At 38.9% G+C, this 115,358-nt stretch overlaps 1 protein-coding gene across 1 annotated transcript; it reads right to left on the reverse strand.

Moving 5' to 3' along the window:
• Positions 1-14,181: 14,181 nt before the first annotated feature.
• Positions 14,182-97,679, reverse strand: st6galnac3 (ST6 (alpha-N-acetyl-neuraminyl-2,3-beta-galactosyl-1,3)-N-acetylgalactosaminide alpha-2,6-sialyltransferase 3). Its single transcript, XM_052612910.1, has 5 exons — positions 97,538-97,679; positions 76,020-76,214; positions 58,208-58,617; positions 19,579-19,686; positions 14,182-15,108 (listed from the first exon to the last, which is right to left on the reverse strand). The coding sequence occupies exons 2-5, from the start codon at positions 76,086-76,088 to the stop codon at positions 14,919-14,921; spliced, it is 777 nt and encodes a 258-aa protein (XP_052468870.1). The 5' UTR covers positions 76,089-76,214; positions 97,538-97,679; the 3' UTR covers positions 14,182-14,918.
• Between the last annotated feature and the right edge of the window lie 17,679 nt (positions 97,680-115,358).

The raw sequence follows: 115,358 nt of genomic DNA on the forward strand, positions 1-115,358 counted from the left end.
AAAGTTCTAATTTTAATGCCGTAATCAACACTTTTCATTTAATTTCCATTTTATATGTGACATCTGTCAAATCTGGGGCATTTTTGCCCCGAGGCCCCATTAATTTCTGACCTGTGACCAGGGGAAGGCTAATCCTTGCCCAGCCATACATACGATCCGCCAAAAAAAAAGCAGCATACATAGTTACAGATGTTAAAGACAAAGTGATAATATTAAACACAGAACCATCAGCTTCTACAACATAAAAATGTAAACTCCATAATAAAGGTGTCATTTTTCACCTCTGTGATGGGTAAGCAAAATAATATATAATTTTCAATTAATATAAATATTACCATAACAATATATGCTACTGAAAAGGGGAATTCAATGAATAGTTCTGTCAGGACGTGGTAGGACGTGCAGAGGAAGAAACAGGGTCTGGGTCCAAATGCAGGGAAGAAATTACTTTAATATAAATGAAACAAAAAAAAACAAACAAGACAAAAAACCAAGCCGAACAGATATCCAGGACAAGTAACAATAATACAGCCATCCAGAGTGGTGTGTGAGAAGAGAATATATAGTCCATGACAATGAGAAACAGCTGTGTGTGATTGAGAGACAGGTGTGCGGAGTGAAGGTAATGAGTCCGGGAGCAAGGGAGAAACACAGGTGGAGCAACTAAACATTAATGAGGTCACAAGGTGGGCGGGGTCAGAAAAGGACAGGAGAGAGCACATGGCACCAAACAAAAACAACACTCACAGAAGACAGTGACAGCAAGACAGAAGACTGTGACAAGTTCATCCCATAGTTCATAGCTGTCCAAAATGTAGATTTGAGGTTTGAGGATAGATGACTTGTATTTTACCCAGAAACAACAGTTTCAAGTTAAAAACATATTGATGCATTAATTACCAACACACAGATTTTTGCTTCAGAAGATGTTAATTGAGGGATTGGAGTTGTGTGGGTTACTTTTGGATTATTGTGATGTTTTTACCAGCTGTTTGGGCTCTCATAATGACGGCACCCATTCAGAGTTGCCATTGGTGAACGATTTATGCAAATTAATGTTGATATACATCTAGGGTGAGGGAGAGTAAATTATCTACAGATTTATATTTTTGGGTGAACCACTCATTTAAAACAAACCTAAGATGGTTTGCTTGTCTTAGCTGGTTTAAGTTGGTGTTCACATAGCCAGCTAGTTGGTCTCCCAGTCTGACCAGACCCCCCCCCCCCCATTAAAAATATAATTTTAAAGATATTCTATAAGTGTTTTCTCACATAGCTTCCTTACAGCCATTCAGCAGAACAGCAGTGAAATAGTGGTTGTTAGCTGTGAACGGAGACCTAGGTGGGAGCACAGTAAATATGGCAATGCCATCTGTTCAATGAAGGGCAACAGCTATTAGGAGAAATTACTTAGTAGGAAAATCCAGCATTTGATAAGTGAAGTTACAAGCTGTCTGAACTACTTCAACAAAGTTTGAGATGCACTACAGAATGTCAAATGAACATCATTGACATAGCACTGCCCACTGGCATTAGCCTTAGGGGTCTTACAGGACTTTCAGAATTACAGAAGATATAAGAAAATGTGAAAAGGCTGATGGGGCATTAAAGCTCATTTTCCCTCACTGTCCCATGGTTCATTTAGATTTTAATGAGGAGTGTAACCATTGTTTCATTTCCACTGCTCAAATGCAACCAAATCTGGAAACAACAGAGCTGTAAACCAACCAATATAACAAAGGCATGATTAATACATGCCACCAACTAATAATATATACTGTTATGTCATTTTCCAACCTGGACTGTCAGAATTCTTAGTTATTTAGAGAAAATAATACTTACAATTTGCTTTTCTATTGGTAAAAAGTTTGGAATAATTACACACACACACACACACACATATTATATATATATATATATATATATATATATATATATATATATATATATATATATATATATATATATATATATATATTGTATAATAATTCTTTTCTTCTTAAATGCTCACCAAAGCTGCATTTGTTTGATTACAAATGTGGTAAAAACAATAATATTGTGAACTATTATCACAATTTAAAATAAAAAAGTTTTAGCATCCATTACTCCAGACTTCAGTGTCACATGATCCTTCAGAATTCATTCTAATATGTTGATTGCCTTATGATATTTTTGTTACACTTCAACCTACCATACAGTACAATACCATACATATTTTTCCAAAGAAATTAATACTTTTAAGCAAAGACGCATTAAATTGTTGCCAAACGTCTATTTTTCCAAATAAATGCGTAATGTAATTATTGATTATTTACCATTATTGATAATTGGGCACCAATAACAGTTGACAATAATTGCGCACCATATCAGTGTATTAGAATGATTTCTGAAGGATCATGTGACACTGAAGACTGGAGTAATTTTCTTTGCCATCAGCAACAAATTCCATTTTAAAAATGCATATTAATATTTTAATAAATAAAATAAATAGAAAACTTATTTTAAATTGTAACAGAGTCAGAATCAGTACCTCTGAATCAATGTTATGAGGATATTCACACATTCTCTGACAGCATGAAGAGAAAGAATAGGAAATGACAAGACACAGTACTGTAAAATCCAGGTAAATATGTTTTATCAATAAATGAAAATTAATCAAAAAGTATGTGAGACAAACTAGCCGCTCCCTATTTGATTGTGCATAGCTGATAATTACACACTACAGTACAGTAGACTGACCTGCAAACAAACTAACCAAATATAATGTAATTATATTATATCAGTGTACTATGCCCAAACAGTTTGGATCCATCACTTTTGCAATAAGGAACAGACATCTTTTGTACACACCACAAAAGAATTAACATAACAAGACTCATTTTTACAAACCAACACTGTGAATCCTTCAATACTTCAAATTTCATAACACGATCAAGATCACAACACAGGATGATACAGCACTTTACAAAGGTATTCAGACCCTTAAATAGTACCCTCATTATTCTATAGGTATAAATCCAATTTTAAAGAAAATTTGTTTTACATTTTTAATAAAAATAAAAACGGCGTATTCAGTCTACACATTTGAGTGTATTATAAAGCTAACATTGAAGCACTGCCAGCTACAAACCTGGCTCTATAAATGTATTTTGTGGTATGTACCAGCTTTTCACAGCTGCATTAGGGTGTAATTGTGTCCCATTTTCCCCAGGCAGACTGATATTTCAGGTTAGTCAGTGACTCTTCCGCACCAATGATTGGCAAATTGCGCCAGAGACTCATAATTGGACTGAGATCATGATTTTGAGGGTGCTATTGTAGGAAATTCACCTTGTAGACCACTCCATTGTTAAACTGGTTTCATGCGTAGGATCATTTTCAAGCTAAAATATATTTTAGAATGATCCATTCTTCCTTCTTTTTTTTAACAAGATACCAAGTCCCTGCTTATGACAAACAGTCCCACAGCCACAGCAGGATGCCATCATGACTTTACTTCACTGTAAATGTGAGGGGTTTATATTACATATGGGTGTTAGATTTGGTTTCAAATTACCAAAAATATTTTCACATATTCCAGCTAGGTCATGGTTATGTTTTTTTTTTTTGCTTCCATGTATATTTTTATACCACTTTATCATAATATTATAACAAAATCTTTGTGTCCATCTGTTTAAATTGTCACTTCATTTTGTTATTTTTAATTTAACGTTGATTTAGTTGTGATTCTCATTAATTCAGATACAGATAATTCAGATAGCGTACTGCACTTTTCATTTCAGGTTGTGACTTTGGCACCACTTTGATTTTATTTAAAATTCAAGGCAATTGAACTTTAAAGTTAAAAAAAAAAACTATGGAATGTTGTGTGTGTGTGTAATTTATAAACCTAATTTATACTGAAAAAGCAAAATCTAGCGATCCGAATAACCTAACAATTGTTGGTGGGCTGTTGTGACCTAGGCCACTTGGCAACCAAATAGCAAAATGTTAAAAATCACTAGCTTAGAAAGACCTAGCATCATAGCAAGTTTTGCACCACTGTAAAAATCTAATGCTAAAGTAATAGCTTGTGCTACTGTGAACCTTCTCATCTATGCATTTCTTCTCACTTAATTGTAAAGCGAATTACTTTAATATATATATATATATATATATATATATATATATATATATATATATATATTGTCTATTGGAATAAGAGAATGATAATGGATCTGAATGATGATTCCTTTTTATTATATATATATATATATATATATATATATATATATATATATATATATATATATATATATATATATATATATATATATATATAAAATATATATATATATAAAATATTTTTTTTATGTGGAAGTCATTTCAACGAGTCACAGTTAGAGGGCAATTGTGTCCTTGTTAGTGGGATTGTTACCTTTGAAAAGTACTGTATATTTGATTCTTAGTAGATTGCACTAACAATGGAGGGAAACACTCAGCAAATCATCGCACATCTGATTGCAGTGAATGTCTAAAACCTTAATTGTGTGAGCATATAGAGAAAGAAAAAGACATGCAGCAAAAATACAATAACTAGAATGAAAGTTAAAAGCAACTAAAAAAAGACTCAAGCTTGCACCCTTTTAAAAGGCTCAAGAAATGCACTTACAGTACAACTTTTGGAATATAAACCACCTAACAGAACAAGGTCCATGCAAAAGCCAGTATAGTGTTTTTCAGAAAACAAAAAGAAAATTAATTGTGAAATTTTAGAAAATGTGACTTAGTCGGCCATCTGGGTGACGAGTCAACATTCACATGCTTGTGCTGAAGCACTAAAGCTGCTGTAGGTCAGTGGAAAGGCATCGACTGCATCAGACAGATCATGAGACTGAGATAACAGAACTTTCCTTTCGTAGCTCTGATATGCACAACATGGCCATAAGCATGTGGACACCCACTTTTAATTAACACATGTGGCTATTTTAGATACACCCATTATTGACAAGTGAATAAAATCAGGAATACAATCATGCCATCTCCTAAAATGAACATTTTTAAAAGAATGTGCCATTTTTCTGTTCCAGTCACTGTGAGCTAAGAAAGATTAATGGAAAAACTTGAGTGGCCTTCACAAAGCTTGCACAAATCCCACTGAACACCTCTGGAATTAATTTGGAAAGCTGAGTGAGCCAGACCTCATCACCCACCATCAGCACCCGACCTCACAGATGCTCCTGTGTCTGTATAGAAGCAAATCCCTGCATCTATATTCCAACATCTGGTGGAAAGCCTCCCTAGAGAGGAAGCTTTTAAAGCAGCAAAGGAAGAACCACTTCAATATTAATGCCAATGGCTTTAAAAGAAGCACATAAAGGTGCGATGTTCAAGTGTACCTCAAAATAATTTTCTAAATTAGTTTTTTTGTATTGTTTTCTATTAAAAATATCTGTAAATCCACGAGATACACTATAGTTCAAAAGTCTGGGGTCGGTAAGATAAAAAAAAAAAAATGTTTTCTATCTTCTATTATTACAATTTAAAAAATTGTGTTCTATTTTTAAATACTTTAAATTGCAATTTATTCCTGTCATGGAAAAGCTGAATTTTCAGTCTTCAGCATCACATGATAGGAGATCACATGATCATACACAAAACTAATAATAATAATAATAATAATAATAATATTTTATATTTTTATCATAAAGTAATTATATAATTAAGAAATAAGTAACTATTATTACTAACAACAACATCAACAGCAACACTAATAATAATGTTGTTGTTGTTGTTGTTGTAAGAAACAAAAATAACTTTCTTAAAACTACCATTATCTTGCTTCGAATATAAATACAGCCACATTTACTAATGGTTTATGCTGCTAATACACACACACACACACACACACAGAGAGAAGGGGGTAAAAAACATCATAATAATAAGCAAATTATGAAAATAATTATCTTACAATTCTCGAGTGAATGGATGTGTTCTGTTGTTTTAGACTATATTTTTACGGGAAAACAAGACAAAAATACAACTAAACAAAATGATTTTTTGCATTGTCCACATACTTTTAGTCATGAAGTGTATATCATGAGAACATCAGGTATAACTGAGGCATGAACAACAGAAGCTAAGGTCAACAATACATCGCAGAGTGAAGTGCCATTTCTTGACCAGCTCTGTTTTATGCCACATGGTGAATAAAATCAATACAGAGGCCAGGAAATGAGGATCCTCGGTCAGCACTCTGAGAAATTGAGCTGACATCAATTGTTTTAATGAACATGTTGGCCAGAGAGGAGTGAGCAGTATCTCATCAAAGTGCTCCAGCACTGGCGCCTGCTTCCCATTCTGTGTATCACTCTCATATTCTCATGCCGTATAATTCTCTCTTCACACTGCCAGTGCATCCAGTCCATCTTTTCTCCAGGGAAAAAACTGTGACGGTGCTCACACGATGTTGCAGTGCTGGTCAAACATGCACAGAGTAGTGCATTAAAGAGAAAGGCTGTCCAGGCTGAGCTTCCAGATGATGTCAGAATCACAAGCTGATACGAAAACTTGTTAAGCACAGTATCGACAATGATGTATGTTTTTGATATACATGCAAAAAGAGTGCATGCAGTGTTTGATGGGGAAAAATGACATCTCAAAGCAGGTGGGGAGCCATAAATGCACTGCATTGTCTGCTGGTTTATATGATGCTGCAATACTTAGCCACAGTAGATGATCAAATTAACCTCCTGATCTGACAACAGGGACAGTGTAGCTTCATCTCATGGGAATTCAGGATACTGACAGGTGGTGGACTGGAGCGTCATTTTAAAATAACCAAATAAGGCATAAACAATGAAGATACATTGCTTTGCACAGTAAACATATGCTACACTTCTTACAGGCACAGTCTTGACATCCGAATTCAGTCATTCTGAACTGTTCCTCATCTCTTTTGTCTACAGCAGACATAGATATCGTAAGCAATGCTGCTTTCTTGTCACGGCATGTAACAACAGAATATCACTTTGTATTCTACAGTCTCAGATCAACAAAACATGGATTCTACTCATGTATTCTTTTGTTCAGGGAATAAATAAAACATGGGGAATAATAAGTTGCTGAATGACCTATTAAGCAGTTCAAAGGAGACTCTGAATGTATCATGTTTTCAAAGTGATGTCAGCGGTATAGTGAAACAGCTGAGGATTTTGGGCTAATGATTTTTGTAGGTTTTGTACAAAAGTTAAACATTTAACAGTGACAGAAGTTTTCCTTAGATTGGTTTCAGTCCAAAGGTATGTCTATGAGAAATAACCATAACATAAGTTTATGTAAAAATAAAAATATTATGTTGCAAGCAACATAAAATAAGCAGCATTGTGAATCATCATAATTTAAAGCTTCGGTAGGGAACTTTTGAGGCTCTAGCAGTTAATAAACAGAACTGCTTGCGTCTTGCGGAAGAACATCGTATCCGGAACTACTTCTCTCTGTTTATGTCTATGAAGAATCACAAAGGTACTGGGTTACTCCGCCGCGGTACCCCCGAAGCAATCTAAAATAGTCTGAATATAAACACTTATTATAGATGTACCCTAATGATTCAGGACAAGCCAAAAACACGGTTTGGAAAATGGATTCATGGTGTACTCGCTTATTATATAAATTTTCCTACATTTTGAACACAAACAAAGTTACGGACCGCAGCTCTGATTGGTTGTTTCTTACCGGGAGCGATGGAGTTTATGCAAATGGCAATAGGACCACTGGGACAAGCCAGAGGAGCTTGATTTTTTTCACAGATTATCTGTCTCATATTCTACTGTCAGGACATAATGACAGGTTTAATAAATATGTAAAAAAATATTTTTTTTTTTACAAAAGTTCCCTACAGCACCTTTAATGTGATTTTAATTTGCCTATTGTTTCCTAAAGACTGTGTCAAACTTGAGAATGAGAGTGTTTAAAGAAACATTTGATCTGGTTTAGTGCCATTATTAAAGTCTAAACTTCATTATAGAAGGTAAGGGAACTATTTTTTGTCGGTTAATTGATTCAAAATTCTGATTCAGCTATTTGTTTGCACAGATTTCTCTATTGTAATTTAACAATGGCTGTTTGTAAAAATAAATAAATAATAAAATAAAATACTTTTTGTAAAAAATTATGGTTCGGATAAATTATTATAATGATTAAATATCATTCTTCCTTGGATTTATTCAGGGTAAAAAGATTCCTGTACTTTACTTCTTTGCATGAATCATTTTAAGTTGAAATTGTTGAAACTGAAAAAAAAAACTGAAAAAAAGTTTTTAGAGTTTAGAGTTTTTAAATAAAATTTTATCAAAAATATAATCAAAAAGCTGAAAAATATCAAGAGACAGATTCACTAAGTTGGATAAAGGATCAGCTCCCTCCTAAAAATGACACACAAAGACATTGTCATTTTGATTAGCTCCGCATGAAAAGAGCTTTCCTGCAGTATTTCAGTCCTTAGTAGTACAACTTAAGCAAACAATCAACTATGGGTGGCAAGGCACTGTCAGAAGATCTCCAGGATAAAGTTGTGGACAGGCACAAGTCAGGAGATGGATGCAAAATGTAAATAAATAAAGGAATAAAAAATATAAGACTTTATTAATGCCTAGAATCACAGTGAAGTCTATTAATAAGAAGTGGAAGGTATTTGGTACAACACAGACCCTCCCTGGATCACGTCACTCCAAACTGGATGAAAGAGCCAGGAGGAAACTGGTCAGAGAAGCAACCAAGATGCTGACAGCAACTCTGAAACAGCTGCAGGAGTTTAGACAAAAAGTATGGGAGGGTTGCAAGAAAAAAGCCACTCCTCAAGAAAGTCACGACTGAGCTTTGCCAAAACACACCTTCTGATTCTAAAGGCAGCATTAGAACAATAACAGCATTCCTACAGTAAGGCATGGAGGTGGTAATACCCTGTTATGGGAGTGTTTCTCTGCAGCAGGGACTGGAGCACTTGTCAAGATAGAGGGAAAATAGATGGGGCAAAATATAGTCATCAAATTATTGAGGAAAACCTGCTGCTCGAAAGTTGTCAGTGGGAAGAAGGTTTACCTTCCAACAATACTGTGAACCTGAGCACACAGTGGTTGAAGGAGAAAAAGGTGAATGTCCTTGCATGGCCTAGTCAGAATCCATTATTAAACCCCACTGAAAATATGTGGAATGACTTGAAGACTACAGTCAAAAACGGTCACCATCAAATCTAACTGAACTTAAACAGTTTTGCAAAGAAGAGTGGGCAAATATTGCAAAGTCTAGCAAAGTTTGTAGAGATATTTCCCAACAGACTAAAGGCTGTAATTAAAACAAAAGGTGGTTCAACAAAATACTGACACAATGGGGTGATCCTTTTTACAGCTTCAGTGATTCTGTTTTTATTTTATTTTATTTTTTCTGACATGTTGGTGTTGTCTTTCACTTGGATTATTTTCTGTACCTACTGTAAAAGTTTATGAATAATTAAATTGAGCCCATTTGAGGTGATGAAAGCTAAAGCAAGGATGTGGCGTTCTTTGTAGATTTTTTCTGAAATACGTGTGCTCTGAAAAAAACTTCACTACTTGATTGTAAATGAGTATAAAATGAGAACATGTAAAATACACTATTTGATCACATCAGGATCTACACAAGGTTCATTAGAATCCTCTCCTCATAGTCACGATGGGACTTACTTCACTCAGACAACTGCTATTAGAAACTGCAATTGGAATGATTTTGTAGTGAGTTCGTGTGGTCAAGGAAGAGGACAAGGGGTCGGCTGGACTGCTGACGTATCTTTATTTAATAACAAAACAACTCAAAAGTCTAGCACTAGACGGTGACTTTTATTCTGGCACGTTCACGCGCTATTTCCGTTTTCCTTTCCGGTTTCCGGTTTCGGTTCCCGTCAGCAGTCCGACTCTCTCTCACTTGCTTCCGTCTCTCCTGGCGTTTTATACCCTCTCCACGCCAATTACTAGAACAAGAAACAGGTGATAATAATTTCCGCCCAAACCACTCACTTACCGCTCGTCTCCCGATCCTCTCTCCCGCTGCAGACTTCGCTAAACCACGCCCCCCCTGCCACATACCCCCACCGCCCGACTCAGGCCGGGGAGCCGTCCGGCCTGCAGCCCCCCCCCCCATTCCTGGAGAGGAAGTCGGCCACGGCCATCTGAACACCCGGCCTGTGGACCACCTTGAATTTAAAAGGCTGAAGAGCTAGATACCAACGAGTGATCCGCGCGTTGGTATCCTTCATGCGGTGGAGCCACTGCAGCGGAGCGTGGTCCGAACAGAGGGTGAACTCCCGTCCCAGGAGATAGTAGCGGAGGGTGAGGACGGCCCACCTGATGGCCAGGCATTCTTTCTCAATGGTGCTGTACCTAGCCTCTCTCTTTGAGAGCTTGCGGCTAATGTACAGCACCGGCCGTTCCTCCCCCTCTATGTCCTGGGACAGGACCGCCCCCAGCCCCCTGTCCGACGCGTCTGTCTGCAACAGAAAAGGGAGAGAAAATCAGGAGAGTGTAATAACGGCCCGCCACATAGAGCAGCCTTGACCTGGGTAAAAGCCTGCTGACACGGCTCCGTCCACTGGACCGTATCTGGCACCTCCTTTTTAGTAAGGTCAGTCAAGGGGCTGGTGAGGTCCGAATAATTAGGAATAAAACGCCTATAATATCCCGCCAGCCCCAAGAACTGCCTCACCTCCTTTTTGGTCTTGGGACGTGGGCAGGTCGCAATAGCGGCTGTCTTATCAATTTGGGGACGCACCTGTCCATGCCCCAAGTGGAAGCCCAGATACCTTACCTCCACACGCCCAATCGCACACTTCTTTGGGTTGGCCGTGAGCCCCGCTCCCCTCAGCGACCTCAGAACAGCCCTCAGATGCTGCATATGCCGCTGCCAATCATTACTGAATATAATGATATCATCCAGGTAGGCAGCCGCATATGCAGCATGGGGCCGCAGAATTCTATCCATGAGGCGCTGAAAGGTCGCAGGTGCCCCGAACAAGCCAAACGGAAGGGTAACAAATTGGTGTAAACCAAACGGCGTTGTGAAAGCTGTTTTTTCTCGGGATAATGGAGACAAGGGGATCTGCCAATAACCCTTCGTTAAGTCCAATGTCGAATAAAAGCGAGCCGTGCCTAACCGATCAAGCAACTCGTCAACCCGCGGCATTGGATACGCGTCGAATTTCGACACAGCATTCACCTTACGATAATCCACACAGAACCGGACTGAGCCATCCGTTTTCGGAACTAAAACTATCGGGCTCGCCCAGTTACTGTTGGATTCTTCTATTACCCCCATGTCAAGCATAGCGCCTAATTCAGCCTGAACTACTTTTTTCTTGTGCTCAGGTAAGCGGTACGGCCGGCTGCGAACTACCACGCCCGGCTCAGTCTCGATATGGTGCTGAATTAGGTTAGTACGGCCCGGTAGGGGTGAAAAGACGTCGGCGAACTCTGCCTGTAACTTCGTTAAATCAGTGAGTTGGCACGGCGAGAGGTGATCTCCACCTGGAGCCAGGGCGAGGGATTGTGGTTTGACGTTCGCCTCTGGACCGAGATCATCCTCCCCCCCAATCACCGTTGCCAACATCACTGATTCCGCCTCATTCCATTTTTTGAGGAGATTGAGGTGGTAAACCTGACGAGCCCCGTTCCTATCGGACCGTATTACCTCATAATCGAGATCCCCGACTTGGCGTGCGACCTCAAACGGCCCCTGCCACTTAGCCAATAATTTTGAGCTCGACGTTGGGAGTAATACAAGTACTTTCTCTCCCGGTGCAAATTTGCGTAACCTAGTTCCCCTGTCATACAGCCGGCTCTGGCGGTCCTGGGCTTGTAACAAATTCTCCATTGATAGCCGCCCCAATGTGTGGAGTTTTGTTCTCAAGTCCAGTACGTATTGAATTTCGTTTTTGCCCTGAGATGGTCCCTCCTCCCAAGTTTCTCTCAGAATGTCAAGCACCCCCCGGGGCTGGCGTCCATAGAGAAGCTCGAAGGGGGAAAACCCTGTGGAGGCTTGTGGGACCTCTCGCACGGCGAATAACAAGGGCTCTAGCCACCTATCCCAATTTTTGGCGTCTTCCTGAACGAACTTCCGGATCATGGATTTAAGAGTGCGATTAAATCGTTCGACCAGGCCGTCAGTTTGTGGGTGATAGACGCTAGTTCGAATCGATTTAATGCCCAACAATCCGTATAGTTCGCGTAACGTACGTGACATAAACGCCGTGCCCTGATCAGTAAGGATTTCTTTCGGAACCCCCACCCGGGAGATAAGACGAAACAGGGCATCCGCAACACTTTTGGCGGAAATGTTGCGGAGGGCCACTGCTTCAGGATATCGTGTTGCATAATCAACTATGACTAGTGCAAAGCGATGTCCTCGTGCCGATCGCTCTAATGGCCCGATGAGGTCCATACCAATTCTTTCGAAGGGGGCCTGCATTAATGGGAGAGGGCGCAAAGGCGCTTTTGGGGCGGCCGGTGGGTTCACCAACTGACATTCCGGACAAGACGCGCACCACCTGCGCACGTTGTCATGAATGCCCGGCCAGAAGAATCGGGTCATGAGGCGATTTAGTGTCGCTGCCTGTCCCAAATGGCCCGCCATAGGATTAGAATGAGCCGCATGGAAAAGCATTTCCCTGCGGCTCTTTGGAATTAACAACTGGGTTGTATTTACTTTTGTCTGAGCGTCTTGGGTCACTCGATACAACCGGTCTTTTAAAATGGCAAAATATGGATAGGAGAGCGGGAGGGCAGGCTGGAGAGACTGGCCATCGATGGTGCGGACCTGTTGGAACGCATGTTTTAGCGTCTCATCCTGAGACTGCTCCAGAGGAAAGTCATCGTGCTCCGAGAGAATTAGTCTCCCGATTCCACTCGGTTCCCCTGAGGCAGACCTCAGCGGTCCTGGCTCAGTTTCCCCCACTTGAACCCGCGCGGTCTCCTTCCGTGCCTTATTTCCCCAAGAGGCATCCGCACATAACGACCCCAATAAACCCGTAAACGCGGGCCAATTCGTCCCCAAAATTATTGGATGCCGGAGGCGGGGACTAACCGCCACCTCCACACTATGCTTTTGTCCCCGAAATTGAATCAAAATTGGGACGACCGGATATTCCACCACATCCCCGTGTACGCACCGCACCTTAACCACGCGGCTTGTATCCAATGCCCCCGGTTGAACCAGGCTTTGATGGATTGAGGTCTGGTTGCATCCTGAATCCACCAAGGCCGGATATGTACCCCCCTTGATACTCACGGGAATTTGGTACTCGCCAGCCTGACCGGGGGTAGCCTGTGGGTCGTCCGGGACCCGGATCATCATCTCCACCTCCATCACTGGACACCTGTCCACAAAATGGTCCGGGTCCCCGCAACGCCAACAGGCCAGCCCAGACCTACCCGCCGCCCCAATGGCAGGGAGTGGAGAGGGGAATTGGCGTGGAGAGAGCGGAGAGACGGAAGCACTGTCCCCTCCGGCAGCCCCAAGCCCCGCCCCCCTGGGCGGGGCCCTTGAACTCGCGAAGCGGCCTTGGTCAGTCCCGCTCCGCCCCCGGGGCGGGACACGAGGAGGGCCAGGTGGACGGGTCCTAGGGAGAGGGACAGGGCGAGAGAGAGAAGGGGGAGAGAGAGAAGGGGAGAGAGAGTTAGTAGGCGGGGGTGTGCCGACCCCTGGGCACGCCACCATGTGGTCCTCCGCCAGGTGGATGGCCGAGTCCAGCGACGCGGGGCGGTGGCACTGGACCCACTCGGCCGTCTTCTTGGGGAGGCGAGTGATGAACTGCTCCAGCACCACCAGGTCGACGACATGCTCCACGTCGCTCCCCTCGGCCAGTAGCCACTTGCGGCAGGAGTCCCGGAGCTGTTGGGCCATCGCGAAGGGCCGGCCGGCCTCGCCCAAGTCCAGGGAGCGGAAGCGCTGGCGGTGTTGTTCTGGCGATCGGCCGACCCGCTGGATGATGGCCCTCTTCAGGTCGTTGAAGACCAGGAGATTCGCCACCGGAAGTTGTTGGGCGGCCACCTGGGCCTCGCCGGAGAGCAGTGGAATGAGGCGCACCGGCCACTGCTCGCGGGGCCACCCGCAGGCCTCAGCCGCCTTCTCGAAGAGCTCTAGGAAGGCCTCCGGATCATCCTGGGCCCCCATCTTGTGCAGTGGCAGGTGCACGGGGGCGGCGGGCGCCCCGGCGGCCTCGGCGCGAACCTCCCGATCAATCCAGCCCCGGAACCTCTCGCGGTCCTCCTGCTGGGCCTGGACGATGGCCTGGAACCGTCGCTCCTGATCGGTCCTCAGGTCCAGCAGCGCCTGGTGTTGCTCGCGGTGGAGGACCGCAAGGGAAGAAATGATGTCCGCAAGCGGCGTGGAGGACGGGCTTTGCATGGCGGCGGCGACGGTCCTTCTTCCTTCCCGGGTTTCGGCACCAGTGTAGTGAGTTCGTGTGGGCAAGGAAGAGGACAAGGGGTCGGCTGGACTGCTGACGTATCTTTATTTAATAACAAAACAACTCAAAAGTCTAGCACTAGACGGTGACTTTTATTCTGGCACGTTCACGCGCTATTTCCGTTTTCCTTTCCGGTTTCCGGTTTCGGTTCCCGTCAGCAGTCCGACTCTCTCTCACTTGCTTCCGTCTCTCCTGGCGTTTTATACCCTCTCCACGCCAATTACTAGAACAAGAAACAGGTGATAATAATTTCCGCCCAAACCACTCACTTACCGCTCGTCTCCCGATCCTCTCTCCCGCTGCAGACTTCGCTAAACCACGCCCCCCCTGCCACAGATTTGTTTAGCCATTGCGTGGCACATTTTGTGAGCATTACTTTACGATGCAGGAGGAACGAGCCAACAGAGCTGTAGTATCAGGGGATATTCTGAAAGAAAGGAAGTCTTGGTCATAACAGCTGCCACTCCGGACTGAAAAACTTGATGGGGTTTGTCTTAGCCCACTTTGCAAAAACAGCCTTCTCTGTGATGAACCGATGTCCACCATAAGGGGCGCTCTCGTGCAAGAGGTATTCGGCACATTCATCACGACTTCCTGCTTCATAGTAATGGTATGGTACCTTCCTGTAGCCTTCCGATCTAAAATTAGAAAATAAATAAATGTTACTTTAGTATTCCATCACAATAAAGCATACTATTAAGTGTAGTTCTCAGGATATTTAAATGCATTAACAATCTATTTTATTTCTGCATTACGTATTTCTGAGTGAAACCTAAAGAAAAGAAATAAAGAAAAAAAAAACATAGGAAAGTAAAAAAAAGCAAGGATGTTTTTCTCTGTAATGCACTGATGAAATGTGCACAATAAAGACCTGGAAGCATGTAGCAGTTTTGATGTAGTTGAAGCTTTTACCCATTGCTACTTTTTATTCAAAGACTGAGTGCTCTGAGCCTGTAAGGAGAATTTCTGTGGAGAAATGATAATTCAGGAGGCCTTCTCTCCTCCCTCACAAATAGATTCAATTTTTCAATCCCAGTAGCACCTGTTGAATTTTAATTACCAAAAATCCAGTTAGGTCAATTGCAAAACTTCCCAGAATAACTGCCTTTCATCAAAATGGCTATGTTCTAGCCACTGTTTTAGCATTTTTCAGTTTTTACCAGCTGCTGTGAAATGAAAATTGCTCATTGCTCAAGTGAAAGTGAAATGAATAAATGGCTGGCAAAACAGAATATAATAGCTGCTTTATTAACACGCTAATCACATCATTCCATGCTATGCTTATGTCTATCTGCAGCAGAGGGGAGATGAGGTAGTTATGGACACTATCATTAAAATGGAAATATAGTGTGAGATTCTGGGTAAAGGATTTTAAATGCTGCCAGTGAACAACAGAATCACAGTGACAGACTATTTTGGCAATTTAGAAACAATTTATTGCAGTAAGGATGATAGAGCCCCAAAAACTTTTTAACCTGTTAACTGTCACTCACGTTTTTGAAAATAGACATGAATGTGCATGATACAAACATAAATTTTTATAATTCATGACTGAAAACATTTTGTAACATGATTTTGATGTACCATTTACATGGTAATGCAATGTCTGATTTTAAAATGGGTTTTGAAGGATGAATTTTGAGATTTTATGTTTTCAAGTGATATATAACTTCTGATGATTTCTAAAATGTGATAGAGGAAAAGGCAACGAGGAAGTCTTTTTTTTTAAACAAAGGTCAAAACTCCTTTTGTAATGTAGATTTCCGAGGGTGCACTCTTGTCATAAATTCATCTATTAGTTTTCCTACATAATTTTTAACAAAAAATATTGGTAAAATATATATTTGGAAGTCTTAGACCTTTCCAACGATATATAGTTTGTCAAGATTAGATTAGATTTGATTGTAATATAGTATAGTCAACGTAGGTGAATTAATGAATTAACGGGGTGACAATTAACAGGTTAAGAAAATTATTTTTAAAGTAAAACAAGAAGTGACCTGCCTGGAACTACTTTACCCATACAAAAATAAATGCACACTATAGAATGTTCCTGTTTTCTTTATTCCTGCTTCTTATTTGTTGCCATGGACATTATGTTATTCACCTGTTTATAGGTTATTCTATTTATTATGAATATACTCTTGTTTTTTTGTTTTACTTCTTGTTATAATCTGTATCTCTCCATATCATATGCACAATTTAAAATCTGAATTCCAAAAAAGTTGGGACAATGTACAAATTGTGAGTAAAAAAGGAATGGGATAATTTACAAATCTCATAAACTTATATTTTATTCACAATACAACATAGATAACATATCAAATGTTTTAAGTGAGACATTTTGAAATGTCATGCCAAATATTATCTCATTTTGGATTTCATGAGAGCTACACACATCCCAAAAAAGTTGGGACAGGTAGCAATAAGAGGCAGGAAAAGTTAAATGTAAATATAAAGAACAGTTGAAGGACCAATTTGCAACTTATTAGGTCAATTTGAAACATGATTGGGTATAAAAAGAGCCTCTCATCAGAGTGGCAGTGTCTCTCAGAAGTCAAGATGGGCAGAGGATCAACAATTCCCTAATACTGTGGCGAAAAATAGTGGAGCAATATCAGAAAGGAGTTTCTCAGAGAAAAAATTGCAAAGGGTTTGAAGTTATCATCATCTACAGTGCATAATATCATCAAGTTTCAGAGAATCTGGAACAATCTCTGTGCATAAGGGTCAAGGACGAAAAAACCATACTGGATGCCTGTGATCTTCGGGCCCTTAGACGGCATTGCATCATAAACAGGAATGCTACTGTAATGGAAATCAAAATATGGGCTCAGGAATACTTCCAGAAAAAATTGTCGGTGAATACAATCCACCGTGCCATTCGCCGTTGCCAGTTAAAACTCTCTAAGTCAAAAAAGAAGCCATATCTAAACATGATCCAGAAGCGCAGGCTTTTTCTCTGGACCAAGGCTCAGTTTAAATGGACTGTAGCTAAATGGAAAACTGTTCTGTGGTCAGACGGATAAAAATTTGAAGTTCTTTTTGGAAAACTGGGATGCCATGTCATCTGGACTAAAGAGGACAAGGACAATCCAAGTTGTTATCAGCTCTCAGTTCAGAAGCCTGCATCTCTGATGATATGGGGTTGCATGTGTGCGTGTAGCACGGGCAGCTTACACATCTGGAAAGGCACCATTAATGCTGAAAGGTATTATCCAAGTTCTAGAACAACATATGCTCCCATCCAGATGCCGTCTCTTTCAGGGAAGACCTTGACAATACCAGACCACATACTGCATCAATTACAACATCATGTCTGCGTAGAAGAAGGATCCGGGTACTGAAATGGCCAGCCTGCAGTCCAGATCTTTTACCCATAGAAAACATTTGGCAAATCATAAAGAGGAAGATGCGACAACGAAGACCTAAGACAGTTGAGCAACTAGAAGCCTGTATTAGACAAGATTCCTATTCCTAAACTTGAGCTACTTATCTCCTTAGTCCCCAGACATTATAAAAACAAGAGGGGATGCCACACATTGGTAAACATGGCCTTGTCCCAAATTTTGAGATGTGTTGATGCCATGAAATTTAAAATCAACTTATTTTTCCCCATAAAATTATATTTAAAAAAAAATCAGTTTAAACATATGATATGTGATAAATGTTGTATATTGAATAAAATATTGAAAACTTCCACATCATTGCATTCTGTTTGTATTCACAATTTGTACAGTGTCCCAACTTGTTTGGAATCTGGTTTGTACTATATAGTATGTGATTTTGGATGCAGCCAAAACTACTTCTTGCGTCTCGTTTCATAGGCTGTGCCTTCCAAAGGTCACATTTGTTAGCTGCAAGATTCATCCAAGATGTCTCATTTCAGAAAACTAATCAATGCAAAGTGAACTGTTATTCCTTGTGAGTTATAAATTTTTGTAATTCCTTTCTTTCCTTGAAATGTACTAGTTTCTAAAATGAGGCAGCTACTGAGTATATCTTCAAATTAATGAACTGAATATGAAAGGATTGATAAATGGAACTGAATGTAGTGCCAGTGGTGTAGTCCAGACCAGTTCATTCGAGTCCGATTTAAGATTGAGTTCAGAGATGGTTGATTTCCGAGTCAAGACCGAGTTCAGAAAGGGTTAGGTCCGAGTCAAGACCGAGACCAGAGAGATTGGGTCTGAGACAAGACCTAAAGAAATCTTCAAGAGTATGTAAAATGTTTGGTGGAAACAATAAAATTGGCACTATACTCAAACAGTACATCAAATATAACATGGTATGTACACTGTATTTTATTTACTTGACATAGGTTTAAAAAATATTATCAGTAAAAGGGTAAAAGGGCCACATATCACAGAATGTTTCCTTTTTAGAATCTTACTGCATATGAACTCTTTGTGGCTCTTATATGAAAACTGAATAATAGATGATGTAACAGACGTTTTAAAAAGTTAATGTGTTAAGTTCATGAGACATCCTGACCCGAATCCTGCTGCCTCTACACTAACGTTACACTAACATCTCATGTCACAAGAAAATCACCAACCATTGAACTTGTCAATCATACATCAATTTAAAGAAATATTAACATGCAGTAATAATCATGAAATATTTTGACTGGGACTCGAGAATAAGTCTGATTCCTAATATGTTCCAGTCCGAGTCAATACTGAGTCAAAATGCACACAATTCAATGACAAGACCAAGACCATGAGAATAAGGTCTCGAGACTGAGTTCAAGAAGGAGTCCGAGTCTCCAGTACTCAACACTGTGTAGCGCTACACTTAGTAATCATGCAGCAAATCATACTGCAGTTGTGTTAATTTACATAGGTGCAAATATTTTCTGAGGGGTTCAAAGTATAATAAAACATATTGCAACATTGCATTATCTAAAATGGTAACTAGTGGAGAATTCTGAAGCACAGATATTTGTTTGCATGTCTGTATTATGGAAGGATGGACACTTCCCCCAATGTTTAAATGAAACCCAGAGCACTGCTCTTGTATCAGCTCTGATGTCCTATTTCACTTTTAAATCAGGTGAAGCTTCTTTAAAGCCCATTGTCAAGTGATAGATTGCATGTCAGTCTTACTTGCAGTATGTGTCATTGATCATGACGTAGACACGGATCTCCTTGCACATGTCCATGGCCAGAATGAGTGTGAACCAACCGGTGCTGAGATATGACCCAGACTGAATCCTGCCAACATAAAGTCATCACTTAATTTCAACATGCATTTGAGTGATCTATATTCAAATAATCTACAATATAGCTCCCAAAAATGCTGTGATAGCTCTTTCAAAACAAAAATGAAGCACCTGTGTGTAGAACATACACCGAGTGAACCTTATAGGTGAAAGAGTGACCAGGACCATCAACATAGAAGCTGCTGTATACAGAAGAGAAGCATCTCCCTTAACAGGTAAGAAAGAATTAGTTTGTTTGAGATTTAATCTGAAATATGTTAAAGTAAATAAAGTTCCATCACACTTTAAGTGCACATGTGCTCCCTTGACTTGTACAAAAGCATCTCCACAGACTCGATACCTCCATCACACAGTCCTGACACTTATATTCCCTGCAAGTTGAGCCCGTGAAACTTTCCCCACACAGGGCTCAGGAAAGTGGTCAGTCATCAAGACATATTAGAGCACATGGCCATTTAGAGAAGCTATTGGCACCTGTGGGAAGATCCATTTCCCAGGCACTTTGTAAAGAACACCGGTTTCATCAGAAAGAGCAGACCTGGTTTCAAAGTACAAGCATTAATTCCCAGCTATCAAACCTCCTCTGCTCTGTGAAGTTTTAAATTGCCATTTATACAGTTTCAGAGACATTGTTCAGCTGAAGACAACACCCCTTAATGACAGCTTCTGGTGAAAGGAAAACCTAAAGGGATAGTTGAGACAAAAATTTAAATTCAGGAATTACATGCTCCAAACCCATTTACTGTGTTTTTGTTCTGTGGAAAACAAATTTTAACATTTCAGAGAATGTTCATGCAGCTCTCAAAAACCTTCAGAAAAAGGAAACATCACAAAAATACCCCAACTTAAAGGAATACTTTATCCAAAAATGAAAATTCGCTGGTTATTAACTTACTCTTAGGCGATCCGTTTATATAGGCAACTTTCTTGGTTTCAGTAGAAAGTAAGAAGATTTTTTTAGCTGAAACCATGGTCCTCGAGGAAGCATAAAATGCCAGTCAGCGGCTACTGACATTTGAGAGTCAAAAAAGGATATACAGCAAGATATAATTAATACTCAAAGCTCTTAATATATTTTGAGGTCTCATTAAGCAATACGCAAGAATATGCAAGATATGCAAGAAATACCAGCATATATGATCCTATGATGCAGGTTTTTGCCAACTCATTCAGCGTTCCATTTCCTCCAACCATCACTTAACTGAGGAAACAGTTCTGACTCGGACTGAAGACTGATGAGCTGCAGATATGAGCATGCATGTACTGAGCACTTGAATGAAGGGTTACATGTAACATTTTCTCACACTAGGTACAGTTGCCTTGAACCAAGCCCGAGCGCGATTAAACCCCCTCCCCATTCTCCTGCTGGCCTGCACTCACACTTGCATTGAACTTTCCGGGCTGGAGCACGCTTACGTCATGTATGAGATAATGGAGGAAACCACTTTAGCTAATATTCTGCAGAATAATTAATACAAATTTATTTGTAATTTATGCCTCGCATTGATTTTTACTTTTATGTATCAGAAAATTATTAAGGAGACAGCTGAATTTGCAGCTTTACGAGAGCTTTTTTTTTTGCAAACTACATTTCCTGTCCATCAATAAGGTAAGTACCAGGGGTCTCATTTATAAACATTGCGTACACACAAAATAGGCATAGAAATCGTGTACACAATTTTGTACGCACATATCGGGATTGATAAAATATAAACTAGCCGTAAATATGTACGCACCTTACAGACATTATAGACCATGCATACACACTCTTTTTCCTGGCCTGAGAAAAGTAATGAAGGAAGTAATTTAAAATCTGTAATTTTAATGTAATACACATTTACATAAAATTTTCCACTCTCATTAATGGAGATAAGCACTTAAAAAAACAAAGTCATTACGCTAAAATTAAATAAAAATTATATGAATTTAGACATATTAAGTGGATGCGCTTGATCACTTTTCCTGTTGCATGCTGTTTTAATGACAGCAAGGAGTGCTATGCACAATAATTCATCTTTAAACTGAAATGCAGATCTCATGCTATGCAAAATATTTAAGTAAGAACAATGATCAATGATGTGCACTTAATTCTATATTATGGGGGACACTGCTGGATTCAGTGGTCGAATGGTCCATTGTCCGGTTTAAATAGGTCCAATGATAATAGCTTACTGTACAACCACAGCTGCACGGAGGTGAAGATGTCACGTGAAGTCATCTCTACAACATTATGCAAAATGCTACTGTATTTGAAGTATACAAATTGAAGAAAATGGTATTTACATGCTTTCTTTTTAAAATAGGCTACTTTGTCCGTGACATGCTGAGTCAGCCAATTCTATTTACACTGCAATAATAGGCTAAAAATGACTAAAAGATGTTCACCTTATCAGCAAAACTGCATAAATTAAATTTGATTTGAGTGGTTTAAAACAATTGAAATACTATTTGGCCAGTGGAAAGGAATGAGACCTACTATATTCTAAAATATTCTTATTTATATATATTTATGCTAAAACATAACAAGGATACTAGATAATTTTTAGCTAGTCTGCTGGTTTCACCGAAGTATTTTCAAAGCGAGTCAGCTTGTGTTGGTGTGATGGCGCGGTTCAGCAGTTCGTCAAAGAGCTTTTTCTAAAAGAGTATACAGGTTGAGTTTGTGTCTTTTTAAAGATGTCAATCCGCCCGTGTTTCTGGGTGCGGTCGATATATGGCTCAACGTGATGGCTACGATCACTGTGTCATGTGTCTGGGCTTTCAGCAAACTGAGACTGCTTTTGTGGATGACTCATGTTCTCATTGCGGGAACATGACCATCTCCTAATGTGGCCTCCTCGGTCCACACCTCCCTCACAAACACAGCAGCTGGTTGAGTTTCCAGATGAGTTTGCTGGACCCTCTCAGCAGGATCCTAGCATCTCATTCAGGGCTCAGGACGAGGACTGGATGTCAATTGTTGCATCACAAGGTGGGCTTGAGTCATTGAGTCACCTCCAGTGGAGCACTCTGTTGCGAAGCAATTGTGTCCTCAGAGCATCTCCGCCTGGCTTGGTGGTCCTAAGCTCCCATCCAAGGCCTGTAAGTTCTCATCCATGCTTGTGGCTAAGGCTTACAGAGCTGCGGGTCAGGCTGCTTCCGCTCTGCATGCCATGGCCACCCTTCAGGCCTATTAGGCCAAGGTGCTCAAGGAGCTGCACAACGGCAGTGCTGACTCAGAGGTCTTGCAGGAGGTGTGCACTGCTACCGACCTTGCCCTATGGGCGGTGAAGGTCACTGCATGCTCCCTGGGTCAGGTGATGTCCACTTTGGTGGTCCTGGAGCGCCACCTATGGCTGAACCTGGCAGACATGAGGGAGTCTGATCAGAATGAGCTCCTCATCTCCCCGGTATTCCAGGCTGGCCTCTTCAGCGACGCAGTGGATAGTTTTTCCCATCAATTCTCTGGCGCCCAGAAGCAATCTGAGGCTATTAAGCACATTCTGCTCCCATGGCTCATGAAAAATCTCAAAGTGCTACAGTAAGACATAATAAAACAAGGTAATTTAAACTAAACATTGATTTTAACAGGAAAAAGAAAAATACTTAAAGGTACTTTTTAAGAACATTAAAAATATCAGTCCTTTGTGGGGCCCTCAGATGTTCAGGGAGGACATTCAACAGGATGGGAGCGACGGCACAGAAAGCTCTGTCACCAATGGTGCGAGTCTTAGTCCTCGGGGGAAGGAGCCGATAAGTGTTTGTGGAGCGAAGGGAACGTGCTGGGATCTGTGGTGTAAGTAGTTCTTGAAGGTAACTGGGGGCATTTCCATGGATATCAAGGTCTGGAGTCTGAAGGAAGACTGGAAAGTCTCAGTTACTTCTTGAGTAAATATTTCTTCATCTAGATTTTAATCTATTTTAACCTGAAAATGAGTGATAGGCACTGTTACTCACTACTTGTTCCAAAAAGTAACTGAGTTAGTAACTGAATTAGTCTATAATAAAAGTAACTCGTTACCAGGGAAAGTAACTATTTGCGTTACTTTAAAAAAAAAAAAAAGAATGCTATACGTCAAATCATTTTTTTAATTTTTTTATTTTTTAGCAGTTTTCACAAGTCAGTTGAAATGAATAGAACAGACAGGTGTTCGTACATAACTTTCTGTCAAAAGACAGCAAGAGTTTTATCCTGCACTTCAAGTATTATCTTTGTAAGAAGTGTTTTGGGCCACTAGCTTTGTAGATGCGTGTGTCACACATTACATGTACACGTTACATGCACGTTCTTGCCTTTGACCACAATGAATTTGAAGTAGCGCTTATATCTCCACCTTGAAAATTTCAACTTTTCATCGGATTGCTCCTGACTCACCATTTCTGCTGCTGCTGCTGCGAATCTCTGTGTAGCTGTTGCGTGTGTGTGTGTGTGTGTGTGTGTGTGTGTGTTTGGGGCCGCTGGCGCGTGTGCCGGCATGTGTGTAAAAAAACTGGCTCTGATTGGCTACCATGAAACACATGACTCTGCCTTAGCCAATCATAATCGCTTATCTCGTTTTTAACCCACCTCCACACTCGCTGTGTGAGCCAGGGGTGCGTTCGGATTGCATAGGTTATTAAATCAATGCATAGTAACGCACCGCATTTAACTTTTAGTAATGGTAACGGCGGGAAAAGTAATTAGTTAGATTACCCTGTTACTGAAAAAATAACGTCGTTACCTAATGCCGTTCTTTTAAACGCCGTTATTCCAAACACTGGTGATAGTTCACCTAAAAATTTACATTTTGTCATCGTTTTCAACATTTTTACTTTCAAACAGGCGTGGCTCATCTATATGGGCAGGTGGGGTGGAGCCCCACCAAAATATTCATCCAAAACATTGACCTCTATACAGTGTTAATTTTGACACAAAATTTTAATTTAGTTTTAGTCTTAGTCTTTTGACTATAATTCTTTTTAGTTTTAGTCAAGTTTTAGTCACCTGATTTGTTTTAATTTTAGTCTTATTTTAGTCCACTAAAATTGCTTGGTATTTTAGTCGACTAAAATAAGACTAAAATCAATAACAGATTTACTAGACAATTTTTTACAGCTGGTATAGGAAACAAACTTAACCAAAATATATAAAACACAAATTCAACTTTATTTCAACACAACTGTGTCTTTATTTCGATTCAAAAGCTTTTATGCAGCAACAAACACTGTCATGATAATGTAAACAATAACTAGCTGCCAATTGACCATCAATAAAAGAAAAATAAAGTTAGGTCCAGGACCTTAAAGCTTACAGCTGAGCTGAACAAGGAGTGCATACATTTAAAGTAAATATTTAATAAGTTGGGTGGATAAAAAAAGTAACACGATTTTATAAGGTATTCATTTGTCTAGCAATATTGTATGTTTTAAATACTACAATATTGCTAGATTAGTATGTATAATGATAGGATGTGAACATTCACGTTTCACATGACTAATATAGAAATATTTGTGATATTGTCAACAAGTAGAACATTATAAAATATACTAAACATTAGTATTAATCAAATGTATGTATCATAATATTACGTATTAGTATTGTGCTCTCATCTAACTTGAAGAAGGGGCTATTTTACAGTACTTTTCAGTTCGTAATATTTAATGCTACAACATCTACGCACTGCAGTCTTCCAATTTTGCTTAGCTCAATAAACAAAAGAACATCGTGGCAGAACAGGTGGCTCGTCTGTAATTGTCTTTTCAAATTGGTTGTGTTCTTGCCACGAATGAGCGCTCCGCGTGCTTTACACTTTGTTTTGTTTTGTTCGTCGTCAAACGTGAAGTGAGCTGTGGACATTTTGTCGCTCTTTTAGACATCACCTCTTCGAATGCCGACTTCCCGGGAGCTCATTTAAAAACTGAAAACCTTCGCTTCACGTCTCAATAAGTCAGGCTCGGATTGGCTCTCTTCTCTCATGCAGTCTCGCCTGTTCAGTTTTGCCGGGTCTTTTGTTCATTCCTCGCATCTCTCCCGTCTGCTGATTTGATTTTCGTCACAGTCTATTTTCATCTCGTCCTTTATTCATTGACGATAATGTCAATCAATTTAGTCATAGTTTTAGTCTCCATCAGTGCCTTCTTTTTTAGTTTTAGTTTCGTTTTCATCCGCAAAAATATATTCGTGACGAAAATAATGACGAAAATATTTAGTCAACGAAATTAACACTGCCTCTATATAAACTGAATCAATAATAAACTGCAAATGTGTTCAGCACTCAGCAACAAATAGTTTTAATCAAAAAGTAAACAGTATATATTAAATGATGTTTTATTAACAAGATTCGGGAGGAGCATGTCAGATACTAAGCCTAATCAACACAGGTGGACCATAATCCTATAGAATAAATATAGCTGATTTACCTCTATCCATTGACGGTTTATCAGCATCCATCCTCCACCCCATCAGGTCAGGATACACTATTGCTTTCAAATTGTATTATTTTCTTTCTTCTGTTAAGCTAAGCTATTTTCAAGAATGTTTTCAACTATTTGTGTCCATACAATACAAATTCAATGAAATTCCATGAGAAACAACACTGGATCACACTTGTTTTTACTGTATGAATATTAGCACTATAGTATTTTTGAAAAATTTGAAAATGTATGCTTTTTTTTTTTTAAACTATCTTTTTTTTTTTTTAAAAGATGTATCCTTTTTTTTTTAAGAAATACATCCAAGAATCATGTTTATGTTAATGCACTTACAATGGAAGTTTATGGGACAAGAAACTGGAATAAACTTTTAAATAAACACTATTGGTAATATATAGCCACAAGACTTAGCCAACATTATACAATGCCACTAGATAGAACTGCTTACCAACAAGTACTGCTATTCTTTACCCAATTGATTTATCTAAACAGCTAATTTTTAATGGTGAAATTCAGCTGACTAATACAGCTGAACAGTGCTTCCTTGAGATGTTTTAAACTATTTATTCCCTTTGGAGTGAATTTTTAATTTAGCCAGAGGAGAAGAGTTAGAGTTGCCTAGCGCTCTTTGTCTGTGCCAATTTATCTTTGTGAGAGAACTAAGTACGGCTATTATTACCTGGCACATTAAAGAAGACAGACAGTTCCTCCAAGCTAAGGTTGTGTTTACTTTCATTTAAGCAAGATCTATTAATAACCCTGAGGCTGTCAATGGGTTGCTAGTAAATGATAGGCCTTTAGTAAGTGCACCAGCTCCTGGTCTTAAATGGTTTTACTTGGTCACCACAAGTTCAATTTATCCAGCAGAAGCTCATGCTGCCGTACCTTTTTTCAGTAGGGCTGTCAAGTGAATAAAATTTTTAAGGTAATTACTTGCATGATGTGCCGATTAATTATTGAAATGAATCGAAAATTAATCACATATTAATTTTGGCTTAGAAATTACCCCCCAAAAGATCATTTAAAGTCATTATTGTGGTAGATGAGAAAAGCATTGAATAGATAATACAAAAATAACTTTAGAAAGAAATATGTTGATTGCATAACTAATGATAATATATATATATATATATATATATATATATATATATATATATATATATATATATATATATATATATATAAAGATTGAAAAAGATTGAAATCACAGCTACATTTTGTACCAAGATGGGAACGTTTTGGAGGCTGCTTCTGCAACTTGTTATTGATACAAGAAAAATATATATACTTTTATGTTTGAAGATTTTTTGAGAAACAGACTGAAATTAAAGTTGCTGTTTACTGAAATCCTGTGCCAGAAGTTTCATGATCCTTCAATTTGAATATGCTAAACAAAGAATGAATATTTCTAGTTAATAATGACTGACATTTAATATTGTTCCTCACACAATTTTAGTGTTTGACTTTTAAAATCAATAAACCCCCAAATGCTGTGGTTTACAGTGAATTAAAAACAGCTAAGAGGCGTTGTTAGACGCAATGCAGAGATGTATGAACACGTCTTGTCTTTTATTGTCAAATTTTCCAATTAAAAAAAAAAAAAAAAAACAGGTATATCTTGAATTTAAGTATATTTTTTCTTTTTTTACCCACTTTTTTTTCTTGTTTATTCTGCCTGGCAAAATACACTGGCATTAAAAGATATTCAATAAAAACTAAAGCCTTAATTTTTAATGCTGTTTTGCTTCTTTTATGAAAGATTTTTTCCTTTTTTATCTATTATCTATCAACTTGAAAATGAGGGATAGTGCACCCCAAAATGTAACAGAAAATGTATTTTTGGAACACAAAAGAAACTATCTTCTTAAAAGGTTAAAATGTTTATGTCTGTACAATGAAAGTTGGTTGGATCGAGTGTTGTTTCTCACTCCGTTGCATTTTATTGTATGACACAAACACAGCATTCTTTAAAAAAAAAAAATGTTAATTTTCGGGAATAAATTTAAAATACTTTAGTTGAAACAACCTAACCTTGTGCCAATTCAAATAAAATGAAATAAATTATAATAATGAGAATAAATTGAGTTTTATTCAAGTCTTCGTTTTGCAAGACCTTTAATAATTTCTCAAAGGTGATCTTGTGGACCACTGGTTAACGTGGTTAAGGCTATCTTTAGCTTGTTTGCTTAGGTTAAATTACATGCTTAGATGCTTCCTGTAAGTTTTATTTGTTATCTTGAGGCGTTGATTTCATATTATTTTTTCCATTTCTCTGCTTAAACCTAAAAGTGCCATCTATTTATCTGACTTTTGTGCGAAATAGGCAGCCATTGATGCTACTACTACAATTTCTGTCTAGATCTATGGTAAAATAATATTGTTTACTGCTGTAAAACCTTTCTGAATAACACTATGTACGTAAAATGCACAATTATATCTGTACAGAAAATGAAGTGAATGAACGTGGATTTAAATTGAGTTCCTGTAAAATAAAATGCAAATAACTAAAATAACTAAAAGCTCTGAACCGCCTCCAAATCATCTGGACCGTCAGGGGATGGAGTCGCCATTCTCCCGGGAGCATTGCTCAAGACAGCTCGTCGGCTGTACGACTGAGCAGGCCTGGAATGTGAGCGGCACGAAGTGACCTCAGAACCTTCTGACTCCAAAGGAGGAGGTGGTGGGTGAGTTGCAAGATGCAACGAGAGCGCAGACCACCTTGGCGGTTGATGTACGCAACAGTCGCAGTGTTTTCCAATCGGACCAGGACAGGCTTGCCTCATAAGAGACCTTTGAGATGGTTCAAGGCAAGGTGCGTTACTAACAACTCTAGGCAATTGATGTAAACCACAGCATGCCTGGAGATCTGCTCTAGGGGCACCCCTGCCCACGGAGTGGGGGTTTGACGACAGGCCGGTCTAACTTGGACCCGGTGAGTGCCGCGCTTCCACGCCCACCTCGGGACTCGGCCATAAAGCCAGTGCTGGAGCGGTCTCATATGTAATAGGCCGGGCGGTGTAAGTGCCGCTGTGGCCACCATATGCCCCAGGAGCCTCTGAAAGAGTTTCAGTGGGACTGCTGTCCTGCTCTTGAACGTATTTAAGCAGGCTAGCACCAACAGCGCATGTTCCTCTGTGGTGTCTGTTCAACCGAATCCAACTCCATACCGAGAAAGGAGATCCTCTGCAATGGCGAGAGTTTGCTCTTTTCCCAGCTGACCTGAAGGCCCAACAGGCTCAGGTGCCGGAGCACCACATCCCTGTGCTCGCACAACTGATCTCAAGACTGTGCTAGTATCATCCAATCGTCTAAGTAGTTGAGAATGCGAACACTCTGCTCTCTGAGAGGAACGAGAGCTGCCTCCGTGACTTCCGTGAAGACACAGGGAGACTGGGACAGCCGGAAGGGCAGGACCTTGTACTAATATGCTAGTCCTTCGAACGCAAACCACAGAAAAGGTCTGTGGCGCGGAAGTATGGACACATGAAAGTACACGTCCTTCAGGTCGATCGTTGCAAACCAATCTTGGGGACGGACGCACCTGAAAATGCATTTCTGTGTCAACATTTTGAACTGTAGCGCTGGATCGTGACCACCCTCGTGCAGGTCTCTCAGTGCCTTACCCTGGTCCACCTAGCGCAGCCAAACCGTGATCCGACAGCTCTCCCTCCGATGCTGAGATTGACATCAGGTCGGGGGGAGTCCCACTGGATACCGCTGGTACGCTCCTTGAAGAGGGCCCAGCGCGTTCCGTGGGTTGCTCCACTGGATCCGAGGTGCTAGAGAAGTGGTGGTCCCCAGAGGGTTGGTTCCCTGCGGGGTTTGCCACCACTGTGACCCTCAAACCACCCGTGAAGCTCTTATAGAGAAATTTGCTCTTTAGGAAATGCTCTTTTAGTGCTGAGGCGCACAGGGGAATTGGCCGCTTGCAACACGACAGGGGTAGTGCAACCTGAAGTGTGCAATCCACTCGACACAGGAACGACCGTGGCTGAAGCGCCGTCTCGCCAACACACAAAGCTTTCGAGAGCGTGCAGAACTTGTAGTTCACAGTTGAGCAGAGCGATATTAACGCTCGGCTCCGAAGCGAAAAGCTGGTATGCATTGCACCTGCTGCCCTCTTATATACTCACGCAATGATCAGCGGCAGCTGGATGCAATAATTGCATGCCAATGTGCATTGGCTCGTTTACTTTACACTCGAAGTAGATTGGTCTATCGAAGCGATATCCCATATTCATCGGTCACCGACGTGGTGTCAAAAGTGACCGACTGAACTTGTGTTATATGTTCTCTTGCATTTAAGTTCTATTGCACACTTTCTTGAATGTAAATGTAGAATATAAATGAAAAACACTGACCTTTTTTTTCCAGACTTGAGATTAAGTGTGACAAACCAAAAGTTAATTTTAATATACTATATTACATCTGTTTGACCTAATCCACTTAATTTGACTTAATTTGAATAAAATCAATTAAACCATGTGGAAAAACTTTTTAAATTAAGTAAGAGTAATGAATTTATAAATCTAGTTTGGATACAGTAAAAAGAGGTATCAGGACAAGATAAAAGCAATAATCAAACATATTATCAAAACTATACAGCCATAGTTGGCATTTACAATCATGACAGGAGAGACTTTTTGCCATGGCCGACTGAATACATTGTCAAAGGAAGTATCTCCAGTTGCTTAGCAGGAGTTTCATTTTGTCAGTGTGTGTTTTAAAAGGTAATCTGGCAATGGAATTTGTAGAGTTTTATGATTTGCTGAGTGGTTGTTGCGGTTGTCATCCATGATAGAAAGTCGTACACAGCTCTCAGACACACTCTCCGCTTCTTTATCGCTTGTTTGTGTGCTTTAAAGTGAAATCAAGGAAACATGCTGTGATGCAGAGCTACAATTTTGACTGATCAATACTAAAACTTATATCAGGGCAACTAGTCGTGCTCTATAATTCATGCATCCATGTTCTCGCCTACAAAATAGATCAAATAATATGTCAAATAACTGTATTAAATAAATTAATACATGTGTATTTTAAAAGAGATAGTTGAAAATTCTGTAATTTGCTGTAATGTTTGAATTTCTTTCATCTGCTAAACACAAAAAAAGGTATTTTGAAGAACGTTGGTAACTAAAGAGTTACCAGTAGCCACTGACTTCTATTGTATTTTTTCCCCCATACTATGGAAGTCAACTGTTTAAATCTTGACAGATGTCTTGGCCTACTTTGCAGAAACAGCTAAGGTAGCCATAAGGGATGTTTCATGCAAGAGATACATTGATCAAAACCTAATGCTTCATGCAATGGCATGTTCCTAGATGTTTTGAACCCTCAAAAAATTCTCAAAGGAAATCTAGGCAGACATAAGTTTTGTTTGTGCATTCTGTAAACAGTGCTCCATAAAGTTTCAGTATCCAGAACCCTTTATGAGTCATGATGGCTCAGTCTCCCAAATGAGGTGACCTCAAATATTACTATATATTCACAGTCTTGACTGAGTTTCTGTACACGGAAAGAAGAATTCTAAAAAAATTTAATATGATGAGTCACTGCATGAAATTATTTATCACACTACTCACTTTTTACACATTGGACTGCTTACTGAAAGAAATATTCAATAATCTATGACATGCTAAAGCTCTATGCTCTGATCTCTATCATTTCAGAGAAACAGCATTGCATGGTTTTGCCATATTTTATGGTTATAAATAGAATTAATGTCTTTAATGTCAGTTTCAGCTCATCTAAGGATAGTTTGTGAATTTAAAGTAGGGAGAAATATTTCTGGATTAAGCTGATTAATTTCATTAATTTGCACTTATCTTAATTAGCAGTTTAATACGGTAGAATGATTAAAAAGTGATTAAAGATTGTTATTAGAAATTATATCTGTACATGATATCTGTTTAACTGTTTAATAACTTGTATATTTTAATTGGGTGTTTGACTTGTTTAAGGCAACTTCTGGCAAAATAAATACATATTTTAGGTTTTCTTTTGCTATTCCTGTTAATTTTGTTGAATAAACAACAACAAATACACTCAAGTTCATTGCTTTTCACTTGTGAGTTGCTGCTGCATAACAGTTCAAATTGAATGTGTTAAATTTGCTTACATCTTTATGAATGCATATTTCAGCTAATATAACAGGTCACCATTTCTTTTAAGTTTTCCAAAGTATATAAAAAAAGTAAAATGCTGTTTAAAACAGTTTTACATGGAATCTGTCACACTGCAGGCTTCTGTTCTGTATGCGTTCACCGTGAGCTAAATGTCTTCTTCCTATCATTTACACATCAAAACAAAAAAATACCTTTACCGAGACAGCCAGAATTGACAATTTTAGATCTAAAATCAATCTTCAAGGGCTAAATTGACTTTGTTGAACTACAAATCTAATCTGGGTGTAGCTGCAGTTGCTGCAGGACGGAATATGAGCGAGCAGAATAATGAACAATTTCGATATTTGAATTCTGCTCACATCCCATCTGGGTAATGGCTCTTTCAAAGGCTCGAGGATCTGTAATAATAGCATATGAATGATGAGGCCTTTTGCGTGCATTAGGACTTTTATTCCCTCACCCTATTCATACAGTTTTCTGGCAGCGCTTGAATTCATGGACTATAAAGCCATCCATCCCGACACGCAGTTGATTCAACAGAACTTTCCCAAGAATACACAAACGGCGGTGCCTCGGGAAGCACTCTTTGGATAATGGGAGGTCATTTCTTCTATTTTGCTGACATTCAGCCAAAATCTACAAAGAGCTGAAATCACAGGGACTGCTAAAAAGAGGAAATGGTTTTTCTAATATCATAAGCATGTATTAACACATCAGATACTAGGGAGTCAATACAGAATATATGTATTAAAATTATGCAGAGAGACTTTGGGAAGCTGAGCAAAATAACAAATAAATGAAAAAATAAGCACATTTCAGAAATCCTCCTCCAACACTCCAGAATGAAAATAGTATGCTGAAGAACTAATCAAAAGGATTACCTTTGTGCCTCCAGTATGAATGACATGATTAGGGTTAAAATATGTGTCAGTGCTGTATGTTGACATGGTAGGTTTCAGACTTTTGAAGGCATTTTTAAATGAAGGTGCAGGCCAATTCTCACAAAGCTTTCCTATGCATTTTTAACAAATAAATTAATTACAATAAATTACATCACACTTCAGATGAGTCAAGATGTGCCAGTTATTCTTAATTACTTTTTTTCTTAAAAACCTACCTTTTTTAACTTAAAAATACAATGCTCATGGGGGAAGATGCTAAAAATAAATAAATAAATAAATTTATTTAAATAAATTCATAAAATAATATTAATTAAACATAAATTTTGTATTTTAAGTTATACATAAAAAGTGAGTATATAATCAAGTCACATGGTTTTCTTTACACATGGTTTCAATCCAGCTGTAGAGAAAATCATGATGTAATTGTTCTAATAATAATAACTTCATATTACCTGCGTAGGACATTGGGTTGTTTTAACTCAAGTTTGGGTTGAAAATTGGTCTGGATTATAACCTAGCGGCGCTGGGTTTGGGAACGCATTGTGAAGGAAAGCACACACGTCACGTTAAGATCGTACGTCTCCAGTGCGAGCAGCCGCCATTTTCTCAGCATGAAATTAACGAGAAGGAGTGAAAGACATTATGGTAAGTAAAGATTCAAAATGTAAAGTTATCGTTTATTGTTTACCCCGTTTTATGAAAGGCGGAAACAAAAGAGCTTAACATTATATATAAAAATACGAGGACACGGCTTTCACCTCAGAAACGGAGGTCTTAATGGCCTCATTTAAAGGGGGGGTGAAATGCTCGTTTTCACTCAATATCCTGTTAATCTTGAGTACCTATAGAGTAGTACTGCATCCTTCATAACTCCAAAAAGTCTTTAGTTTTATTATATTCATAAGAGAAAGATAGTTTGTACCGATTTTTCCCGGAAAAACACGAGCCGCTGGAGGCGTGACGTGTGGGCGGAGCTAAAGAATCACGAGCGCCAGTAGGCTTTTGCGTTGAGAGCGTTTGGAAGCTGTGACATTACCGTGAGGAAAAAAACATCCAAAACAAACCATGGCTAACAGTCAGATTCAGCCTATATTTATGATCCAGAATCAGATACAGAGGCTGAAATTTAACAAGAGCAGCATCAGCAATGACATCTCTATGTGGTATGTACTGAAACTGTATATATTTGATTAGCGGTTTTGGAAAATGACTAAGTTCCACTTTATGTCGCCTTTTTTTCTTTTTTTTTTTTTCTTTTTCTTTCTTTTTTTTTTAAGCTGCAACGTTACATGTGGAAAGTGCAGTTTGATGCCAACATCGCATGTTGTTTACTTGATGTGCTTACGCGCCGATAGCTAAGTTAACAACAAAGAGATATTTTAAGCAGTTTTACTCACCGCCTGCGGTTCCAACACACGATCGTGACCCTTTTTTGTTGGGACTGCATTATCCTTAAGAAATAAACGATGTGCAAATCCGGCGTCAAACTGGGCCTTGTTTGTAAAACAAGCATCTTCGAAATGCAGGGAACAAACAAAAACACTTGCACAACTCCGTCGATGTTCTCGATCAGTGAATGTCTCTGCTCTGCTATACGGGAGCGCGCGCTCTTCCGGGAGAAGTGCCCTTAGGACCCATATAAGGAAATTCCGCTCCATTTAACGTCACACCCATACTCTAAAAAAAACTTTCAGAAACTTGTGACAAACCGGAAGGAGTATTTTTGGAACAAAAATACTTCTTCAAACGTACAACTTAATTTTTTGAAACTTTGTCCATGTTTAGCATGGGAATCCAACTCTTTAACAGTGTAAAAAACTCAGTATGCATGAAATAGCATTTCACCCCCCCTTTAACGTTACTGAACGGAAGAGGTACTTTTAATACAACGTCGGTGAGAGTCTTATGTCATATTTACAGAATATTTTACAATATCTGCACTTTTTGAGGTGTTAATATTTATGGTTACAGTTATGGATATGGTTGTAGGTTACATTCATGTTAATTTGTTATCTTATTTTTCGTGGTTAAACTAAATGTACGTTAGTTTCCTAAAGGAAACTGCGTTATGTAATAAAGACTAGCATGATTATTTTGAGGCTGTTGAAGTGGTAATTGTTAAAAGTATGTTTTACATTTAATATTTCAGACTTGTTGAGCTCGTGTCTTCATTGTGTTTGCACTGAGAGTCACAGACTGTCTGAGGAGGAGGTGTTCTCAGCTTTTTCTGAAGAGAGGGACAGACGGGTTTAAGGCGAGTAAACTTCAGAATTCCATCAAGTTATCTTTCTTTTTACTAAGACTAAAATAATGTTTGTTTTTGTAGATGTTGAAACCCAGAGACAAGATAACTTCATTCTTTTGAGACTGATGCGAGTTATTTTTTTTAGAAAATTAGTGTTTCTTTTGTGTCCTCCCTGTTTACTTCACATTTTGATGCAACAACAGTGTGATTACATGTTCATATTTTATTGAAACTATTGATGTCCCTTTTTTCTTTGCAGAACTTTAACTTTGGAATTAAGGACACAGAAGTCTGCTTGTGTGAGGAGGAGGTGATTTTTCTCTATTTCTATAGAAGAGAGGGAAAGATAGTTTAAGGCAAGTAAACTTCATAATTTCATGTTATTAGTTATCAGTTGTTGTTTTTTAGTAAGAGTAAAATAATGTTTGTTTTTTGTTTCTGTGGAAGTTGAAAGCCAGAGACATAGGAGAGCATCATTCTTTTGAGATTTATGTAAGTTATTTTTAGAAAATAAATGTTTATTTTGTCTCCTGCCTGTTTACTTCACATTTTGATGCAACAACAGTGTGATTACGTGCTAATTTCATTAAGAGCATTGATGTCTGTGTTTTTCATTGCAGAACTCAAATCAGCTTTGGAGTTGTCTGATTTGGAGAGTCATCATTCTTGGTCTTCCCTCATAAAGGAATAGTACACACACACACACACACACACACACAAAACATTTACTTGCCCTCATGTCATTCCAAACCTATAAGACTTATGTCTCTCTTTACAACACAAATAAATATATTTAAAATTTTCAATTTTTTTTGTTAATCCATTTATAGTCTAGATAATTAGTATTTTCAAACCTCATAAATACAGATTTATTGTAGAAGTAATCCATTCCAATATTTATATATGAATAAATCTTATATGATAGCAAACATGTATGTTCAAAATAAAATATTGGTCTCCCACACTTGCAATGGAGGACAAAAAATAAGAGAATATTAAATAGATTTATTTGTGTTCCAAAAATGAGCAGAGTTTGTATGGGTCTGGAACAACATGGGGAGAGTAAATTATGAAGGGTTGGTGAACTAACCCTTTGAAGAGCAGCCCTCCACGTACATGAACATTTGTGAGGTATGTGTATGTCGTGTCTCTTTTAATGTTTCAGTAAAGTAGCTTTCGGAAGCAATATTTATTCAAACAATATTATATGCCCTCACACTAGTGCTGCCATTATAGCACACTAGATCGCTGTGGTAGACAGAGACATTACACAACCACACAAAGTTTTGAAATTATAAAACAGATTGTTTACCTATTCTTACGGATGTGAATATTGTAAATGTATTATATAATAGTGTTTTCGTATATTTGTATACAATATATAAAATATATAGTCCAATTTGATCTTAAAAGTTATATTCAACAAATGTTCAGTGCTTTATTGATGAACTCTATAGCTGTTAATGCCATACTTTTCTGCATTTGTTCTTACATGTTACTTTTTGACTTTTCTCTTGTTTTTAATAAATATTTACCTTTTGATAGTTATTATTTGTGTGTAAAAGTGATATTTAAAATGAACACCATTTGTAGGTTTAATGCCTAGCTTAATTTGGGTTAATTTTAGCCTAGCAATAAAGTGTTTCCTACAGCCTTACACTCAATTCCTGACGGCAATCCGCAAATAAATTTTCTGCCAGCAAGACTCGCTTTAAGAACGGGAGAGGTAAAGGTTTCTCCAGTAATGGCTGCAAAGCAGCACTGAGCTCACAAACACTGCCTCATCAAGCATTACATGCCAAATGAAATCGAACATTTTCAAAATACAGTAGGTTTCCTTCTGAAATACAGTGATAAAAAAAAAAAACACCCGCTCTGGTTTTTGAAACCCTGCAATTTAGTAATTTTAAACCATAAAAAAGCAACCCAGCATGCTAAGTTAAACAATAACCCAAGTGGCTAAGGGTTCGTCCCTTTTTGACTCAGTGCTAGGTTGCCAAAATAACCCAAATATGGTTGTTTTCAACCCAGCAGTTTTTCAGAACTTTAGAAATCCTTCTAAAAACTTCTTTTTTTTAATCCGTCATTAAGAAATTGTGCTCATGCTATTGATTGCTCTCAATAAAAATGTTTCACGAGTTCACCCTTACATCTAATCTGAAGGCGAATAGTAGGCATATTTTGGCGTGCTGTCCTGGGGGAGGGGTCCGGGCCCAATTTGGCCAATTTGGGATAAATAGATTAGAAGTGAGGAGTTGGGGTGGAGGAGGGATGCCGAAAAAACTGTCGTGGGACAGGAGGTAGGAAGACTGGATATATATATATATATATATATATATATATATACACGCTTGTATGCTATTTAGGATGATTAGCTAAACGAGATGCACCTGTGCCAAATTGAATGATTATCTGATCGTGCTTCTCCCGAACTTTGTTAATAAAACCACATTTCGAGTGACATATGATATTATATATCATAGGAATTGTCATGATTAGAATGATGGTATTCTGCTTATTATCTCAGATGTATTGAACTATATACAAAGAATGAAGCCTGCAGCAGATTTATGAATGCTAACTTGATGGATTTTATTGCCACCCCCAATAAGGATTGAGGTTGTATTAGTTTTTTTTTTTTTTTTTTTAAATGCCTCCAAACTTTCAGTTCCAATTAAACTATTACAAAATCAACTTTGAGTCATTAGGAACTGAAACTGTTAGCTAATAAAAGTGCAGAATGGACCGTGACACCATGGTGTCCAGTGATTCAGATATGCTTTTGTTTTAAGAGCTGCATCTTGGCAACTTGATCATCAGGGTTACATTTAAAGTCCACTCAGTGTGTTTGAACACACTTTAGTCTGATTATTTCCAACCAAACAGTCAGCAGATCTAATTATCTCTAATGACATTATACTGTCACATTATATTGCATGATGTGCAGGTGCACTCATTAATATAGTGGGTGAAAGGGTCTGATTCAATTAGGCATTGAGAGGAAGCCGACCAATGCTTTCCCTAGGCAGAACAGTAACTACTTCACAATTGTTGATGAGAACCATAAGAGTCTGTGAGGGCAATTAAATGCTACATTTAAACCCACCTGTTAAATGATGGTATAAAATGGACAGTTCAAACTTTAACATTTTAAATGGGATGATCCAAACATGAAAGCTTATTTGACTGTAAATAAATTCTGTATTAATATGGCAAGTGTATAGTGGCAAATGCAATGTTAAGCTACTGTTTGGATACTCTTTATCACTGCTCCAAAACATTCAGAATTGCAATGTTACAACAAAAAAGGGATTTTTTCCCACCCCACCCAGCCTCCCACTGCCTGCAGCTCCTGCAAATGTAATATATATGTACATATATTACATTTTGATATATAAAATATATTATCAAATGAAGTAAAATATATATGAAACCTAGAAATTGGAACAGTTTCATATATTAGTCTTTATGCCTAGATCATATAAATATGTATGTGCATATAAATATGTATGGATGTTTATGCATGTGTAAAACTTTTGGATATACAGTATATGTCATGTACTGGTATGTCCATTCTAAAACCTGTCAATACATGTTATCATAATTAAATTATAAGTAATAATAATAATAATAATTATTATTATTATTATTATTATTATTTGCTTTTATTGCAAAAGGACAGTATAGAAAAGGGGAAGAGGAGGATGGGACCGGGAAGTTTCCTCTAATCAGGACTCAAACTCATGTCACCTTTTTGTTCATTCGCAATTTGTTCATTCAACTTAACATTTTAAGTTTTCACTGTCTCAGTTTGTTTGTATGTTGAATTCTGCTGAATTCAAGTATTTGCCCTCTCAACTTATAATGCATAAGTCGACGTACGTGTGAAATCAATTCAATAACAATATCCCGTTCTCAACAACATCATTAAAAACAGCAACACCAACACCAATAAAAAACATTATTAGTGAATTGTTTGCCTTTTACAAAGTATGTTAATTTACTGTACATGTACTCAATTATTTGGTAGGGACTCATTTTGCTTTAATTGCTGCCTCAATTCAGAGTGGCATGGACGTGATCAGTTTGTGGCACTGCTGGCGTGGTATGGAAGCAGGTTTCTTTGACAGTAGCCATCAGCTCATCTGTATTTTTTGGTCTCTTCTTTCTCATTTTCCTCTCAACAATACCCCATCTCTGGGGTTCAGGTCTGGTGAGTTTGCTGGCCAGTCAAGCACACCAACACCATGGTCATTTAACCAACTTTTTGTGCTTTTGGCATTGTGGACAGATGCCAAATCCTGCTGGAAAATGCTGGTCTGGAGAAGGAAGCATGAAGTGCTCCAAAAATTCTTGGTAAACGGGTGCAGCGACTTTGGTTTTCAAAAAACACAATGGATCAATAAGAGCAGATGACATTGCACCCCAAATCATCACAAACTGTGGAAACTTAACACTAGATTTCAAGCAACTTGGGCTATAAGCTTCTCTGCCCTTCCCCCATGCTCTAGGACCTTGGTTTCCAAATAAAATTCAAAACTTGCTCTCATCTGAAAAGAGGACTTTGGACCAATGGCAACAGTCCAGCTCTTCTTCTCCTTAGCCCAGGTAAGACGCATCTGATGTTGTCTGTGGTTTAGGAGTGGCTTAATAAGAGGAATATGACAACTGTAGCCAAATTCCTTGACACGTCTGTATGCCTTGACCCCAGCCTCAGTCCATTCCTTGTGAAGTTAGGGTGTCAATGATTGTCTTCCGGACAACTGCCAGATCAGCAGTTGTGAACCAAAGTGAACCAAACTGAGAGACCATTTTGAAGGCTCAGGAAACCTTTGCAGGTGTTTTGATTTGATTAGCTGTTTGTCATGTCACCATATTCTAATTTGTTGAGATAATGAATTGGTGGGTTTTTGTTAAATGTGAGCCAAATTCATCACAATTAAAAGAACCAAAGACTTTAACTACTTCAGTCTTTGTGCATTTAATTTATTTAATACACCAGTTTCACAATTTGAGTTGAATTACTGAAATAAATATTGTCTGTTATGGTGGACAGTAGAAGCTGACGGCTGTATCCAAGCAGAGGCTGGCCCACTGGATAGTGAATGCCATCACCTTGGCCTATGAAGCACAAAGTGTGCCCTGCCCGCTTAAGCTGCATGCTCACTCCACTAGGATAATACTTGATATTACCTAGAATATCAAAATCAATTGTGGGCGGCAGATCCTTTTTATACTTAATGTCTAAACTCTGGAATAACCTACCTAACATTGTTCGGGAGGCAGATACACTCTTGCAGTTCAAATCTAGATTAAATACCCATCTCTTTAACCTTGCTTACATATAACACACTACACTTCTAATATCCAAATCTGTTATTTTTAGAAAAATGGTATCTACGCTAATATTAGTCTGTTTCTCTCTTATTCCGAGGTCACCAAAGCCACCAGATTCAGTCTATATTCAGATCAGATGGTCAATGCAGTCACCCAGATCCAGTACGTATCCATCCCAGATGGTGGATCAGCACCTAGAAAGGGCCTCTACAGCCCTGAAAGACAGCAGAGACCAGGACAACTAGATGAGCCCCAGATACAGATCCCCTGTAAAGACCTTGTCTCAAACGACCACCGGGAGAAGACCACAGGAAACAGATGATTCTTCTGCACAATCTGACTTTGCTGCAGCCTGGAATTGAACTGCTGGTTTTGTCTGGTACTGGGAGAACTGGCCCGACTGAGCCTGGTTTCTTCCAAAGTTTTTTCTCCATTCAGTCATTGATGGGAGTTTTAGTTCCTCGCCACTGTTGCCTCTGGCTTGCTTAGTTGGAGACACTTAATTTACAGTGATATGATTGACTTGATTGCAAATGATTTCACTGAATTCAATGATAAACTGCCTTTAACTGTCATTTTACATTATTGACACACTGTTTTCCTAATTAATGTTGTTCAGTTGCTTTGACACAATCTGTTTTGTTTAAAGCACTATATAAATTAAGGTGGAGGGCGAGGAGCAGGTCTTGTTAGTGGCTACATATTGGCCCAACAGGACCTTGTTCCCATAACTCAAGCTCCTCACAACAACCCCTCCCTGGCTGATTCCTCTGAGAAAGAATCTTCTTTCTCAGAGATGGGGCACCCATTGGCATCCATGTCCAGACCATGTCCATGTGGAAACTCCATGTGTGATCCCTGGATGGGATACGGAGGTTCTACATTACCTACCCCAGGAGGTAGCTATGAATATCAAAATTTGTTCCTCCCACTAGGAGGACGCCTGGAGATCAGGGATGGAAATTAGCACCAGCCACCAGCCACCAGCCAAATGCAGGTGATTTTGTGTTGTGGTGGGTAAACTCGCTTCACCTATCGGCCACCGTGGCGGGTAAATAAAAATAGCATACTGTTTCACATGACAATAAAAGTTAATTTCCATCCCTGGAAATTTTCAGAAGTTAGCTCTGTGGCTAGTAAGTCAACCCTCTACATTGCGAGTAAATCACTCGCATATGCGACTAAATCTTCCTTCTGGCTACTAAATGATGTCTAATATTAGCCAATGGCTAAAAAATTTTCAGATTTTACTCGCTAATGTGTTAGTTGGAGGCTAAGTATAAGTTTAGTACAGATGTTTTCACTCACAAACACTCTCTGACTCTCTGTCAGACGATCTGTGCTTTTTTTCCCTCAATGGATCCGCGACACACCTGTATAATGTACAGTTTTAAAAAAAAGTGTTAAGGCGCACACATAACCGTTGCTTTCTCTCACACTCACACAGAGAAAGAGAAAGAGAGGGAGAGAGAGGGGATTGATGTGCTACATTTAAACAATATTATTTGTTGTATTTTCCTGTCAAAATAACGGAGTTCCTATGGAAGACTTCAGCTTTTAAGAACAGCTGGGTTTACCGGTAGTGGGTGGAGTTAATGCACGAATGGCAATCTCATTGGCTGGTGCTCACCTATTATCGTCCCTGTTTTGATTTCAGCAAATCAGTTCGACCGAACAAACGAAACCTGATTAATATTCATGAATACAGTAGCTCATTAATCCTTAGTGTTTTATAGTCTTTATTAGTAGGAATCGTATTATTTTTATCTTATCAGTATTTTTGTACGTTTGTTTTTTTTTTTTTTTTTTTACAGAAACACTGAATCACCAAAAAAGCACCACCACCAGTCCAGTTAAAATGTTCAGTTAAAATGACTAATAAGCATTCAAACATGGTTATCAAGTTTACTTCTAATTACTAAAGTTCTATTCTTAAATGATACTTGATTATTATAAAGCTTGACTGACTGGCGAGTAAACTAAAATAATTACTAGCAAATGGCGATTCAATTGCCAAGGTGTCCGTAGAGGGTTGTAAGTTGTTATGTAGAAACAACATTGTATCACTACACATGTTTGACAGCGCTGGCGTGACGAGACACGTAAAAACGATGTATTAAAAATGCTGAGCGTTCGTTTGTCGATGGTGTAAAAGTTTGTGAGCCAAGATTTCTTTCAGTAATACCGTGTTGAACAGAGGACTTTTCCCCACGTGTTCCCTCAACCACAAAAAAAAAAAAAAAAAAAAAAAAAAAAATACACTTACACACACAAATACTGGTTCATTCAATTCAATTCAAGTTTATTTGTATAGCGCTTTTTACAAAATAAATCGTTACAAAGCAACTTTACAGAAAATTATGTTTCTACAATATTTAGTAGTAGCTAGTAGTTTGTGCACATTTGACAGGATTTTAGAAAAAAAAATAATAATAATAATACAAGACGTAGTCAGCTAGACGATGAACTATCAATATTATTAATTAAGTTATTATATGATTCAGTCACAGATTTAGCAATAATTGTTAGTTCTGTTTGTTGATTCAAGGTAGCATCATCTGGGGTCCTCTGAGGGTCAGCATCATCTCTTCTCAGGTTTTCTGGATTCAGACTGGAGCTTGTTTAAATCCTAGTTACCCCGTGGCAAAACATAGAAACAAAATACAGACATCATTAGCATAGCTGCTGATCCAACAAAGTAAAATTAGTTTAACCCAAGCTAATGAATAAAAATGCAACTTTGAACAGATGCAACTACACTCACAATTAAAAAGATACATTATTTGAATGCTTGGCGAAAGAGATGTGTTTTTAATCTAGATTTAAACAGAGAGAGTGTGTCTGAACCCCGAACATTATCAGGAAGGCTATTCCAGAGTTTGGGAGCCAAATGTGAGAAAGCTCTACCTCCTTTAGTGGACTTTGCTATCCTAGGAACGACCAAAAGTCCAGCTTTTTGTGACCTTAGGGTGCGTGATGGGTTGTAACGTGGTAGAAGGCTAGTTAGGTACGCTGGAGCTAAACCATTTAGGGCCTTATAGGTAAGTAATGATAATTTGTAACTGATACGGAACTTAATAGGTAGCCAGTGCAGAGACTGTAAAATTGGGGTAATATGATCATATTTTCTTGACCTCATAAGGACTCTAGCTGCTGCATTTTGGACTACCTGTAGCTTGTTTATTGAAGAAGCAGGACAACCACCTAGAAGTGCGTTACAATAGTCCAGTCTAGAGGTCATGAATGCATGAACTAGCTTTTCTGCATCAGAAACAGATAACATGTTTCGTAGCTTGGCAATGTTTCTAAGATGGAAGAATGCAGTTTTTGTAACATTGGAAATATGATTTTCAAAAGACAAATTGTTGTCTAATATAACACCCAGCTTTCTGACTGTAGAGGAAGTAACAGTACATCCGTCTATTTGCAGATTGTAATCTACAAGATTCTGTGTAGTGTTTTTTGGTCCAATAATTAGTATCTCTGTCTTATCCGAATTTAATTGGAGAAAATTGTGTGTCATCCAATCTTTTACATTTTTAACACACTCTGTTAGCTTAGATAATTGGGAAGTTTCATCTGGTCTCGTTGAGATATATAGCTGAGTATCATCAGCATAACAGTGGAAGCTAATTCCGTATTTTCTAATAATATTACCAAGGGGCAACATATATATTGAAAATAGAAGGGGACCTAGGACGGATCCTTGTGGCACTCCATATTTTACTGATGATAAATGAGATGACTCCCCATTTAAGTAAACAAAATGGTAGCGATCGGACAGGTAGGATCTAAACCATCTTAGAGCCTGCCCTTGAATACCTGTATAGTTTTGTAATCGATCTATGAGTATGTCATGATCTATGGTGTCGAACGCAGCACTAAGATCAAGTAAGACTAGAAATGAGATGCAGCCTTGGTCTGACGCAAGGAGCAGGTCATTTGTAATTTTAACAAGTGCAGTTTCTGTGCTATGGTGGGGCCTAAAACCTGACTGAAATTCTTCATACATATCATTTTTATGCAGGAAGGTGCTCAATTGAGCAGACACAACTTTCTCTAAAATTTTAGACATAAATGGAAGATTTGAGATAGGCCTATAATTTGCCAGTACACTAGGATCTAGTTTTGGTTTCTTAATAAGAGGCTTGATAACCGCCAGCTTGAATGGTTTTGGGACGTGTCCTAAAGTTAACGACGAGTTTATGATATTGAGAAGCATTTCTTCTGCTACAGGTAACAGCTCTTTCAGTAATTTTGAGGGTACAGGATCTAATAAACATGTTGTTGGTTTAGATACAGTGATAAGTTTATTTAGCTCTTCCTGTCCTATGGTTGTAAAGCACTGCAGTTTATCTTTGGGTGCGATGGATGAAACTGAAGTGTTAGACGCTGTAGAATCTACATTCACTATTGTATTTCTAATGTTATCTATTTTATCAGTGAAGAAATTCATAAAGTCATTACTATTTAACGTTGGTGGAATATTTGAATCAGGTGGCATCTGGTAATTTGTTAACTTAGCCACTGTGCTAAATAAAAACCTAGGATTGTTTTGGTTATTTTCAATGAGTTTGTGTATATGCTCTGCCCTAGCAGTTTTTAGAGCCTGTCTATAGCTGGACATACTGTTTTTCCATGCAATTCTAAAAACTTCTAAGTTAGTTTTTCTCCATTTGCGTTCAAGACTACGAGTTAATTTCTTGAGAGAGTGAGTATTACTGTTATACCATGGTACAGTACGTTTTTCTCTAACTTTTTTCAATTTGATTGGGGCAACAGCTTCTAATGTATTAGAGAAAATAGTGCCCATGTTGTCAGTAATACAAATACTGGTGAATCCTTTCCTTTGGAATTAAATACAACATTATTAATGTGTACAAAAACTGTTTAGAAAGTCGTAAAAATGTTTCTGTGCATTAAAAAGGTTGAGTGCAGTGTATCATCTGGTTGGGCTATGGAGCTGGGAGAATGAGCTGCTTCAGCAAGAGTCAGCTTTTTCAAAACCTAGTAAGCTGCCTAAATAGGCAGCATTTTTGAGCATCACTGAAAGAGAAAATGTCAGTATTTCATTGAGACTTGAGATTAAATAAACTGCTTAAGTATTGTAGATCTTTTAGTATTAATTTTCACATGCAGTTACACATTGTCGGTTAAAAACAAGAAAGTGGCTGGTAAAACGTTGAGTGGCTGGTAGATTTTGAAATCCACCAGACACAGTGGCCGGTGGACAAAAAAAGTAAATTTCCATCCCTGCTGGAGATGTTCGATCAGAGACGTGCTTTCCTTCTTGAAGCAAGGGTTGGAATTTAGGATGTCCCCCTTCACCCTTAAAGTTTACATTGATGCTATTTCAACCCATCATGACTCCAGAGAGGGGAGGTCAGTGGGGAAGCATGATCTCGTTGTTAGGTTTCTTAGGGGGGGCAGGAGGTTAAATCCCTCTGGACCACCTTCTCTGCCCTCTTGGGATTTGGCATTGGTGCTAAGAGCCCTACAAGCTGCCCCCTTCGAACCTTTGCAGTCAGCCGAGTTGAAGTTTCTTTTTATGAAAATCCTGCTCCTGACTGCATTGGCCTCGATCAAGAGGGTGGGGGACCTGCAGGCATTTTTGGTTGACAAATCGTGCCTTGAGTTTGGACCAGCTGATTTCAGTGTAACAGTGTATCCATGCCACCAATGTGACGTTGAGAGTGACTGACTGAAAGGGAACTTCTTAGTTATTTATATAACCTTCCTGAAAGAGGGAACGGAGGCATCACATCACCATGGCTGCAGTACCACCACTGAGTGGCCAGGTGACTGGCTGGACTCCTCAGTGAAAACCTGGTATGCATTGCACCTGCTGCCTTTTTATAACAATTTGCATAGATTGGCACATAGTTTTCTTGTGATGGTGCCACTTGAGGGAGGCTCATATGTGGCGTAATTCATTATTTTCATCTATTTTTGATGGATGCCATGTCCAAGCCACATAGTAGATACAGAATGAAAGTAAAAAAAATTACTTGTCAACTTCAAAACAAACACCTTTCACAGACTCCCAATCATATTTAACATCACTATATGCTTGCCAGGAATCCAGAAATGGAATTTGGAATATAGATATAAGATAAATTAGGATTTATTTTAGACTACTATACACGGCTACAAAACTTTAATGCTAGTCGTTCAAAACTGGACTTTTAAATTGTACTCTACACCACTCATGTTCAGTGTAGACAAGGTGTTAGGCCCGCCCCAAATGCTCTCTTTGGTTGAGACGCATGATGAAGCCAATCCCAAACCAGTACTGGTCAACATCCCACCCCTCCTGTGACCCATGGTGTGTTTGTATGTGTATTCAAATCCAGTGAGCATCGGACTATCAAAATATCAATTATAATAATAAAAACTGTGTTAATGCATGATAAAATAATTGTTACTTAATGTGTTAAATCGATAATAACGCGTTAACTTGCGCAGCTGTAATATATATATATGTTGCCCAGCTGTAATATATATATATATATATATATATATATATATATATATATATATATATATATATATATATATATGTGTGTATGTATGTATGTATATATATATATATATATATATATATATATATTAGGGGTGTAACGGTTCACAAAATTCATGGTTCGGTTCGATACGATTCACTGGTGTCACGGTTCGGATCGGTACGGATCGGCACATTTTAGATACAGCAAAAAATAAATAAATTGGCAGATAAATTTCCTTGATTTTTAAAAAAATATTTTATTTATTAAAACTAACAAAGTACGTTTTTTTTTTTTACATTGAACAATGATGGAGCTATTCTTTACCCATTTTCTATGGTGTTTTCTTAGCAGCATACTGTATATAAAAAAAAAAAAAAAAAAAAAAATGAAAATGTTATATTGTTGTAGTAGTTATGAACAAATACAAAGATGTAACTTTTTATATGGAACTCTATAACTCTTTATATTGAGTGTGTTTTTACTCAATTGGCTTATGTTTTTTGGAACAAAGCAGGAATTACGGTCTGGCTGAAATGGGCGCGTGAAGGAATATTGTAACGGGGCTCAATTACACATGTTCTTAAAACCTGCGTTTTCACTACACTCTTTCACACAGGACGCGGTATGCGCGGCGCGGGACCCTGGGCTAAGCGTTGCCCTTCAGATACAACGTGATTTGCGCTGCACTATGCCAAGAGCAAAGTAGGTGGAGTTTTCAAAACTGCCCGTGCATACGTTCTATTTATAACAGTTCTTCTATCTAATAACGTGCAGGCCTGTTAATCGTATCGTACTGCTCAGGAAATTCCAACACAGTACACTACTAGTCCATTTTGATTTCGGGATGCCCTGATCGATTGGTAAAGTGCACCCAAACACCAGACCTGTTGGTTATTGGAGGATCTTCTATTTCTGGTCTGTTAAACGCATTGGCTATTTTGCAACGAGCCTTCAGCGTGTGCTGAGTGAGCCAGCGCCTGACTGAGTAGCCTAACATAAACAAAGTTGGTGTTTTTTTTCTTCTTCGGGAGTGTCAGGGGCGTTGACTGTTACGTCGTTTGGGTTATTGGGCTACCTTGTTGAATGCATATCAGTATATTTCACAATTTTTTATTTATTTTCCAAATATAATTAATTAGTCCAACGAACCGTTCGGTACATAATGCGTACCGCGTACCGAACCGAAAGCCTCGTACCGAACTGTTCAATATGAATACGCGTATCGTTACACCGCTAATATATATATATATATATATATATATATATATATATATATATATATATATATATATATACATATATATATATATATACATATATATACAGTGCCCTCAATAAGTATTGGAACAGTAAAGACAAAATTGCTTTCTCTGCTGTGGAATCAAGACATTTGTCTGTTATCAACTACTGTTGTTTTTCTCAGCCGATCAGGTTGCTGATGTCACTGGTAGCTTCAAAACTCTTTCCTATAGTTCTAACTGACTTCCTCTTTTCTTTTAGAATCCAAATTGCTTGCTTTTCTTTCAGAAGCAATAGACATAACTGATAAGACACATTCCCTGCTTTTATTATCTGAAGAATCATTGCAACAGGACACAGCTGAACATTTAGAAAGACATGTGAGGCAACTGTGCCAATATTTATGCTCACATAAATATCCTTAAAAAGTGGGTTGTGGCTTGATGACCATGGGAAAATGTGGGTCCTATGGGAAAACCAATTGAGAAACACTGATCTAGCCATTTCATCCACTGTTATTCGGGATCTGATCATTTCTGTATTTTCTTTAATATATTGATCTGTCTTCCCAGTTAAGCTAGAGCTGCTCCTGTCAAAAAGAGATGCAAACATTACATATACCTGCAGAATAGGCAGAATATATGTAGATGAAAGAAGCACAACAGACCTTTCAAACATTATAAACCGCACCTTAAACAAAACTTGCACTCTTTTTGCTAATATAGAGAGGCTAACAATCCCCCCCCCCCCCCAACCCCAAGTCACATTCCCAGTGAACTACCATTTCCTTTTTTCTGAAAAGTTTGATAATACCTGAAATGTGATCAACATGTCCTCAACTTGCACTGATGTCACACAGATGTAAGGGAATCAGGTCAATTTAGCTCAAAGGGAATCGTTTAAGATTTTAAAGGGAATTTGAACAGAATCACTGTTTCAAGGCTGATCACTGAGACGCCCTGCGATTCACTGAACGAGCCGTTTAACATCAAATCTGCGCTGGATATTAATATCCAAAGTATAGTGAAAACACTATTAATTAGCACAGTAACAAGATCGGCAGTTTAAGACATTAACTTGTAAGCACAAAACACAAGATACTTCTCTTTTCAATATGAATAAGGCTTTATTAGATAAATCTAAGACATATAAACTAATTTAACACATAAACGCACGCATGCACACATTCACACAAGTTGCAGGAAGATCGAAAGTTAGGGAAAGATGAGTTTAAGAGAATGGAAATGTGGAATCCCAAGTTTACAGCAATAGGTTAAATTGCATAGACATGAACAACCATCAGTCACGTACTTAGCCCTCGCATTGAGTTCCTCAGTGAGGTTAATATTATATTAGATACACCAGTAAAGGTCACAGTCTGGAGGTAAAGTTACTTGCAAGGGAGTCCCCTTTGTTGTCGTTGAAAGGGGTATCCCAATGTCGCTGATTGGCTGGAAGTTCAGTAGTCGCTGAAGTGACGTCTTGGGAAGCCCGTGGTTGGGCGTTGACTGAAGATGCAGAGTTGTGTGGCTGGGTGTAGTTGAACTTGACGTTACAAAACTTAACTCAGAACACGAAACTCTCAAACGGAAAATAAAAGAAGTAAAGTTTAACGAGACTAGGTGGTGTTTCTTCTCATCGTGGCTAAGTAGCAGTAGGCGTGCAGGCTGAAGCACGCTGCAACCGCGCTCAAAGAACAGTGATGACAAACAGCATGGCTAAAAGCTAAAGCTAAGAAGCAAAGCTAAAAGCAGGCATGACTGATAGCAAAAGCAAAGCTAAAACTACAAGTAAACATGACTAATAGCAGAAGCATAGCTAAAGACTAAAAGCAAGATTTTATGGTGTCCTGAGTATTTAAACTGGCCTGTTGGCCACACCTCAAATGTTGTCTTGACCAATCAGATATTGTCTTGGCTCGGGGGTATCATAAATCATATGTTATCTTACCAAGCATGTGGTCCGAATTTTCCTATATAATTTTCCTATATAGATTCCTATAACAAGAATATGATACATTTGACAAATAACTGATTGTCAGGACTATTTCAAGCAAGCAGATGCGATTTCATAGATACTAGACATGGATATGTATCTTTAAGCTATCCGATAGTTATTAAAAGACATACACAATAAGTGATTATAACATGATAGTCAAATGTGTGGGTCACATATAAATGAATATGGAGTGAAGCGATGGACTGATTTTCATTTATAAGTCTTTTTGAGTTCATTTTTGTCCATATATATGTAGAAAAGACAGTTTCTTTGCCATTCTCTTGACAAAGATTTCTGTGGAGACCAGAGGTTCAAAGCCTCCTCCCCCTTAGGAATTTCTGTCTGGTTCTGCTAGGTGGGGGGGAAGTCAAAGGATCTTGTGTAGTGCTCTCATTGGTTTACACGTGATGTCCGGCGTTGCATTTCAACAAATTGGACAATCTTTTCTGCGAATTAAAATTGACAATAATTGTTCTAGTGGTGTTAATGTTGAAAGCTGTTCTGTGAAAAGCGTTGGTTGATTGGTTATCTCTGGTTCGAGTCATTTCTGCTACACAGACCTGGCCAGAACAACTTAAAGAACTTCAATTCAACTTAAGAAATTAGTCAACGTATGATTTCAAGACAACTGATGGTTATGTAATGGATGTTCTGGAAGAAACTGTACAGCATTTTAAAACATCAACCGGCTCCCTTAACACACCACAAATCTTTTTTAAAAAGTGCATTTAACGGTTTAGAAGATCTCTTTGAAGTGGTAAATGCCTCACTGAGTCCTCTTGTAGCTATTATGCCACAGCTGGAACCAGCATCTAAAAGAGATCAGATGTGCCCCAATACATTTGTTTAGTTGTGCATTTACTGAATGAGCACTCGGCTACATCTGACTGATTGCACTGTATCTTATCTATGTATCCTTTTCTTTTAGGGTGTACTCACACTAGCCAGTTTGAACCGTGCCCGAGTGCATTTGACCACCAAAGAGCGGTTCGTTTGACTAGTGTGAGTGCTCCAAACCGTGCCCGGGCACGGCTCGATTAGCCGGCCCTGTCACGCTTGGAAGAGGTGGGCCAGGGCACGGTTCAGTTGGACTCGGGCGCGGTTCGCATGCAGTGTGAGCGCTAACCGTGCCGGAGCACGGAAAAGGACGCTTTGCATCACGGTTTTGCGACTCTCCAAAACCAACATGGCAGGGAAAGGGTTGCTTTGGTCTACGGCAGAGGTGCAAAACGCATAAAAACTAAAAACTGCAAAGTCCTTGCTGCACTTCAGCTGGTACCTTGCAAACATCCTCATAAGAACAGCACAATTACGTGAAAATGTTCGCGCCACTAAGGCGACACATCTGTTTAACAACAGGCTGTGAGAGGGCTGTGGACCAAACAAAACAAAATGATCCACAAAGAAAACAGAGCGATGCACTCCATTGTGTTCAGAGAGCGCCGCTCTTCCTGTTTATGCCGAAACCGTCGCACCATAATGACGTAAGCGTGCTCCGGCACGAATGCTGAAACCCTATATGTTAGTGCAGGCCAGAGGGGGAGTGGGGAGGGGGGACAATCGTACTTGGGCCCGGTTCATGGCAACCGTGCCTAGTGTGAGTACACCCTTAAACACTTTTTTCTTTGCTTTTATTGTTTTTATTATTATTATTCATTATTATTAATTCATTCAATAAAAAAATAAAAAATAAATATGCTTTAGAAATAAACTTGCCTTGCTTGGTAACCACCATATAGTACCATGTAGTGTTGTCAAAAGTACTGATGTTGATACCAGTACTGAAATTGAAAAAAATTTGATGATGCCAGCATTTCCCGCTAGCATTTTGAGCACAACTGAGCAGATTCTTAAACCACTCTGATTGGCCACTGTATTCACACACTCAACAGATATGTCTTTCAGCGGATCCATATATGAGCAGATATATTAGGGATCCACTGATAGATGCTGCTTTCAAACGCTCCCTTGTGTATCTGTGTAAGCACTCGGTGAAGAACATGAAGCGATGACCATTGTAGCCAATCACAGACATATGTGTTGAGTGCGTGAACACAATGTGAACCCTGTGTGTTTGTGCCAACAGAGGGGTCATCAGGACTATCATTGCAACAAGGTAATGTGACAGTGTGATTTAGGAGGCTTGTCCGCTGTTATCTGCACATAGTTTACCAGACCACCCCCACACACAGCATGACAGCAAACCGGTAAATGTGTGACATTTAAGATAAAAGAACTCAGTCTGGAAGATTCTGCCTGGCCCATTGCACTGCAGGTGCTGTTCAGGTACAGAGATTGCACATAAGCTAACACACAGCCTGTGAGGAAACACAGAATGGTTGAGGTGGCGGTCGAGGAGGGGAGAAATAAAGGATAATGAAAGCAGAGAAAGAAAGGTCAGAAGAACATAAAAAATGATAAAAGAAGAAGGCTAGGATGCATAGTAAAAATAAAATAAATTATATAATACAAGTGTATAGTACTGCTGAAAAGAGTTAGTACTGTGCTGTCCTTGGTAACACTTTACAACCTTTCATTTGTTCAACTACATTGGTTAACATGAACAATAAAAAATACTTATACATCATTTACTAATCTTAGTTAAAAACAAATTTTAATGAAAATTTGTCTCTGTTAATGCACTGTGAACTAACTTGAACAAGCAATGAATAATTGTTTATGTTTGTTTGTTTACAGTGAGTGAGCTGTTGGAAATGTGCCAGAAATGAATGTATAAATGTTAATTATTGTATAGTTAGTTAAACATCATTATATTAGATAAAAGTGAGAGTTAATCTATAAATTCAAATGTTTAAAATGTATTAATTAACTTTATTATAGATGTATTCATCCGTCAGCAGATTTTACCTAAGTTTATTCCACTGAAATTGACTTAAAATATGCATGCAAAAACTTCTAAACTAAATCTTACTTGTCATTTCTTTAAGCTGAAGAAAAATGAGCAGTTCCATCTCTAAGCCGATTAAGAATCTGAAAAATTCACAAGTTGATCCATATACAATACAAAAAAAGAGAGAACTTAATCATTCACACCATGATGTGAGAAAACAAATATTTAATTGCTTGGATTAGTGAGTCAGAGGACTCTGTAGTTCCTGCAGTAATACAGATGCATGTCTCATTCCACTGCAATGCAATGATGCTAATTAAAGTCATCTGATATGCCCTGTCACAAAAAAAAAAAAAAAAGAAGAAATTATACAATATGCCAAAGCACATGCCTGGTATTATTATGAAGCTCAAACTCATAAATGCTCATAAATCTTTGTTTACTGCACTGCATTGTCTTTATACAGTACTTGTACTCCCTGACTGCCTTTTAAACAAAGTTAAATTTGCATTTCCCAAAGGAAATATCAGTTCCTGCAAGGCTGCAAAAGCATAATGTTAAAGTTTTAACCTTTAAGAATCATGTGCACACCAGGGTGACTTTAAATGTCTAAGTATATGGAAAGATTACAAGACCAATGATAATTCAGTATGCAAATATATGTAAGTAAGAAGATGAATCACAATCGAATATGGAAATATTATGACAACATCACTAGCAATCATATTTTGAACATTAAATGTAATCTTTACAGACATTTTCAGACTTTTTACTAAAATCTAAAATGAAAACTATGTACAGTAAAAAAAAAAAAAAAAAAAAAGAAAGAAAGAAAATGAATAGAGAAAAGTGGTTTGTGCTCAATTTATGGTTTACGGGATTAGAACCTGAATATTTTAGAAATAACAATTAGTGGAGAATGTTTAAAGACTTCAAGTGATCCAAATATAAATCTACTTAATGTTGACAGTAAATGAGAGAGTTTTATCCTGTTTGCTTTTCTACTAATAACAGAAAAAAACAAACACTATAATACTGTCTCAAATACCATTTACTAATCATTTATTAGACAGAACTGTTAAAAAGTGACAGTAATCTGATGAAGACAGAGAATTGCCTCTGGCATTCTGAGGTTCCAAAATAAAATTCCCGCTTCTGACACATCGGCCAAACAGAGAAACTTATTGTCTGATGCCAATAATAAAAAAATAAATAAAATCCAAATATTGTCTATGCATTGGCCAAATATATTGGTTGACCACATTCATTTACAAAACTGAATACAGAATATCACAAATGTTAACATAATCTAACCTTATTATTTCCAACCTACAGTAGGATTATTGGAAAGATGCACCTCTATACATTTTTGCGATTCCAAAAAAGAGCAGTTGTGTACAAGTCCTATGAAACACAAGTTGTGATAGAAGAGCTCACAGATCATTATAAGCAAGAAAAAATGTTGCTTCAATTAATGCTTTGTTATCTCACGTTTGCACATTTAGGGTAGGGTTTAGTGTAAGTGGTACTTCCTGTGTTAAGCCTCATTAAACAGGGAGTTTACTTTGGGCCTTTTTGTAATGTCTACTGTTAGAACTGACAATCAGCCTCAGACTGCTTTCACTTACAGTACAGTATCAAGAGAGAACACAATAGCTCAAACTGAGCACAATCATTCTCCTGGAACCCTTATGTTCTCATTCATCATGTGCTACATTAGAGCTGTCATCACTCATAGCTGAAACGTCATTTGTGCTCACAATCAGATGGGTGGATGTCTGACACTCAGAATAATGGGCTGTCTTTCATTCACTTCCCCTGCTGGTTCACACTGTTAGCCTCTGATTGATGGATCACGCTGGACTAATGTGACAGAAATGGATGTTCTCATGTACTCTTGGGATTTCATTCAGTGTTTGACAGGTATTTAAAACTGGATTTAGGTGTGAACAATGTGAAAATTGAAACTCGAATAATACACAGAGATAAATAATAATGCATACATCAAAAAAATAAAGTTTTGCCATCATTGAAAAACAAAACAAAATAAATAAATTAAATAAAGCACAGAACCATTATTTTGAATTGTAACGATATTTCACAATATGATAGTATTTCATCAAATAAATTTTTGACTGTTTTTTTCTATGCAGCCTTGGTGAGTAAAAGTAAAATATATAAAAACGGTATATAAAAAATTAAAAAACACAGTAAAAAATACTACAGACTCCAAACTTTTAAAAGGCAATGTAATGAAAAGATTGTACAAGACTACCCAAGGTTTTCTTTTCAAAGCTCCCCAAATAACAAGCATATTGCTTCCAAAGAGGAATAACAATATGCTTAACATAGAAGAGGTGTATTCAAGTGTCATTGTATTTATGAACTGCATATTAAAAAAAAGAAAAAAAAAACTTTATTCATTCCTGTTAAAAGTCAAGCAGCATGTCATTGTCCCTGACACGTTATCCTAAATTTGACCTTAGTCTGTATGTGCTGTAATAAATCCAATAAAGTTATTGATAAACCAAAAGATAAAGGAATCTGTCTTTATAAAAAAAAAAGAAAAACTCCCTTTCACAATTTCACACTCCCCCAAAAATCAAACAGCCATTAAATCCATTGCCATCAAAGATCTCAAAAGGATTCAAATATGTAAAGTGACAGGTTGCAAGCTATCCTGTTCATATATTACTCTATATTGAATAGTTCTCAGTAGAACCTAAACAGAGTGTGAAATTGGTGTGTGAAATTTGCAATGAAATTCTCGGGAAACAAGTTCTCGTTAGGAGCTGCTAAAACATTTATCTTATTTTTAAGTCTTAAAGTAGTTTAGATTTTTTTTATTTTTTGGGGTGTACTATAATTGATTGACTGAATGTGGATTTTAAATGCACTAAGTACTTAAATTTTTTGCAATTGTAACAATAAAAGAAGATGGCTAGGGTTTCAGAATCTAATCTTGTTTTGTATACACAGTGTATAATTTAAAGTATTCGTTTTTTTTTTTGTTTTTTTTTGAGGAAATTAAAGTCACCAAGACATTTACTTTAGTAAAATGGCAGATATCTGTGTGTAACGGAATATTTTTCTTTTCTTTCTTTTTTCTTTTTCTTTTTAAGAACTAAAATACCTTGATTTCATCTTTTTAGAATTTATTGATGTGTTAAAGGGGGCATTAGGTTAGAGGGAGAGGGTAAAAAATTAAGAGAGATTTGTGACATCAGTCAAAATAGAAAGCTGTTACTGAGGTGGAGAAAGTTATATATATATATATATATATATATATATATATATATATATATATATATATATATATATATATTTGTTAGTGTGAAGGGTATTTAAAAAAATTGCTCCTTCCTCTATAAAGAACTTGTTCGGTACTTCATGCATCCACAGATGTCAATAATAATAATAAAAAAACTCTTTATTGTTATGATTCTATAATTATTGTGTTATTCTGTAATAACCATATCCACAGGCATTTAAGTTCTTTTGAATTCTGCTACAGCTTTCTGTGATTTAAAGCTGTATTAGTGATAATTCGGTGCCTTTCAACTACACTGTTCAATCAAAAGTGCTGTCTGGAAGTGAAGCTGGTCCGAAAATGTGAATCAGAACAAAGGCTTTGCTGCCAACTGTTTCCTGACATGCCGATCTGCTCTATTAAGGCTGATTTATTACTGATATTACACACACATCTGCTCATGGCCATGCATTCACTCACACTATTAGTGACTCTTCTCTATGTGGTAAATGGCCGCATCTCACCTACCAACTACAGCACACTGTTAGAGACATCATTATCTGCTTGTGTTTCCTCTAAAGAAATTGATGTAGGATAAAGGATAATCCTCTTCAGCCCTCCTTAGGAATATATCTTATCTGTGCTATAACACAACAGCATTAGGGCTATCATGTGGGGATTACTTTTGAAAGGCAGAACTATCGCAGCATTTCAGTCGGACTGATCAAATATAATCTAAGCCTCACAATGAAATAAAGATTTTTAGAGAGTTACAGTGAACCTGCTGACTTTGTGAGCACTCAACTTCAAATGAAACATTCATGAGGGTGTTATGTTATGGTCTGATGACTGTAATGAGTAATATCAACAGCTGATTAATTCCTGCGCTATGAGCGCACAGTGTGCCAGACTCATTAGCACACAGCGAGTGCACTTCGAAACTCAAGTAACCTTGAGAGTCCATTGATTTTTTCTGACAACATCTCACCTTTGGTACCGCTGGGATGTTGACAACAACACGAGGAAGATTTTACTTAATCTGCCTTCCTGAGAGTTGCTTAAGTGCCATTTTACAGAAGGCTACAGATATTTGTATTGCAGATCTAAAGAGGACAAGAACACATTGGCTTCAGATGTGACATGATAAAATGAAATGTGCAACTGACATTCCGGGATTCATGTCTGAATCAATAAAAAACGTATATGTATAAAATGTAAAAAAGCCTGCAAAGCCACTATTCATGAATGTCTTTAACTATTTCAAAACACACAGTTTTGGTTATGGGTTACTTTTTACCCCTCTGTATTTCCAAGTTGCACCACATGACCTTGATTCAGTGGACAAATGCTTTAAAAAATATTAATAAGGAATAAGTACCATCACCTTTTATTAATTAATAAGTAAAGTATAAATACAATTACTATTGAATTATATTTTATATTAAATACCATTAATTAATAATAAATAATATATAGCGTTTGCACCATATGACATTTTACAACCTAAAATAAAAAAATATATATTTTAAGAGACTTATTGATTAATATAATTTCCTGCTTACCTTTTTTTCTACGTTTCCACGTTAGTTCCACGAATCTGACCAGATTTACTACTGCCTTCATATGCACAGTGCACCTCAAACAGGTGACAGTGGTTACAGTATTCTCACCTGTCTTTGCCCGTCTCCTGCTTGAAAACGGTGTCGCAATAATTCATGCGGTCTTCTGTGGTGATGTAGATGCGTGCATGTGGGTAGTTTTCCACCGTTTGCCGCAGCATGTTGTACACAATGCCCTTGCCATCCTGCCTCATGTTGCGCAAGGGTCCCCACACCACATTGACGGTCTCATTCCCCTGGCCAAAGAAGTGCTGGGGTTTTTGGATTAGCAGAGGAACACTAGTGTGAGACACCACTCTCAGGTCTGTTCTGTGGCCCACGTCCCTCTCAAAGCCTCGGGTGGGTGCACTGTTCATTCTCCATATGCAGGAGGACTGGTCGATCTCAGCTCCTGCTTTTCGGCCCAGCATCTGGCCAGAGCTGGACACTATACTGCAAACCTTACAATTCAGCTTCAACGGCTAAAGGAGAGAAAAGGAAATTGGTGAATTAGCATCAGAAGTTTATTTAAATCATGCACTGAAAGCTTTTATTTTATAGTCTATTTTGACTGTGTTAAACAAACAGCTTTTCATTGCAGTGACAATACTAAATCTATTGATCCTGATTAGGTATGTGTGTTCAAGTTAGTTTTATGTGTGTAGAGCTTTTCACAATATGTACTGTTTCACAAAACTCCACACATTACAAGAAATGTGAAAACGTAATAATGTCATTAACTTGTGAACAATAGTGAGCAATGCTTGTAAAAACACGAATGGCACAATTTTTTTTTACATATTTTACAATGTAATTTATTCCTGTAATTGGTAAAACTGAATTTTAAGCATCCATTGCTCCAAACAATTTTTTGTTGTTGCTGTTGCTGTTTATACTTAAAAAATATATTATTCCAATGAGTTCTTGGAAGACTTTCTTTGAAACCGAAATATTAAAATGTCTCTATTGTAACTTTAGTGCAACTTCATGCAATACGTATACACACACTGACAAACACACAGTAACATGCATATATACATAGACAGACAGACAGAGAGATAGATAGATATAGATAGATATATACTGTAGATATATTTATGATCTTTAGTGTCTGTTTATGGCATGAGCAACAACTCATTTTGTTTTCCGACTGAATCATTCATCTAAACCTTGGTCTAACAACTAAATCCACTGAGTGTCTGATTAAAGGCAGTACTTGGCCTGGAAAGTCTGAGAACCACTGTAATAGATGTAATAGTCCGCTTTGCTTGACAAATATACTAAAAATGTGGGTATGCAGAGTGTGAAATTCTGCTTTGACAGGACCCTTAAATTCTTACCCCTTCTAACCAGCAGTGTAATGACTAATCATCAACACCATGGCATTAAATCTATTACCCTGGTCTATCCATTTATTCACTTAGAATACAAAAGGGATGCTGAGTGCCAAGAGATTGGCCTAATATATTACAGCATGTTTGCCCTGCTTGGCTGATCTGCCGATCTGAGCACAAATTACTGTTGCTCAAGGCAGGATAATGGTGGCAGGGGTCGATCAATAGCTTATGACTGACCAGCAGATCAGTAACAATTAGGAAGTAATTTGAGTTACGCCTCTTTAAATGTTACATTACTCACATTATTCTCCAGGGAACAAAGAACTGATAAGACAAGCACTGAATCACTGTGGCTGTGACATGCAGAAAAACAACAGCAGTAAGCTTTCAGGCACACTTAGTGCTTGGAAAATGATAGACATTTGGCTTCCAAAAGTGGAAATGAAATTATGTGTATCAGCAGATGAAAGAAATATATGAATTTAAAACAGATGCAGTACAATCTACAGTATTTTAAAGAAGGCCATCTTAGCAAGGCTTAATCTGACTAATTTAATCAATCAAATTAAAGTAAAATTGCGTAAACTACTCCCCATATTAATTAAATCAATATAGCATTCACCATGTTTTTTATACCATTACTATTCATTCATTTTTCAAATCACACCTGTTTTTCTGCATCACTATATATTAAAGCATGACATTTATTTAGAAAAGCCAGTCATGATCTGAAACAGTCAACTTCAAGTCTGTGGATTAGGAGGAGGTTTAGAGCTACCTTGAGTCCTGCCTTATAAGTATAGCTATGGTTCCCTTTCAGTTGGTCACTCTCGACGCCACGTCGGTGACCAACGAATATGGGATATCGCTTTGATAGACCAATCTACTTCGAGTGTAAATTAAATGAGCCAATGCACATTGGCATGCAATTATTGCATCCAGCTGCCGCTGATCACTGCGTGAGTATAAGAGGGCAGCAGGTGCAATGCATACCAGTTTTTTGCTGAGGAGCCGAGCCGGGAACCCGGCAGCTCAGCGGCGGTACAGCAACCATGGCGATGGGACGTGGCGTCTCTGTTCCCTCCTTCAGGGAACGAGGGTTACCATAGGTAACCGAGACCGGTTAACCGAGCTTTTCGCTTCAGAACCGAGCGTTAGTATCGCCATGCTCAACTGTGTCTGCTGTGAACTACGAGTTCAGCATGGTCACGATTGCTGCCTCATGTGTCTGGGTGAGTGGATTGCACACTTCAGGCTGCACTACCCCTGTTGTGTTGCAAACGGACAATTCCCCTGTGCGCCTCAGCACTAAAAGAGCATTTCCTAAAGAGCAAATTTCTCTAAAAGACCCTTCATGGGTGCGTCTTTGTAAAGGCGACGGATCGTCCTTATAAGGATGCCGTTTCACCCGTGCGTTTCTGGGTGCGGTCGTTACCTGGCAACGTTACCTGATCAGTTGTGCGAGCACAAGGATGTGGTGCTCCGGCACCTGAGCCTGTTGGGCCTTCAGGTCAGCTGGGAAAAGAGCAAACTCTCGGTATGGAGTTGGATTCGGTCGAACAGACAGCATGCCTCACAAAGGAACGTGCGCGGTCAGTGCTAGCCTGCTAGAATACGTTCAAGAGCAGGACAGCGGTCCCACTGAAACTCTTTCAGAGGCTCCTGGGGTATATGGCGGCCGCTGCGGCACTTACACCGCTCGACCTATTACATATGAGACCGCTCCAGCACTGGCTTTATGGCCGAGTCCTGAGGTGGGCGTGGAAGCATGGCACTCACCGGGTCCAAGTTACACCGGCCTGTCGCCAAACCCTCACTCCATGGTCAGATCTTGCATTTCTCTGGGCAGGGGTGCCCCTAAAGGAGATCCCCAGGCATGCTGTGGTTTACACGGATGCCTCCACCACCGGCTGGGGGGCCATGTACAATGGGCATGCAGTCTCAGGGGTTTGGACGGGCCCGCAGCTGCAGTGGCACATCAATTGCCTAGAGTTTTTAGCAGCGCACCTTGCCTTGAACCGTCTCAAAGGTCTCTTACGAGGCAAGCATGTGCTGGTCCGATTGGACAACACTGCGACTGTTGCGTACATCAACCGACAAGGTGGTCTGCGCTCTCGTCGCATCTCGCAACTCGCCCGCCACCTCCGCCTTTGGAGTCAGAAGGTTCTGAGGTCACTTCGTGCTGTTCACATTCCAGGCCTGCTTAGTCATACAGCCCACGAGCTGTCTCGAGCAATGCTCCCGGGAGAATGGCGACTCCATCCCCTGACGGTCCAGCTGATTTGGAGGCGGTTCAGTGCCGCTCAGGTAGACCTGTTTGCTGCTCCAGAAACCACTCACTGCCAGTTGTTCTACTCCCTGACTGAGGGAACTCTCGGCACGGACGCACCAATTCCTCTGACGAAGGATCTACTGACTCAGAGATGGGGCACCATTTGGCACCCGCGTCCAGACCTTTGGAAACTCCATATCTGGTCCCTGGACGGGACGCGGAGGTTCTAGGTGACCTACCCCAAGAGGTAGCGAACACCATCACTTCGGCAAGAGCACCATCTATGAGACACGCTTACGCCTTGAAGTGGAACCTGTTCATTGAGTGGTGTTCTTCTCGCTGAGAAGACCCCCGAAGATGCCCGATTGCGGTTGTGCTGTACTTTCTGCAGCAAGGGCTGGAGCAAAAGCTGTCTCCCTCCACCCTCAAAGTCCAGGTTGCTGCTATTGCTGTGTACCATGACCCCGTGAATGGGAAGTCTTTGGGTAAGCATGACCTCATCATCAGGTTCCTTAGAGGGGTCAGGAGGTTAAATCCATCCCGGCCCCCCTGTATACCCTCTTGGGACCTGTCTCTAGTGCTTAAATCACTACAGCAGGGCCCATTCGAGCCTTTGCATTCAGTTGAGCTAAAGTTTCTTTCATTGAAAACTCTGCTCCTGTTTGCATTGGCCTCCATCAAGAGGGTAGGGGACCTGCATGCATTTTCGGTCGACGATTGGTGCCTAGAGTTCAGGCCGGCTGACTCCCAGGTAATCCTGAGGCCCCGGCCTGGCTACGTGCCCAAAGTTCCCACTACACCCTTCAAAGACCAAGTGGTGAACCTGCAAGCGCTGCCCCTGGAGGAGGCAGACCCAGCCCTGGCTTTGCTTTGTCCCGTCCGAGCATTAAGGTGCTACGTAGACCGTACGCAAAGCTTCAGGACCTCAGACCAGCTCTTTGTATGTTACGGAGGCCGGAAGAAGGGGAATGCCGTCTCTAAGCAGAGGATGGCCCACTGGATTGTGGATGCCATAACCCTGGCTTATCAGGCTCAGGATGTGCCCTGCCCGTTCAGGTTGTGAGCTCACTCAACTAGAAGTGTTGCATCCTCCTGGGCCCTGGTTCGTGGCACCTCACTGACAGATATTTGTAGAGCTGCGGGCTTGGCGACCCCTAACACGTTCCCTAGGTTCTATAGCCTTTGTGTAGAGCCGGTATCCTCCTGTGTTCTCACCTCAAACGGGTAGTGGCACTGAGAGGCCCTGGTTAGTGTCGGCTTGCTAAAACTGCTCCAGAGTGTCCGTACTATAGACCCTGTTGAGATCCTCCATCATCCTAGGCAGCTGGCCGTGGCGGAACGTCCGGCGCCAGGCCTTCATGATGAATCCGTGAGAACCATGGAAGGCTGGGTTCCATATTGAGACCTAAGTGGTACTCATATGTGTATAGTCCACGGTATAGCCTTAGAGCCTGTGTTTCCCTGGCAGACTTCTGCCTTCCCAAGAGGGTTTTAAGCAACTCAAATTTCCCCATATACACCTAAACGGATGCTATATGTGCATTTGCTCCCGAGACCTCCTTCGGAAAGGATGGGGCTTCCGCAGTGTCCCTGTTCCAAGCGAACGGGTACGTTTTTCCAGTGTTATCCAATCTCACCCAGTGAGGTAGTGCTTTGACAATGGTGAGTGGAACTACTTGTTCCGAGCCCCGGCCTACACCTAATAGGGGCGCAGGCAGCTCACACAGGGCACTGGAAGGGGCAGAACCCATGGCGCTTTGGTAGGGATCCCATGTGGCGTCGAGAGTGACCGACTGAAAGGGAACGTCTCGGTTACGTATGGTAACCCTCGTTCCCTGAAGGAGGGAACGGAGACGCCCCGTCCCGTCGCCATGGTTGCTGTACCGCCGCTAAGCTGCCGGGTCCCCAGCTCGGCTCCTCAGCGAAAAACTGGTATGCATTGCCTCATTGTTCAGGCCCCTTATCTTCTTGATAAATCACACTATGTTTCCTCACTGCATGTGTTTTATTTTGAAAAGTATTGTCTCCGTTGTAGGTCTTAAAGGGGTCATATGAATTTGTCATATGAATATTATTTTGTGTATTTTGTATAATGAAATGTGTTTATGCGGTTTAAGGTAAAGAAAAAATAAATACACATTTTCTTCTACATACTGCACATTATTGTTTGTCCTCTATGTCCCGCCTTTCTGAAATGTATATTTTCGCTTTCGCCACGAAACGCAGCGTCTCTATAACTTGGCAGCGGCAACAATACTAAAGTGAGTATCATTTGGACGGTGCTATGCAAAACTTCCACACAGCGACTTAGATATGTGGGGGACTGTTTAAACGAATCGATTTAGGAGGGCATGGATGAGTATTAACTTTTATAAAGAATATCTGTTGGGTTTGAGACTAATATTTGCAACTTCAGGGATCTTATCTATTCATGAACAGCTTGTAATACTCCAAAGAGAAAGGAAAACTTGAAATCGCATCATATGACGCCTTTAATTTCTTACTTTTCACACAAATAAAGTATAAACTCACCAGTCTGAAGGATAACTTTGCTCCAGCCATAACTTTATTTGAATTAAAATAATAAACTAAGTAATAAATAAATGAAATGTAACACATTAGTATGCATATTACAATAATTGTTTAGTTTTATAAGTTTATTAGTACTCCCTTATAACAACCCCATAACCTAAACTTAACCACCTTACTAACAATTAATATGCAGCAAAGTAGTAGTTTACTAAGGCAAAGGTCATAGTTAATAGTTAGTTATCAGTGAGAATTGGTCCCCATTAAAACTACAACAGGTATTTGAATTTATTCTACCTCATTTCCATTTTAATCCTATTTCTTTAAATTCAGTGTGATTTACAAATTTGCATCCTGTTTGCTACCTCATTTGAAAATCAGTTTAAAATCTACTAGTTACCTGCATTGAATATAATAGTGCACCACATCCAGATCTAATCCCTCCAGCATGAAAACATTTAGGGGACATTGAGGGAAATTTCAGAGCATCTGTGGGACTCTTGCTTGTCCTTCTATAAAGACCCAGTTTGTCTAAACTTGCTGCTGGACTTTTACAACTTACACAATCTACAAATATCGATTGAATGGTTGGACCAGGAACACACTGTCATTGGTAGTCATTAAACCGTTCAAGAACATCTGGCCTGTGCCTGGGTTTCATATGCCAATCTGGGCAGAATAACAAAAAATACATGCACAGACGAAAAAACACACAAGGCAAATAAATAAAGTGTTTTGATGTATAATGGATGAAATGAAATTCACTGCTACAATATCATATATTTACATTTACAACAGTAAGTATATTGTATAGCAACACTGAAATATTAAGCAGTGGGTTATCATGTAAAATACAAGGTTATTGTATGAGCACCAAATAAAATATTATGCTTAAAATATCTACAGTAAAGCCTCCACTAAAAATGCAGAAGAAAACTATGCCCGTTACAGGAGTTTTTTTTGACATTCATAAGTTCAGTTATAGATAACTGAATACCTTTATGGATAATGTTTATGCTATCGGTTCAGAGGTCTGTTTTATGACTGGGCTTCATGTATTATCACTTTTGATGTAAAGCCCCATGCAGAGTTCAGCACCTCTGGATATGTTAAATCAGACTGAAAACAAGGTCATAAAGAGAGAGAGAGAGAGAGAGAGAGACCAAATGCAAATAGCAATGACTAAATGTGATCCAAAGCAGACCAGCGCTTTTATCATAAAAATAGTACATCTGATTAAAGACAAAAGCATGTTTGTCCTAGATTTTACAGTTCCACTTTGGAGACGGGATGTATTTTGTAGTTTATTGTACAATGGAAATTAATTCACTTAAAATTAGTGATTAGACTTTATGTGGGACTCTTTTTCTTGATGTAGTTTAAAGCAATACTTAAAATAAAAAATAAATAAAATAAAAAATAAAAAAAATAATAAATAAAATAAAAAAAATAAAATAATAATAATAATAATATTTTATATATATATATATATATATATATATATATATATATATATATATATATATATATATATACACACACACACACACACAAACAGTATATGCTGAAACTTTACTAACACTTAGGTTACCCGAGATGTTTCTTCATTCGTATAGATTTGGAGAAATTTAGCATTACATCACTTGTTCAGCAGTAGATTCACTGCTGTGAATGGGTGCTGTCAGAATGGTTTGGGAAGCAAAAAGTAATATATTTGTAATAAACAAAACCCTAAAGACATTTTTAAAAGGGTCAAATGATGCTATTTTCAAAGCTCATCATTTTGTGTATTGGGTGTAACAGAATATGTTAGCATGCTTTAATGTTCAAATGTTCATGTACTGTTCATTATTGCAGATCCTCTATGCACAGTCTTTCTAAAATGTGTGGATTTCTACAAAGCCCCTCCTTCGAGTGCAGTGCGCTCTGATTGGCCACATGACCCAGTGCATTGTTATTGGCCGAACATCTCAAGCATGTGTCGGAAATGTAATGCCCCTTACCAAAATCATGAGCTTTGGCTTTCAAAGCAATTATAAGACGGTTAATAATGTCATCAGTTTTACTATATCATAACGGGCGCATACTTCTTCAGCTCTACTTGAGTGACCAGTGTGAAGCAGAACATGTAATGAATTATGTATTTTTGCCGCCAGTTATTCAGAGAACAGAGGATACTACGTTTCTTAACCACTGACTCCTAATTGCATCCAGTATTGCTTTCAGAAGGCCAAAAAAAAGTGCTTTTGCTTTCGCATAGAAATACATGTGTCTCCACGGCATAGCGGCAATAACGCCTTCTTTTTACGTAATCCATTTGGGTGGTATTATGCAAATATTTCCACATATAGTGAGGTAGATATGTGAGGGAAAATCCAAGGCATTTTCAGCTGGTCTGGATCAGTCTTCTCCTTTAGATAGGAAAAAAAAAAATTGTGTTAGACTTCGAGCTATTTTCTAAGCGTATATGTTGGCCGATTTTTATTTGAGAGGACAACAGGAGATTGACTTTTACACTGGAGAAAAAGCCGTTGTTGAGCAAGTGATGTAGCGCTAAATTTCTCACAAACTCCCCTAATAAACAAACAAATTCACTTACACCTTGGATGGCCAGAGGGTGAATAAAATTTCACCTAATTTACATTTTTGTGCAAACTATTTCTTAAGGGAATATCTCTTGGCTAAAGTTTAAAAATCTTAGCATTACAGAAATCTCCTTGTTCATGACATCAAATAAATGATCAATTAGATCTTAAAAGTAATGATATTAGATCACCTAAAAAGTATCATCTAAGCATTGCAGTTGTGTCATTTGTTATGAGTGACTCATTACCTTTCGCAAGTACCCAGCACTGCTGGAAGACATAAACAAATGGTTGGCATTGTAGGATCCTAATAAGTTAGGGATGGATAAACAAACACACATGATACACTAAGAGAATGAATAATAGGCACGTCTTAAAAGCACATATTTTACAACTCTGAACCCCTATTTGAATTAAATTTATACTTGTTTGTTTTTGTTCAGAAAAAAATGCCATGTGGAATGGTAATTACTACACTATTTAGTTCTCTGACAGTGCTTATACAATTCTTTATTAGATAAAAAGAAAGAGAGAGATGAGAGACAGAGAATTCAGTTTTCATTTAGTATTCAAACCAGAGATGGAATACAATACTTCAGACCACTGCAAGCCAATATAAATTGAACTCTTCAAGCATTTATATACACTCAGCAGCCTAACTCCAGTGAACAGAATAAAACCAAAAATTAGGCTTGTCCTGGTTCACCTGCCAAAACAAAGAAGGTCTCTGTGACTCGATGCAGAAAAGATTTAGCTTTAGGACTGCTGAAAAATAAATAAATACATTTTTACCATAATCTCTATTTGCTAGGAATTAAAAGCATCAATAATATTTGCCATAAACAAGAGGAAATAAATGAAAAACTATGACAAATTGGCCCATTTCTAGCTGAGAATGTAACTTTTGCTAATTTAGGTGGGGTCCATATGGTGAAACGTTAATTGTGCTTTCAAGTTCAATTTAACTCCAGTTTTATTTGACGCTAAAGTGAAATTTAATAGGATTAATCCATTATATATCAAGATTAAACTGTTTGTATTAAAGCAATTCAAAGTAATGTGGATCGGATTAATGTAATGAGTATTTTTGGGGTGTTTTACTCCTTTATTTTTTTTATCCTTTAAACTTTCTCTGCTGGTAAATAAAATAAACCTCAGATTTTCTTACCATTTTATATCTACACGAATAGAATAGGGTTGGTATTATAACTAAAGTATATCCTTCAACAAAGTGTCAAAACAAGGCCGTCCAAATAGCATGGAAGACGATGTAAACACACACAATAAATAATACAGCATAAAGTTATACTATGTGATATCATACTTGTCAATAAATCATAATTATAATCTTCAGAATTACACACAACCATGACATTCATTAAGATTCTTAAGAACTTTTCTATAAATTATTCTTTGAAAATAGCATCTATATTTGCATTTTGTGCCAAACAGGCAGCCTCCACAGGAGTCTCTTCCACTACTTCATTTTAGACCAAAAAAAAAAAAAAGTGATCTTAATATGCATGTGTGAAGGTAATATTATGCACCAAAGGTTGGATAAAACGTCCTCTGTCGACAGATCCCGGTTTTTAAGTGTATAGCACTATGCCCTTGGCTCGGCTATCAGCCTAAACATCGCTCACTCTTAAAGGGCAAGTCACACATTTCTGTCAAAATAAATGTCAGAGGAGGCACATTTATGGTCTCTGATAAGATTTAGTCATGTTGAAACATAATCCTGTGCTGATAATATACACTAATGACATAATCAAATACCCCTAGTACTTTTAACAAGGACAAAAATAGATTAGAAAGGGACAAAAAAAAAAAGAAAAGAAAATATGCAATGTCAATAAAACCAAAAAACAGCCTCAATACAGATTAGACTATAATGCATTTGAAATGGCATACATGATGCCTGCGTAGGGGACTACAAAGGGAGAACAATCACGTCTGATCCGATACGAACAAAAAAAAAAAAAGAAAAGAAAGAAATGCTTCAAAGGGCACTTTGAAATGAAAGTTTTTGTAGAGTTCAACTGAAGTACACTGTGATAACTTCTCTGTCTGGTTCATTTCTTCGTAAATCTGTACAGGGTTTGTCAAGAATTGTGTAAACCAAACAATCTTCACATGAAAAATATGCTTTGATTGAGTAAACAAAAAGCAGTGGGAAAAAACAACTTCATCTCAGTAGCTCAATTAAACAACAACAACAATAATGATAATAAAAATAAAAGTAAATTTGCTTTTGCTTTTGGAACTGGTTATTGCTGTTAAAAGGTTTAGATTTAGAATCTTGCTCATAATCATGCATAATTTATTGTTATTGCAATAATTTACAACAATGTCACTGTAAAATAATGTGCTATCAAAAAGAAACAAACTAGCATTTACATTTTTTAATAATTGAATATAAAGTTTTGTGTACTATATCCTGTTTAACTACTAAATAAAATTCACGATCTCAACAAATTAGAATATTATGCTAATCAGGTAATCAACTCAAAACACTTCAAACCTTCAAAATGGTCTCTGACAATCATTGACACACTTCACAAGGAGTGTAAGTCACAAAAAAAAAAAAATTTGCCAAAAAAGATGGCTGTTCACAGAGTGCTGTATCCAAGCATGTTAACAGAAAGTTGAGTGGAACGAAAAAGTGTGGATAAAAAAAAGATGCAAAACCAACCGAGAGAACCACAGCCGTATGAGGACTGTCAAGCAAACTGGATTCAAGAATTTTAAAGAACTTCACAAGGAATGCTCTGAGGCTGGGGTCAAGGCATCAAGAGCCGCCACACACAGAAGTGTCAAGGAATTTGGCTACAGTTTCCAGAAAGCCAACAGTTCACTTAATATTTTAATTTATTGGTTTTATGAAGTTTTCTAATTTGTTGAGACTGTGAATTGCTGGGTTTTTGTTAAATGTGAGCCAAAATCATCACAATTAAAAAAACCAAAGACTTAAACTACTTCAGTCTGTGTGTGTTGAATTTATTTAATACGATTTTCACAATTTGAGTTGAATTACTGAAATAAATTAACTTGTCCTCGACATTCTAATTTATTGAGAAGCACCTGTATAACAAAATATCAAAGTGGTAATTTATTAGGTAAACAATTAAATAGGTTTTCATAAAGTTTACTGATTTAAAAGCATTTTATTTTGGTTTGCATTCTAAAAAAGTTGTCAATAGAGTCAATATATAAAAACTTGTATTAATTATATTAATCCACTCACTGCATCTCAAATAACATCACATATGAATTTATTAATATAATCGCATTATTTATTATATATTTATTTTTTACTTTGTATGGCACTTTGTAAACTATTATGAATAATGTGTACAATTTCAAAGTGTTAGCTTATCTACACCATAATTATGTAAAATGCATTTTTACCTAAATAAACTGATGAGTCAACAACAGTTTTCAACCAGATGAAATAGTTTAATCAAATAATTGTTATTTTAATTGCACAACGCTTACTTCAGACTTTAACATTTAAATCCAAAAGTATCTTAATTTTAGAATGTGGAAGAACAATCCTGAAAAAAAAATCTTTTCATTTTATTTATTTATTTTATTTTTTCTGAAAATGTATCGTCCAACTGTCCCCTGTTACAGTCAGCCTGGTTTTTCCCCAAAGTAAGTTCATCATTCACATGGAAAGCACGCAAGAATGTGTAAGAATGATAATTTAGGAGTTACTGATAGCTTACACAGCAACCTTTCTGAAAGCACACAACCTGATATGTCACCTGACAGAAGGCCACAACCTTAACCTTTCTGACCTCATGAAACACCATGAATGATTCATGGGACACACAACAGGAATTTTGCTGACACGTGGCCTTACATTACCTGCAGACAGGAAAGAGATATATTGATGTTGAACATTTTTCTAAGAGCTAAAATTCTTCGCTCACTCCCCTGCGGCTTTATAAGACGCTCTGAAGTCTGGGTTGCTTTTAGAACACTGATTGTGTTGTTTATGTGGTTGATGGGCCATTGTGGACTGGGTCCCTGTTGAGCCAGATCAGTTACTTGTGATTCATGCGTTTCTAAGGGCTAGAAAAGCAATGAAATGCAAACTGATATAGGCCTAGTTGGGCTCTGGGAAGCTGTGCAGACAGTTTGGATGTTAGAATACGGCAATGTTCATGGCACTGCTATTGTGTAAGAAAATGAATGATACACCACATTAGTCCAACAGCCCAGAGAAAATAAGACAACATTTTTTCATTAAAACTGAGATGAGAAAAACAAGAAGAATACGACTTCACTTTGTCAAACTACAACAGCACAGCACAAGCATGTAAACAACTGTGCTTTATTTCTTTGGATGTAGATGGATACCAATAAAGTTTAGAGAGAAAAAAACTATTTTTAGTCTTAGACAGCTAGATTTGTTTGCTTTTTGATATATTGTATTTTTTGTTATTGGATTTATGTTTATAAGCTACTGAAAATGTACTTTTACTAAACACTTTTGGAGGGCCAAAATCATTGACATAGTTTAGTTAGCGCTTGTCCAATTGCATTTTTTGATTGTGCCAGTGTCTATTTTTGTGCATACAACTTGGATTAACTACAACAGGTACAATATTATTTTCTCCTCTAAATGTGGAGGAGCAGCGGCTCTACTCTGAGCTCTTCCCCAGTGGCTGAGCTCCTTACCCTATCTCAAAGGAAGCGCACAGCCACCCTACAGAGAAAGCTAATTTCAGCCCCCTGTCTCCGGGATCTTGTCCTTTCGGTCATGACCCACAGCATAGGTGAGAGTAGGAATGTAGGCCTACCGGTAAATCAAGAGCTTCGCCTTGCAGCGCAGCTCCTTCTTTACCACGACAGACAGGTACATCGATCTCATCTCTGCAGAAGCTGCATCTATCCACCTGTCAATCTCCCCCTCAATCCTTTCCTCACTCGTGAACAAGACCCCAAGATACTTGAACTCCTCCACCTGAGGCAGGAGCTCTCCACCAACCTGAAGGGGATATGTCACCCTTTTCTGGCTGAGAACCATGGCCCCGGATTTGGAAGTGCTGATTCTCATCCCAGCCACTTAACACTCGGCTGCAAACCGTCCCAGCACATGCTGAAGGTCCTGGCCTGATGAAGCCAACACGACAACATCTTCTGCAAACAGCAGCAAAGAAATCATGCTGTCCCCTGAACGGTCACCCTCCAGCCCCTGGCTGCGCCTAGAAATACTGTCCATTAAAATAATGAACAGGACCGGTGATAAAGGGCAGCCCTGCCGGAGTCCAACATGTACCGGGAACAAGTCTGACTTACTGCCGGCAATGCAAAACAAGCTCCTGCTTCACTCATACAGGGACCGGACAGCCCATATTCGAATGCCTTATCCAAATCCACAAAACACATGTGGATTGGTTGGGCAACCTCCCATGAACCCTCCAGGACCCCGGTGAGGGTATAAAGCTCGTCCAGTGTTCCACGACGAGACGAAAACAGCATTGTTCCTCCTGAATCCAAGTTTCGACTATTAGCAAATATATATCAGAATAATATCAGAAGATATGTTGAACTTACTGAAATCTATCATGTCTCATTTAATCACTCAATCAGTATTTAAACCAGACCCACAAAACTGTATGTCGTGTAATGCTACACATACCTCTGGAAAGCCCCTCATTGTCCTTGCTAGTCTAGTACAAAAAGTAAATAGTAAAAAAAAAACATTTACATTGTTTTAAGCCCTTATAGTTCACATCTCTTAATGTTGTACACCTGTGTCTTGTTTAGCTCTCATTAGCCTGTGTATATGCCCTCAGTTTCTTCAGTTCTTTGACAGGTATTGTCTTTACCTTATAAAGCTTTAACGTTTAATGTGCTTTGGATTATCATCTTTGTTTTTGGTCATCCAGGATGATTCAGGATGATCCAGATCACCATCGCTGGTTCCATCCAGCTCTTCGGTTCCTTCCCTTCAAAGATTCAGTAAAATGTCCACTTTAGACATTCTACTGACAATAAGTAACTTTGTAGCTACATGTCAACTACATATCAGCTAAACCTCAGTAATTTGCAACTACATGTCTACTAACTCTCGGAGTAGACTGTTAGGGTAGATTTAGGGTTAGTGTTGGGGTAGGTTTAGGCTTAGTATAAGTTGACAATAAGTTGACAAAGAAAGTGTTAGAAGATATTAAGCAGACAGTCTACTAATACTCTACTAACTGCTAGTTGACATGTAGTTGCAAAGTTACTTACTGCTAGTAGAATGTCTAAAGTGGACTATCAAAATAAAGTGTTACCGATTATTTTTTTTTAAATATCTTTGTTTCCTATATATATATATATATATATATATATATATATATATATATATACATACATATACAACACACAAAAAGTTAACAAAGTGCTTATTCTTTAACAAAATATACATTTTCATCTTTATGGTAGAAGATACAATACTGTACAAATACAATCTTGAAGATACAGTACAATCTTCATATTTACAGTAATGGTAGTCACCTTAAAAATGGTTTTCACCTTACAACCCTTAGTTACAGCAAAGGCTGTCACATAATTAGTTTCAAATAATAAATGAACCATGAACCAAGAGAGGCAGAACCATGAACCAAGAGAGGCCTCTCTTGAACCAAGAGAGGCAGTTAACACTAATTTTAACTGAAATGTTATGTTCAGTTAAAATTAGTGTTAACTGCCTCTCTTGGTTCATTGTTGACTTGAAGTATGTTTTTATCAGCTTACTAGTTTTATTATTTGAAACTAATTATGTTAACTCAAGGAATTTAATGTAGAAGAGCTAAATAAATAATGTCAACTAAATGTAATGATATTTATTTATATAAATTTGAGACAAGCCTTGTCAAAATACCCACACTTGCAGTTTTTGCACTTGACTATTTGACTACTTCTATGACGTATTTACAGTATTTGGCAGTGTTGCTTTTTTCCCTGCCTTGGTTTCATTGAACAAAGTCAGAAATGGTAACCTGATTTACCCACCCAATCTTAGTGTATGGCAGAAGTTCAGAGCAAACTGCTGACAAAAACATCAGCAGAAAGATTCAGAAAGAGACATTCATCTTGCTATGAACTGACAGACAGAGACACTGATCTGACAGGTCAGCCTGCTCTACTGTGAATGTGAGGCCCCTAACAACAACACCCACACTTCATCATTTCAGACAAGAACATGTTTCTAAGTTATATATGTGAGTATAAAACAAACAAAAAAAAAAAATACAGGTGAGCTACAGTAGTAAAAAATGTAAGCTAACTATAAAAAAAAAAAAAAAAAAAAAAAAAAAACATTTTAAAGACTGTCAGGGTTTAATAGTTTTCAAAATGATTTCAAAGAGGAGTAAAGTTGAAAAGAAAGGGTACATTTCAATGAGAAGAAAAGGTAAGTTTTATTTAGTGCAGTCAAGGCTTTAAAAAACTAATCTATAATAAAGCCTGTTTCACTAAGATTTGATTTACTGAGGCATTTCAAAATTGCCTTCTGGCAATCTGCAAAGTCAGAGGTGTTTACTGTGGAATTACAGGGGTGTAGATTCTGAGAAGCTTTAGTTATTATTAATTCTTCCATTCTGGATTTATATGGTCTAAAACAAATAGTTTTTGGTCAGGAGACTTTTGTGACTTTAAAAGACTCAATTATTTGGAGGTTAGAGAGGCTGCCCAGCAACTAACAGATCTTTTGTTCAGACATGACTGCACTTTTAACCTTGACAAAGGTATTCAACATATAGTAGCTTCAGTATTAGGATTGTCTCTTCCCCTGTATTTGTGCATAAAGCAGGATGAAAGCACAAACAGCAAAATTAGTCTAACCTTCCTGACCCATCTCAACCATACTAAATTGCATTTAAAAAGTTGAATGCTTCTAAGAGATCAGATTGAATCAATAAATCCAATAAATTTTTCTCTTTAATTTCTTTAGTAATTTTTCATTGTTCCATTGTTAGTAAGAGAACACGCAAACCTCTCTGCACTAATTGAGGCAATAAATCACCTGAACCATTAAAGCAACATGAACCTGGCAGTTAAGATTCAAAGCCTCATCTGTGTGAAGGGAAAACGCTCCAATGACCTTGAATATGAGAGAAAAGACTTGCAAAAACTTCACTTAAACATTTGGACTGCAGCTTCTTTCATCATCCACACATCCTTGACAACATCTTGAGGCAAAATAGGCTACAACTATTGTTAATATACTCATACATATTTATGCTTGTAGAATTCAGCCTTAACAACAAACTCATTAGCACCCAGAAAGAAAAAAAAAGAGTTTTTATTATTTATTTATTTTCTGAAAACTCTTTTTAAGTGGAAAAATGCTTACTGAGTACTTTGATCACTACATATAAAACTCTTGTGTGAGAAAGTCATAACCTGCAAACCTTACAAAGTATATTCAGAATGATATGAGTGGCCATAGAAGAACTGGACCTTTGGTGCAAATAAATTATGTGGTCCATTATGAAACAAAAATATATTGTAGTATATTGGAAAATCATGTAATATATTAGGCATATATTCTTATATATATTTATTTTTTCCAATATATTGCAATATATTGAAAGCGGCAATCAATTTTATATTTTGCAATATATTATATAATATATGTATCATCAATGTATTATTAAATGTATTCAAATATATAAAATATTAGAAAATAAAAAGGGAAAATAATATATTACAATATATCACAATATATTTTAAGAAATATATTGGTAAATATATTTTCCTTTCGTAAGGGGTGTACTACAATATTATTTATAAAAATGTGATAGCAAGTAAACCTTCCAACTAAAAAAAACATACATGCAACTTAATTAAATTAAACTTTCCAGATTCCATTGCTTAAGGAAAAACTGAAAAACAGGAAGCAATTCAGCAGTGTAAAACATTATTACACACACCTTTGACTGCATAAAACTGATACTGATAATGTGACAAATATGAAATATTTACTGGAGAAAAAAATGACTGAAAACATGCTTTTCAATGAATTCACATCCACAGTGATTGTTCAATTGATTGTGAAATCACATTTTTCTCTTTGACTGAAAATCCACCTGTTTGTATCTTTTTAAATATAATGCAGCTCATACGAGCCACTGAATGTTTTAATTGTGTTCTAGTCTCACCTCCTGGTTGGGGATGCTGAGGTAGCCACGGTGGGGTTTGAAGGCTTTGTGCGGCGAGTGAGAGAACATCCAGTTCCTACTGAAGCACTGGCCAAATACAGGGTGCAGCAGGAAGTAGGGTTTCTCTGAGAAATTAATCACCACCAAAAACAGAGACACCACCACGATCAAACTGGTCACTATCACTGACAACTTCTGTGAGAAGGGAAAGAAGAACAGAAAACATGGCATCATTGAGCTTTTCTGATTTATGTGCAAAATGTGGCAATGAAACATTAAGACAAAATAGTTGTGGTCACAGTCAAAAAGATGCCTGTTTATTTTTTATTATTATTGTTGTTATTAATTTTTTATTTTTTTTTTACAAATGCTTAGTTAAACGAGTAGCCTAAACCCTCAGGAGGTCAAATTTACGGTGTTCGGTTTACTTAGTTTTGTCATGGCCATGACATAATAACTCGTGGGTTCTCATTAACTCATAATAACGTGATAATATGTCGTGGCCTCGAGATGCTATGTTGAGGGAACAACATCAATTTCTCGTGGCCACGACTTCTTATGTTGAGGGAACGACATGTTTTTCTTGTGGCCACGAGTTTAATGCGTAAACAAACCTGCGTGACCATAGCAACCTGGGATTAGCAGAGATGGATTCATTCATATTTTATTTTGAATTACGAAATTATTATACTATTTATACATAGAAAATTGATTTTGACATAGACATTTTATGTTAATGTCGAGCATTTACAGTACGCTATTATTTACAAAAGTATTCAGAATGTTAAGTCAAGATATCTAAATTGCAGCAAAAAAAAAAAAATATATATATATAAAAAAGACTATAAAAGACTATAAAAAGGCTGCCAGAGTTGTACATGTGGCTCATCACTTGCCATGGATCAGGGTCAGGTTGTTTGGTGTTAAGGGAACAAGGAATAGAAGCTTGTGTTAAGGTACCTTTTGTTGTTGTGTCTATGATTCAACAAAGAGACTTGTTCATATTGTTTTCTTTCTTTCTTTCTTTATTTGTTTTGTTTTGCTGTGGGATCTACACTATGAGCACAATAAATTCACTTCCACTGGAATTTCCTCTCGCCGTGGTCTTATTATGCCTCCGATCGTGAGTGCCATCCCTAACAACAACTCAGAGAAACATTACTTGAAACATGCCCATCTTGATTAGACTGAATGCATACAGTTCATGGACAATTACTTATAGTGTTCCAGATATTCTATATGAGACATGAAATATAATGTAATATACAAATCAGATTCCAAAAAAGTTGGGACACTGTACAAATTGTGAGGAAAAAGGGAATGGAATAATTTACAAATCCCATAAACTTATATTTTATTCACGATGGAATATAGATAACATATCAAATGTTGAAAGTGATCAATTTTTAAATGTCTTGCCAAATATTGGCTCATTTTGGATTTCATGAGAGCTACACATTCCAAAAAAGATGGGACAGGTAGCAATAGAGGCTGTAAAAGTTAAATGTACATATAAGGAACACCTGGAGGACCAATTTGCAACTTATTAGGTAAATTGGCAACATGATTGGGTATAAAAAGAGCCTTTCAGAGTGGCAATGTCTCTCAGAAGTCAAGATGGGCAGAGGATCACCAATTCTATAAAATTAGTGGAGCAATATCAGAAAGGAGTTTCTCAAAGAAAAATTGCAAAGAGTTTGAAGTTATCATCATCAGGGCCGGCGCTCCGCACACGCACATCACGCACTGCGCGTAGGGCACCAAGTGCTTGGGGGGAGCACCAAAAAATATGGGTCGTGAAAAATCATCACAATAGGCAGTGTTGGGTATAGTTACTTTGGAAAGTAGTTAGTTAGGTTACAACGTTACCATCAATTAAAAGTAATCAGTTATGATACAGCGTTACCTATTCATAAAAGTAACGCGTTAGAGTACTCATGCGTTACCAAAAATTAAAAGCCGTTTGCAGCGGCTCACACACGACACACGACAGACACAGCCCCCGGCCCCTTTAAATGCACCTAGAAGTTGTGACTCCCGACAATGAATAATGTCAGTCATCCGACTAAATTAACACTGCAGGATAACAATAACAGGAAAGACAGTCAGCAATCGGCTATTCCACATGGCGTTTTATTTATTTATTATCAAAGAACATATTATTAATCAAAATTCGCACCTACCCAGCCCGGGTAGCCTAGGCTACTGTATATTATGAGCACCACAAGATAACTCCTGATTTTTCTTTAACTTTAAATAATGCAGTTATCAAAGTACAAGTATGCTTACTTGTAAACACAACCTTAAACAGGCTTGCAGATTTAAATCCATTTAGAAATGATGAACAACCAGCCAGCCAATGATCTAACAGAAATTAACAGCTGCCTGTCAAACAAAAATGATAACAAACTGAATTAAATCCTTCACTGCCACACAGGCAAATGACAAATCGCTTAATAGCCGAACTAATTATTATTAAAGTGTCACTCACAGTCACAAGCCTAAATTCACTTTAACACAGTCCTCTTACATTTACTCTTCAAAGTAGCGATTAAAACGTAGCGTTAAATTTGAGGTAGAATTTTTGGCGGTCGACAGAAGCTTTTCACCAAAGCAGAGTGTGCATTTTACCGTTATGTTCTTTTCTTTTTCGTTGACAAATTGAAAATAATGTGCGTACTTCCATAAACCAAACGCTGTCCTCTCTGCTATCTTGCCGGGAGTTCCAAAAAAAAAAAAAACACACACACACACAGGGTCAGGCGCAGGGCACAGACGCATCACAGCCATTGACTTTACGATCACAGAGCTTCGGCTCCGCTGATACTGTACATCCGCAGGTGGCACAGTAGACCTAGGACTACTGTCTGACAAAAAGCAGGCTGCAGTCGGGATTTTCCTTTCCTTAAAATAACGGATTACTTTTTTTTTTTAAAAAAAACGAAGTTACTGATTACTTACGCACGAAACTAACGCGTTAAGTTACAAATTTCAGGAAAAAAGTAATTAGAGTACTCTACAAAGTAACGCGTTACCCACAACACTGACAATAGGCTACTAGTATAAATAACAAATAAAATTTTTCTAAAAGCATGTTAATATACAAAAGCAATACAAAATTAATATAGGCCTAGACCAAATTAGTTGAGAAAAAGGTGAATCTCTGTGCCAGTCTCCCTCTGGTGCCCCCCCTTCCCCACCTCCCAGTGGTCTGTTCAATTATGCCTCAATCAATGTCAAATTTGGCAGACACACAACCTCAGACATGGCCTCGAAAAGGCACCAAGAGTCGGGGGCGGAAAAAAGAAAAAAGAAGAGACAGCGGAATGATGCTCGCACGTCGCTTGCAGGTAAGACAATGTTTTAAATAAAAATGTTAGTTTTAAAAGAACGGCGTTAGGTAATGACATTATTTTTTCAGTAACGCGGTAATCTAACTAATTACTTTTCCCGTCGTTACAACGCCGTTAACGTTACTGAACGTTAAATGCGGTGCGTTACTATGCATTGATTTAATAAACTATGCAATCCGAATGCACCCCTGGCTCACACAGAGAGTGAAGAGGTGGGTTAATGACGAGATAAGCCGTTGTGATTGGCTAAGGCAGAGTCATGTGTTTCATGGTAGCCAATCAGAACCAGTGTTTTTACACACATGCCGGCACACAAGGCTGCCCCAGTGGCGCCAAACACACACACACACACACACACACGCAACAGCTACACAGAGATTCGTAGCAGAGATGGCGAGATGGCGAGTCAGGAGCAATCCGATGAAAAGTTGGCATTTTCAAGGTGAAGATATAAGCACTACTTCAAATTCATTGTGGTCAAAGGCAAGAACGTGCATGTAATGTGTACATGTAATGTGTGACAAGCATCTATAAAGCTAGTGGCCAAAAACACCCTTTCTTACAAAGATAATACTTGAAGTGCATGATAAAACTCTTGCTGTCTGTTGACGTGCAATAAATATTGAAAGTTATGTACCTGTCTGTTCTACTCATTTCAACTCACTTGTGAAAACTAAAAAAAAAAAAAAAAAAAAAGTACAAATTCTCTGACATGTAGAAACTTTTTTTTTTTTTTTTTTACAGAAACGCAAATAGTTACTTTCCCTGGTAACGAGTTACTTTTATTATAGAGTAATTCAGTTACTAACTCAGTTACTTTTTGGAACAAGTAGTGAGTAACTATAACTAATTACTTTTTTAAAGTAACGTTCCCAACACTGCTGATAGCTGATTTTGCAGCTAGGAAATGTAGGCATGTGCCTCTGTAGGGCCTCTGACAACTGATGGTAGGGAAAATGTTTAATATAGTTCTATAGAATAGCAGAATGGTCTCTTTGTAGAGATGTAGTCCCTCTGTTGAGTAATTTCTACTGTGCAGTTATGCATGGTTATTTGCAGTTTAAAATGTGCACTTTAAAATTTATACTTCATAAAATTCATACACTTATACTGTTATTTGCACTAACTGGTTGGTTGGGGAGGGGAGGGGAGGGGGGGCACCACCAAGCATTTGTGCTTAGGGCACCCAAATGGCTAGCGCCGGCCCAGATCATCATCTACAGTGCATAATATCATCCAAAGATTCAGAGAATCTGGAACAATTTCTGTGCTTAAGGGTCAAGGCCGAAAGGCACTGCATCACATACAGGAATGCTACAGTAATGGAAATCACAACATGGGCTCAGGAATACTTCCAGAAAACATTGTCGTTGAACACAATATTACCATTCGCCATTGCCGGCTAAAACTCTATAGGTCAAAAAAGAAGCCATATGTAAACATGATCCAGAAGTGCAGGTGTTTTCTCTGGACCAAGGCTCATTTAAAATGGAATGTGGCAAAATGGAAAACTGTTCAGTATTCAGACGGATCAAAATTCTAAGTTCACAAAGGACAACCAAAGTTGTTATCAGTGCTCAGTTCAGAAGCCTGCATCTCTGATGGTATGGGGACCATATTCCTATCCCTAAACTTGAGCTACTTATATCCTTAGTGCCCAAACATTATAAAAAGAAGAGGGGATGCCACACAGTGGTAAACATGGCGTTGTCCCAACTTTTTTGAGATGTGTTGATGCCATGAAATTTGAAATCAACTTATTTTTCCCTTAAAATTGTAAATTTTCTCAGTTTAAACATTTGATGTCATCTATGTTGCATTCTGAATAAAATATAGAAATTTTAAACTTCCATATCATTGCATTCTGTTTTTATTCACAATTTGTACAGTGTCCCAACTTTTTTGGAATTGGGTTTGTAAACAAGAGTGGAGTCATTTCTCTTTTGAAATAACACGGTCTAAACATCTTATGCAATAAACTATCAAACAATGTAATTTGGAAACCACAAAATCAATATCAAAGTTGTCGTCAGAATGAGAGTCCAAACTGATAAAAACATCACACAAATCCATAAGTAATCCACATGACTAGACAATCAATTAGCTTCTTGTGAAGTGAAAAGCTGTTTATAAGAAACAAATCCATCAAGGCATTTTATTCCATGCCATGCCTTGGTTTTTTTTGGGTTTTTTTTTTTTGCTTGTAGATGGTGCTTGATATATGTGTATTTTTCTCCTGATTCTGACATGATGACTTTTCCACTGGAGAATGCAATATTATAGATAGAGAACACTATCTACACTATCACTATCTATACTACATTGGAAGCAATGTTTTAAAGTTAAAAATGTCTTGATTTACAAATATGAAGCTTTTTCGTCACAAGATGTTAACTGATAGGGAGACATGTGGATCATCTGTGGATTGTTGTGATGTTGTTATCAGCTGTTTGGACTCTCATTTTGACGGCACCCATTCACTGCAGATAATTCATAGGTGAACAAGTGATGTAATACTACATTTCTCCAAATTTGCTCCAATTAAGAAACAAAGTCATCTGCATGACCTGAGGGTGCATACATTTTCCGCAAGTTTTTATTTGTGGTGGAATGATACTTTTAAGGTGCAGTCAAATTAGCAAAATTTTGGGGGCAAAACAGGTCAATTGTGTTTTCATTATTAATATTGTAACAATGTACAGTATAGACAACAGAAAACGCCTCAGTTACGTATGGTAACCATCGTTCCCTCAAGGAGGGAACGGAGACGTTAAGTCAGTGACTGACGATTTGGGATCTGTATAGGAGGTAACGTGGAAATTACACATATGGACTGGCCATAGGGCAGTGCTACATATGGAAGTCAAACAGGTCTACCTGAGCATCCCCCAAGCATCTCCAGTTCAGCTGGACTATCTCGGGGTGCAGTTGCCATTCTCCTGGAAGGGCGGGCTGACTTGAGAGCTCGTCGGCTGCATGATTGAGCTCGTCTGGGATGTGAACACCACAAAGCGACCTCAGATGCTTCTGACTCCAGAGGAGGAGATGGCGGGCGAGTTGCAAAATGTGATGGGAGCGTAGACCGCCCTGGTCATTGATGTACGCAATGTTCGCAGTGTTGTCCGTGCGGACCAGTACGTGCTTGTCACGTAACCTCGGTCTGAATTGGCATAGAGTCAGCCGATGGCAGGGGCATCTGTTGAGACAACAACATGCCTTGACACTTGCACTAGGGGGACCCCTGCACGCAGAAAAGCAAGGCCCAACCAGGGGCTGAAGTTATGGCTGCACAACTGGGTCCCTAAGACTCGGTGCATGATGCGTTGCCATGCCCATGTCGGGACTCGACCGTGAAGCCAAGGCTGAAGTGGTCTCATATTAAGCAATCAGAGCAGCGTGACAGTGGAAGTGAATGCCATATGCCCCAGCAGCCCTGATTCCAGCCAAGATTGCTCTTTTCCCAGTTGACCCAAAGCCCCAACAGGCAGAGGTGGCTGAGTACCACGTCCCTGTGTTCGCATAACTGAGCTCGGGACTGGGCAAAAATGAGCCAGTCATCAAGATAGTTGAGAATGCAAATGCCTCATTCCCTCAGCTGGACGAGGGCTGCTTCCATGACCTTGGTGAAGAAGTGGAGAAATGTCCTGTGTCAAGGGAGAATCGAGGCATGAAAGTACACCTCCTTTAGGTCAATTGCTGTGAACCAATCTCGAAGATGAACGCACTGAAAGACAAGTTTCTGCGTTAACATCCTGAACGGGAGCTAGTGAAGGGCCCAGTACAGAACACGCAGGATTGGCCGTAACCCACCGCTTTTCTTGGGTACAATGATGTAGGGATTATAAAACCCCGACTTCATTTCGGCTTGAGGGACTGGCTCTATCATGTCTTCCACCAGCAGGACAACGATTTCGGCTCGCAAGATTGGAGCATCTTTGTCCAGTACAGAGTTGAACTGCTTGCTTCGGAACTTGGGAGGACTGGTGGACTGAATCGCATAGCCAAGTCTGATGTTTCTCGTGAGCCAGCGAGACAGTCTGGGGAGTGCTAGCAAGGCCAACAGAAATCGAACAAGCAGAACTAACGAAACCACCGATGTACCCGCAGTGGGGCAGTGAGGTGCAGTACAGGGACCCAACCCGGAAGGCACAGCATCCCGGAGTGGGGTATGAGTGCGTGACGCGACTCCTACCTGGCTTCCGTCTGCTTCTGTGCGCTGGAGAACGGTTGGGCGAAGCTCTCCACCGCATCGCCAAAGAGGCCAACCTGGGAGATCGAGCAGTCCAAGAAGCGGTGTTTGTCGGACTCCCTCATATCAGCCAGGGTAAGCCAAAGTTGGTGTTCCCGGACCACCAGAGCAGACATCGTCTGACCCAGAGACCACACAGTGACTTTTGTAGCCCTTAGGGCAAGGTCCATCGCAGTGTGCAGCTCCTGCATCACACCTAGGTCAGAACTACCCTCATGCAACTGCTTTAACACCTTGGCCTGGCAGACCTTCAGGAGGGCCATGGTGTGCAGTGCAGAGGCTGCCTGTCCAGCAGCCTCGTACCTTGGCTGTCAGAGCGGACGAGAACTTACAGGCCCTGGAAGGGAGGCGCGGATTACCCGCCAGACGGCAGCGCTTTGCAGGCACAGCTGCATCGTAATAGAGTGCTCAACTGGGTGGATCTCCACATACCCCTTAGCCGCACCGCCGTCGAGGGTAGTGAGGACAGATGAGGCACTAGATCTGTTTCGGGCAGAAAAAGGTGCCCTCCAGGACCCAGTAAGCTCCTCATGCACTTTCGGTAAAAATGGAACCAGAGGTGGCTGCCGACGATCAGTGTGCAGCACCCCCAAGAACCAATCATCCAGCCTTGAATGTTCGGGAGATGGAGGGGCCTTCCATGGCAACTCGACGCTCTTTGAGGCCCAGGCAAACATAGCAGTCAGCTCTGGATCTGAATCGGGCAACACCACTCTCCCAGGAGGAGGCAACGCAGGTGAATTATCACCTCCAGAGCCTAGATCATCCCCCGATGCAGTGACTGCCATCAGGTCAACTGCTGGTGGGCCGGATGAAGTGCTGGGCCCCGCACTGTCCAAGGCTTCAGCATCCGCATTGCAGTACACCAGAGGGTACAATGCACCAGAGGAGTGAGGGGCCGGTGGAGACTCAACGGGGAAGCCCTCACTCTGACCCTCAGATCACCCTGGCCATGAGCCGAAGGCGACATGATCGCAACATTGCAATGGAGAACATGACTCATCCACGAACGCTGCCTCCACTTGCTCGAAGCCCAGACACGCAGTGCAATGCAGTGCTTCAGAGGGAGCCAAGAAGCGACCACACTCAGAAACGATGTGGAAAGACATCTTTAAAAACATGGCATGTCATCTTTCATTAATTGCTCTTTTATACACAGAGCAACATCTGTGTACAGCAATGTAACACATTACAGATGCTTCTTCAAGCAACAGAAATATATAAAAACAAAACCACCCACTTTCGCTGCTAAGGTGTAGAAGTCTGTGTTCTTTGATGTAGTTTGATGGCCTGTAATTTGTCATCTAGAATGGAATCATGTCTGGAATAATAGGGTGGCTGTCAGCAAATCTTTCTGAGCCAGTGGGGCTCAAATTTGGCACATCAAACATCTCAGGCAGAGTGTTTGGGTTTGCACTTCACAGGATGACATCAAACATGAAGAGTTGAATAAAAAAAAAACATTACAGCTCAGACTAAAAGACTACATTGCATAGATTGCTGGAATGTTACATCATTATATTAAAAATGGTGTCACATTTATTTTGTGGCAATGAGATGAACAATAAAGACTCAATAAAAACACTACTTGTTTTTTTGTTTTGTTTTTTTTTGCACATATATAGTGATGGGTAATCCGGATTATGTCATCAGATTCCAAAAATGTGATACTTGTAATGAGATTACATGTTTTAAAAAGATCATTAATCAGATTACAGTTACTTTCTATGGATTACATGATTACAAATTATTTACACAATGGCAGTAAATTATTCTAAATGTATTGAATCTCACTAATTCTTCTTGTTTTCTCTTTTACATTTTTTTATTTTCTAAGAAATTCTACTGTGTATCATATTGAATACAATAAGTATTCATAATATAGACTGGCCACATAAATGCTATATATTAAAATGTCATATTTAATTCTCTCTTTTTTAATATATACACAAACACACACACACACACTTTCTCACTAAAGTGAACTGAAATTAAATTAGGCTGAAAATGACTATTTTAAAACACTTCTAATATCTCTGTTACATATTGCAAAACCAGATTCTTTCTCACTGCGGTTGTTAAAAATAAACTCTAATCAGATTAAAGACTAAAATTTGATTTGGTTTTGACAATCATCAAAGTATCTAAACCATAGAGAAAAATTTATTTAGAACCTAAAGCACTTTAATGCAACCTACATCTGTTCTAACAGCAATAAAAATAAAATATCCCCCACCTTGATTTCAGTCTGTGGCAACAAATCTTGACAGAGTATTGTGTCAGTTTCATGGGGTGAGCTAAAGGCTTAAGGGAGATGGAAAAGGTAGAAGAATTTCCATCAGCAACAGCATATGACTCATCTCATTGTTGTACAATCCATCAGGTTAATCATTGCACAGGCCTTGTGTTCTGCACAATTTCACCCATTTTGGTGGAGAGGGATTATTCAAAAGCAGTGACAAACAGAAAGAGATGAAAGAGATAGAGAGCATGAGAGTGGACCACAGCGCCATCATAGGACAACTGTGACACTCAAAATAAAAAAGACCAATTTGATCCATTTATTACATTAATGAGAAAAAAAAAAATCCTGAACACTAGCATTGCTACCATTAGAAATCCGAAAGAAAAGAGATTTATTGTACTTACAAACAAGGAATTTGTCTTGGTGACAGAAGCTTTCAGTGCACAGATAGGATGACAAGTGACAAGACACAGATAACAAAATAAAATCAAGTATTTTAAAATTAAATATACAAAAACAATACACATTAGGCAAAAAGAAAATAAACAGTATATGTACAGATATGCTATATAAAAATTAAGCAAGGGAATGTCGATAGACGTATGATATGTTAAATAAATAGCAGTGTTGTAATGTAACAAAGTAAAAGCACTTTGTTACAGAAGGCTACTTAAATATTTTTTGGGAGTATCTGTACTTTACTTGAGTTTTTACATTTCAGGCAACTTTTACTTTTGCGCCACTACATTTCCTAATTAAAATGTATACTTTTACTCAGATAAATATCCCCTAAGTAAATTCGTTACTAACGACAAAATAGTCAGAAGAACATAGATTGCAGGAAAGCAGGTTTGACGAATCAGTGGTCTGGCATTTGCAAGTTAGACTCAAAAAAACACCTCTGCTCATGTGCAAACAAGCCACGGATGATTTAACTTTTCCACTTAAGTCAGGGCTAGGGTGTGCGATATACAGCATTGTCTGCAATAAAATGGTAAGTGTTGTTGTAATGATGTGTAATCAGAGTTATCAAGTAGGCCAGGGCATAATTTGTGCCGGAACAAGCCGGATCCGAAATCCTTATTTTGGCGGATCCCCCTCCTCCAGGGGCGCCGTTTCCTTATGGCATACAGAAAATAGGCAGATATGTGGCGTGAAAATTTTTCCACATTTCATATCTCTATTATAATTCATTATTATTATTTTAAATCAGAGGGTTTTTACAAATATTTAAGAAATGATAAGTATTTAAAATAGCTCGTCAGTAAAACTTTATGACGCCATTGGATCCTCAAGCTCTCGCGAAATCTCGTCACTTCACGCGCACAGCCTGGAGGAGACAGATCACTGCTTTTTGCAAAGCAAGGGTAAACAAATAACTGTTTGAGACATGATTTTATTTACTCAAACACTATGTCTGTAATGGCTATTGTTTGTGTGTGCTTTAAGACTGGAGAAGTAGGTTTTTTGCCATCTAGCCAAAATACTTTTGTACGTTTTAAATATCCTGTACATGAGCGCTTTATCGTTTATATAATGAGATTTTGGCCAAGTGTATTAAACAGCAAAAAAAACTAAGCACCCATATAGCAACAATAAACGTTATATAGCCTGTAAAAGGTGATGATAGCATATAATGCGCTGCACTTCCCTCAGATGAGGACAAAACACAAATCTCCTCATCAAGGCCGTTGGACTGGGGGTAAAAACCAGTACTGATTACCAGGGCCCCAAAGGGCCATTAGGACTGCCTATGCATAGGGCCCAGGATCTTGTGCAGCGCCCCTGCTCCTCATTCGCCGGCCAAAGACCTTGTTAACGCCATTTAAGGTTGTTTTTATATGGCCTAATGTTAATTGCAAGTGTCTGATACAACACCAACACTGACGACGAAGTGTTGTTTAATTATTGATTTTTCCGCCTTTTCTTTCTTTTTCCCCCTCTATTTTAGCAGAGTGTCCCATGAGTGTCTTATTTGTCAAAACCCATCAGACATCATATTGTCTGTATTTGGTTGCTTAAACTCAACAAACTACAGAAAATAACTCGTATATTATACTCGCGAGTTTTGGATGTGACTGTGAGGGCACATACTGTAATACAGCCTGTGGAGTGCGCGAATACCAAATGGCTTAAAATACTTAAAATGTGTGCAAATTATACATTTTTGTGACAATGCAACAATAACCCGATTAGTCAAGTGACAGTTCTGTCAACAGTCCCGATCGAAATGCGAGTGAGTCTTATCTCAGCGTGCAGCAGGTCGCTTTAGTACAGACAAGATGCGCTGATGAGAAGCCCGCTCCGAGAGAGTTCTTTGATTCGAAGACTGGTTCCGAATGACTGTGGGTCAGCAGAGTGAAGAGGAGGGGGCTCAGCACACATCCTTGGGTGGCCCAAATGTTCAGTCTGATGGTGCTGGATGTGTTGGTGCTGACCTGTACTGCCTGAGGTTTACCAGTCAGAATGTCCCACATCCAGTTACACAGTGAAGTGTTGAGACCCAGCTGGACCATTTTGTGAATGAGCTGTTGCGGGATGATAGTGTTGAATGCTGAACTGAATTGTATGAACAGCATTCTGATGAATGAGTCTTTTTTTTCCAAATGTGTAAGTGTTGAGTGGAGGGTAGTGGCGATGGAATCATCGGTTGAGCGGTTGGAACGATATGCAAACTGGAAGGGGCACAGTGGGGGAGAGCAGACTTGATGTGGTGTATGACTAGCCGTTCAAAGCACTTAATGAGAATAGGGGTAAGTACAACTGGATGGTAGTCATTGAAGCAGGATGGAGATGGCATCTTCGGGACTGAAATGATGGTGGTAGCTTTGAAGCAGGTGAGAACAACAGCCAGACTAAGCGAGATGTTGAAAATGTCTGTAAAGACATCAGTGAGTTCCACTGCACAATCTATCAGTACATGCCCAGAAATGTTATCAGGACCCGGAGCTTTGCGTGCACTGATCCTGTTGAAGTATATCCTCACGCAGTCTGGTGTCAGCATCACCACCTGGTCACCAGGAGGAGGTGGAGTCTTTTGTGTAGTGGTACCGTTTTGTGCCTCAAAGCGAGCAAAGAAGGCGTTCAGATTGTTCAGCAGTGAGATGGTGCTGTCACAGGTCCATGGTGGGGGCTTGTAGTCCGTAATGGTCTGTATCCCCTGCCACAGGCTCCAAGTGTCTCTGCTGTCGCTGAAATGTTGAGCTATCCTCCTGGAGTACTGTCTCTTAGCCTCTCTGATGCCGAGATATAGGTTGGCCCTAGCTGTCTTCAGACCTACCTCAACTCCAACTGTGAAGGCAGCAATCTGCATGCAATCTGCATCTTCAGGAGTCTGTAGACCTTCCCTGTCATCAACAGCTTCTGGTTGGCCCAGACAGTGAAGATTTTTGTGACTGTTACATCATCAATACACTTGTTGATGTAGGCAGTGACAGTCTCAGAGTACTTTTGGAGGTCTGGGACCCGTTTCACTTAGGAGGTTCAACCACGTTCTGACTAGTAGACCCGTTTCACTAAGGAGGTTCAACCAACCCTGAGTTTAAACTTGAACTGTGAGTTGACTTACCCTGCGATGGGGATGGGATGGCTGGTGGCGTGTGATGGGGCACACCTGAAGGAAATGAAGCCTCATCGCTGCTGCTGTTTAAAAGCCCAACGCGCCTCTCCTCGAGGGGGCGGTCTCTTCCCTGTGCATGCACACTGATGTCTTCGTGGGTCCAGCAAGGGTGCATTGAGGGACTCACGTGCCACCAGATCCGTGAGCTGCCGGACCCGCGGTCCGGATGAGAACCGCACCAGTTTACACGGCCGACTGGCCAGGATGCCGGGCCGTCCATCCCCTATCATGGATTTACATGTAATGGATTACATGACTTGGTTACTTGTCCCAATCTCCTTCTTGAGTCGAACAAGACAAGATGGCAGCTCATCACACGCAGCGGCTTCTCTCTCCCGTCAGAATGGTGTTTTCGTGTTTTTTGTTTTGTGAGTCGCAGTGTTTTTGTATATTTTCATCACATCTACCTGTCTTTAAGCGCGCATACAGTTGTGAGTTTATGCTCGATGTCGGCAGAAGCGTTTTTTTAGAGTTAAACTCTGCCCACGCCAAAGAGCTGCGGGATCTCGGTCTGCTCCAGAGGCCTTCACAATCACAAACCCCAACTGCTGCTGCATCCCGCCCATAGTGGAGGTCCCACATGTGGCATGAGAGGAAGCAGAAGAGGGGTAAGCGTGGAGGTATCCAAGAGGTAAATTACGCAGGAGGTAAATCACGTGGCTGCAGGCTTGGTGTTTACATCAATGATGCGTGGGGTGGTGTTGGCGCAGTGGATAAGACACATGCCATTGGTGTGATAGACCCAGGTTCGAATCTACTGTGAGACACCAATGTGTTCCTGAGCAAGACACTTTACCCCAGTTGCTCCAGAGGCGTGCGACCTTTGACATATATAGCAACAATAGCAACAACTATTTGAAAACAAATATCATTGTTGACAATAATGACGACTAATCATTTCATCACTACTGACAACCATATTATCCTGTGTGAATGTGAAAATTTTTTGTTGAGCTATACAAGTATGAAATGCAACCTGCAAGGAACAATTCCCCACTTTAAAATTCAAGGCTACTCTTCAGGACTGGACAATCAGTTGGATACATTCTTTTCTTTATTTTATGAAGCTTCTTTACGACTGGCACTGAGAGGGAGTTTTACAGTGCTGGAGATTGCAGCTGACACTGTGGCTAACAAAGCTTTTTCTGTGGAACATCTCTCTGCTGAGGGCTATATCTAGAGCCACGACCAGACTCATATCACCAAGTATTGATCTCCATTCACAGACCGAGCACTAGGTATCACAGCAATCCCATACACTGACTAGAATCATCCTGTCAGCCTGGTAAGTATGTGTGAGGAGAGTAAGCGAGAGAGAAAGAGAGAGAGAGAGAGAGAGAGAGAGAGAGAGAGAGAAATTGGATTTCTCCCAGACATAAGGTGGGAAATTAAACACATCTGGAGGAGCGAAAACTTGGATGCCACACTGAGATGCATGCTAATAAAGCATGAGAGCAATTCTGATGGGAGCATTTATATAGCCTATCTGTTATCATGTATGTAAAAAATAGTGAAATATTTATGCACAACAAGTACAAATCTTCTCAATAGTTAACAAGCCGTTAATGAGAATAAAAGGGAACTTCAAACACAATTGGTAGAGACGTAAGGGAAATCTGACAAAAGTTTAAATTGCTTGTTAGATCAACCAATGTATTTCTACAGTATTTTTCAGCAAATTCCAAAGGCACTGGTACTGTATATCACCAATGCTTCATTTACTTTACCAAATACAGTAAAAACAGTAAAATTGTGAACTATTATGAGATGCACCGATCCACTGATCAGGACCCGGATTTAGCCAATTTTCCACATGATTTGCCCAGACCGGGCTGTCAGTCTGCCGATTCTGAGTTGGTCGGTTTTGTTGTCACACCTACGCTTACATTCTTTATGTGTTGTCAGTGTGGAAGTTATTCACTTTGAGTGAAGAAGACACAGAGTTCTCAATTTATAATATGTGTAGGGCCAAAGTAAACCATGGGGGAACCACAGGGCTCGATTAACGCTTGTCTGGGGCAAGTCGATTTTTTTAAAGGGGCAGGAGAGCGTTATATACTTGCTCGCGCTGACTTTTTTTTTTTGAGTGTGTGTGTGTGTGAGAGAGAGAGAAAGAGAGAGAGAGAGAGATGTGCAATATGTGTAATAAGTACTAATAAACAGCAAATATGCTAGTAACATGCATGCAAGGAATTATAAGATTGGACCTAAATAAATAAAATACATTAAAAAAAAATTGTGGAGGAAATTTATAGCTATAAGTAATTTGTAATATTCTAGTTGTGTTCTACTACTAAAAATGGCTTTTATTGTTTTTAACTACAGATATAGCAAACCCTATGTCATTTATATTTATTCAATTATTTTCTTTTATTGAGACTGTTTTATATTGTATTCATGTTATACATGTAACTAACAGGTGACTTTTAAATTAAATTAGCTGCATGAGTAGGCTCATAATGTTACATGTGCTCTAAAGCAAAGAAAAATAAAGCGCACAAGCTTTACACAGAATCTATTTTCAGAACCCTTCACAGTAATAGCAAGAAATGCAATAGCAAGCATGGAAATTACATTAGCAATGCAAAAATGTTTTCCCCGACAAACTGTTTCCACACCCATGGCAGAGTGACCCATTAAAATCCAATTTCAATTAATAAGAGATTCTATAAATATTTACTAAGCATTTGTGCTCTATCCTCTCCTCCAGTCACTACAGATTTTAAAATATAAGCACTAGCGCTCAAAGGAAATGAGATGGCAACTCACAATCAAAAACTCACCTACTAATGAAGTGGATTCAGTCATGTGATTGCATTCAAGAGATTGATCGATCACCCTCATGTCCTTACAAACCAGTAAGAGTTTCTTTCTTCTAGACCACAAAATGAGATGTTAGGCAGGATGATCACCCTGCTCTCTTGCATGCAACGAAAATGAATGTTAACTTCAGTCCGTCAAGCTCCAAAATGACTAAAAAAGCACTATAAATGGTCCATAATTTTCAGAAGACTTAGAATATAGGGCAAAGGAAGAACTTTAGTATATCAAAAAACAATATCGCAGGCATTTATTCTCATGATTTTTATTAAAAGTGTCAGAAATAGTTAATGAACAGTAGGAAATTACTTTTCTCAGCAGGTAATTATTTCAAATTATCTCTTCACACAGTTCTCCTCGCATTTTTTTCAGCTTGACGCAGCAGTAAATTTCTAGAATTTCAAAACGATTCTATATTATATTAATGTTAAAGTATGCGATCTGAGGAGTTTTGAGCACTCTCACCTGTCTCACATCGATTACACATAGTGGAGCAGAAATGCAATCAAAATTTTATATATATATGTAATAAAAAGAGACATTTAATGAGTTTCTGTTTTTATAACATGCCTATGATATAGGAGTTAGTCTATTACACAAACAAGAGTCCTGTTTTTCAGAATATCTGCATGATCACAAATGTACAATAAACAACAAGTTACTGAGCAACTTTTGGACACAAAAATACATTTTGCTCCATCAAAAAAAAAAAATAGAACAAATAGCAGAAATGATGCATCTCCGAGCAACAAGGTGTTCCTCAGCTTTACACTGACCAGTAAAAGATTCAGGCTATGAGAACAGTTTTTGTTAAGTAAAATGAATTAGCATTTTAAACAACTCATTTAACTCACTCATTAAGACAATAGCTGCCACCTACTGACGGTTGTAATTTCATATTTTAAAAAGTAGCTCGTTTCATTTTTGCAATAATTTCCAAGAGCCTTTTTTTTTTCTACACAACTTAAGTATGTCATCAAGAGTCTCAGTTGGAGCTAAATAAAAAATATAAAAACAAATACTAGAATTTAAGGCAAAATTATATGATAAATTACCTCAACTATGGCACTCACTTTCATAGAACACTCACATTTTATAAAACTCTGAAACAAAATTACTTTTCACATCTTTCTGTTGTAGATTTTTATACAATATCCCAATGGTGTTATTACTTTGTCCAAAAAGCTCATTTTTAATTTGTTTAATGGTAACACTACATTTGTGAGTGTAATGTTAAAGAAGTTTTTTTTTTATTATTATTATTATTACTGTTTCTGTATAATAGATTTATTTTAAAAGCTGTTTTGCTATAAGAAAATAGAATTTTGTGTAATTGAATTTTTCTGTCCACTACTGGCACCAGTGCTGAACATAAGTATACCAATAAAATATAAACAATTTAAAATCAATAAATAAATAAATAAACTATACCAAAGCATGGCCTGTAAAAACACATAAATTCCAGCGACCCATGTGAGTGATAGCACCCTGTCGTAAAGCCAGCACAAGTGAGGGCCTATAGCTCACACAGAATACACTGGGTAGCATATTCCAGCTGGACATATGCTAGCAGGCTGCCTGCCCGTGGGAGGAATCACAGAAGGCAGGTATCTACCAAGGTGGTGATACATAAGGACTCTGAGGTACCCAGCCCGTAGGGTGGAAGTTTCAACGACAGAGCTGGAAAGGGGCTTGCCAAGGGAAAGACACATGCTGCAGAGAGACTTACTGTGGACATACACATGTGGGATTACCCAGAAAGGAGAATCATGACACATGGAGGCACCTAGTCCCACACATGGCTGACCAAAGGGCATGTACGCAAGTGTTGGACATCAACAGTGCTGGAGGAACCCAGGGTTCTGACTGAGGAACTCACCTGAGGGAAATAGCGCACGCATCCAGTCCGCGGAGTGGAATGGCGCAGCAAGCGGATTTATTTTTATTTTTATTTTATTAGTTTATTTGACAGGGACCGTGCACAGTTCAAGCCCTGCACCAGAGTTAGCTGTAAAGCTAATTTACCTCTGTGGTCCCTGGGCAAGAAGGATAAAAAATAATAATAATAATATTAAAAGAAAAAAAGAGGAGCAATACAGACAATATAGACAATACTATCAAAACACATAAAAACAAATAAAATGTAACAAACAGTACTCACATATAAACCAAAACACAGATATAGTTACACATTCCATGGATTAATGATTCGCGAGATTGACACTGAGCAGGTCCTTACTGGCCCAAAGGGGCAAGTACCCGGGAGGACATGGGCTCTACACGGAGATTATAAAATCTCGCGAATGTGTTAGGTGTCGCCCTGCCCGCAGCTCTACAGATGTCTGCTAGCGAGGTGCAATGCGTCAGCACCCGGGAGGAAGCTACGCTCCTAGTTGAGTGAGCTCTCACCCCTAGGGGGCATGGCAGGTCTTGAGCCTGATAGGCCAGGACAATAGCATCCCCTATCCAGTGGGATAACCTCTGCTTGGAGACAGCCTTTCCCTTCTGCTGGCCTCCGTAACAGACAAAGAGCTGGTCTGAGGTCCTAAGACACCGAGTTCTGTCCACGTAGGTGCGGAGCGCACGTACTGGACAGAGCTGCGCCAGGGCTGTGTCTGCCTCCTCCAGGGGCAGCGCTTGCAAGTTCACCACCTGATCCCTAAAAGGAGTGGTGGGAACTTTGGGCACGTACCCAGGCCGGGGTCTCAAGATAACGTGATAGTTAGCCGGCCGGAATTCCAGGCACGCTTCGTCAACTGAAAATGCCTGCAGGTCCCCGACCCTCTTCACCGTAGCCAAAGCCGTCAGGAGCGCAGTTTTCAAAGATAAAAACTTTAGCTCTACTGAGAGCTAGGGTTCGAAGGGAGCTCTCTGCAATGCTGATAGAACCACTGCGAGAAACACAGGCATTTCCAGGGGTCCTCACGCCGTAAAGAACACCAAGTGACGAAGAGGTTCCACTTCAAAGCATAGGCATGTCTGGTGGACATGGCTCTAGCTGAAGTGATGGTAGCTACCACCTGTGGTGGCAAGGTACCTAAACCTTCCGTGACACGTCCAGAACCCACACATGTAGGTTCCACAGGTCGGGACGTGGGTGCCAGAGGGTGCCCCGTCTCTGAGAAAGAAGGTCCTTCCTCAGAGGAATTGGCCAGGGAGGGGCTGTCGCTAGGAGTACAAGTTCGGGGAACCAGGTCTGGCCGGCACAACCATGAGGACCTGCTCCTCGTCCTCCCTGATCTTGCACAACTTCTGTGCAAGAAGGCTCACTGGGGGAAACGCATACTTGCGCAGGCCCAGCGGCCAGCTGTGTGCCAGGGCGTCCATGCCGAGGGTGCCCTCGGTCAGGGAGTACAACAACTGGCAGTGGGAATTTTCTGGACAGGCAAACAGGTCTACCTGAGCGTCACCGAAGTGTTCCCAAATCAGCTGGGGGTGGAGTCTCCATTCCCCGGGGCGAGACTGCTGCCGTGAGAGCTTGTCGGCTGCACGATTGAGCCTGCCCGGAATGTGAATGGCACGAAGCGACCTCAGATGCTTGTGACTCCACAGGAGGAGATGGCGAGCGAGTTGCAACATGTGGCGGGAGCATAGACCACCCTGACGGTTGATGTACGCTACGGTCGCAGTGTTGTCCGTACGGACCAGAACCTGCTTGTCCTTCAGCAGGGCCTTAAAGCGGTGCAGAGCAAGATGTACTGCTAGCAACTCGAGGCAATTGACATGCCACTGAAGTTGGGGTCCTGTCCAGGAGCCTGGGGTGCCATGTGCAACGGGCATGCTGCGTCAGTTGACAGTCTTGAGTTTTTGCTTTTTGTGAAACTGCAGTACAGACCACAGAACCCATTAATTTCCACTATAATTTTTCAGATGACAAAGCATAATTTTCCCCTATATATAATCTGAAAACTTCTTTTGAACTACATTTATGTGGTAGCCTGCAACAATCATGCCATCACTTTTTTGTATCAACTACATGGTCAGTGTGCATCAGTGTACCTGAATTTATTTGCTTATTATTACCTTAATTTATTGGCTTCTGTATGTATTCAGTTTATTTATTATCATGCATTTAAAATTGTGGCCTAAACCTCTGTGCAATCTGGTTGATTTAGTCAAATCATAATTTAGTTAAATCATATTTTAACTAATATTTTACATGTCACCACATAACATTTTAGGTTTCCTGACAAAACAGTTTACAGTCTAGAATATTTTCTAACTGAAAATAGGTTTCATGTAGAAGAATGAGACCACAAACAAATGGAAAGCTAAGAATGTTTTCATTACATCTAGCTGTTTCATGTCTTATTCTATACGATTTTGTCAATCACAAACATACAACATCCTTGCCTTGTAACTTACAGCTGACACAGTCAGTAATTTCAGTGCTGTGCTCTCCAAGGCCAAGACAATGTCTTTCAGCTCTGTGGGTGATTAATGTGAACAGTGAGCTGTTCTCTGACACCCTGCACTTAAAACAGTTGAGCACCATTATTCCTGGCGAGGGTCACACAAAAAAGCTCTCATTCACTGATGTACTTCTTTGGCTTTATATTTTGGAATGACCTGGAACTTTGCCCAGACACGTATATCAGCTGCCTTGTGAAATTATTGTGACTTTTTTAGATCTAGGACACTGTGTACTTGAGGCAGATCCCTGGAAATGACCATCTGCTTCAGGAAATAGCTACACCATCAGAGAAATACTAAGCCAGGACTGGGGATAATGTATGATATCTGGCAAAGTGTCAATACACTGGCTCTAGTGTATTGCTTTTTAGTGCAGGTTTTGAAATGTATGGCTTTCTCCATATAACAAGAGAGGCATATATATAAAATCAGGGAGTAACGAGGGAGCCATTTAAACTGCTATTGCATGACATTTCAAGTTTACAACACATTTTCTAAACTTCGTAAGCTCAAAATGCATATAAGATGACAATGAAATGGCTAAAAATTAAGGCATGATTTGAATGGGCTAATAACTGTCACGGTGCAGGGTGCCGTCTCAGCTTCCCCTGCGGACTGTATTGTCCTGTCTGTTCGGTAGCTCGTGGTCTGGGCAATCAGCGCTGATCGTGGCCGGGTTGTGCAGATCACGAGCTGATTCTTCCCCACCTGTCGCTCATTCCCCCACTCTATTATATGTCTCTGCTTTTCTGTCTGTTGTCGTGAGTAAATGGTTTTGTCTTTGCCCATGTTTTGTATGTATCTAAGAATCAGTCTCACCTTCTGTTTTTTCCATCAAAGGATCCGTAGTTCGGAGATCCAGCAGCGCGAGTGGTCCGCAGTGTGCCGGCCAGCTCGGAGATCTCTGTGTGCGCCAGAGCATTTTATTCTCTACTCTGCATCTGAGTCATCTGTCTAGTACACACCCTGACAATAACATAAACAATTCAATAATAATAATTACAAACATATGTTTTGGGTCACATATAAATCAACCTGGAAAATTTTTCCCTACATACAAATAAGAAATGTCTGGGGAAACGCAATGATACTTTTAGTGTTTGTGAACACTGGCTCAGCACCTATTTGATTACAACCGTTACCGGAGAAACCTCTCTCTCCAGCTCTACAAGCGCCTCCTGCTGACAGAGAATGAATTTGCATATATGCGGACACAAGGGTGCAGGGCTGTGGGAAACACTGCTTATGTTACTCATTTGTTTTGATTTCTGCAGGTCTTTCTCTCTCTCTCTCTCTCTGTCTCTCGCTCGCTCACTTTGTAAAAAAAGTTACAAAAAAAGTTAAAAGGTAAAAAAAAGTTACTTTGGATAAAAGCATTTTCTAAATAACTATGCAAATTTGAAACTTAAAGTAGTCCATATGACTCACTATTATCCCAAGCTAAATAATAATGAAAGATTTTTCATTTATTTAAAAATAATATACATGACAATGATCCACAACACTATTAATTTTTATACACTGAATTAAATGTTTAGTCATAATAGAATGCAACATATTATCACCACAACATTTTTAATCAATCCTTTGGTGTGTGTCTTATGAGTTAGAAGAACTGATTGCTTTTATTACACCACAACAAATGTTAAGGAAGCATAAACTTCATTAAAATACAACCAGCAATCAGCTATAAAACAAATATCTCTAGATTTTAAAACAACATTGGTCTCCAATAGCCCAGCATATAAAAAGCCTCTCTTTTTTTCTGAAAAAGACTCCTTGTTAAAACCATAGGCATGCAGGGGCATGGAGTAATACTGTTAACAAATTCATCTAAATCAAGAGTGACACTTGGGTTGATGGTCCAAGATGTCATCATAATTCATCACATACTGTTTATAATGAAGGGGGTGGTAACATAGAATAACAGCACAACTGATCCGTGTCATTTGTGGCACTGTATATTGATTAATTATGTGCTGATTAATTGTGTCAAGCCACTGATGAGAAGAAATCATATTTTCAAACAGTATGCCTTATAGTGTCATTTTTATAAAATTTATATTTGATGCACATCAAAATGACCTGCAATATAGAGCTGTGCAATTAATCGATTTTTGGCCTCCAAAGATTACAAAAATACATGAATAACAATAGATAAAACAATTATATCACCCCCTTTCCAGCAGTACACTTTTGCTCCTCTATAATAGTCCAATTTCACGTGCAAATCAGTAAAATCATGTAATGTGGATTAAAAAAAAAGAAAATGGTATGTGCTTGATTTATCAAAGTTAATTAGATGTATTCATGTTTTTCAAAGCACAAAGGCTTTCTGTGCACAGCACATGTAAATTTTATGTTTACATTTTTAAACTTTTATCTTAAAGGGATAGTTCACCCCAAAATTTTTATGTGATCTTTATCTGCTTACCAAATGGTCATGTGGCCCACTCATAATCGTGTTAAATAATCATGATTACAATGTTGATAATAATTGATTATGTTTTTTGCTATAATCGAGCAGCCCTGCAATATAGTAAATTAGGCCTATAACACCAGATTTGCACAATACGAAATCATGCCTTCGAAATTCTACTTCATTAAAGAAATGCAACTAAAGTTTGGATTCACATATGTTGTGTGCAAATGGATCAGAAGTGTAAATCCTCAAACAATCCTCCACACAAGCAGATGCCTGGAATATCTCTCCCTGGCCTCCTCATATTCCTGCTAAGCTACTTACTCACATCAACACTGTTACCATTCCAAGCCAGATTACTAGTCAAATGAGATGTCATTCTCTTCCTGGCCTAGCAGTCTTTCACCGCCCCCCAAATAAGGCTGGCATACCATGACAAAACTAAATGTTGCAAAATGATACATCCAGGCAACAGAGAGTCCTTGTTGGACATCTGAATGGAACAAGGACCAAATTGGATTTAATAAAGGGGGAATCATCTTGTTGGAAGGTTATTGTGTAAAGTGCTTGCTAATCCGTTTTACCTGCAACCTTTTAAGCTTGGTTTGTTAGACAACAAAACATGCTTTCAAGTGTTGCATATTTTATAAGCAGTATAATTATTCAGAGACAGCATATGTATACATTTTTATATCTTAGCCTATATGTTTGGGGTCAGTGAGTGAGATGCATTAAAGAAATAGTTTTATTTATCAGGGACCATGGGTGAAAATTAATGGGTGCTTGTAGCAAAAATTGTGTCAAAAATCACATTCATTATAAAGGGCAGAAATTGACCCTGTATAATTGAAGTAAAACTATTATGACTGCTGTGATTAAAATTAATTGGGAAAATAAATGAAAAGTTACAGATCTCTACAGGGCCGTGCAGAGACCTTTGGAGGGGCAGGTGCTCAAAGTATAAAAGGGGCACATGGAACAAGGTTTTAAATGGCGCTGTTCAAAATATCAATACAGGATTCACATATCGATATGGATGGTTATGTATTGATACAGCAGTAAATGCTTTGAAGCAAAGAAACAATAGAGAAGACAATTTTAAGTTTAAAATAATAACAGCTCTGGGATTAGAAAGTGAAATGTCTTAAATTGTACCAACCTGATGGCTTTTTCTTCTCTGTTTCAGCATTAATCTATTATTTTAAACATCACTACTACTCTTGCACCTAATAAATAAGTCCACCTTAAATATTGATACAAAACATAAAAAAACTGATCCACTGGAATATAGTGATTAATATTATTATTACTGTTGTAGTTGTTATTGTCTAAAATTGAACACCTTTGCAATGTAAACAAATGACAGGCTACATTTGTCATTGACAGGCTACATTCATATCCTTCACACTGCACTTTGATGTCAGGTATATCATGCATTTTTTTATTGACAGTGATATTTTTACATTTATTTCCAGAGAGATATTATTGAGTTTAAAGGCTAAACACTGCTGTTATTGTAGAAAAAAAAAATTGCGTCACATTTAAAATATAATTATATAATTAATTCCTGAATTTTTATAATGATAATTCAGAGAATGAGAAAATCTGAATAATCCTTACCAGTGTTGTGATAATTATTTTTAAGGCACTCAACGTGTTAAAAAATAAATAAGTACTGTAATATAATAAAAGTTTAGTCAAATAACATAAAAAAGACCAGACCCCTCGATGCCTGTGAAACCTTTCTCCCTCAAACAGCACGCTAGTGTTACTACTACAGGCTACACAAAGCAACTTATCTGCATGTTCTCACATCACATCGTTCTTGTAAAATGATAATAAGTAAATAAACATCAAAATCACTTAGCTGAGAATGAAACACCACTTACCAGCTGCCACGGTTCTGAAAATACAATTAAAAATGCGCGTGCGGCCTGAAGAATTTTCCCGGTCAGGTGAAAGGTCATCATATTGGTCACTTATTTAGGACTAAATTATTATTAATAAATTGTAATAATATTATGATTGGGCGTTGGCAGGCATTCACGAATGGGTATGTTATTACAAAAAAAATCGAGGAAATTTTGCTTTGACAAAAGGGCACTTTTGGGGCAAAGGAGCAGGTGCTCAAGTGAACCGGTTCTTTCGGACAATTCGATCAAATAAACCAGTTGAAAAAAAAACGGTTCACCGGTTCTTTTGCGCTCGATGTAATGTCATTAGCGATGACTGCCCTTAATTCAAGCCTTCAGTTTACCCGCGCTTATAACATAAGCACAGAATCAGTTCAGAATCAATCACCAAAAGAATAAGTTCGGTTCAGACGAGCTGTGAGTCAGTCTGCTTCACACTGAATCACACATGCGCAGTATCATCAGCTCCTCGGTTCTCGACGAATCAGACGCGTCTGACAGAAACGGTTCTCAATGAGCGCTTGAGAACTCCTGACCTGATATTTAGATATACTATTCTTCAATAAATATATTTGTTTGACAGGGAAGCTGTGCGCAAACAGGAATATATATTATTTATACAAAAAAAAAAAAAAAAAAAAAAACACCCCAGAAAAAAGGGCACTTTCTCTCCAGGAATAAAAAGGGCAGGTGCTCAAGCCCCCTTTGATGTCTATGTGTGCACGTGCCTGGATCTCTACAAATTCCATCAGATTGTCTTTTACATGTGGTTGTTTTGCAGCGTACTACATTATAACTATTATAACGTTTCAGTTGAGCTTATGAATGCAATGGCCAATCAGAGGTGTTTAGATTAGTCAACGAGTCTCTGTTTTATATATTTATATTCATACAATTTTAATCAGTTTGTTGGTATTGGTAACTGTTTAAAATATTCTGACTGCAAGTGATTGGTTAAATTTAAGTATTTTAAATTAAAGATACAATTAATAATGGTAATTATCAAATTTGCCCTGCATAACCTATGTAAAAAATGCTGTTGAATATCAATAAGGCTACAGTGGAGCAAATATTGCCCCTTAATGTAAATGTTCATTTCTGCTCATACCTGGGATTGTAGGCTACTCTCCCAGGTTCAGGAAACAGTCTTCCGTAAAATGCGCTGCACACATCTAACAAAGATGCTGTTGTTAGGCTGGTTGGGATACTCAACCAAACAAATCAATGGTCTAAAATTAATGTTTTGCACAAATCAACCTACCAATGGTTAGAAAAACACTATACACTACAGCTTTAATACTGGTTGGATCACAATGGTGAACAACACTACCTGAACAAAACTAGAGAATGGCAACTTAAATTGACGCATCCAGACTGCAAATTAAGGCAAAAGATGTGTAGTGTATTCCAGCTATTATTTTAATTAATATTTTATTTTATATTGTTTATAATTTACTACTCATGTCTGAAAGTTTGAAAAAAAAAAACACTTCACAAAGGTGTCACGGTTGGTAAACCGTGATCTTGGGGTTTTGCACTTTGTGGTGAAGTCTGTGTGTTTCGCGTCTGCACTGATTAGTTTGTGAGCGTCTCCATTAATTGTCATCAGCAGCAGCTGTCACTCATTACTCTCCCTCTATATAATGGCTTGTCTCACGTCTTGTGTTTGTGAGAGTGTTGTTTCATGTTGGTAACTGTGCTTTGCATTTGCGGTTTTCTGCGTTTGGATGTCCGTGTTTTCCTCTGGAACCTCGTCCACTCATTGCAACCATCACAAGCATCACCACTTACCGATTCCCCGCAGTTCCTGTGCTACTCTCTCCTGCTGCCAACTCACCACCACCATCTGGATTCCTCACCGTCTTCCACCATCTTGGATTATATCTTCTTCCCAGTGTTGTTTGTGTTCCAGTTTGTTTTGTTTTTTTCTTTAATTAAAACTTTGTTCATACACTTTTTTTTTTTTTTTTTTTTTTTTTTTTTTTCAGCTTCTCCTTCACCCAGTCGTCTCAGAACGGTCTCACCACCATGGAAGCAGCGAGCACCACCTCCTTGTCTGACTTTATCCACCACAGCATCAATGGTATGGATAAGCAGCAGGAGAGAATCGCAAACCCTGGACGTGCTATCCAAGCACTGGTGACACAGGTGTCTGAGCTCACCCAGCAGATCCACCAGCTCTCCTCTCCCACTGCGCCCATCGCACCGCCTGTTCCGCTCCGTCCCACCGGAGACCTTCCAGGAGCCGTGAGGCCCTACAGCGGTTTCTGGGGTTTGCCAATTTCTATCGGCGTTTTATTAGCAATTTCAGTCAACTAGCCTCACCTCTGACGGCCTTGACCTCTCCCAATACTCCGTTCAGGTGGTCAGACGCAGCTGAGACCACGTTCACTAACCTCAAAAGCCGCTTCATTTCGGCTCCCATCCTTGTGGCCCCTGACCCCACATGGCAGTTCGTGGTGGAGGTCGACACATCAGAGGTGGAGGTAGGAGCAGTGTTGTCCCAACGTGCTGCCTTGGACGATAAGGTACATCCATGAAGGATGTAGAAGGGGTAACGCCTACACCCGGTTGTCCACCAAATCGTTTATTTGTGCCGGAGGAGTTAAGGTCCGAAGTTATTCAGTGGGGTCACTGCTCTAACGTTGCTTGTCATCCAGGGATAAGTCGTACTAATGGGTTAGTTAAACAATGATTCTGGTGGCCACTTATGGTTCATGACGTCCACTATTTTGTTTTGGCTTGCTCAGTTTGCGCCAGTGGTAAGTCATCTAATCGACCTCCTGATGGGCTCCTTCAACCGCTGTCTGTCCCTTCGAGACCCTGGTCCCACATCGCACTAGATTTTGTTACCACCCTCCCGCCCTCTAATGGCAAGACTGTCGTTTTGACCATAATGGACCGGTTCTCGAGAAGGCACATTTCATTCCCTTGCCCAAATTACTGACAGCCAAGGAGACAGCGGTCACTGTCCTAGATCACGTCTTTCGGCTTCATGGCCTCCCAGTAGACGTGGTTTCTGACAGGGGATCTTAATTTATATCCACATTTTGGAAATAATTTTTTAAGTTGCTAGGAGCTTCAGTTAGATTGTCTTTGGGTTTTCATCCCAAGAGTAATGGGCAGTCTGAGCGATCCAACCAAGATTTAGAGAGTACGTTGCAATGTTTGGTCTCCAAGAATCCTTCTTCCTGGAGCCAACAACTCTCTATGGTGGAGTACGCTCACAATTCGTTACCAGTGTCAGCCACTGGCCTTTCTCCATTCCAATGCAGCTAAGGTTACGAGCCACAAGTTTTTCCCAGTCTGAAATCTGAAGTCGCGATCCCCTCCACTCACACATTTGTCCAGAGGTGTCACCGCACGTGGACCAGAGCCCGCGAGACTCTGCTCCGGGTGAGGGAGCGCACTAAGGCCAAGGCCGATCGCCACCGGTCAAAGCCTCAAAGGTGTGGCTTTCTACCAATAACATTCCTCTGCGATCTGTATCTAACAAGTTAGCTCCCAAATTTATTGGCCCATTTGCTATCACTAAGATCATCAGTCCGGTGACAGTCCGCCTCAAACTACCTCCAGCGTACAGGAGGATACATCCCTCCTTTCATGTGTCCAAAATTAAACCCCTGTTTTATGCACGTATTAATCCGCCTACTCCGGTTCCCCTGCCGCTGCGTCTCGTAGATGGGGAACCGACTTATTTGGTTAATCGTATTCTGGACTTGTGTTTGTGAGAGCGTTGTTTGTTTCATGTCGGTAACTGTGCTTTGCTTTTGTGTTCTGCGTTTGGATGTCCGTGTCTTCCCCCGGAACCTCATCCACTCATCGCAACCATCACAAGCATCACCACTTACCTTTGGTTTGATCCCCCCCCCCCCCCCCGCAGTTCCTGTGCCACCCTCTCCTGCTGCCAACTCACCACAACCATCTGGATTCCTCACCGCCTTCCGCCATCTTGGATTATATCATCTTCCCAGCGGTGTTTGTGTTCCAGTTTGCTTTGTTTTTTGTCTTTAATTAAAACTTTGTTCATACTCGCACTTGTTTCCAGCTTCTCCTTCACCCAGCCGTCACAGTTAGATTTTTAGAGTTTAGTGTTCTCATGATACATGAAGGTCTTCATTTGTTTCGAAATAGATGGTTGTAAAACATCATGCAGGACATAAAAACCATAAATATAACACTGGTTGTAATAAAGTGCATATTACAGGAAAACCAATAACGTTGTTACATATTGTCTCATACAACGAATGGTCTTTGCAGAATCAGACATGTATGGATACACCAAGCTTATCATTGCATAAGCCAGGACACATCCATTAAATCTGGTGGCAAAGTGTAAACAAACTGGGTGATCACACGTATCGCATTTTGAACCGTGTTACCAGACATGAGCTTCTACTACAGTTTTATTCTTCACAAAAGCAAACAGCTGTTAACATAAACCTATCCATTTCTCGCTGCACACTTTAGATTTAAAAAAGGAAAAACACACTGTGAATGTAATCTGACCAGAACATTCATGCGCATCCATACTTTACAATATAAGGTTACAAACATTAATCTGCTCTAGTTACCTTCCAGATCCAGGCCATTTTAAGACTGAGTAAATAGCTTGCAGTGCCGAAGTGCTCATCTCAATTTATAGACAAAAATGCCAATGATTTATTTATGCGCCATGGATTTCTGACTTTGGTGTGGCAATAATGAAACATTTCAGTACATATTGTGGAGTACCGTTATTCATGCTTAGTCCCTGATCTACAGAGCTTCGGGTTGACGTGCACTGTTATTGGCTCATAGCTAAGAGAGCCACGCCCCTTTTATCATGTGACTGATATTTCATTCCTGTGCTATTCAGCGCACTGTGATGGGAAGGACGATCAGTGTTGATGTCAGAAATGAACTTCACTATTGTTACAAAGAGAGTATATTCATGCAGTAATCATAAGACAATTATTGTCTGTATATAAGATTTACTTTAATGTTACTTATGTTTGTACATATGGAGGTACAAGCTCACTGGATCATTATTGCTTTTAAAAAGGCTACACAAAATATGTTTTGTCAGTTAGCCTAACCTTAACATAAAAATGTATAGCTTAATAAATTTGGTTACAAAAAAAGGTTATATAAAAAAAATAGGAGTGAAAAAAAAAGAAAAGAAAAAAGGATTATAGACAGACGGATAGATAGATCATGCTGGCGTCTCCATGTCCTGAAGCGTCTCCGCACAAACTATTGGATATGGTGCACATTTATCTAGGTATAATGTTTAAACATTGCTATATGCCTGAACTGTTTTATAAATGTAGATTTTAAATATATATATATATATATATATATATATAATCACTTTGCTAAGCAGTAGTATAAGCTGAAACAGTAGTATAAGCTGTTTTGGGAGCAGGGCCGGGCTAGAGTCTGAGCACCTTGGGCCAGGGTCAGGGCCGGGTTAGGGCCTAAATCTGAGGCCCGTGCAGAGCTCTAAAACAAATCCGCCAGAAGCAAGCGTTTTAAGTAAAAAATGACTTGATGAATTTCTTTATTACAAACATGCAGCTGTAAAGTATTTACATTAGTTGTGTGTTATTCTTTTAAAGGTATAGTTCACCTAATATATATATATAATTTACTCAACTTCAAGCTGTTCCAAACCTGTATGAGGTTCTTTCTTTGGTTGAGCACAAAAGAAGATTGTGAAGAATGTTGGTAACCAAACAGCTGATGGTAGCCATTGACCACCATATTATGAAAAAAGTCTATGGCTATCGTCAATTATATGGTTACCATTATTCTTCAGAATATCTTCTCTTGTGTTTAGTAGAAGAAAGAAACTCATACCCATAAGACCTCCATTCATCTTCAAAACACAAATTAAGATAATTTTGATGCATCCCAAGAGCTCTCTGACCCTTCCATAGACAGCAAGAGTACTACCATGATCAAGGTCCAGAAACGTAGCAAGGACATAAAGTAATCCACGTGACATCAGGGGTTCAGACGTAATTTTACAAAGCTACGAGCATACTTTTTGTATGCAAAAATAAATGACTGTAACAATGTAAAATCATTTGTGAGTCGGGAAGGAGGAGGTGGGAATCAGTGAACATTTAAATAAAACTTTAATCAATGCTGAAAGGTATATCCAAGTTCTAGAACAACATATGCTCCCATCCAGACGTCGTCTCTTTCAGGGAAGACCTTGCATTTTCCAACATGACAATACCAGACCACATACTGCATCAATTACAACATCATGTCTGCGTAGAAGAAGGATCCGGGTACTGAAATGGCCATCCTGCAGTCCAGGTCTTTCACCCATAGAAAACATTTGGCAAATCATAAAGAGGAAGATGCGACAAAGAAGACCTAAGACAGTTGAGGAACTAGAAGCCTGTATTAGACAAGAATGGGACAACATTCCTATTCCTAAACTTGAGCAACTTGTCTCCTCAGTCCCCAGACGTTTGCAGACTGTTATAAAAAGAAGAGGGGATGCCACACAGTGGTAAACATGGGCTTGTCCCAACACAACTTTTTTGTGATGTGTTGATGCCATGAAATTTAAAATCATCTTATTGTTCCCTTAAAATGATACATTTTCTCAGTTTAAACATTTGAAATGTCATCGATGTTGTATTCTGAATAAAAAGTTGAAATTTGAAACTTCCACCTCATTGCATTCTGTTTTTATTCACAATTTGTACAGTGTTCCAAATTTTTTGGAATCGGGTTTGTAATATTGTGAAATATGACTACAGTGTTTTTAAAAGTGTTGGCTTAATTCTGATTTTCAGGAAACAACCTTAAAACACAATAGCATTAAAACACCAGTTCCAAGTCTCTTTACAGGTATAAGTTTTTTTAGCAACCAGCTGAGAGTCACAAAAAAAAGAAAACACAGAAACAAATTGATATGTTAGGAAATGCATAAAAGTAGCAAGGTTTTCTACAATAAAATTGGTTAAACTCACCTCTCTACCCAGCATATTAAGCAGAAAAAAATTCCCTGTAGTCACTTCTCAAGCCAGAACTACTAAATCATAAGACAGAGTAGTTTTAGCATACACTTGTTCCAATTTTTTCTTTGGCTGAACAGTACTTTTCATCATTGTGGGTTGCAACAAAAGTATATAACTTTTAAGAATATTCAAATAGGAATGTATCAAACAAATAAAAGTGTCATAATAATTTCCATATTCCATAAACACTTTAATTACCACTCATATAACTAAACAGTCAACGTCAAACATTGCCATGACAAAATGTATAGAATAAGACACATAGAAAGAAATATTATTTTAGGACTGAGCCAAGAGACTTAATGTTCAGTGGAAACAAACAAAACCAAGAGCTAACATCAAGCGAACCACCGTGGCTGTATGGGTACTTTTCTCTTTTATCCCATAGATAGAGAGCGAGATAGTGAAGTTGTGAGCTGGATTAAACCGGCCTCAGGCAAGCTTAATAAAATAAAAGGTCACTTAATTACTGTACATGAGAGGAAGGCAACAGGGGAAAAATTTGGACAGTTGGACATCAGCACAATTATTATTTTTATTTTTTGTGGTCAAAAAAGCATATATGTATATATATATATATATATATACACATTTGGTTTCAGTGATATTTAATAATATTTTGTGCATATTTTAATGTGGGTTTGGATTATTGGATAAAGAAATATGCATAATCAAGCAACTGATAAAATATAAATAACATACTTGTCAGGTATAGCAGCTACAGATGAAGCAGATATCAGAGTGAAGGCATTATCAAACTTGGCCTGAAGTAGTTTTTTATTTGATGATGGAAAACTGGATTATCCGGTAAAGAGGGTAAAATCACTTTGAACTTTGCTTTGAAGTGCTCTAATTGCACTAATTATGATTGCATCCCTAATCCATCAACAATTATTAAAGGGATGGTACACCCACAATTTCCCAAAGTTTGTCATAATTTACTCATCCTCATGTTGTTTCAAACTGTTATGTCTTCGGTGGAATGCAAAAAGAGAAGTTCTGAAAAACCAAGTGATTTAACCCATCCAAAGTGCACACACACTCACAGCAGTGAACACACACCCAGAGCAGTAGGCAGCCATTTATGCTTTGGTGCCCAGGGAGCATTTGGGGGTTTGGTGCCTTGCTAAAGAGCACCTCAGTTGTGGTATTGCCGGCCCAAGACTTGAACCCACAACCTTAGGGTTAGGAGTCAAACTCTCTAACCATTAGGCCACGGCTTTCCCTATTACAATGAACAGGAACTGAAGCTTTGATCCTTCTATAAAGATGCAATATTTTTAGTCTAATTCCTTCCAAAGATATACTCTTTGGGAGAGAAGTAGCAATTTCTGTGAACAGAATGCATAATGCAGTTGTTCCAACATTAGCAGGGCTGTGATTCGGCCATAGTGTGGTATTGACTTTATACAACAGTATGGAAACAAGAACTTAATATTGACTGACTTTTTGCTGGAGTAATACAAATAAATGTCTTTGATAATCTGCAGCAAACAGAGAACAAGGAGAACATTCAACAAGTATAACCAACAAACTGGAGCTTTTAAAAACAGGATGATTGGGAAGACACATGTGCAAGGAATGACTTATTAAGAGGGACCATGGCACACATGGGGAGGAAAAACACATCATATGAGTCCAGGGGTGCGACATTACTCCCCCCTCCCAGTAGGTGTGACCTCGTACTGTAGAACAATAGGGGGCAAAAGGGTAAGAACAAATAAGGAGGTTCCGGTGGAGGACAGACACCCGGGAGGGGGCCAGCAGAGAGGCGACCGGAGGTCCTAGGTGGAGCCGATGGCACTGGCGACCGACGCAGAGTGGATCCAGGAGGCCATGGTGGAGCCGGAGCAACAGAGGACAGAGGTGGAGCCAAGGGGATGAAGGAGCCTGATGGAGCCGGAGGGATGAGGCGAAGCCAGAGGAGTGGAGTTCTGAGGCGCAGGATGGACGACACCCAGACCAAGGTTAGAGACGGAGGGACGAGGGAGCCAGGCGGAGATTGTGGATTGCCGGGCCATGACAGAGAGGAGGGGGCTAGGAGCCAACAGGCAGAGGCAGAGTCCAGGCCGGAGGTGGAGGTGCGAGAGACTCCGACGTTGGAGGATCGCAGTAACGCGGTTATCGCACCGCAATGATAGTGGGCTGAGGGTGAGCAGAGGAGCTTCCAGACAACAGCGGTGGATGGGCCTGTAGCGGGTGGACATTTTTGAGAATGGGCACTGAAGGGCACATTCTAGGAGCAGGCACTGGAGGGTGCTTTCTAGGATCAGGCAATGGAGAACTGGGATCCCCCTCAGGGCTGGACAAGGGAACCATGGACGAAGGAGTGCTGGAAGGGACCAGTGGAGACAACGGAGAGGGGAGCGGGTGCAGTTTGATCTCCAGATCAGCTTCCTAGTAAATGAGGACATTCAACAAGTATAACCGATAAACGCAAACTGAAATGACTGGAGCTTTCAAACACAGGATGATTTGGAAGACACGGGTGCAAGGAATGACTAATTAAAAGGAAACATGGCACATAATTGCTTGAGTGACTTGTTTTTATCTGATAATCAATTTATAACCAGTTTACATGACAGTTTTCACTTATGCGTCAAAATACAACACATTAGATCTATGACATCATTATATAAATGTTTTAAAACCTGTTAGCCTACACCAGAACGACCGTGTCCTCAAAATCCCTCAACTCGCACATGTCAGTGTTTACCATTATAAAGATCTATGCCTCAAGCATCAACGACAGATCACTGTTTTACAATGGAAAGCTTAAAAAAAACTGTATTTGCTACATTTGTGTAAACAGTACATCACATGAAGAATGAAAACGCAGTACATACCAGATTTGTCTGATAACGAGTCATAAACACATCCCCAGCTGTAAATCCCGGTTTAGTTAGGAAGGTAAGGGTCCACTGAACGACATCTCATGGAGCATGTTTAGTCCAACTAAGCAATAACTTTAATTCCTTTGTTTACGTTTCAGTTCTTCGGCAACAGAACTGTTTGTGTCCATTATGGAATAACTCACGGTCGGAAACTGCGACTTGGTAGTAAAAAACGGCATGGTTTTGCAGCGTACAGTGTCACAAACAGAATGAGACTATCCGCAAAAAAAGTTAATGAAAGATAGGTGAAAGATAGTATATTTGAATTCTGGCACTCTCTCGTGACAGCTCTTGGCGCGCGCTCTGACGCACCTTTCAGCTGATGGAGGCGGAACTTATAGCAATCGCCTTTTTCTTTGTTTCTTTTATTTTTCAACAGTTTTTATATATGTGAGAGTGTGTTTTATGTTGAATGTGAATGTATCTGCATGATTACCATCTGTTTGAGTGCAAATCAGCCCAAATCAGCCTGCTATTACTGTATGATCATGGCTATCAAAGTGAACGCGTCTATATGAATAGAGAGAGTGGATTATTTACTTTATGGCACATTTGTGTTATTACCATCTGTATAAGTGGCCATCAGCACATCAGCATTGTAATTCAATGTAAATGCTGCATTTCTAGCAATGTCAGGATTTTCTGTTATTTGCTTACAAAGTTAAATCTTTTATTGTTATTATTACATTTTTTTTTTTTTTTTGCTCAAATTATTCTTATTGTATTTTTCCAGTGCTTAAATAAATCACTTACATGATATCTAAGTTTCTGTCTAGTGTTTTATCATTGAAAAAAAAAACAATATTTTTATATTTGGGGGGGTGGGGGGACTAGACATAGTCTCAGAAAAATATTTGCAGGAGTCTCATTTTTCATGATATCTTATTCAGATTTGAAATAGAAACTCATGAGACATGTGATTTTCAACCCATTACTTTTCTAGATTGCTCCAGGACTGATTTCATGTATTCTTATTTCAAATAAAGAAATATTCAAGTGTGGCCAAAAAAAATATTTAATATTGAATATTTATATTAAATTATTATATATTAATATTTAAAAGCCCAAAAGTTCTTCTTTCCAAAGTCACCAAAATTATGTTTGTAACCCGCTGAAGTAGGAAACTGTTACAATTATAAGTTAGGTAGAGAACTTTCAGCTGTGAGTCCGTGCTGGCTAACAGGTTAAATGCTTTTCAAACCAAGAAGTAATTTGTTATGTTTCATTTCAATCTTCAGTATTAAATATGTATTAATTATAAATGCTACATTTGGTTGTCCTATCTAAATAGCCTAATATTTTCAGTAAGATTAACTTTCATACCTTAAGACTTACAAAGAATATCTTCCATACAAATCAATAATGTTCTGCTATAAAAGAAATACAAAGTAATTAATATATAGAATCCTCTTAGGTTCAATGATTTTTAGTGAATGCAAGAGTTAGTAATATTTCAAGATTCATATTACTTGATTATCCATTTATCAATTTTTAGAAAAATAATGTGTAGTAAAGCAGGGCAGGTACAATTAATTAATTTTGGTGATGGTGTGATCATGGTAAATTTGTGCATTTAAGACTTTAAGACTCTAATATTTATATCTGTTGAAAAAATATCATGTTTTCAAAAGGCCTACAACATACATTGTACAATTTAAACACATTACATGCATTAACACAAATTTTAAAATGCAACTCCACTTACATCATCATCATCATGCAATGTCCAAAATTTTATAGTATTATGTCAACCACAGCTAGACTGCTATACCAGGACACACACCAACAGTACACACTTTCAAACTATACTTAATCAAACACACCTGAACTCATCAGCTCATTAGAAGAGACTCCAAAACCTGAAATGGAAGGGTCAGAGAGGGCGACATCCAAAATGTTTGCTGTTAATGTGCTTCCAGGGTAGTTGTGCTACAGTACTGTATGTTGTCATAGCTCTGTGTTGAGTAGTGTTAGAGACGTTAGTAAACCGTTGGAAATATTAACTAAGAGGGGAAATATTAACTAAGAGGGGAAATATTAACTAATACTAACAAAGGACAAGTAAAATGGTAGAATGATGCAGGGGCATGAAAGTAATATATGCTGCCCTCATGTGGCAATCAGAGGAAGCACAACCACTGCCACCAACCACTCTAGGGGGGAAAAATCATCTAAATTACTGACCAGTGAGGAAAGTTTCAATAAGCCGGGGGGGTATATTTTATACCTAAAATATGGTTACATATGTTTAAAGAATGTTAGAAACATTCTAAAACAAATAATAATAATACACAACATAAAGAAATACAAATATATTTGGTTGAAAAAGAGTTATTTGGTCAATGTTCCTCTCTGTAGACCACTTCTCTACAGGACATCACATGTACATCACAATGATATTTAGCAGTCTCCCTTTATATATTTTTTTCTAATAATTTTAATCACTTTAATTAATTAATTAATTTATTTATTTATTTATTTCAGTTCAATTAAACATTCCTGCTAATATTAAGTCACAATAATACAATTATAATTATTGGAATCAGAAAAAAAAAAAAAGCCTTTTATCTAGACTGTTCATTCCAAACCGGTTCCTCAAGCTGACCTCACATCATTAAGCTGCTGGACTGACTGAACCACCCTGCCCATTACATAATGGTCTTGGAACACCTTTCACCCTCTGAGGACATGTTCATTCTACAGCAGCCACCTCAAGTGAGGAGTTCACTATGCAAACCATTGAATTGGCTGTCAGGTGCCGTTCCCAGGGGTCTTACATTGGGACATTAAGATTAAGAATCTCCTTTTCAACAAGGACACTCTGGAGATCAAACTGACTGCCTTTGGGTGTGAATTCCTGCTGAAAAGATATTTTTAAAAGAATTACTATGGTATACTGTACCTTAAACCTGTAGCTTGGAACTTAAACACGATTGACACCATATGAGTTGCTGTTATAACCAACAATTTTAATCTCATGAACAAAAGTAATGAGAAAGATATTTGTTGAAATAAGTTTTAGTTTTCTCAGTGATATACTAATGTTTTATGAAATATGTTTATTTTATATGTTGTAAGAATTGTGCCTTCCCTTTTTATGCATGTTTTTTGGCTGCTTTTTGTCTGTTGAGGGATGTCCAGTCCTGCTCCTGCAGGGCCACTATCAAGCAAAGTTAATGTCCTATCATATTTTGCTGTCAGTCTCTGAATTGCTATGAAGGGTGAGATTCTAAATCATCAGTTCTCATTCTACTAAATGTATCTGCTGCTTTCAACATTGTTAATCATCTAATCCTTTTGTCCACACTTTTATCACTGGGCATCACCGGAACTGCATTCCACTGATTTTAGTCTTACCTCACAGGTACATCCTTCAAGGTTGCTTGTGGTGGAAAGGTATCCAAATCACATCAGCTGGTCACTGGGGTTCCTCAGGGATCAGTTCTTGGACCCCTCTTCTTCTCTATATACACTACTTCACTGGGACCCATCATACAGGCACATGTTTTTTTCCTACCATTGCTATGCTGATGACACACAGCTCTACCTCTCATTCCAACCAGATGATCCAATGATACCTGCACAGATCTCAGACTGTTAAATGTTTTAAAATATTAAATGTGTATCACTAATTTATAAAAGTGAAGAGTTCATACCTGGTTCTTCTGAGAACTGTTTCTGACTTCTGACTTTCTGTCCATGTATCAAAAGGGTTTTGTTCACCATGAAAGTCAAGGTTCAGTCCTTTGAGGCCTTTTGACTTAATTTCTAACTTGCATTTCTATGAAAAGAGTGAGAGACTGCAGAGTGACATAATGAGACACAAAAATCACTGATAAATTTGTGTAGTCAGAAAGGAAGATTGACCATACACATTAAATGTGTACTCACTAACTTTTTCAGAAATTTGTCATCATTTAGTGCATTTATTACTTTGGTTAACTTGTTAACTTGTTAACAAAAACAGCATCAATCACTGGTGCCATCATACCAGACCAACAAAATGATTTCTGCCGAATGGGAGAACTTGCAAATTGTGTTCAAGGTTCTTAGCAGGTGACAACAAGTAACTCAACCAGATGGCATCTCACCACGAGTCCTCAAACCTGTGCGAAGCAGCTGGACCAAGTCTGGACCAACATTTTGAAGAGTTCATTGACTCATCCTGAGCTTTCAGTCTGTTTCAAACAGACTACTGTCAAACTGTGGTCACTTCTGTCCTCTACTGACAGCATCATTCATGAATCCTTGGACCCTCTGCAGCTTCATACTGAACAAATAAATCAATGCATGGCACCACTTCTCCAACCTTGCAAGCGGTCCTTGAGCTGTTTATTAGAGCTGTAGTCAAGTCCGGCTTTGTCGAGTCCAAGTCAAGTCCAAGTCCAG

Source organism: Carassius gibelio, chromosome A2 (assembly GCF_023724105.1).
Source record: "Carassius gibelio isolate Cgi1373 ecotype wild population from Czech Republic chromosome A2, carGib1.2-hapl.c, whole genome shotgun sequence".
Classification (NCBI taxonomy): domain Eukaryota; kingdom Metazoa; phylum Chordata; class Actinopteri; order Cypriniformes; family Cyprinidae; genus Carassius; species Carassius gibelio.

Bases quoted from the DNA above. Each gene is read 5' to 3' on its own strand.
- st6galnac3 (XM_052612910.1), bottom strand. From the start codon at position 76,088: ATGTTCTCTCACTCGCCGCACAAAGCCTTCAAACCCCACCGTGGCTAC. The intron at 58,618-76,019 runs GTGAGACTAGAA...TCTCTCCTTTAG, and splicing joins TCAGCATCCCCAACCAGGAG to CCGTTGAAGCTGAATTGTAA. The intron at 15,109-19,578 runs GTAAGACTGACA...TTCTAATTTTAG, and splicing joins ATCAATGACACATACTGCAA to ATCGGAAGGCTACAGGAAGG.